The 144,179-nt window shown below is 41.3% G+C and overlaps 4 protein-coding genes and 1 pseudogene across 6 annotated transcripts in view; 3 read left to right on the top strand and 2 right to left on the bottom strand.

Moving 5' to 3' along the window:
* The window catches only part of arhgap17b (Rho GTPase activating protein 17b), a 58,540-nt gene extending 26,292 nt beyond the window's left edge, over nt 1-32,248 (bottom strand). Inside the window, exons 1-3 of the mRNA XM_028454866.1 lie at nt 31,922-32,248; nt 7,374-7,413; nt 2,411-2,515 (exon numbers count right to left, since the gene is read on the bottom strand). Coding sequence (XP_028310667.1) covers nt 2,411-2,515; nt 7,374-7,413; nt 31,922-31,974 — 198 coding nt within the window. The 5' untranslated portion in view covers nt 31,975-32,248. The remainder of the gene's footprint in view (nt 1-2,410; nt 2,516-7,373; nt 7,414-31,921) is intronic.
* On the bottom strand, nt 6,558-6,658 carry LOC114469105 (uncharacterized; annotated as a pseudogene).
* Nucleotides 32,249-50,928: 18,680 nt separating the features above from the next.
* Nucleotides 50,929-95,447, top strand: LOC114467841 (nuclear body protein SP140-like). 3 transcript variants are annotated; one of them, XM_028454312.1, is made up of 16 exons: nt 50,929-51,239; nt 82,130-82,304; nt 82,467-82,694; nt 82,826-82,945; nt 83,353-83,486; nt 83,792-83,836; nt 83,938-83,977; nt 85,838-85,945; nt 90,835-90,974; nt 91,137-91,202; nt 91,702-91,832; nt 93,542-93,659; nt 93,735-93,809; nt 93,884-94,027; nt 94,856-94,968; nt 95,227-95,434. In XM_028454312.1, exons 1-15 carry the CDS (start codon nt 51,096-51,098, stop codon nt 94,940-94,942), a joined length of 1,755 nt encoding a protein of 584 aa, XP_028310113.1. In that variant the 5' UTR covers nt 50,929-51,095; the 3' UTR covers nt 94,943-94,968; nt 95,227-95,434. The 3 variants fall into 3 exon arrangements, with proteins under 3 accessions (XP_028310113.1, XP_028310112.1, XP_028310114.1); XM_028454311.1 differs by having other exon boundaries at nt 94,856-95,434; XM_028454313.1 differs by lacking the exons at nt 50,929-51,239; nt 82,130-82,304; nt 82,467-82,694; ... (3 more) ...; nt 83,938-83,977; nt 85,838-85,945 and adding an exon at nt 88,303-89,275 and having other exon boundaries at nt 94,856-95,447.
* Nucleotides 95,448-102,280: 6,833 nt separating this feature from the next.
* Nucleotides 102,281-122,653, top strand: LOC114467847 (uncharacterized). Its single transcript, XM_028454319.1, has 4 exons — nt 102,281-102,581; nt 106,007-106,075; nt 112,955-113,247; nt 121,516-122,653. Exons 1-4 carry the CDS (start codon nt 102,398-102,400, stop codon nt 122,386-122,388), a joined length of 1,419 nt encoding a protein of 472 aa, XP_028310120.1. The 5' UTR covers nt 102,281-102,397; the 3' UTR covers nt 122,389-122,653.
* Nucleotides 122,654-131,652: 8,999 nt separating this feature from the next.
* On the top strand, nt 131,653-140,759 carry LOC114468152 (uncharacterized). The gene is made up of 3 exons (XM_028454865.1): nt 131,653-131,789; nt 131,889-132,015; nt 139,869-140,759. Exons 1-3 carry the CDS (start codon nt 131,653-131,655, stop codon nt 140,757-140,759), a joined length of 1,155 nt encoding a protein of 384 aa, XP_028310666.1.
* The last annotated feature ends 3,420 nt before the right edge of the window (nt 140,760-144,179 follow it).

Below are 144,179 nucleotides of genomic sequence, written 5' to 3'. Positions count from 1 at the left end.
TAAATATTGCATTTACCCACACAATTTAAATTTAACAGTTTCTGTTGTTAAATTGTTGAACATTTAAACCTATTTACTACACATTCTACCAAATTTTAATAAAATAAAACAACTCTTCCTTCTTTTAACTTGTATTTCTGCTTACTCCGGCATATTAGGAAAAAGACTCCTTCATTTGAACAGATAAATAAAAAGTAAATAAAACACAGCAATAAAACAATTAAATTAAAGTGTCTTCTGAGTTCTGACTGAAATTGGCAACACGTCCTCAACAACATATCCAAAGACGAGCTTCAACAGCTTAGCAGCATTAACTCCTGTCCATCTTAGATCTATGTATTTTCACCTGTTTAGCAGGCCCTCGGAGTTTGGCTCGGTGGAAGTGGATGTTAATCTGGGGATTTCTCAATGACTTTTATATCCCTGTGCTGGTAATTTGGAATTACTCGATGTGGATAAAAGTTTTCTTCCCACAGAGTGCACAGCAGACGCTAATGTTTTTGTCGTCTTTTACGGAGTCAAACTCAAAGGCCGCGTTCACACTTCAGGCAGAAGTGGCCAAAATCCAATTTTTTGAGGGTCAATGGGTGGTGGAAGTGAGTATTGGCAAGGATGTTGCAATATGATACGTATCACGATACGATATCGAGATATCGTGGTATATTGCAATATTCTACCTAGTTAATATCAAAATTAAATGTAGAGATGAAAAATCAAGTCGCTGTATATGTTCATCAGAAGATATTGATCATTCAGAGGACAAACTGAGTCAAAACTATTTGCTTTAAAACATCCTTTTTATTATTTATTATTAGTGTTTTTGCACATTTTCACTGAAAAAAGAAAATGCAGTGTTACACACTACCATCATTAAATAAAGTGCAACAAGTTTCTTTTCACTGAAACTACTGTGTAGAAGTCTCAAAGTAACCATAACAACATAATGACAGCATTGTAACAACTGTAAGTGAGAACATTGAGGATAAATCACCCTGAGTTACTGACAATGCACAAAAATAAGAAAAAATTGTAATTTTTCCTATTGTGTCAGTTTAAGCACTGATCTGAACTGTTTATATGAAAATAAAATGCCTGTGCATACATATATATTGCAGGCATTACACACTGCCATCAAAAAATCAAGTGCATCAAATAACCATTGCAACACATTGAAAGCATTGTGACGACTGAAATATTGAACAAATACTGATAAAAAATAACAATAATATATATTTTTTAATTAAAAAGTCAATTTAAAATTGGCACCCAAAAAATTGCGATATATCGTGATTTTTTTTTTTTTTTTCACACCCTTAATAGGTGGGTCTAGGAAATCTTGGTTAGGGGGGCACTGCAGGGGCACAGACTCGGATTATGGTGGCACACTAAATTTCAAATATTAAAACAACCACTTAAAATCCTAGTTAATAATACAGTTTACCCTAAATTATATAATTATTTGCAACATGGGCATTTCCCTTTTATGTTGAAGCAACAAGGCAAGGCAAGGCCAATTTATTTGTACCGTTGTAACAATTGTTGCACACTTGGACACAAAAGGGACTTTCAGGCATGCACGGGTTGTTTGAACACTTGTTTTAATCTGAATAACCCAGAAACACATACATCAGTCGCACCATCTATTTAATGCAAGCGACTGGCTCGGATGTTCCCGTCTATACCTGAGGACCCCAAGGATCCCTACAGCCACTTAGCTGCCCCTGATGCTGCCTGTGTGCACCGTCCAATATAAACTGTGAGCTTCAACCAGACGTGGCGTTTAGCACACATAAAGCTGCTCGTCATGTTCATAATTCACAACAGATCATTCTACATGTGTGCGCACGAATGTGAATAACGTCTGGTTAAAACGTGTTCAGGCATTTTTTTTAATCTGATTAATCGATTATGAAAATAATCATTTGTTGCAGCTCTACTTCCAAGAAATAAAAGGTGCTTCGACATGCTCTCTCTCGCGCTACATTTTAGTGTGAATTGTTTACCAATGATGTCGCACCGCTTACGTCACTGACTTCAGACTATCGTGGCCGACTGGGTTACAATGAAAAAAAAAAAAAAAAAGACTGGGCTATAAAATGAGAGACGACCAACAAACAGTAGCAAGACGGTTTCATTTAGTAACGCAGCCTGCTTGCGGGAAAACGACTCTTCAATTATAATCCCTTACTTTACTCGTTAATTGGGAAAAGTAGTCAGATTTGAGTAATGCGTTACTGCCCATCACTGTTCCCAGCAAAGGACTAGAGCTAACAGTAATATTCAACCATGCAGATTGTAAGCGAGTCATACTGGGTAGAAAATCGTCTGTGGGTTAAAGAAAGTTTCATGAAAAAGCTCAAAGCATAATGATCAGAATAAAAAATTAAAAGTGGTCCAAAGCAGGGCTTACGTGTCTCTTCTCTGTGTCTGTGCCCAGCTGACCCTGCAGACAAGCCACCATCTTCTTGTGCGTGTTGTGCGACACCAAACGTACCGCCTCCATCCGCCTCTCGATCTGTGCGTACACAAACGTGAGAATTAGCATTAGATATGATTATTAGTAAACATTTAGCATGACAGCAGTTCAGTCCAAGCCATTCAACCATTTCATAAGAGCATTGAAGTTAAATAAAAAGTGTTTGCTTCGTCTTTTAACCTAAAGGCTCTTTGTTTATTTGTATTTTATCTATTTATCACACAGGAAGTTGCACCCATATCCAGGAAGAGGTGGCCCCAGTAATTAGACAGATAGGAAATGAGGGTGATTCAGTTTTTTCTTTGAATAATTCTGGGGGGAAAAATACACATAGATACTGTATGTGCAAGAGCATATGATTCATTTTTAAAAAAAAAAATAGGTATGTTCAAAAGTGTGAATGCAAGTTGTTTAAAAGTTATTTACTAAACAATACATGCAATGCATTTAGGAGAAAAAAGCTAATAAACCCACAAAGATATGACTGACTGATTCAAGGGCCACATTGTCAACATTTGTGTCAGCGTTAAGAAAAATTACCAATCTAAGCATTAATACAGGAATTTCCTAAGGGTTTTGTGTGTTTTTTGTTGTTGTGTGCAGTTATTTTGTGCATTTTTCGTAAAATTTTGTGCCAATTTCAGTCATTTTGTGTATGTTTGTTGTCATTTTATACAGTATGTTCTTTTGTGGGTTTTTTTTAAAAGCAATTCTGTGTATTTGTTTGAGGTCTCTCAAGAGTGCTTTAATGTAATAATAGAGCTCCCTTTACTAATTAATCCCACTTCTTTTTTCTGTTTTAGTGTAAACACCCTCAATTTCTGAGGGTCCCTGTCTACTCACTGATCTCATCTTCTTCCTTTACTTTCATCTTCACTAATTCCACTTCACTCTTTACGTTGTCGGACCATCGTTTCCTCTTGGACAGCTTCCATTTCCTTCCCCTTCCTGAAGCTGTTGCCAGACCACAGCTAGACACCAAGTATAATTTACTGGTTTCTTTGCTGAATTTACACTGATATAGACACAGTTGATGGAGCATCATGACATTAAAGCTGCAGTATGTTGTTCTAAACCTATGGTCCCTTACTAGTATCCTTGGAACGCTCCAACTGTGGAGCTCTTAGTGACTTTCATGCCCGTATTTTGACTCAGAGTTGAGACTCGGCGTAGTAAAAAACAGACCATAAAAAGCTGTAAATGGACTGATATGTTGACGTGGAGCAGTAAGAAGGAGACTTCATGTGGAGATGGAAACTTATCCGTTGAAACATGGAAATTTCAGTAAAACCCAACTTGAGTACACCAGCCCGCCTACCTGCCCGTTCTGATTGGCTGAGTCGTTTGAAGGACACCCTCATCAGCTAATAGAGTGCAGCCTATCTGACGATGCAGCCTTTGTGTGGATTTTCCTGAGAGATTGATAAATTATTGGAATACGGCTAATTTAGCGGTGTGCTTTATAGTCCTGAAATCACAGTAGATGTGATTTATCCCGTCTGTTTTCACTCTCCAGTACATGGGCAGGCCCTGCGCAGTCACAGGAATCCGCAAGGACTCAAAGCAGACCCCCATTAATCCAGTCTGCGCGAGTGTGTTTGTGCCTTTAGACTGCTGCTTACCACATCGGCCTTCTTTTTTTTCTCTTGCTTTGCTGTGTAACCATTGTGCCGCAATGAGGACTTCTCATGCTAGAATGTCCATCATTGTAATTGATATGTAGAGTACAGAATTCTCTCCAGGTCAGTTCTGGTCAGACTGCACTAAGCAGGCCAGATACCATTGTTCACAGATAGCATAACCACTTTGCAATGCCATGGCTACCGCTATCAGCAACAAACATATCTCTGAGCGCACTGAACTTTAGCAGATTCACTGATGAACACACACTGAAAACTTGTTCACCTCCAAATCCCAGACCGGTGTGGTACCCAAAACCTTTTGACCAAATGAACCCTTTGTCAGCTTCTAACCAGAAACTCTAAATCTCGACTACGTCTCATTCATCCATACCACCACAACAGTACTTTTCATAGTACAGAGGACATGAACGCGCATCAACTTTAGTCAGGCAGCCATAAGTGACACCCCAAAACAGCTCAGTTTGTAAAAGGATCTCTGAATGGCTAAAAAGTTGCATCACCTCCTGGATTTCTAAAGGCCTTATACAGAGCCATGAGAAGCTGCAAAAGTCCTGTTTCCTATCTTTGAAATACTTTGACTTACAATATTCTCAAAGGTGATTATGGATTTTTAAATAAATGAAGCCAAAAAAAAAAAAGACGTACATACTGCAGCTTTAAATATCCGAGAGTTGGGACCAGTTACAGCCTGACTCCCTTTAAAATGAGGCCAAGCAGTCTCAGGGTACAATCCAGTCCAACAGCCTCACTAAACCCTCCCACTGAGGTGGGACGTGTCCAAACAAGATAAATGCCTCAGTCAATGCAAAGCACTGTGAAAATAAATCAGAAAAAAAGAAGTTTGGCTGTATTTGTACTTGTGGGTAGATTTTGGTTAGCTGATTAAAAACATGCAGCACTCAGCTCTAAAATAATGCTTGAGAAGGACTAAAGTGAAACATCGTCATATGAAGCCAAAGTTGTTTTTGTAAGGGTTTGTTCTGCATTTTGAGACACAAAGCTGAACTGAAATTCTCTGTGGAGGGGGTGGGAGTCAAAACTAATGAAAGAATGTGTTAGTCTGTAATTGTGTAATGTACTAGCATAAAATGTGACATTACAGACACATTAGATGAAATGATACAAGGAACTTTACCATCAAGAGACAAAACAGAGTGAAAAGAAGTCTGAGTAAGCATGAACTGGGAATCCCAGCGTCAGATTTCCAGTTATAACACCAACATAAAGCTTGACGGGGGCGGGGCTGTAAAAATGACTGTTCATGCTTAGGCTTTTTCTAAACAGTGTGTAGAAATTGATCCACATACTGTAAAAGCAAAGAGCTACGTATTATAAGTGAGAAAATCTGAGAGCATTGTGCACTACTAGCCTTCCACAAAGCACAAACTGACAGACGACTTAAAGCTTAAAGACATCCTGACAATCACATTCCAAAGTGACAGCTGCAGCTAAAAGAATGTCCAACACAGCAAAGAGGGCGATGGCAGAACATGTCACTCGTCTTCATTTAGAAAAAACAAGTGTCTTTATTGTGTGTGCACATAAACGGAGAAGTGCTCAGCACAAAGTGTGTAGGGTTCAGAGTTCACTGCTGCATGCTATAAAACTTTGACCTCTGAGGCTGACTAAGGGTTGCAGAAAGTCTCTCTTTCTTTCTTCCACTCGCTCACCTTAACTTTCCTTTCACAAAAGCCCCTTTCTTCTTTGAACACACTCTGTTGCAGTCACATTTCTTCACTTTTTCCCCAACAGTGATCTCACAGTTTCACTCTCCAGTGCTCCCATCCCCCAACACGTACACGCACCCAACGTCCAGTAAGATTTTAGGATCAAGAATGGGGCCCAGCATTGACTTGAGTGGAAAACCACGAGGTGCATCTCCTGTGGCGGCAAAATCTTTGCCCTGGTGAAGCTCAACTGAATGAAATACGAACCACTAATATTATAAAGGATATGCATAAGCAGGCTGCACAGCCATAATGGCTTTAACAGAATCTTTAAATCAGAGGTAGGCAACTGTTATCATAGTGGGGCAACAAAAATGTGTTTGTTTGATCGGGGGGCCACATGATCATGTCAGCATTTAAAATAATGAGCGATTTGAGCATTAATACAGGAAAGAACAAAATGTTTTTATAATAATAATAAATAATAATGCATCAGTTTTATATAGCGCTTTATCATAGACACTCAAAGTCGCTTTACAGAATTAAGGCATTATTCTTTCACTCCACACTTAGTGGTGGTAAACTACTATTGTAGCCACAGCTGCCCTGGGGCAAACTGACGGAAGCGAGGCTGCCATAGTGCGCCATCGGCCCCTCCGACCACCACCGACACTCACTCACACACTACATTCATACTAGGCAATGTAGGTGAAGTGCCTTGCCCAAGGGCACAATGACAGATACCACTGGGTGACTGCCACCCCACTGTGGCACCTGGAATTCTCAGTGGTCTCCCATCCAACTACTAACCAGGCCCAGACCTGCTTATCTTCCGAGATCTAACGGGATCGGGCAATGACAGGCTGGTATGGTGCGTTTTTCTGTCATTCTGTGTTTGTTGTCTTGCTCGTTGTGAGGCATTTTGTGTATTTCTGTACTCCTTTGTATTTTTCCTGTAAAATATATGTTTTTTAGAGTCATAATGTGTATTTGTACTGCTATTTTGCATTCTTTAGAGTAACTTTTGTGCATTTCTGTTGTTGTTTTGCTTGATTGTTTGTACTGTGGGTTTGCGGAATAATTCTTCATGTTTTTCTTGTCGTTTTGTGTGCTTTTGTTGTCATTTTCTGTCATTTTGTATATTTTTCTGAGTAATTTAGTGTATTACTGTTGTTGTTTTGTTCATTTTTGTAGTAGTTTTGCATGTTTTTAGAGTATTTTCTGTGTTTTTCCTCTCGTCTTTTACTGTATTTTCCTGCAAAGTTGTAATTGTTTGTATTTTTTAATGAATTTGTGTATTTTTTTTTTACATTTACTTTGGGGGCAGTGTAAAATTAGACCCCGGGCCGTCAGTTGCCCATGTCTGTATTAAGGGAAGTTCATGGGCTTTTTGACCACTTCTGACTTTCAGAAAAATAGATCTCAATAGGGGTTAGTTTAGTACGCAGATGCTCAAAATATAATGTGTCAGTTTGCACTTCCTGCGCAAAGAAAACAGATGCCTATATTAAGCAGGCAATCATCAGTAATTACACTTATACCTCAACAAACTTGAACAGTAGAAGTTCATGAAATGAAAGTACTTACATGTAGAAGATCATCGCTCAGCACCTCAGTTTTTTCAGCCCTGCAGAGAAAAACCATAACCTCAGCATCAATAACACATATAGACTCATAATCAGTGCACCTTTAGCCATGCACAGCTCATGCATGGATAAAAGTGCACTAAAAAGGGCAACCCAGGCCAGGCTTCTGCACATTTGACAGTAAAAAGTTGTGCATTTTCTGGCTTGTGCAAGTGCAACTGTGCCGGTCTGCACAAGAAACACCTCTGGGATAAGAGTTTCTGTTAGAGATGTCACGATTCACTCAACTCCCGATACAATTCGATTCACGATACGATTCTCTCACGATTTATTTTACAAAATACGACTGTAGACAAATGATGACTGAAAAACATTCCATGATTTTTTTTCGGAAAAAAATAGAAAATACTGTATTATTTTCCTTTTTATTTTTCATTGTCGAAAGAATTCCTAATAAACTATTCAAAACAATACAATTTAACTAAAAATAAAATCTGAATGAAATAAATAAAGGAATAATACAAATGAAGAAGAAGCCTATTAAAATAAATTCTGGTTCTACAGTAAACAATGCAAAACTGAATAATAGTTATTTTTCTTTTTAAAAGTGCAAATGAAAATGTATTTTGTGCCTTAACAATTGGACTTTAAAAAAACAGTCATTGCACTGTATTTACATCAGATATTTGTTTGGACCAGCAGAGGACGCTGGTAACCCAATGGTCGGTTGGCATGCAACTATTCTAGCAGTGAAGAAGAGATGCTATGTGCTAGCAGACAGAGCTAATAAAAAAATATGACTTTCACAGATATTCATGTAATATTACACATATTATTTCGGTGCTAAAAAGGTAATGAATCATTTATTAACATGTTTAAGAGGAGAAGGCGAATCCGCCCGCCGCTTACGCTTCTGGACAAGAGAAGGATAAATATATAGCGCCCCATGCTGTTTAAAAAAGTACTGGGATTCAATTTTCAGAGTATCGATATGAACCATGATACCTATGAACTGATTTTTAACATCCCTAGTTTCTGTGCAGATTTTTATTTTGGAAAAATTATTGAGCCTGTCACTTCCTGTTTGTTTAAACAAACACAGTTCTAAAACAAAATCAGACATATGTGTGCACAAAATCCCTTCCCCTCGCACGTACTGGGGTTTCTAAGATTATAAAACACCCATCGAACTTATGTGTGAGCATGACTACTGGATTGTACCCACTATGCAGTGAACACCCAGTACAGGTTGCCAGTCACACAACTGACGCCTAAGCCCTTATTCTCTTTCTTTGATAATAATCACAAATAAAGGCATGATAACCTATTAGCTTGTTATTGGAGCACATTTAAATTCACTTTATTTGTTTTAAGTTTTAATCTTATTTTTTTTATTTTACAAAGAGACTTGCAACATGTTCCGTTTGCTGTGAAAGAGTGAAACCACCATCCAGCCTAACCTGTCCATATTTTGCATTGTTGGCCTGCAGCAAAAAACAACAGAGCCAAGGAAAGTCTGCAATCACTTGGAGAAACACACACAGCTAACCTAACATGTATATACGGGTATTAAAAAGATCTGAAAACACACTTCCTGTTGTGTCATGACTCATGCGCACATTCCTTGTTATGGCAACAAGAAAAAGGTGTGTGTTTGTGTTTGTGATGATGATGTGGATGGGAGTTGCCCAGAGGCCTGTTGATACACACACACGGCACTTTGTAGTGAATTCTGCGGAAATCATGATGCCATATCATCATCAGAGAACATGGAGCAATCAGGACATTTACCGTTTATGTGAGCTCCAAATCTCTCTCAGTGAGATCAAGTCTAGCCATGTCTAAGTTCAGAACTAATGTATTCTGACTGTAAAGAGTTTCATTTCATTTGTGTTGTCACCACAGGGAGCTCAAGGATGAGTTCACTTCACTAGTGTGGATTTAAATCTCACAGAGACCAATTAGTTCATACTCCTGTACCAGACATGACCTAATGAAGTGTTACCCTGGGATCCTCACATGAACTAACAGTTTTACCACCTTTAGAATAAACACATACTCCCAGTTTATTTAAAACCTTTCTTCAGCTTGAGGTAAACCCAGTGTAACCAGTAGGATATTCAAATTTCTGTCAATCTTCATTCTGGTCTGTTCTGTCCTTCCGCTCCACCAGAGGTGACAACTGTACTTAAGTAGTTCTTTCAGGTATCTGTACTTTACTTGAGTATTTGTTTTGTGGGCGACTTCTTACTTTTACTCCTTACTTTTTGAAAATGAGCATGTTACTTTTAAGACCTTTTAAGACCTTCAAAGATGACGTCACAACGTAAAGCTGGAGGAGAAGCTTGTGCTAGTTAACGTGCTAACATGGAGATGAAGCTAGTGCTAGTCAATGTGCTAACATGGAGGTGAAGCTAGTGCTAGTCAACGTGCCAACATGGAGGAGAATCTGGCGCTAATCAACGTACTAACATGGAGGTGAAGCTAGTGCTAGTCAATGTGCTAACATGGAGGTGAAGCTAGTGCTAGTCAACGTGCTAACATGGAGGTGAAGCTAGTGCTAGTCAACGTGCTAACATGGAGGTGAAGCTAGTGCTAGTCAACGTGCTAACATGGAGGAGAAGTCAAGTCAAGTTTTGGATTTGAAAATAAGGGAAATTTTCTGGCGCCCACAATTAGCCGTCCCACCCACCCAAACAAGCTCCAGTATCCCTTATATTTTAAGATAGGTGTACAAGAAATCTAAAATACCCACTTGTCAACCACTTACTGAATACAATTATGTGATTAGAATCTGGTAAGTCGACCTTTATTAACATTGAAATGCTGTGAACATTGTGAACTTGAATTATTATAGTTTTCTATATCGCCAAAATAGAAAACTCGATACATCTTTAATCTCGATATATCGCCCAGCCCTAATTCCTAAAGTATAAAACAGCCTAAATGAAAAACATAAATGTGTATATGAAGCACATGTGTTTATTTTATTTAATTACAGTTCATATACAAGTCAACACGTTGCATATTTACTGTTAACTTCACATTGCTTGTCTTTAAGTTAGACACTAACATTTTCATTTCATTATATATTTTATTTTAATTTCTCATGCTCACTCATGTGGTTCTCTGTTATTCACTAATGACTTATTAGACACATTTATTACAGACTTTACATTCTTTAACACTTTTTTTAAAGCAGTGTATATTTGTGGGGCTTGTGATTGATTGATTTTTCATGGTGACTTACGTGGTTCCTTCTGCTGTGGTAGATGTTAAAATTTCAGTTATTAATCTAACAGAATGTGTAACTGTTTCCCATCTGCTGCTCTTTATGAAGGAAAACGCTTTGTCCCATTTTACAACGTATTTACACGAGTTCTTTGTTTTTTTCGCTGGAACGTCTTCATTCATCATCTCTTTTCTGAGTTGTTTACGGGTTTGTTGCCGCTGTCGACATTAATCTCGCGAGAACTGCCACCAAGGCCATTTCAGGTATACGGGATGATGGCGGGAAAGAGGGGTACAATGCGGGAGCTTCCCGGCCAAAACGGGATACTTGACAAGTATGGTCTTATTATTGAAGGAACATTTAATGTACTTTTTTTTTACTTTTTTACTAAAGTACATTTAGTAGCATGTACTTTTAACTTTTACTCAAGTAAGGGAGCAGCTTCAATACTTTTACTAGTCATTTTTTATTCAAGTATCTATACTTTCACTTGAGTACTGAAGACTAGTACTTTTGCCATCTCTGAGCTCCACTGACCCCAACCTGGGCAGTCTAGTTCTGCTGGAGGTTTCTTCCTCTTCAGATATATCTCCTATTAATCACAGTTTAAAGATACTTGCTTATATTCCCTTTTACAATATAAATCAATGTTGAAGATACATATGTTTACCCTTTATTGTCACTTTTAACCTCTTTTCACCATATTTCATGCTTATTATTGCCAATTTAACCACATTCACCATTTGTCATGTCCATTGTTTTCCAGTTTAAATTAATTATTCTTACTAATTGTTCCAATATTGAACCTTAAGTTTAAACTCTTTTTACCACTTTTTCCATTTATTTTTGCCCACTCCAATTTGCAACCTTTAACCAATTTCTGTGGTACTTTTTAAAATCCCATTTCACCACCTTTTCCACCATTTTTGGTCACTTTTAACCCATTTTATTTCTGATTAAAACAAGGACTAACATCTTTAAGATGCTTATATACTATGGCACAAATATTAATAAACTTCCTGGACAAAATTGGATATAATTCAGATGAGTACATAAATGTGGTTATCACAGATTCATAGAACAATGGACCATCATTTTGCTGACTTTATGGATGGGCCCCAAAAATCTCTCCCCTTTATTCTCCCTTATAGATAGCCCTGTCTCCACATGACTATTCTTCAATGTTCATGTCTGTGTTCAACCACCTTCAAGTACAATGGGGGGGTCCCTGGTCTCTGGAACCTTTATTTTGGGGGTCACAGGCTGAAAAGGCTGAGAACCACTGATTTAGAGCATCTCCAAAACCATTTCCACAAACTAACTAATTAAATAACTACAGAGTTATGTGAGGTGAAGCTAATGCATCTAACCCAAAGGAGTCAGGATGTAAACTGCATCACAGTTCATGGTGTGATTCAGACTAGTAGCCATCCATCATGAGGTCACTTTAGAGCTACTGTCGATCAATGATAGGCAACTACAGCGGGCCACATGCGTTCCTCGATTTATATTTACATAAATATACATAAAATGCCTCCAAAAAACACACAATAAGGCAGAAAAAAATACACAAAATGACTTCAAAAGTACACCAGACATGCAGAAAATGGTTGTGATGTAAAAAAATGAACCACACTCTGAAGCATGCTTTAGCGGGGAAACAAATCAATGTATGCTATTCTTATAAATAATGAATTAGCATTGATTTGAGAGCAGCTTGGCTCTGTCCAGTAACTATTGCTCTAAGAATAGACTCTAGACTCCCTCTATCACCATGGCCCAGCCTGAGAGAAACCTCCAGAGAGCTGAAGAAAGAATTTCACTAAACCAACCGCTACTCTTTACTGAGTCAGCATGTAAACAACTGTCAGAGATAAACTGGATCAACAGCACCAAACAACAAACAAGGAGTATTTTCACAGTGAAATAAAGTGTCATTATTAACCTGAGTCATATCATTACTTAGGGCTGGGCGATATGGACCAAAACTCATATCTTGATAGTTTTTCACATAATGGCAGCATCCGATAAAAATCTCGATAATTTCAATTCAAATAAAGTTTTACAAGAAAGACAAGGCTAAAATAACAGGTTAAGTTAAAATTGGTAATAAAAAATAACTTGTGCGTGTATCACAAATACGGGAAACTAGCGGCCCCAAAAGTAAAGCACAAAATGACAACAAAAAATACAAATTACTACAAAAAACAAAATGTACAGAGAAATACACAAACAAACAACACAAATACTTATGACAACAAAATACACAAAAGGAGAAAAACATGCACAATGTGACAAAAAAAAAAAATACCCAATGAAAACCATACAAAAAACATACAAACGTAGAAATATGCAAAAGAACAACAAAAAGACACAAAAACTATTTTTTTAAAATGCGCAACGGGACTACAAAATACAAAAAAGAAAAAAAATATACAAAATAATAACAAAAGACATTAAAGGAGAACAAATACACATGGGTGTGTATATATATATATATATATCCTCCAAAAGTATTGGAACGGCAAGGTCAATTCCTTTGTTTTTGCTGTATACTGAAGACATTGGGGTTTCAGGTCAAAACATAACTATAAGACATAAGTTCAGAATTCCAGTTTAGATGTGTTAAACAACTGTGGACAGAGCACCTTTTGTTTGAACCCATCCACTTTTCAAGTGAGCAAAAGTATTGTGACTGATGGATGTTTCTAGTTCCTCAGGTGTTGCCTTTTAGATTGATTGTTTAAACGTTAAATAGTTCTTGTTTTTGGCTTTTGGTTTCAACTGCGTTTGCTGTTTAGCAAACATGAAAACCAGAGTCTATGGGAGAAAAGCAAACCATTTTGAAGCTGAGAGAAGAGGGAAAATCAATCAGAGCTATTGCACAAACATCGGGTATAGCCAATACAACAATTTGGTATATCCTGAAAAAGAAAGAAACTACTGGTGTACTGAGTAACAGACATTGAATCGGTCAGGCAAAGGTATCAACAGTAGTTGATGACAGAAACATTGTGAGAGCTGTGAAGAAACACCCAAAGACAACAGTCAGTGACATTACTGCCAACCTTCACAGGGCAAGGGTGAAGATATCACAATCCACTGTTTGAAGAAGACTTCAAGAGAAGAAATATAGAGGCCATACCGCAAGATGCAAACCACTCATTAGCAAAAAGAATCGGAAGGTCAGATTGGATTCTGCAAATACATACAGAGATGAGCCACAAATGTTTTGGAACAAAGTTCTATGGACTGATGGGACCAAGATGAACCTCAACCAAAGTGATGGAAAGGCCAAAGTATGGAGAAAGAAAGGCTCTGCTTATGATTCAAAACACACAAGCTCATCTGTGAAGCATGGTGGAGGTAATGTCATGGCTTGGGCTTGCATGGCTGATTCTGGAATGGGGTCACTAGTCTTTATTGATGATGTTACTCATGATGGTAGCAGCAGAATGATTTCTGAAGTCTACAAAACCATTTTGTCTGGCAATTTACAGAAAAATGCATCCAAACTAATTGGGAGAAGCTTCATCCTGCAAAAAGTCAATGACCCAAAACATACTGCCAACACAATAAAGGACTTCACCAGGGGGGAAAAGTGAAAGGTCTTAAACTGGCCAAGGCAATCACTGGACCTTAACCCACTAGAGCCTTTTACCTCCTGAAGAGGAGATTGAAGGGAGAAACCCCCAGAAACAGAGGTTGCAGTAAAGGGCTGGAAAAGCATTTCAAATGAAGAAAGAAACAGTCTGGTGAAGTCAATGGGTCGCAGGCTTGATGCAGTTATTGGAGGTAAGAGTTATGCAACCAAATATTAAATGTTATTCACTTTAAGTTAATTTAATAATATCTGTTCCAATACTTTTGGTCACTTGAAAAGTGGGTGGGTTCAAACAAAAGGCGCTCTGTCCTGAGTTGTTTTACACATCTAGATGTAAATACTATAAAATAAAAGCAAGAATTCTGAACTTTTGTCTTATATTCACGTTTTGATCTGAAACCCAAATGTCTTCAATATACAACAACAATGAAGGAATTGACCTTGCCGTTCCAATACTTTTGGAGGGGACTATATATATATATATATATATATATATATATATATATATATATATATATATATATATATAAACGATATTGTAATTTTCTATATCACTAAAATGAAAAACTTGATATATCTTGAATGTCGATATAACGCCCAGGCCTAATCATTATCGAGCACTGCAGACAAACGGTATTCACTAATTTACACACATTGCCCTGACAAGAGAATGATCTAACTTCCTCTTTTAGGAAAACACCCTCTAATGTTACTGTGAAACACTATCCACCCTGTACTGTCTGTCAAACAAGCTTTGAAACGCTTACTCCACAAAGCCAGTCTGCCCAGCCCTTCCACAGCAGACAAAAATCCACCAATCATCACAAACCCCCATTGGGGGGGTGATGCAGTGACAATGACTCACTGCTTTGTGTGTAGGATTGTCTCAGTGACAGCTGAGACAGCTCGATCTAAAATCTGATTTACTTTCCAGGATTTAAACTCGCAAATATAAATACATACAGTATGACAGATGAAAAATAGTACTTAGTAGTAGGGCGCCACGATTGTGACCAAAATTATTCACGATTATTTTTCATCACTATTGTAATCACAAGTATCATCACAATTATTTATTATTATAGGGAAAAATCTATTTACAGTGCAAAATTAAGCTTTAAAGTTCAATTATAATTCTAAAAAATCATTTAAAAAAATTAACCAGAGAATTTAAAATGTCACTCCATCCATCCATTTTCTTCCGCTTTATCCGGGGCCGGGTCACGGGGCAGCAGTTTCAGCAGAGATGCCCAGACCTCCTGATCCACGTACACCTCCTCCAGCCGTTCTGGAGGAACACCGATGCGACACCAGACCAGCTCAGACATAGTCCCTCCAGCGTGTCCTGGGCCTTCCATGAGGCCTCTTCCCAATAGAACATGAAAAAAATCAGCGCCAGCCCCTGCTGTGCAGCTCGTTACTTTGGCTCCGTACCTGTATCCTACTTTTTACTCCTATCTATTACTTTTAAACGTGTTCTTAATTTTTTCTTTCAAAGTGGACGACACATTGTGCATTTGTGCACATAGGAAGCCTACTTTTGTTGCACTTTTCCCTGGAGTTATGATGTTTTCGGCACTTTTGGGATCCGCGTCGAGGAACCTCCACAGCAACACAGGAGGTCCCATTGTTTACAAACGAGAGCAGCTCCTCAGACTCAAGGACTCCGCTTTCATGCATGGGGAGAGGCCGGTGATCCCCGTCGAGATACGCAGGAAACGCAGAGGCTGTAGAGGTGGACGCAAGCGGAGAAGATGGTAACCCTCTGTCATCTTGGGTAACGTGCGATCCATCGCAAATAAGATGGAGGAACTGACTGCGCTAACCCGCCATCAGAGGGCTTATCGGGAGTGCGGACTCGTGCTTCACGGAGACGTGGCTAAATGAGAATGTACCGGACTCTGTGGTTTCTCTGGATGGATTCAAACTCGCGCGCGCAGACCGGTGTGTGGAGGGGAGCGGAAAGAAGAAAGGCAGAGGAGTAGCTGTGTTTGTCAATGAAAGATGGTGCCACAGCAGCACGTCAAAAAACAGATATGCACCCGGGACCTGGAGATGATCGTTGTCAGCATAAGGCCGAAGTATCTACCGAGGGGGTTTTCGCACATGGTTGTGATGTGTTTGTACATTCCCCCCTCGGCTGACGCTGCGGCCTGCGAACGCATCCACACCCAGATCCAGATCATCCCCGTGCCCTGCTGCTCATCACTGGGGACTTTAATCATGCCTTTCTCTCCGCCACTATCCCCACATTCACACAGTATGTAAAGTGCCACACGAGGAACAAAAAGACCCTGGACTTACAGTATGCTAACGTGAAGAATGCTTACACCTCCGCCCCCCTCCCCCCGCTCGGACGCTTAGACCACAACCTGGTCCTACTGCGGCCGGAATACACACCCAAGGTGCAAAGGGAGCCAGCACAGAAGAGGTCCGTGAAAGTGTGGAGTGAAGAGGCAGATGAAAGACTGAGAGACTGTTTCCAAACCACAGACTGGAACGTGATCTGCAGCTCTCATGGAGACGACATCGATGCCCTGACCCACTGCATTACGGACTACATCAACTTCTGCGTGGACAACACTGTACCGACCCGGAAGTTACGGTGTTTCTCCAACAACCACCCCTGGGTGACCCCTGAGCTTAAAGCCCTCCTGAACTAGAAGAAAAGGGCTTTCCACTCAGGGGACAGAGAGGAGCAGAGGAGAGCCCAGCACGAGCTCCAGTGGAGGATCAGGAAGGCCAAGATGGACTATGGGGAGAAGCTGGAGCAGAAGCTGGCACAGGGCAACACGCGGGACATGTGGAGGGGACTGAGGAACATCTCCGGACATGGACAGTGTGACAGAGGGACAGCTGATGGAGACCAGTGCGGGGCGGATGAATTCAACAAACACTTCAACCGTTATGATTCTCCCCCCACTCCCTCTGCCCCCTCCCTGCTCACACCTCTTCACTCGCCTTCAGCCCAGTGGAAACTGCCCCCTCCCCTGACTACCTTCACCTGCCTCCAGCCCCCCTGCACCCACGTCTCCAGCCTCCACCATATGGACTTCCTTCAGCACCTGCCCCACCCCCGGCAGTTTACCCCAGTCCCCCCCTCACTCCCCCCTCTCCATGACACCGGACCAGGTGAGGAGAGAGCTGAGGCGACTGAAACAGAGGAAAGCTGCAGGACCAGACGGCATCAGCCCCAGGCTGCTGAGTACCTGTGCAGACCAGCTCTCTGAGGTCCTCAGCCACATCTACAACCTGAGCCTCAGCCTGGAGAAGGTCCCCGTCCTGTGGAAGACCGCCTGCGTGATCCCGGTTCCTAAAACAGCGCACGCCAGGGAACCGGCCCACTACAGACCTGTCGCCCTGACCTCCCACCTGATGAAGACCATGGAGAGGCTCATCCTCCCCCACCTCCGCTCTGAGGTGAGCTCCACCCTAGACCCACTGCAGTTTGCCTACAGGCCTAACGTTGGAGTCGAGAACGCTGTCATCTACCTGCTGGAGTGGGCGCTTACCCACCTGGAGCTCACCGGGGCTGACCGGTGAGCTCCAGACCGGCGCTGCTGCAGGGGAAGCTAGAGGACGCGGGAGTGGATGAACATCTCACTGCATGGACCATCGACTACCTCACAGACCGACCACAGTATGTGCGGCTGCGCAATGGTGAGTCTGAAGTGGTCGTCTGCAGCACTGGGGCCCCTCAGGGGACCGTCCTTTCACCGTTTCTCTTCACCATCTGCACATCAGACTTCACATACAACGCGGACAGCTGTCATCTGCAGAAGTTCTCCGACAACGCCGCCATTGTGGGCTGTGTGTCTAAGGGGAACGACCTGGAGTACCGGTCGGTGATCATAGACTTTGTGGACTGGTGTTAGCGCAACCACCTGTGCTTGAACACCAGTAAGACGAAGGAGATGGTGATCGACTTCAGGAGGAAGTCACTACCACATTCACCACTGAACATCCAGGGGGAGGACATCGAGGTGGTGGACAGCTTCAAGTACCTGGGTGTTCACCTCAACAATAAACTGGACTGGTCCCACAACACCAACGCCCTGTACAGGAAGGGCCAAAGTCGCCTCCACCTTCTGAGGAGACTGAGATCCTTCGGAGTGAGCAGGCCTCTGCTCAGGACTTTTTATGACTCTGTGGTAACCTCTGCCATCCACTACGCTGCCGTGTGCTGGGCCCCGGGAAGCACAGAGCGGGACAAGAACAGACTGAACAAGCTGGTCAGGAGGGCCAGCTCCATCCTGGGCTGTCCCCTGGACTCTGTAGAGAAGGTGAGGGACAGGAGGGTATTAGCTAAGCTCACCTCCATCATGGACAACACCTCCCACCCACTGCACGGGACTGTGGAGGAGCTGAGCAGCTCTATCAGTGGCAGACTGAGACACCCTCAGTGCAAGAAGGAGCGCTACCGCAAGGCCTTCATCCCCACTGCTGTCAGACTGTACAACAAGACCCAAAAGTAACATGTGCAATAACCCCCCTTTGCAAAACTACGTGCAATAATCTCTATCAGCGCCACTTTATTATTCTATTTGTATTTATTCTTATTTCCAAATTGTTATAACTCCATATGTTTGCTTTTACTCATTGTACATAAGATGCCTCTTTTTACAATTTAACTGTCTGCACTTTTCTGGTCTATTCTGCACGCCCTGAGTGATTTTGCCAAATGTAACAAGTGAATTTCTCCATTGTGAGATTAATAAAGGATAAAGGATATCTTATCTTATGACTGAAACACCTCCCGAGGGAGGCAACCAGGAGGCATCCAAAACAGATGCCCGAGCCACCTCAGCTGGCTCCTTTCAACGTGAAGGAGCAGCGACTCTACTCTGAGCTCCTCCCGGGTGACTGAGCTTCTCACCCTGCGAAGGAAACTAATTTCGGCCGCCTATATCTGCGATCTTGTCCTTTCCGTCATTACCCAAATCTCATGATCATAGGTGAGGGTAGGAACGTAGATCGATCGGTAAATTGAGAGCGTTGCCCCCTGACTCAGCTCCCTCATCACCACAACAGTCTGATACAGCAACCGCATCACTGCTGACGCCGCATCGATCCGTCTATCGATCTCACGCTCCATCCGTCCCTCACTCGTGAACAAGACCCTGAGATACTTGAACTCCTCCACTTAAGGCAAGGACTCTCCGGAATGAGGAAGCTACCTTTTCCCTGTGGAGAACCATGGCCTCAGATTTGAAGGTGCTGATCCTCATTCCGGCCACTTCACACTTGGCTGCAAACCGCCCGAGTGCAAGCTGAAGGTCCTGATTTGATGAAGCCAACAGATCAACATCATTTGCAAACAGCAGAGATGAGATCCTGATGTACCCAAATCAGACTCCCTCTGGTCCCTGGCTGCGCCTAGAAATTCTGTCCATAGGGATGTCCCGATACAACTTTTACATTTCCGATATGATCCCGATACTGCAGCCTTGCACATCGGCCGATACCGATATTGATCCGATATTAACATGAATCATGCATACTTCATTTTTTAAATTGAATTAAATTTTTTTAATTCTTTAATAAAATAAAATAATTACTTATTTCGTAGTATGAAATGTTAGCAAAGGCTTGATCAAGTGATGACACGCAAACTGAGAACAGTATTCAGCAACAGTAGGTATGAGAAAAACTGACCCATTTATTATTCATCAATGTTAACCTTAAACAAAATATCTGCATTATTCTACAATTTAATAAAATAACTAAAAAATAAATTATAAGACCCTGAAAAATAACCTAAATAAATCCAATAAGCTTTGGGGGACTGCTTAAAGTGGCTCACTATTTTTCTCCCTTTGGCTAGTGCATCACTTACAGCTCGCTGTGCCAAACCCCTTCGTGGACTACAAGCTGAAGACTGTGCAAAACATCCTAAGCTTGGCACACCCAGCTGATCTATCACCTTTCTCATATTAGCAGCATGGTCTCTTAAAACGACATGGACCTTATTTTTGTCAATCTTCCAGTCACACAGCATCTCCTCCATGGCATTTGTGATTGCATCAGCAGTGTGTGAAGTCAGCGTCTACCCAGTGCACAGCTGGACTCAATAAGGACAGTTGTAGGGCCCTATAAAATCCATTTTATTTTTTTCCAAATTCCAATTTTTCCACTTTAATTTCTTTAAATTCCGGTTTTTTTTTTAGAAATATTTATCATTTTTTAAAGAAAATATTAGTTTTTAACTCCTGTGAGGAAACAAAATAAAAAATAATAAATTTGAAAAAAATTAATTAATTAAACAAAAATGTATGTCAAAAAAAAAGTACACACAATTAAAAGGTAGATATAAGTTGTAGTGTCATGGATTATTCTGATTTCTCCTTTTTAATTATTTATATGTCATATAAAGATGTATGAGAACAGCATTAATGTCACCTGATTTCCTCTCAGGGATCAATGGTTTACTGAATCTGAGCAGGTTTAATGATTAAGTTCTGATCAACCTAGTTTAAATTAACCTAATTTAAATTATCCTATCTTCTGTGTAATGTGGAATTTGACGTTGACTAGATGTTGCACTTTGTGTCATGGACATGTGTAGGTGCAGACCCAAATGCAGGGACGGAGGCGGAGCTCAGGTGCATTATTCCAATATTTATTGTTCCTCAAGGCATTGTCAGACAAGCAGGGATTCGGTACACAGGTGGTCAGTCCAGGGAGGCAGAGGTAATCAAAAACACAAAAAGGCAAACCAAGAACACAGAGCGAGGGTAAGAATGTCCAAATGCAGGGGAAAAACACTGTCAATCCAGAAATTACTGCCATGAAACCGAGCCCAAATCACAGGTGAAAACATAGTAGAAGAACCACAGTAAATGCCCCAGCACTGACCTGAAGCAAAGCCTCCCCATTTATACCCAGCAGTTAATCAGTTGCAGCTGGAGACCAATCAGCAGGAGAAGGCTGTTGGGAGGAAGGCCAAGATTTCCTGCCTGCCCTCCAAAATAAAAACCCCATCCTGACACTTAGTTACTTTTGTCCCCCATAGTCAGGATGAAAGTAACACCATGCAATATACTGAAATTAAAAAACAAAAGAAAACAAAACGTCTTTTTTAGGAAAACAACAAAACAAAACAATGTTCTGGCTAATAAGCCATGTACTCTCTAAATAGAAAAAAATATTACATTTTTCTTTGCTTAATTTAAAAAAAAAAAAAAAAAAAAATCAATTAAGTATAAACTTTGATCGTTTTCATTATTGTGTATACTTTTTCATTAATTCATTATTTCAACATGCATTTTACTGTAGCTCTTATGAGATGTAACATTCTAATAACGTTGCTCCAACTGACTTTTATTTTGTAAAGCGGAAGTTCCCACTGAAATGGTTGCACTTGAGGTAGCTTGCTTACTGTGAATGTGAACCGAAAAGATACAAACAAAAAGCTGGAATAAAAAGACCTAAAGGACAGCACGGACTGAGTTATTCTTAGTTAGCCAGGCATAACAGTTCTAACACGGAGCAGGTGAAGATGATTAAAGCTGATCACTTTCTCACGGAGCGCTGTTGCGCTACACAAAACACGGACAAAGCTTCACAGGCACAGCCAAGTTAAACTGGCACTAGAGGTTCTATATTTAGGAGTCAGTGATGATTTGCGTTGTTTTAGAGGGTGTTTGTGGTTGTTTAAGATGAGTTTAATGCAACCAGGACAGGAGGAGAGAGGGTGGTGCAATAAGCAGAAATAAGCAGTCCCTGGAAACATTTCCCCATAAAAAACGTTCTTTGCACCACGGTGACGGCATTTCATGCCATATTTGTCCATTTCCACATTTAAACGTCTTCATTGGTCGATTCCGTGATTCCGTTAATGCAGATTTTATAGGACCCTACAGTGGTGGATGGTCTGAGCTCCAGATGTCAATGGTGAAGCTAACAACTTTAGCTTTCTCCACATGTGCGGCAATACACTTTTTAACTTATTTATGCATCTGGGGGATCATTTTGTCAACAAGGTAGTGGCGGCTAGGAATAATGTAGCGAGGCTCGAGGTACTCATATAAGTGTTTAAACTTTAAACCCAACATTACTCACCACCGACAGGGGCTGGTCATCGAGCACAATATACTGGGCTATCTTTTCTGATATAGCCAGTGGCTTTTTGCCGTACCGTGAGAGTTTGTCACGCATTGCAAATGCTTCGGCCAGCGTTGGTTAAGTGAAGGAGCCAGAGGTTTGTTGTTTCTTTGCCTCGGTGGTCTTGCAAAAATCCTCCCGCTGTTTCAAATGCTGCTGCTTCAAATGCGCGATGAGGTTGGTCGTATTAAACTTTGCGGGTTGTGTGCCACCACGGGAAACTTGTGCATGACAAGTGTTGCACTCAGCTGCAACGTCTTTGTTTGAGTTTATGGTAAAATATTCCTACACGGCCGACATCACTTCTCCTTCTCCCAGTAACGCCACACACACGTTGTTGATATGATGATGTGGGATCTGACCAAGAGTGTGAAGGCCTATTGCTGCATTGTCACCACCTATTTTGTTAAAGTGTGAACCACAGTCATCTATGGATATACAGTGCCTCTCAAAAGTACTAATACACCTTGAACTTTTGCACATTTTGTCAGGTTTGTCAACTGTGAAGTGAAAGTAAAATGATACATGATTCTGTTATTATTTTAAAAACAGAAAAGTGAAAAGTAGGGCGTGCACGAGTATTCATACAGCTTTTTTCTGAGTGCATTAAATTGCCTTTAAAACATTCATAATGACTGCTGAATGTTCACACCTTGCCCTAATGATTATATAGAGGCTACCTGTGTGTAATCTACTCTCAGTATAAATACAGCTGTTCTGTGAGGGCCTCAGAGCTATGGTCGGAGTGTATTGGTCACTAAACATCATGAAGGCCAAGGAGCACACCAGAGAGGTCAGGGATAAAGTTGTGGAGAAGTTTAAAGCAGCGTTAAGTTATACCAAGATTTCCCAAGATTTTAACATCTCACGGAGCACTGTTCAATCCATCATTCAGAAATGGAAAGAATATGGCAGCACTGCAAGCTTACCAAGACACGGCCGTCCACCTAAACTAACAGATCTAACAAGGAGAGCACTGGTCAGAAAGGCAACCAAGTGCCACAAGATGACTCTGGAGGAGCTGCGAAGTACAGTCGCTGAGCTGGGAGAATCTGTACATGGGAAAACTACCAGTCGTACTCTACACAAATCTGGCCTTTATGGACAAGTGGCAAGAAGAAAGCCATTATTGAAAGGAGGCCATAAGAAATCCCGTTTGGAGTTTGCCAGAAGTCATATGGGGGACACAGCTACCATGTCAGATGAGACCAAATGCAAAACATTTTGTATGGCACCAACTTAACACTGCTCATCGTCCTGAGTGCACCATCCCCAGTGTCAAATATGGTAGGGGGAGCATCATGCTATGGGGCTGCTTTTCTTCAGCAGGGACTGGGAAGATTGTAAGAATAGCTGGGAAGATGGATGTAGCCAAATTCAGGGACATTTTGGAGGAAAACCTGCTCGAGTCAGCAAGAAAATTGAGGCTGGGGTGAAGATTCACCTTCCAGCAGGACAATGACCCTAAACACAAAGCTAAATCTACAATGGAATGGTTTAAAACAAAACATATTCATGTGTTAGAATAGCCCAGTCAAAGTCCTGAGGGGTATTCCATAAAGCGGGTTATGTTCACACTCTGAGTATGTTCACGCTCAAATGAGGGAAACTCTGAGTATCCCATTCCTAAACGCGAGGTATGTTCTTCTCTGAGTATGTTACCATGGCAACATTGTCCGTGAAATAAACCTGGTCGCTGGCAGGTTTTATCAAAGAAACCCTGGGTTTCTACCTGGCTCCGCCCACCTGAACACCATTTCTGAACACTTTAATGAACCTTAACTCTTCTCTGAATCACATGAGTAACGTTACACACCACAGACGTGCTCACATCATTACTAGTGTTGTGTTGCTTTACTTTTTTTTTTTTTTTTGTGTGTGTGCAAACGGTAGTTTTCTTTATAACATTGTGGATGTAGGTTGAGGTTGATCTGCATTAAAACATCTGCTGACGTCTGTAGTAAAGTTCCCTGAATACAAACCTGTGGATAATATAAAGAAGGAGACGATAATTTAAATGAATCCACTTTTAAGGCTCGATTGTTGTTTTATATTGTTATACAGTTAAAGGGGTGGGTTGCGGGTTCGCGTCCCGCTTCAGTGTTTTTTTGTGACATTTTTTAGGACGTTGAATGACTCCGGCGACAATATTACATAAAAAAATCAATATAAATGATGCAATATCAAGCGGCATTTACTGTTTTAATATCCAGTGTAACTGGAGGGCTCTCTATGCAGCCATCCTATGCTGCTGACACATCTCCTCAGACACATTTTATTCATATTATTACCCGCTCGTCACATCACTGAAGCAATAAAGTGAAGCGACCAAAAAGTGTGACTAATTACGGATGATTTAAGCCACTATAATCACTGAAGACTGAACACACCTTTAGAACAGGCTCATATTCCTCAAACACCGGCTTATTTCACCCATTGGGGTAAATAAATCACTATTTTCCAGGTGGTTGCCATGGCAGCTCGACTCATCTTCGATCCATTGATGATGGCTTTTTATCGCACGCGTGCACGTAAGTAACCCAAGGTTTACATACTCAGGGTTGATTGACCCACTTCATACCAGCTGTAATGGAATCCGATACCCAGAGTTTCCCATCGCGGGGTATGTTGACCCAGAGTTTATGGATAGACTCAGAGTTTGTTAACCTTCCTTTATGGAATACCCCTCAGACCTAAATCCAATAGAAAATCTGTGGAAAGACCTGAAAACTGCTGTTCACAAATGCTCTCCATCTAATTTGAAAGAGCTTGAGTTGTTTTGTAAAGAGGAATGGGCTAAACTTCCTGTCTCTAGATGTGCAAATTTTGTAGAGTCATACCCCAAAATACTTGCTGCTGTTATTGCGGCAAAAGGGGTTTCAACAAAGTATTAACTCATGCTGTATGAATACTTGTGCATGCCCAACTTTTCGGTTTTTTATTTTTTGAAAAATAACAGAATCATGTATCATTTTGCTTTCACTTCACAGTTGTCTGTTACTTGTGTGTGAGCTTTCAATAAAAAATTCAAAATAATTATTATGGTTGTAAATGTGACAAAATGTGCAAAAGTTCAAGGTGTATTTTTATTTATTTATTTATTTATTTATTTATTTATAAACCGGAGCATTCGTGTGATTTTAGATGCAGACCGATAAAATCCAATATTCGTTTTCTCGATATCGGACCGATATCCGATATCAATACATCCTTACATAAAAAAGTAATTAACAGAACAGGTGACAAAGGGCACCAACATGCACTGGAAACAGGTCTGACTTACTGCCGGCAATGCGAACCAGACTCCTGCTGCAGTCATACAGGGAATGGACAGCCTTTAGCAGAGGACCCCAGACCCCATACTCCCAGAGCACGCCCCACAGGGCACCACGAGGGACAAGGTCGAACGCCTTCACCAGGTTCACAAAGCACTCGTGGACTGGTTGGGTGAACTCCCACGAACCCTCAAGCACTTGATGAAGGGTATAGAGCTGGTCCAGTGTGCCGCGACCGGGATGAAAACCGCATTGTTCCTCCTGAATCCGAGGTTTATCGGCCGGATCCTCCTCTCCAGCACCCTGAAGTAGACCTTACCGGGGAGGCTGAGGAGTGTGATCACTCTGTAGTTGGAGCACACCCTCCGATCCCCCTTCTTAAAGAGAGGGACCACCCCCCCCCGGTCTACCAATCCAGAGGCACTGTCCCCGACTGCCACGTGATGTTGCAGAGACGTGTCAACCAAGACAGTCCTGCAACATCCAGAGACTTAAGGTACCCAGGACAAATCTCATCCACCCCCGGAGCCTTGCCCCCGAGGAGCTTTCCAACCACCTTGGTGACTTAAGCCCGAGTGATGGGCGAGTCCGCCTCTGAGTCCCCAGCCTCTGCTTCCTCGTCGGAAGACGTGACAGTGGGATTGAGGAGTCCCTCATAGCACTCCTTCCACCGCCCGACAACATCCCCAGTTGAGGTCAGCAGCTCCCCCCCTGCATTGTAAACAGTGTTGGTGAAGCACAGCTTCCCCCTCCTGAGGCGCCAGACGGTTTGCCAGAATCTCTTCAAGGCCGACCAATAGTCCTCCTCCATGGTTTCTGCGAACTCCTCCCAGGCCCGAGTTTTTGGCTCTACGACCGCGATGGCTGCAGCACAGTTGGCCTGCCGGTGCCTCTCAGCTGCCTCCGGGGTCCTACCAGACAACAAGGCCAGGTAGGCCTCCTTCTTCAGGTTGACGGCATCCCTTACTTTTAGGTGCCACCACCAGGTTCGGGGATTGCCGCCGCGACAGGCACCAGAGACTTTACGGCCACAGCTGCGAACGACCACATCGACAATGGAGGAGGAGAACATGGTCCACTCGGGCTCCATGTCTCCAACCTCCCTCTGGATCTGGGAGAAGCTCATCTGGAGGTGGGAACTGAAGACCCCACTGACAGGGGGATCCACCAGAAGTTCCCAACTGACCCTTACAACACATTTGGGCCTGCCAGGTCTGACCGGCTTCCTCCTCTGCCAGCGGATCCAGCTCACCACCTGGTGGTGATCGGTTGACAGCTCAGCTCCTCTCTTCACCCGAGTGTCCGAGACATGTGGCCGGAGATCAGATGATACAACTACAAAGTCGATCATCGACCTCCGGCCTAGAGTGTCCTGGTGCCACGTGCACTTATGGACACCATTGAGCTCGAACATGGTGTTCGTTATGGACAAACTGTAACTAGCACAGAAGTCCAATAACAGAACACAACTCGGGTTCAGATCGGAGAGACCTGTCCCCAACCCGAAGGCGTAGCCTTTCGTTCGCTGGGATGAACTCCAACACTTGGCGACTGAACGGGGGGCAATAAGCAAGCCCACGCCAGAGAAGTAGAGCATTCAGCCTTTCTCCAGGAGTTGGGATCCGGAGCCCAAGCTGTGCGTGGAGGTGAGTCCGACTATATCTAGCCAGTACCTCTCAACCTCCCGCACAAGCTCAGGCTCCTTCCCCCCCAGCGAGGTGACGTTCCACCTCCCAACAGCCAGAAGCTGTTAATGCGGACCGGGCCGCTGAGGCACTCCCCCTGGACCGCCACCCAGTCCTAGCTGCACCCGACCACTACAGATCCCTCTGCGGGTGGTGGGACATCATGAGCTTTGACCCGTACCAATCTTTTTACTGGTAGGTTTGGTGCAATTAAATAAAATATTCCACTTGCGATGAGCTTTTCATAAATGTAAGCATCAAACTTGTACGATAAATATTCATAGAGATTTGGAAAAATGTTGACACTTGATGCAACCTTGACCTTGACATTTTAGCTCAAAAAAGGTAAACTGCACATCCTTGACATTGCCTCTGTAAGATGACATATTTGTCATTAGTGCTGCATTAATAGCCTCGGAGTATTTCCAGGACAAAGGAGTTGCGGAACAAGAATAATAAGAACTCCAATGATTACAATGTCTCAACGAATATTTATTGTACAAGTTTGATGTTTACTTTTTACCTTCAAATCTATGCAAAAAAACTTTTCAACCTTTAACATGTTCAGATATTACAGTTAATTCTAGGTTAAATGCTACTGTAATGCTAGATTAGTGCTCATACTATGCTAATGCTAAAGCTAGCTCATGCTAAGTTAATGCTAGGTTAATACTAAGCGAATGCAATGCTAATGTTAAGCTAATGCGGGATAGCACCAGCATCCTCACTTGCAGTTTCTTCATGAAATGCAAATATTCTAGTTGTTAGTGTTTATTTTGTTGTTTTTTGGTTTATCCAGGTTTACTTGTGTTTAGGATTAACTCTGGACTAAGTACTGTATTTTTATGTATAATTTGTGCCTGGCTTTATGTCTTACTGTGTGACATGTAAAATGCTAAACCTCTTAAATAAAAGTTTAAAAAAAGAAAATAAACGTCCTTAGATTATTGAACGACACTTGTTACAAGCTACAAACTGACGATTTTATATTACCTTAACAGTGATGTAAAGTGGGTGTGTGCGTGCTTGCAATTCTCTGCTGTTTTACTGCTCTTACACAACATGTGGAGCAATGTATGGGAGCAATTCAAAGCCACTTAGACATTGGCCTATAGGCAGCTGATACACATACTCTATCTTTATATTCAATTATTTATTATTCACATTATTTGCCAGCGTCGAGGACCACAGTACTGCATGTTTTAGACGTTAAGCTGCTTTCAAAGCTTCTATTATACTGATAATGTGCAAACTAAAGCAGATTTTCTCAACTGGTGGGTTGGGATCCATAAGTGGTTTGTGGGGCATTTAAGAGGACATAATTAATTCAGTACTTTTATTTTGAAGGATACTTTTCATGTAGTAAAGTGCCATCTATTCCAACTTCTGTTAGAAGTACTGGTATAAACAAGTTCTGATGAACTACAGCCGGGCCCGCGGAATGTCTCCGCGCCAAATACCACGTATTTCCCAAGAATTTAGTGAAATGACTCTGACCGCTGAGTAAAACAAATGAAATTGCGCAATGTAAAACTTAAATCCACGTTGAATTGCCTTTGAAACAATATATGACAGAACTGTGTTCCGATGAATTCCTCCGTAATATTTGACACGCAAATGAATGAGAAATCGACTTTTGTTTTTTTTTTATTTGGGGCCCCCAATCAGAAATTGGGCTCCGAGCGTTGATGCGTACACATCCATAGATTATACCTATCAAATTTCAGCCCGATTCGTTCACAAATAACAGAGGAGTAGCGATTTTAACTAGTGTACATAAGAAGAAGAAGAAGAAGAAGAAGAAGAAGAAGAACAACAACAACAACAAACCCTCCAATGTGGCTGAATTACAACAATTCTGTAAAGATAAGTGGGCCAAAATTCCTCCACAGCGTTGTAAAAGACTCATTGCAAGTTATCGCAAATGCTTGATTGCAGTAGTTACTGCTAAGGATGGCCCAACTAGTTATTAGGTTTAGGGGGCAAACACTTTTTCACACAGGGCCATGTAGCTTTGGATTTTTTTTCTTCCTCGTTAATAAAACACTTAATTTAAAAACTGCATTTTGTGTTTACTTTACTGTTATCTTTGACTAATGTTGAAAATTGTTTGATGATCTGAAACATTTGTGTGGAAAACATGCAAAAAGAAGAAGAAAAGCAAAATATTCTACAGCTCCTAATGTGATTAACAGTGATATTATTACTAGGGCGGGGTAATATGGACCAAAACTCATCTCAATATGTTTTCTTAAAATGTTGATATACGATAAAATCTCGATAATCATAAATCAAATTAAGTTTTATCAGAAAGATAAAACCTCAGGTTAAATTTCCTGATGTAGAATGCCACACGGGCGCATTTATTAACAAACAGCTGCACAGTATGTATGTGCCACTTTTAGCTTTTTCTCCTATAGGGGGCAGCATGTGTGAGTGAGTTCTGTAGTGTGGCTTGTTTAGGGGAAGATCTGGGTTAGGACGCACTCATTAATCCATCAAACTGTGCTTTTAATGCTGTTCTAAAACCCTAAAAGTATTTTAATACAAAATAAACTAAAATATAAAAATACATCAATATAGGCAATATTGTGTAATTTTCTATATCACCAAAATACAAAACTTGATACATCTTGAATGTCGATATATTGCCCAGGTCTAGTCAGAAGTACTGTTCTACTTTTTTCTCTGAATTGAAATATTGGATTAATCCATTTTGAGTTGTTAAATGAAAATACTTGGAACAAATATCATTGTTCCAGATATTTTTGCAAAGATATAATTATTATATAATAGCAACAGAAGAATAACAATCATTCTATAGATCCTCATGTGATAAACAGTGATATTATTATTTATACATGTTTTACATATTAAACTACCCTATATTTTTCATGTTAGTTTGTTGACATTAAGTTAACTCTAGATCAAATGTGTGTGACTGTCTTCTTCTAATGGCCATAATTGGCTCACAGTTTGATGCTAATTAAAATAATTTTATTAACCACATTTATCATTTTTTCTTATTATTGATCTACTGTTAATCTATGTATTAACTTGCTTAAGCTAGCAGCTTCAGACATTTAAAATTAAATTTTGTGAGAAAATCCAAATAAAATGCATTTAATAAAGCCATGTAGCCTTCCACCTCATTCCTGCTACTTTGTGTAGGATTAAAGAGTGAAATACGAGGGAAATGAATCAACACTTTTCACAATAAGAGCTGCAGATAAAGGTTAACACCTTTTGCGGGTCGAGACCCCATTTTATGTGACAAATTTCTGGCGACCCCAGAGAATTTTTTTAATCTCTAAAATTAGTTTTCTTGATCATATTTGTTATAGTGTGTTACAAATACAGAGTAGTAAGAATTAGTGCACAAAGTCATGACATGTGCCAGCTCAAAAATTCTTACACTACATTTCATTTGAACTAGATTTATACATTTGTTTGAGATTGTGTGTAGTGTTTTAATTTGAAAAAAAAAAAAAAAATGAATTAAAGCTCTGAGCTTTCTGTGGTGTGTATTTTTTTTTTTATGAAAGTGTCTATTTGTACGGTTGCCATACGGACAATCCCCGGTGCTATTGCTACTGTTACCAAAGTACACGTACGTAGCGCCTTAGGGTTATGTTATAACCCAATATCGCAACAATTTTTAGGTTTAGGGTTAGGTGTAAGGTTCGGGTTTAGGCTTAGATGTAGGTGTAAGGTTTAGGTTTAGGTGTAAGGTTAGTTTTAGGTTTAGGTGTAAGGTTAGGTTTAGGTGCAAGGTTTAGGGTTAGGTGTAAGGTTTAGGGTTAGGGTTAGGTGTAAGGTTAGGGTTAGGGTTTAGGGTTAGGTGTAAGGTTAAGTTTAGGGTTTAGGGTTAGGTTATATCCCAATATCGCAACACCTTTTAGGGTTAGCGTTTGGTTTAGGGTAAAGTTTAGTCTTAGTCACGCAACCTAAACTGACCAATGAATGACCTATCACATGACCTAAACTGACCAATGAGGTGTGCTGCTTACGGATAGAATGTCGGTATATTGATACAGTAACCGTACGAATAGCCACTGCCTTTTTTATTACGCAAAATGGATCGAAAAAAATAAATAAATACTGTTTTATTCAATAATGTATTCTTATTTTATCATTGCTAGACATTTCAGGCAACCTCATTTTATTTCCAGGCGACCCCACATAAAGTCACAACCCCAAGGTTGAGAAACCCTTGGTTAAAACTATTATAATCACCATATCTCATGAAAATAAACAGCTGTCATACACTCAGGACACTGGGGAAAAAAAGAAACTTATTGTTTTGAATGAGTCATGCTACCTTTCCTATCACACAGGAAGTTGTGCCCATAATCACATCTGAAGTAGCACCCCAAGGAATAAAGATTTAAGAAATAATAATAATAATAATAAAAATAAAAATAAATCATTAAATATAATACAATCACACATTTAAGTTGTGCCCAAAACCATTTCTAAAGCAGAACCTGAAGGAAAAAAGGTGACAAAGTATTTGCAATGAAGGACGTAGCCGCTACATTTTAACTATTAACAGTTATGATGAGTTGTCTAATAAAGCACTGTATGAGATTCGAGTGAACACACAGATAGATGATGAATGTATATATAAGTCAATAATGAAACACCCACCTTCCAACAGTCTGGTTGGCCAGCTGCTTCATGCGGTTGAATTGTTTCTTCATGTTCTTTCCAGAAGTTTGCGATCCCACAGACTCCAAACTTTACGCTACCTTCCAGACATTAAAGCAGACGTGGAAAAAGTGGATCATTCACAACTTTTCTTTAACCACCGCAGAGTGACTGAGCATGACTGAACCGGTGAGGTCAGTGTTAAAATCCCGCAGGCAGAGCCAAGAAGCGACGGAGAGCCCGAGCCGCCCCCATAGCGTATGTCTGTTTCTCTGTCTGTCTGTGTCTCTGTCTGTATAGTGAGTGACTGGAGCAGTGCTAAGAAGGCGGAAGTGCCTCTACTTCCCGACTGAGCTGCATGCGTGCGTGCTCACCACTGACATGTGATAGCTTTGTTGGAAAAAACAAAACAAAAATATTTGAATTATGAGAAAGTCGTAAATATGAGATAGAAAGTCAGAATTATGAGTTAAAAAGTTATAATTATAAGAAATAACGTCGTAATTATGAGAATGAACGTCATAATTACAAAACAAGATGTCATAAATATGAGAAAGAAAGTCATAATTATGAGAAATAAAGTTATAATTATGTGAGAAAGTCATAATTATGAGAAATAAAGTTATAATTATGAGCTAGAAAGTCATAATTATGAGAAAGAAAGTCGTAATTATGAGATGCAAACATATGGTAAATGGTAAATGGACTTGATTTTATATAGAGCTTTATCACCACAGTCTCAAAGCGCTTTACATATCAGCTCATTCACCCATTCACTCTCACATTCACACACCAGTGGGACAGGACTGCCATTGCAAGGCGCTAGTCGACCACTGGGAGCAACTTAGGGTTCAGTGTCTTGCCCAAGGACACTTCGACACATAGTCAGGTACCGGGATCGAACCCCCAACCTCTCGATCAGAAGACGACCCACTACCACCTGAGTCACGGGTTTGCTGGGTTAGGGTTAGGGTTAGAATGGCAACATTAACTGTTACCATTCTTAATTACATTTTGAATAATAATTCATTCAAAACATATTTTGGCTGTTTGTTCAGTTTTTAGAATGTAATACATGGAAGTGTAGAAAATAGTAGAAGTACATGAAGACACCCGTTTTCATGCAAAGTTGGTAAATGAGGGCCAATATGACTCTTCTTAGTAAAAAATCTGCAAACGTGTCTCACAAGTGGAAGTGTTCATTTAACTCTTATTGCAAAATTATTCTGTCACATTTTTATGAAAGCCCGTTTCAGCCACTAAAAAAACACCACTCAAAGTCATAACTATGAAAAAGAAAGTCATAAATACAGTATAAGACAGAAAGTCATAGTTATTTCTATCTCATAATTATGACTTTCTTTCTTATCATTATGACTGTTTTTCTCATAAGTATGACTTTCCATTTCATAATAATGACTTCCTTTTTCATAATTAACTTTATTTCTCATTAGTATGACTTTCTCATAAATATGACATGCTATCTCATAATTTTGACTTTCTTTCCTATAATTATGACTTTCTTTCTTATAATTATGACATCCTATCTTCTAATTATGACTTTCTATCTCAATTATGAATTTACTAACTCATAATTATGACTTTCCATTGTGATTTTTTATTTATTTTTTTAGTGGCGGAAATGGGCTTCCATATTTATGAGTGGGGATTTTTGTTATTTCAGTGACGGAAACAGCTTTCTATAAAAATGTGACAGAATCATTTTGCAATAAAGTGTTCAAAATGTAATATAGAATGGTAGCAGTTTGTGTCGGTAAACTGCAGCAAATGTGTTTGTATCTCATAATTATGACTTTCTTTCTCATATTCATGACATTCTATCTCATAATTACAACTTCCTTTCTCATAATTATCACTTTCTATCACATAATTGCAGCTTTATTTCTTATAATTATGACTTTACTAACTCATAATTATGACTTGTTATTTTTCTCATTCAGAGGGCCAGAGTTGAAAATGTTCTGTTTCCTCCATCCCTTGTTATTCCACATTTTCTATAAAGTGAGCTCCAAACAGGCGAGTTGGATTTTTCTCGCGTTATGTGATATATCACAACGCAAAATCTCCTCCTACTGACAATCCTGGCTCCTCTGACCCTATAAAAATGTGAGCTCCTTCCTCTCAAACTACCTCACAGCTAAAACAAATGCAGCGGTTTAATATAGAATATACGTTATACATTATTGTCATATATGTAAAGCTACATACACCAAATGTGTTCTCTGTATTTAACCCCTCCCTGAGGAGCCGTCAGGGAGCAGTTAGGGTTAATATAAGAGAAATATGGTCTGTATATATATATATAACCTAAAATATGAATCAAAATTATTTTCAATTCACCGGGAACACACTTGTTGCTAAAATATTGTGTTAATAAATCGATAACTAAAGATAGTGTATATCTAAAATTCCAGCCAAATCAGTTTGTATGTGTTTGTGTTCTGCAGAATATCTCATCTCTGAGGTAGAGAAATTAATGGTGGAGGATACTGAAGTAAATGCACTGGACCCAGAGCTATAAATGCAGACGTACCAACTCACACACCACCTATCAAACTCTTACGCCTCCTTTCTCGCTACAAGGCTCACAAAAACCATAACTCAGGACAGGATTCAAGCATTAGAACTCTAATAAACAAATACTTTGATGCCATCCAGGACCCTCACACTGACAATCCACTTGTCTTTTGGGATGAAAACCGTGACCGGTTTCTACCGCTCCCCAATTTGCACTGAAAGTGCTCTCAGTTCCTGCCGCATCTGCACCGGTTGAGAGGGTTTTTAGTAGAGGGGGCATTACCATGAGACCCCACCATGCACGTTTGGGTCACAAAATGCTGCAGTCTCTGGTTTTTCCTAAATGCAACCAAGCTCTGCTTTAAATTGTGATTTCTCATGTTTTGGGACATGTCTGTCTTTAGCAAACACACCTGTTTGTTTCGTCATGGTGGTGAGCTTGATTTTTGTCTTTGTCTTTATGTGAGCTTGAATTTGTTGTTCTTTTTGTATTTTGGTACATAACTCATTTAGGCTGGGCATTTGATGTCATTTTCAGTTGAATTGCTAAAGAATATTTGGTGTCGCCTCCTGGACTGCTGGGGGATAAAATCATAAAACAAAGGGGAAGACAGACAGGGGAGACAAACAGACATGAATGAGATGAACTGGGTGTGGAACATGTTGTGAGTGTGTGTAAGTTTGTAGTTATGGAAGTATGTATGTGATCTATTGTGGATGAAGTTTGCTGATGAAAGTTCATTCAGGTACCTGGAAGATGATGTCAGGGTTGGACCTGGAGGTGCTGTTTGAAGCAATGCAGTAGGACGTGCCACCATTGACTTCTGTTGCGTTTCAACAGAGTATAGCCCCTTCAGCCGATCCAAGCAGTTCTGGCCTTCGCAGCTGGGTTAGAGAATGGCTCGTGGCTTACCCCAATGGGTCGCGGGCCGGGCTTCTTTTCCGGCTGTTACGCACGTCACTAGATGCTGGATTCGTCTGAACCAAGCAGCTGTTGATTCCAAAAATCTAACTGTTTCAACTAAAAATAAAATTAAATAAATGAAAAGGTGGGGAAGGGAAACACGTTGAGCATGAAACGCCAGCGTCCCAAAACTGAAATTTTGGGCGGTTTTCTTCCTTTTAAAAAATTATCTTTCAGACTCGCCTTCCAAGAGGAAAGCTTCGTTGATTGGTTTAAAGTTGCCAGCATCTCAGCTGGCTGCCTGGAGGTGTGTCTGGGGTGTGTGTTTATGTGAGACAATGACAAACAGGAGGGATGATTCCTAGATTTACACATAAACCATAATAATGAGTTCAGCATATTCAAATAATCTTTTCAACATCATATCTTGAAATATCATGTATTACAAAAGAGTTTGATACCAAACACGACTGGAAAATAGCCTAGGACCACTTTAGGAACCGGTTAATGAATTTTACATGTAATTACTCAAACATAAATGTCAAAAATCATGTTATGCCTCTTCTTTACTGTATGGTTGCAGTAGATACCTTAAACTAATTTTTGTGATGTTTTCTGGTATTTTTAGCACTTTTTAAATGAGGAAACATTTAAAATAGCATTCTGTGGGTATAAAATTATCTGAAAAGAGTGGAATAGGACAGACAATATTTGCAATTTCATTTTCTGCAGAAACCATTCCAATAATGTTTTCATTTGTGACTTTTCAAACATAACACAGTTTCTTTGTTCTCACTTCTTCACTTGGACACATCTCAGAGAAAGCCTGGGAAGTGTCCTTGTGTAACAGCTCACCACAGGGGGTCAGGGGTCATTGGGACAGTTCTGTGATCTTACAGCATCCCAAAGGTATCTGTTTGTAAAGGAGGGAGAAGACGGATGTTCTTCCCCCGTGTGGAGTCGTAAAAAGAGTTCGTACTGAACATTTCAAAGTGTTGGGCCAGTCTTGTCAGCTATTATTGGGTTCAAAAGGCTGCATAGTGGGGTTAGCTATGCACCTCAGAGTTGCCGGGGGCAGTTATGTTGTAAACAGTTCGTGATAAAGAAACAGGCTCCTTGGTTAATTCCTGTTAGAAAGAGGGTCTTTAGGCTTGATGTGGTTTGGTTCCCTACAGCGGGCTAAACTTTAGACATGTTGATCCAAAATACCTGTTTCAGGTATTACCACTCAATCCTTCCCTCTGCCCACAGCCACCACCATTATAGTTAAGCCTCACGCCTACAACTTCACATCTCACTCTCACTTTACAGTAATCAACTCCTCCCCACCCGTCCATTTCTCTACCTTGAATCGCAACTCCCTGCTCTCTTCCCCCTCCACCTCCCCCACCCCCTCACCTAGGTGTAACACTGCCCTCTCTTTTTATATTCTCCCTTTAATAAAGTGTTTCTTACCCTTCCTTAGGGAGGGCTGGTGATGGTCACAATTATGCAATAAAATAATGCAATTTATTTAATTGCAAAAACAAAAAAAAAAATGCATTGCTGTCTAAAAAAGATTGCACTTCTTGTAGTGTTGACCTTTGACAGCATGTGCAGACAAAAGAAAATGTCAGAAAAAAGAAAATGTCACAATATATATGGCGGATGCTTTAAGACTACAAGGGAACCTCAGCTTCCCCTAAAATCAGTGGTCAAATATGTAGTGTTGTGTGTACATTTTATTGACTAAATATATGACAGAACACATGTATGTTTAGTTCAGAATCAGCTTCTTATAACAGGAAACTGACAGTGACAGCGTGACGTTCTTCATTCATTACCGCAGCGTCACAGTGTTAATAAACAGTGGTGAAGTTCAGCTTCAATTGACTTCAATGGGACAGGGTTTAGGGGTTGATCCACTGCACTCAAACTAGACGCTCATTGGATAAATGCTCGGTTATGACGCACTTAGTCCCGCCCATCGGACGCCGGGCTTCACAGGAGGTCTATGGAGCAGTGGGCTGGATCTGTCTGTTCCGGACGCTGGAATAATGGATGATGATTGGATGATCTGTCTCAGGCTAATTCAATTTTGATTGACAGCGAAATGAGCCAATCAGAGAGTATGACGTTGTAAGCACACAGGCGGGTTTTTCAATTATTTCAGTCCGTTGCTCTGTGTTGACACGGAGACTTTGCAATGCTGATCCTCTCATAGCGAATCAACTTCTGACAAACCTAGTGTCTGTTTTTGGTGTTTGTGGAGACTGTTACTGCTTGTATTGTGAGACTTTTGACCAAACACTCACACTCCAGCGCGCAGCAGCTACGCGCGTGCGTGTGCGATAATCTACAAATAGTTGTTGACAACAAAATGTGAATTCTACTAGAATTCACATTTAAATAAACAGATAAATTTTCTGAAGTAGGCAGACAATGAGCTTCCCCTGCATGAAAGACCAGCAGCCGCCACTGATATTTAGTTATGTGAAGCAGTATAAACATGTTTGTTTTTTGTTATATATATATATATAAAATGTTTTGCATTATTTGAAAAAAGGTAACTTACATGAATGTTATATATGTTGGGCATGTAAGCATTTTTGCTTCAGCCTGTTTCAGTCTTTTTATATATATTTTTAAATTGTGGTTTGTTCGAATATTTTTTTGTTAGACTGAAACAAACAAATAAACTGGAGGAAAAAAAACTAAGTGAAAGAAATGCAGTTGAACAGAGAATGTAGGCATCACGTCATTGACCAACATGTAAATAAATAAATCTCCTTTGACATCAATACTTGTAAATATTAAAATGACTTATCCCATTAACGAAGATGCACATTTTGGCATATATCTCTGAAAAGGCTGGTTCAAAGATGGCTTTTTCAAAGGTGAGGTCAATGACACCTTTTAACCTCTCTTCAGTGCCGATGGTCAGCATCAGCACCTGTGTCATGAGCTTCTCAAACTTCTGTGGGGTGAGTTTGTTCAGGATACTGCGGAACTGTTTGAGAAAGTCCTTTGTTTGCTCTGAGTCCCTTTTCTTCCAGCTTCTTATGTTGAGAGCTGCACACTGATTTGTGGGTTGAGGGTTTCCAGGCTTTCTCTGCCTTGTTCAGCTGCACGTGGTCATTAACTGACAGGTCTCCACAGATGCATTCTCTGCATCTGTGTAGAGGTGAGACAAAGAGGTGACCCTAACCCTAACAGCTCCGCCTCCTCCTGGGCCGGAGGAAAGGCCGCAGGGGGCTGGGGTTCTGGTTCTGGTGCTGGAGCTGGCTCAGGCTCAGGCTCAGGTTGGACCCCTACCTGCTCCTTAGTGGGAAAAGAACGTTTAGAGGATCACAGACACTGGAATTGTTCTGCAAATTCTACCAATTTTAGAGGCATGAAAAAATGTATGAACTAGTCCATAGGTTCCCAGAGTGGGGTACGGGGACCCCCAGGGTTACGCAAATTATGTTAGGAAGTACATGGATAAAAATGAAGAACAGCGTGACAACATTGGAAACTATAATATGAAGGGAGCAGCAGTTAGGCGCAGAGGTGAAAGTAATGGATTACAAGTACTCACGTTTCTGCAATTGAGTTGCTTTTATAGGTACTTATACTTTTTAGAGTACATTTCTAAATCAGTCATTTTACTTGTACTTAAGTATGTTTTAAATGAAATTAAGTCATTTCTTACATTTCTACACCCTAACGTTAATGAGTAAATTATTGTTTCTTGTTTCAAAATGATCAACAAACATTTTTAGTTTCACAGTCAACAATCAAATATTTGATAATTTTGAATAAGATGTTTTCTTGTATCCTTACAGAATATTATTTTTATTATCATATAATATTTGTGAACAGGATAGGTTAAATTCAGAGACAAATGTCACTGTAGGGCTACATTGTATATGATATTACATTATTATGTTTTATTAAGTGTGCAGAATTAGGGGGTACATGGCTTCAGGTTAAATGTCTAGGGTTTGGGTCAATTACATTTTTCAGTCACAATTACGTTTTCAATTATACATGTTCAATTACAATTCAATTATGATTACAGTGACCATTTTTTCCCCCAATTAAAATACATTTACAATTATTAAATTATTTTATATCTTCAGAAAGTCAATTACAATTAAATTTTCAATTACTAAATCTAAATAACAATTCATCACCTGGCACAGTAGTTTCTGTGAGGGTGGGGGGAGCAGGCTGAGGAGGGAGGTCCTCTTTCTCCAGGGGGGGCTCCAGCTGGTGGGGTGCATGTGAGCTGTCTCCACCTGTACCCCACCATTGCTGGTGGAGGAAGGAGGTGGAGAAGCATCCATACCATCTGTAACAGGATATATGTTTTTAAATATTAAGGGTGGAATCTTGCTGTGTTTGTGAGATATTTGGATATTTACGGTGAAAGTCCTGCTCTGAATCTATATGTGTATGTGTCAGGGTTGGGGTCAATTACATTCTTCAGTTACAATTACATCTTCAATTATCCATGTTCAATTACAACTCAGTTACGATTACATTGAATGCCATTTTTCGTCCTTGTGGGGTCACCAGGTAGACGTGGTGGGGTGCCACTGGTCGAGGGCCACTGCTGGAATCCTGGCTGTCCCTGTTGTAGTGGAGCTGCAGAAAAAGGAGAGTTGATGTTGTTATGGTCAATTATTATATTCATCATCATATCCTCAAATGTATGTTCATGTGTACAATTTGTCATGTTTTAATACATGACGACTCCATTAATCTTTACACTTTTGAACAGCTGAATCATGATTAAACAGTACAGATCGTATTATTCTCAGTGCAGCACAGTCTCTGCCAAGCCAGAATCTCTGCTCACATGCAGACATACACTGACGCACACACTTATCAAGACAGATAAAGACTGGAGCCAAACCTTCTCATAACATCTTCATCATCCTCCAACATTTCCACTATGGCATCTGACTCCCTCCCTTTTGTCTCTCACTGTTGGGACCTTTTCTTATCTGTATAAAAAGCTTAAGCTGAAACTGTTAGAGGGCGCGGCACTTCCTTCGGACGTCCGCCTGGACGGACGCTAATTTTGTTTCACTTTGTTCCATTTTGTACCTTTTTTCTTAGTTTAGAATAAACATTTTTTATATAAAATCATCAATGCTTCTCCTGGATTCCATCATTCAACCAGAGCAATGAATCATGTCTTCAAATGAGGTCAACCGTAAATTCTGCCGTAACAATTGGCGTCGACGAACTGAATCCATCTTCTGCTCTGTGGGGCATCGACCGTGGACCAGCACTGGGACACACTTGAAGCCCCGGGGCTGGCCCGCGGTGGTCCGCCCTCGGACAGAGACTGGAGCACGAACCATCGGTTGAACCTCAAACACCAATTCGGACTAAGGTAAAGCTGCCTTTATAAACATATATATATATATATAAATTTTCATTTACATATATATTTGCTCTGTGCTGATTTTTTTTGGAACCAGTCAAGCATTGTATTGATTTTCAGCTTTGAGCTTTGATTTTGATCCTCAGCTGTTCTGTGTTTTGACGCAGTGAATAGCTATGAGAAGGGCTCAAATGGTTGAGGTTCTATGCTTTTTAATGCTGTAGGTTCTCTCTGGTTTTCTTCGGGCTCGGATATTTTGTTTAGGCATAAAATACGGCTGGTCATTATTTACTTTGGTTTTGTTCGGACACCCACAGCCTGTGAGGTCCTGACCATAGATAGACGGGCAACAAGGTTTCCAAAACATCCCAGCGGTGCCATGATCTGAGTTCACCTCTGTACCGAAAGATTAAAACCCCGAATCTAACCTAAATTGTGTTTCTGTGAATCAAACAGATGAACAACCCAATAAACAAATAATATATGCATACGCATATACAATCTTGGTATGATGTGAACTCAGATCATGCTTTCAGGCGAGTTTTATTTATTTATTTTTTTTTTTATCTTTGTTTTTATTTTGTTTAAACGTGGAATCAGATTTCTCCCTTTGGCTTGGCTTTAATGCTTTCATTTGGACGAGTGTCAGCTTTTGAGAAAGGGAGAGAAAGACAGAGAGCCAAACACACACACGTCGCTGCTGTGTTTTTCTTTTTTTTGGACGTGTGACCACACACACACACACACACACACACACACACACACACACACACACACACGTACAGAGAGAGAGAAAGGGAGAGAGAGAGAGCACACACACAGGCACGCGCACGGGCGCACGCACACGCACAGCCACACCCATCCCAAGAGAGAGGTGGCGCCCCTCACTGGCCAGTTTAGTGCACTACACACTTGTGACAACATTGTGATTTCTCACCTCTCCTGTGCCTACAGAATAGTGCCATTACACACAGACACTATTTTTATTTTATTTTGATTTCATGTTTGATGGGCAACACACACTCAAACACACACACACAGATGAATACAGTATTTCATTTTATTTTATTTTAATATTACTGTTACCATCATTATCATTTTTTATTATTTAAATTGTTAGTTTCTGTTGGCTTTGTGGTTGCCCCCTGAAGAAACGACATCTTCAATGAAAGAATGAAATCACCTTCAACTCTTATGCTAATAAAATGTCAACATCATTCAAAGGACCAAGCATCAGAAGGAAATGGACAATCAAAGGTGTGTGACCTTTCAGGACTCAAGGACTCAAATCCCATTCAGCAAAGCAATGCTGAAATAACTCGCTCAGTCCCAAGTCAACTCTTCATCGTCTATGAATGGGCCGCATGCCAATGCCCCATCATCAAAGACTGAGAACCTGTGGGCGTCGGAGTGGACACTCCCCCCACCAATGAGTTGCGAGTTAAACGCCACGACTACTGCCTGAATGATGGGCAGCAACTGCAGACTGGTCACACGTCTGCTGGAAATCTTCACCAAAAAGACACTGTTTCAAAAGCCACAAGGATACCAAGCAACAAGAAGTCCACCACAGCCTTTGGTGGTAGTGCTAAATCACTTTAGCCTTGAACTTTGGCATGGAGGGGGACAACTAGCAAATAGCCAACAAGCTTCTCCTTCGCACAATACTAACCCCTCTATCTTCTGACTGTGCACTAGATTATTTTGTTTTCATTTATTCTCTCACACGCAGACAGACCAGACATACAGTCACACACCCACATTCATAACTATGAGAAACACAGAACTTCACACAGAACCCTTCTGTTTGCCACATGAGATCAAGTGTGCCCATCATTTATCTTTGCTTTTATTCATTATGTTGCTCATTTATTTACACTGCTTTTGCCTTTATGAGAAAAGAACAAACAAAAGGGGAAGAAAATAGTGTTACTGATAAGGTTGTTTTTGTTTGCTTTTCTTTCATTTATTTTCTTGATTGAGGGGAGGCCCCCCACAATGCAAGATATGGTTACATCCGCTGAAGACAGAGCCCTCTGTTGCCTCAGCTTTTGGAGCTGAAGTTTTAATTTTTATTGGCCATGATTTTTTTGAGCTCACACGTTTTTCTCCTTTGTTATTTCTGAACGATTCTTCTTTTTCTCTTTTGTTTTTACTCAATTTCAGGAAAATTGAGACAGAGATTGAGGACTGCAGCCTCAACAAGTTTAAATTTTGACATTTTTTTGACCGATACCCTCGTAAACAATCTGTACCTTACCCTTTTTGAAGCTGCTTGCGACAGACAGCCTAGTTCAACATTCATTATTTTCATTTTGCGCGCCTCCCCCTTACCGCGTCGGACTGTCTGGCCGGCCCAAAGCCACTCGACAGCATGGGGGGGGGTACCAAATTTTTCCTGAAAAAAAAATGTCCCATTAGTTGCTCTGAGTACATAGGCAATTACTTTTCAAGCAAGAAGTCCTGGTTTAATGTGCAGAAAAAGGATACACCTTGCTAGGGAAAGCACTCTTCGGGGGATAGTGGTCCACCTGATTTGATACATGCTTGGTAACCGAATACCGTTCTGAACAAATTTCTACGTTCCCTTAGAGTGAGGGTTATTAGAGGTTGCGTGCTCCGTTCAATCTTAGAGGTGCCCAATAAAGTCCTGACAGTTGAGTTTCCCCCAGGTTTGGTACCGGGGTTGAGTTTGTTTCCCTCAGGTTGCAGACCGAGGTTGAGTTATTCCCAAGCTCTTATTTTTCAAGAGTGTAGGTTGAGTTTCCTGCCGATTCAGAGGTTTTTTCCTAGACTTCTGGAGTTTATGGTGGTTGAGTTATTCCCAAACTCTTATTTTTCAAGAGCGGTGGTTGAGTTTCCTGCTGATTCAGAGATTCTTTTTTACATTTCTGGAGATGGACAGCGGTTGAGTTTCCCCCAGGTTGGGTACCGGGGTTGAGTTTGGTTATTGTGCATGGCCGTGCGATTTCTGCCTGATCAGCAGCTAGTAGACTGTCAGTACTGCAAGGGACAATACTCTAAGTGTAGACTCCGCCAAGGCGGAAGTAAAAAGGAGCGTACCTCTTAGTAATCAGACGATACCAGTAAAAAGCAATTAATTAACACTAAAAGGTTGCCAAGCATGGGGGGGCAATAAGAGCTCATTGACCCCGAGAGACGAGGTGGACTGGCTATCGCCATTGGTGGGTTAGATGAGACCTATATTCTACTTAGACACTATGCAACAAAACCTTGTGAATGCATGGACGTGAAAATTGAGGCATGAACGTGTGCGGTGCATGAGTGACTGAATGATGACACGTTACGTATGCCTGAGAGAACCGCGTTGTGAGTGCGAATGTGCCGTGGACGTGTCATTGAGTGATTGACCGATGAATGGCTGTTTGACTACACATGTTCCTCTGTTTCACCTTCTTTTCCTCCTGGGTTCTGATGCACTTGATCTTCTCCCTGTTTTTGCCAATTATGTAGTGGGGTGTTCAGAAAACACTGCTGCTTGTTAAAAATTAAGGTTTTAGGCCTTGGGCCTTCTAAAAAGTTACCAGGTTTTAAAGGTTTTTTTCTGGGTGTTTAAAAACACCAAACGACGTTTTTATATATGATACCACTTTCAGTGGAATGACTGGCTTTGACCTTGACTGACCTTACTGTTCATGTTCAGTGTCCATGTTTTTTGTTGTTATATGTGTATACTCGTTGTGGTGTGCACTTGTCTACGTCTTCGTCTTAGTTGTTGTTATTATGTAGCTTTTTCCAAAATACAGGTCGCTGTAAGGAGACGAATCAGATCCAACTAAAGAAAAGAGATATTTTAAATTATCCAGTTAAGTCTTAATGGTTTCCTCTCTTTCTGTTTCTGAGTGTTTCCTAACAGAATGCCACCGCCTTCTCGACTCCGATCCTTCCTCTTCGCCGATATGCCTGGTCACTGCTTCTTATGATGAAGGATGAGAATTAAAGGGAAGTATTGTCCATAACTGTAACTGGGAAGCAAAGGGGAAATAGATTGAAATAGACACGTGACAATATGACATATTGTGGATGTTCTAACATAATATCTATTCCAGAGACTACAGCGACTTCCAATCCAACTGCAAAAGTGGGGACAGATCTTCAAATTTCCAAAAGGAGCGTACAGTTGACCCTGGCTTTGACCTTTATGGCTGAGGAGAAGGAGGTCGAGGAGGTTGGAGGGCACAAAGGCAGGCGGACACAAGAGAGAGGAAAACGGAGACACATCCAAAATGATCAGATAAGTGATTTTCCAATGATATTTATCATATGGTTTTAAGAATCCAAATGTATTCTTATGTAAAAAAAGGGAAGGGAGGGACCAACGTCCCTCTGATTTTTGATTTATATTTTATCATAGGAAAATAATATACCCCAAAACCCTCCAACCATTTTCTTCTTGTTCCAACAGCACTTAGCGTGCAAGACCATAAAACACCTTCACTGGGTTTAGACACTTTTAAGGGAAAAATTAAGAGTTCTCAACATTGGGTTGGTGGCCCAATCTGGGTCGCCTGAGATTTAAAAAAGGGTCCTCCTGAAATTCTTGATAATTGATTGAAATAAGAGATAGTTTAAAGTTAAGTAACTTCCAAGTATTTAAGGAAGCTCTCCAAACCGTGCTGGGGCTCGTCACCCCTACGAATGGGATAAATACAGAGAGCAAAAGACAATATGATTGTTCGACTCAACTTAACTTTAATTCTGTCTAACCTTAAAGGGCCAATAATCTTGCTAAACTCTGGTTCAGACACAGAATAGGAGACACTTTTGCCACCAATTGACCTTCAAAATTAAGTAAATTACATCTCAAATAATAATTATGAGGGAAAATAATGAAATAAATGACAAATTCAGCTCTATAAAAGAATTAGGCTATGTAATTAGGTGTGGAGTGTTAACATTATTCGGAATAAATAAAGGATAGAATAAGATTTCTCCTTCACAAATAAGAGATAGCAAAGAAACAAACAATTTAAATAAATAAATAACATCATTTATTTATTTGGTTAAACTTATTTAGCTTTCTCACATCTCCATGTCTCCCAATTGTATGTATTCATCTTGGGAAGACATGTAACCACACTCCACACTTGTCCGACTTGCATGTCCTTCTCCGTCCGACTTGCATGCCCTTGTAAACAGTGGTTCTCAAATTGTTGCTTCTCACCAGGTAAGTAGATGTACCACAGATAATCACTGCAACTCCAGCTATGCTTCTTCTTACTCCAGGAAAAGAAAATCGAATTAATACTTCCTGCTTTTCTTTCAGCCTCATATTTTCCCACTCGCGTGCGAATGCTACAGATAACATTGAGCTAGCTAAAAGCTCACTAACCCACACCTAACCATTGTGTGATTGTGCAGCAGCACCTTTTAGGATCTGAAAAGCTCTCAGATCCTGACCTCTGACCTGTCTCTGCCTTCCTGGCCATACTAACTATTCATTTAGTTAGTTAACTAAACCTAACACCCCTAAACTTCTATTCTATTCTATTCTATTCTATTCTATTCTATTTTATTTTATTTTATTTCATTTCGTTTTATTTTATTTTGTTTTGTTTTGTTCTGTTTTGTTTTTTCCCCCCCCCCCCTTTTTTTCTGTCCAGGTACCAGCTAAAGCCTACCAGGTACCAGGTACCAGCTAAAGCCTCAGTAGTGGGATCGCGCCTGTGTTCAGGTACCAGCCAATCCCAAGAGTTCTGTTTCGGTGTTTTTCCCCCTCTTCTGTTCAGGTACCTTCCGATCCCAAGAGAGGTTGCCAGGTGTGTGGAGACTACCCTTCCTCAGACAACAACCAATCATCTACAACGCCGACCGGAAACGAACGACCCACACGGCAGTGAAGGTCGCGGAGCAGGCAACATGGATCCAAGATGATTGCCGACACCAGCTGATGCTGAGACGGAGGCTGACCGAACAATGAAGGGGGAACCGACAAGGCCACTGAGACACACACAAGAAAACACTCTAGAACAAGGGCCTAGCTTTGTTTATAAGCCACACCAAATGCTCATAGCTAGGTTGAGGGAGGACAACCTCACACCTAGCTGCAGGAATACAGTCATAAACCCTTCTGCTACGATTGAGGAAAATACTCAAGGTTCTTCACTCATGATGCTATTGGTTACCCCAGTTACCACTGAACTCAGCCGATGAAGACGAGTGATGTCCTTGATGCAAATGATGATTTTTGCTTATCTAGATGCAATAAAGGATGATTTTTGATGATTCATGCCATTGATAATAATGATGAAGTTTTTTTTAGGTTTATTTCCACATTTTTCTTGATATATCTATATCCGTGCCTCACAAAAGAAGAATATATCCAATGTATGACAATAACGATGCTAATGGTTAACCCTGACAGACAGCAAAGGTGGAATATGATAATTTTGTTTCTTGATTTGGTCGTTGATGCGACCAAAAGTGGGGAATGTTATGGTCAATTATTATATTCATCATCATATCCTCAAATGTATGTTCATGTGTACAATTTGTCATGTTTTAATACATGACGACTCCATTAATCTTTACACTTTTGAACAGCTGAATCATGATTAAACAGTACAGATCGTATTATTCTCAGTGCAGCACAGTCTCTGCCAAGCCAGAATCTCTGCTCACATGCAGACATACACTGACGCACACACTTATCAAGAAAGATAAAGACTGGAGCCAAACCTTCTCATAACATCTTTATCATCCTCCAACATTTCCACTATGGCATCTGACTCCCTCCCTTTTGTCTCTCACTGTTGGGACCTTTTCTTATCTGTATAAAAAGCTTAAGCTGAAACTGTTAGAGGGCGCGGCACTTCCTTCGGACGTCCGCCTGGACGGACGCTAATTTTGTTTCACTTTGTTCCATTTTGTACCTTTTTTCTTAGTTTAGAATAAACATTTTTTATATAAAATCATCAATGCTTCTCCTGGATTCCATCATTCAACCAGAGCAATGAATCATGTCTTCAAATGAGGTCAACCGTAAATTCTGCCGTAACAATGTAAAGGTTATCTGGTTCAACACAGACACAAACCAAACAGGAAGCACCTAAGAACCATCCCCTTTGAGCATGGCACTTCATTAACAAGCAGCATGCAGTCAACAAGTACTACAGGTAATCTGAGGATTGTAACCCGTTTACTTTGTTCTAAAGACCCACCTTCAACATATATCTACCTTCTATCTAATAAAAACAAATATGGAAGTAAGGACCTGCTTTTGTTTAATTTGCTGCTGAGAATCTACCCCAGAAGATTGGCATGGTTCAGCTATTATTTTGTAATATATACTTTTCTGGTTACCATTCACCAAAGAAGATGGTGATTTCTCCTTCAGATTCATTTTGATTATTATCATTATCATTATTTAATTTATTTTATATGATAGTATGCACAGCAAAAAATGTCATATTATATTTTCATTTGATACATATATATATATATTGTATATATAAAATAAAAGTAAAAGTACAATGAAATAACTTATCCCCATTTACAAATAAAAAATTATATTTGACAAAAAATAAAAAAAATGCATTTAAGCTTCTTTTGGGTTGTTTAAAGTGATTCCAGAGGAGTCAGTGCATCACTATATCATTCACCACACGTCACTGAGTCAGAGCTCCTATTTGTTAAAGTCAGGGGGGAAAATATCAGATTTCACAACAGTCAGCCATGCTTTAGGATGGAGCATTCTCAGCTCTAGCTTTCTCATCTTAATAAAATTGTTTATTTAAAAAGGATTTTGTCAAATGAATTATTATTTTAATGGCATGCAAACAAAATTCAAAACAGGGATGCAAAAAAAATCGAAATATAAAAGAGAAGTGTCACACTGTGATGGTGCGTGTTTCCTGGCTGTGGTAACAAATTAAAGACGGAACTGTGGCTGCAGTAACGTCTATTTTTTCACTTTGTAATATTGTCAGTTTGAGTTGTAAAATCCACTGTTTTTTTAATTTGACTGTTGCACTACTGACCCCAGGTGGTTATATCAGGATTAGCACACACAGGTGTGTTGATTGGGAGAATGGCTCAGAAAGGTTTGCTGAGTCATGGACTCGCTGAAGAGAGAGGTGTAGAAGAAAATGTAATCTAACAACTCCTAAAAGTTTGCACAGAAAGCGCACACGGTATGTGGATGTATTTTGTTGTATGTGGATGTTTTATGATTTGTGTGTGTTTTTATTTTAATAATATATTGTATTGTTTTCTGCTTTAGTTTTTCATGGTGTGAAGTCAAAATATTCTGAAAAAACAGGAAAATACATTTCTGACAACCATCAGTGTGACTTTATCTGTCAAACAACTTTGGGAGCAGTTACAGGAGCTATTAATGGACAAGGATGAGGTTTCCATTGACTTTGTATGAATGTATAGAATGTGTTTACACATTTTTCAACTTTTAATGAAATACTTTAGGATGGGCACGAGAGGCAAATCAATGCCATTTTGCTTCTTTCTGTTTTTCAGTTCAGTTCTGGGATTGGATTTTGTGTTAAGTCTGTTAGTCTTGTACAGCAGTTATTTGTCTTGAATATTTGCAGATCTGTTTGCTGTTTGTACAAAACCCTATGAACGAAAGGAAACAAAATGAAAGAAATTACTGAGATGAAGATGAAAATAATTAATGGATAATAAAACGAAAGAAATAGCAAAAGAGCTAAATAAATGAATGAAAGAGAGGAAGAAAAGAACGAAAAACACAAGAGGAAAAAATGAAGCTAGGAAAGAAAGAATAAAATACATGAAATAAATAATTGAGAGGAAGAAAACAATTATTGGATAATGAAAAGAAAGAAATAACGAAAGAAATGGAGAAATAACAAAAAGGTAATTAAGTTAATGAGAAAAAAGAAAAACAATGAATTAAGTGAGAGAAATCAGAATTCCTTTATTAATCCCAGGAGGAAATTGCTTTGCAAGAATAAATAATGAATAAAAGTAAAGAAAATAATTAATTCATTAATGAAGGAATTAAGGAAAGCAATTTATGAAAGAGAGAATAAATGAATGTGACAAAAAACAGTAAAATCATTAATGGAAAAAGAAAGAACAGCACAGAGGATCAGCGGCTGTACTCTCCTCCCTAAAGGACATTTACAACTCACACTGCTTTAAGTAACATTTATTCATATATCAGCCTTCACAGACAAAAAGCCAAAAAGTGCTTTACAACACCGTTTAGAATCAAAAAGTAAACACATTTTAAAAGGCCAAGACAACATACTACTCTGGTAGAAGCTACAGGTCTGTCAGAGCTCAGACAGATTCAAGGACAGCTTCTTCCTCAGAGCCATAACCACTGAACCTGGACATGTGTTGACCGTACCCTTACCACACGCACACAGTTTACATTTCATATTGTGCTATATTTATACTTTTATTTCTGCTATAGTTTACTTCATACTGTGCAACATTTATAGTTTCCTATTTCTGCAACAGTTTACGTTTCATACTGTGCAATATCTACTCATAATTTACGATGCTGCTACCTGTAAATAACTCTTACCATACATAGCCCAGCTTACCTTGATTAGAGTTACTTATCATTTTTTTTTTTTTTTTTGCTTTTTAGCTGTGTGCACTTTAAGGTGAAGCCATATAATTTTGTTGTATGACAATAAAGGCATTGTGATTCTGATTCTATTCTGAATAAAATAATTAATGGAAGATAAAAGAAATAATAAAATGTTTAATGGAAGAAAGAATAACATAATTAAAGAATGAATACAATTTTTAAAGGAAAAAAGAAAAAACAACATAATGAAAGAGAGTACCTGAAAGGAAGGAGAATATAAAGAAGTCTCAGGAGGACGTGTCATAAAATTTAAATTAAATAGTTTTTCTGTAAAAGTGTTCATTCAAAGAAACGAGATTGAAAAAGTCCACTAAAAGATAGTTTTATTTGGCGCTAAATATCGTCTCATAGCTAAAGGACATCACCATGTTGTTGATGTAATATGTTTATTGATGGTTTTAAATGTTTTTAGTGATGACTTTACATTTTTAATTTTTTTTGCTGACTTTCATGTTCTTAGCTGTTGAATGTGTTCTGTTGCACTTTTTGATCATATAAAGAACATTGAGTTCATACAAAACATTGAGTTGTGTATGAAATGCGCTATACAAATACATGACCAGAGGAATTTACTTTCACTACGTCACTAAGAGGCGGAGCCTGGGTTCAAAATGTGACCGGGTGACCATTAACAGAAGTCTGTTGTCAAAGTAACACTAAAGCTACTCTAGTCATTGTAGTTTTAGTGTCATCGTGTGCTCATTGAAACTGACAGATTAGTGAAGGCGTTTGGTTTATAGCAGCAGGGCGGTGTTATTTGAGAGAGACTGCGATGGAGGGGCTGGACTTCTTCACAGAACAACAACTGCTGCAATTCTTTCACTGCAATAAATCTGAGATTTCCTGCATGGGAAACTCTCAGCTCTTTCTCAACCAGCTCCGGGACCATGACCTGATCCCAGAGGATCGATACAAGGTAAGGAGGCCCACTGAGGACCGAAGCTCCACGGACATTAACGGGTGTATCGTGGCGCCTTTAGAGCGGGAACTACAGTAGAAATATGAGCATAGATCAGCACCTGTACGGACTGCTGATCTATAGACCCACCCACGGGCTCTTCGGTGGTTCACTGGCATGGCTCAGATTAAAACTTGGTGGATATGTTGTTTTTTTTAATTATTATTAGCTTCTTTCTTGTATTTACATTTACAGAGCAGCAAAATAACACCATAAGCAGATGTTAAGTTACTATTCACAGACGCAGCGCCACGGGTGGGGCACACCCATTTTAATTTAGGCCCACCCAGGTGCTGTTCATCCAACAACCAGCCCACGGAAAGCTTTGAGTGAAAGGTTTTCAGCCAATCAGCGGCTTGCATCCTCCTTAAGCCCCGCCCACAAACTGCATCGTCACCAGGAAGTCTCTGTCCTCATGCTGCATTCAATGCAACTCAGGGCCGTTTCTCAATCTGTGTACTTTTTTTATTTTTATTTTTTATTGAATGAACACACACACACACACACACACACACACACCGATGACATTACACAGAAAATCTTCCAAAAGGATAAAAAAAGGAACAAGAATGAATGAAAGGGACATTACAGCAGTTTAAACTCAAAAACATGGGAATATAGTTTCCTGGCATGGGCATTAATTTTAGAAATAAGAAATATCACTTTTTAAAGCAGGCCATGAAGGCAAGATTTTTGCCAAACATTTGTGAATATAGAATTTCGAAATAATTTAATTTATTAAAAAAAGCAATATTTTTATTTGTAGTGGGCAATCAAATTTGTAAAACTTCAAATGAGAAGGTGTCTATGTTCACAGAGCAGGATGTCAACCAGAGATGAATCTCCTTCCGTAGGTTTAGTACAGGGGACACTAAAAAAAAAAAAAAAAGTCTTGTCTCCGTTTCCTCACAAAGATCAGCAGCTATTGTAGGCTTTTTAAATGTGTTGATGTATTCACATTTATTTGTGTTTGTAAAGAACCTGTTTACACTAAGTTGTGATTTTTTTTAGTTTTTATTTATCGTGATTTTTATTGTTATCGTGATACCAGAAATTATTGGGATATTTTTTTTTTGTCAATATCGCCCATCCCTACTCAGCTTTCTGTAACATATTCGTACATTGGGTCTGAAACAAGCCAATAGTCAATTCTTGACTTGAATTTTCCATTAGGTTTGAACCAAGTAAATTCTCTTTTATTGATATTCAACTTTCTCCATACATCTATCGGGTTGTTTTCTTTGGTAAATTTCTCTATAATTGGGTTCAAATGTTTTAGTGTGAATCTATGAGGCCACCAGTCAAAGCACTCACCAGTAGTCAAATTGAAATCTATCAAAACATGTTCAGTTGGAAAATGTGTTTGTAACTCCTGTAAGTGCTGTCACGTGATACAAAAGAGTCCTGTTTTTATGATCATCATTATAACCATAAATGTTCACCAATATCATTATCAAATCAACACATTATCAACTTCAAGAACACATGCAATCCAATGACCATCTCTGTCTGCCTTATTTTTGACGAGTTTCCCAGGACATCTATTGAAACAAATGGCGACCCCAGCCGAGCGATTTATACCATGACTGAACAGCATTTTATCACCCCATTGCTGGGACCTGAACTTAACGTCTGTTCCATCAGAATGTGTTTCTTTGAACACTTTCAACAGAAAATCCAGGTTAAAAGTAAAGGTAGGGAACTTAAAGGTACGCAATTCGGCATGAATGATCAATTCCCTCGAGAAATAAATGAACGCCGAAAAACCTTATATCCTATCTTCAAAGAAAACCGACAGAGAGGCCGTAATTCCAAACTGGTCGTAGACAAGCTTTACATAGATGGCCAACTATTTAGGGATTCTAACATCACCCCCTGGCTCTACTAAGAAAAATAAAATAAAACATGTAAAGAAAAAAAAACACACAGATGATTTATGAGTTAATATTGAAAGGATAATTCTCCACTCATGGTGTAGTTCAGGTAGCACTATTTAAAAGGTAAAATGTGTATGTGTGTGTGTGTGTATATATATGTACTCTATGTGTATGTATATCTATATATATGTATGTTAACAAAACTTAAAAAAAAAAAAAAAAAAAAAAAAAAAAAAAACCAAATTAAAAAAAAAAAAAGAAATATAAACAATAATAATTAAGTATGTATGTGTGTATATATATATATATATATATATATATATATACAGAACTACAAAATGCTTTGGATAGCATGTCAACAGGCAAAGCACCAGGTCCAGATGGGTTCCCTGCTGAATTCCTAAAACACTTCTGGTCAATGCTGGCTCCGCTCTTTTTCAGAGTAGTAACAGAGATTAAAAATAAAGGTTATGTAGGAGGTCACATGAATACAGCAAACATTAAATTACTACTTAAACCAGACAAAAACCCCATGTTACCCTCAAGTTACCGTCCCATCTCACTTATTAACACAGACATAAAAATTATTTCCAAAGCACTCACTTCCATGTTAGAGAAAGTCGTACAGTCAATTATATACCAAGACCAGACAGGATTTATTAAAAATAGACACTCCACAGACAATGTTAGAAGACTGTTTAATTTGATCAACATGGCACAGAACTCTAAAAAGAAAACAATAATCTTGTCACTAGACGCAGAAAAAGCATTCGATAGAGTCAACTGGTCGTTCCTCCTTGCTGTCCTTGACAGATTTGGCTTTGGAGATTCATTCATTCATGGATCTCCACCCTATACTCTAAACCTAAGGCCTCAGTAACCACAAACAAAATAACATCCCAAAGCTTCACACTGCAGAGGGGAACGAGACAAGGTTGCCCACTCTCACCTTTGCTTTTTGCAATATTTGTTGAACCTCTCGCATCAGCTGTTCGTCAGAACTCTGTTATTAGAGGGATCCACTCATCCATCTCAGAACACAAAATTAATCTTTATGCGGATGACATTTTACTCGATTTAGAAGAACCCCAATCTTCATTAGAAGAATTATTTAAACTAATAAACAGCTTCTCTAAACTATCAGACTATTCCATTAACTGGTCAAAATCATCAATCCTTCCTTTAACGAAAAATTCATGGAACCCAGCAATCCAAAACCCACAATACCCCTCCCCCACAAATATAATTAAATATCTAGGCTTAAATATATCACCAAACCTAAATGAATTAATTAAACTGAATCTAGACCCTCTGTTGGATAAAGTCACAGAAGACCTGCGGAGATGGAACAATCTCCCCATCTCACTCCTTGGCAGAATAGCCTCAGTTAAAATGAAAATCTTACCTAAAATAAACTATCTGTTCTCTATGATCCCACTGAAACCACCAACGCAATGGTTCAAAAGATTAGATTCTGCAATTACAAAATTCTATGCTAAGAATAAAAAACCCAAAATAAGCCTTTCAACTCTTCAAAAAAATAAAAGCGAGGGAGGGTTGGAAGCCCCTAATTTCACGCATTATTACCTAGCAAACCAAATTCTATATTTAACAGAATGGTTAAAACCAAAAGAATACCACAACACCTGGCTAGAAATAGAACAGCTAGACTGCAAACATATTAAACTCTCTGATCTCCCTTTTATCACTATGACCCTGAAACATCATAACTGCTTTAAAAACCCACTGATTGCCTCCACCCTGACTGCGTGGTGGAAAGCCCTGGACATAACAAATGTTCAATTAAAAACTAACATGCTGTCTCCAATCTGGCACAACCCTGACTTTAGAAACAAAAAAACACCACTCTATCTAAAAACATGGGAAGATAGCGGAATTATTCATCTCCAAGACCTCTTCGAAAATGATAAGCTCAGGACATATAACAATCTAACCCAAGCATTCGATATAAATAAAAGTAACTTTCTACAGTACTTACAAGTAACAGAGACAATAAAGAAAACTACTCCACTAGACTTAACTACTTTACAACCTCCAGAACTGGCTATATATATGAAAAAAATTTCAACAAAATCAAAAAAACTCTCAAAAATATACAGAGCGCTCTCGAACACTAACTGTAATTACTTACCAATCGCGAAGTGGGAGGCTGAACTCTCAGTGCACCCAGAATACAGCGGATTCCTATCTACATGCCTTATGGCTTTGCCCCCCAGTTCAACACTTTTGGATTCTAATCACTGAAAAACTGTCCTCCAATTTGGACTGCAGGATTCCTTTATCTCCAAATCTTTGTTTGATTGGAGACCTGACAATGCTTCAACTTCCAGCAAACCAATCACAATCAATCCTTGCGGCACTAGCCATAGCAAAAAAAACAATATTACTAAATTGGAAAGACAAAAAATCCTTAAACATAAACCAATGGCAAAATCTCCTCACAGAATTTATTTCCATGGAAAAGATGTCTGCTCTTAGAAAACAAAAAAAAACAATGTGCTTTGAGGAGCGTTGGACTCCTTTTTTAATTGCATTAAATCTAAATTTTTAAAAGCCTGATGATCTAGCCTGCAAGCGACTGCCAGCACCACTCTTTACTAACGCACTAGCCCAACTGTAGGCCTGGGCCGCCTTGGGCCTCTGGGGTGGTATTGGCCGGGATGGCTGGGGTGGGTTGCCGGGGTGTCTTGTTGCCTCGGCACGGGTGTGCATTCCTTCTGGGTGTTCACGAGGTCCCGGGGCTGTTTGATTTGGCGCTGTTGCCCCTTGCATACGCATCTGGTTGGTCTCTGGGGCTGGGGCCCTGCGTGCTCCCCTGCCGCTCCTTCCTCCTGCTCCCTGTCCCCCTGTCTCGTCCTCCCCCCCTCCTCCTCCTTTGCTCTTGCGCCCGCCATCCTGTTGGGTTGGGTGTGGGGGGCTCCCGTTGGTCTGGGGCACTGGTGGGGGGGCTGTGGCTCCCGCCTGGGGGGCGGGCGGTGCCGTGCCGGGTGGGTTGGCTGGGGGTGGTCTCGTTGGGGGGCCTGGGGTGGTGGGGTCCTTGGCTCCGGTCCGGGGGGATCCGGGGTGGGGGTAGCTTTGGGGGTGGCTGCTGCCCGGGGTCGGCGATTGCCTCCTGGGTCGCTGGGTGGCGGGGTGTGGCTGTGGGTTGCTCCGTCGGCCCTTGCGGGTCCTCGGCTTGGCTCCCTAGGGCGCGCCCTTGCCAGGGATGTCGCTTGCGCGACGAGCCAGGCGGGGCCCCCTCCGGGGCTTTTGTTTGGCCGCAATGGTTGGGGTGTGGCCGTTACGGCTAGGGGTGTGGGGTGGGGGGTGCTATGGGGCCTCCCCGGGGATCGTGTTGGGTGGGTGTGCGGGGGCGCGGCGCGTGGCTCTTGGCCTGGTGGATCCGCGTCGGGATTGGCTGGTCTGCTGGCTGGGTGCACCGGGCGCCGTGGGCGCCATTCCGGGGCGTGGGCGTCCCGGGGGTGGATCCGTGGTCTGGGTGTCCGGGGGCGTGCTCTCCTGTCATCTGCCCGGGGACCGGCCGCGGCGCGTGGCGGCGCTGCGCAGCCTTGGGCGGGGCGGGGCTGGTGGCCTGGGGCCCGCTGTCGTCCGGGGTGTGCTGGCGTCGGGGGGGTGTCTCGTGCCGGTGCGTGGGTCGTCGGGGATCGCCTCCGTGGGGGGGGGGGGGGCTCTACTGGCGCCGTTGGTGTGGGATGGCGGTACCGGGCTGGGGGTGCTTCGGTACTCGGGCTTGCCGGTCCGTGGCTGGCGGGGTGGCCCTGCTTGGCGGTAGATGGTGTCCTCTTTCGTCGGGGGGGCCGGGGCCGCCTCCCGGTGGAGAGTGTTATATCGTGGCGCCGGGTGGGCCTGTGCTGGCCCTGGTGCGGGCACGGGCCTCCCCCCTGCTCGGCCGCCCTCCTTGGCGGCGGGGGGGCGTCGCTCTGGGCCGGCGTGCGGCGGGGGTCGCCCCCTGGAGCACCGGGGGATGGGGTTGGTGCCTGGCTGCGCCCGGGGGTGGGGGGTGCCGCCGTGCTCCGCGGGGCCGTCGCGGTCTGGGGGGGTGCCGTGGGGGGGGTCTCCGGCTTTGCTGCTCCGGGGCCCGCAGTGCCGCTTGCCCGTCTGCACCATCTACCCTCTCGCGTGGCCCGCCATGCGGACGGGCCCGGCTCGCACCAGACAGGCCTCCTACATGTACACTTCACCTCACTCCCAGCTGGTCTGGCTCACTCACTTAATGCACCACACACCCATACCCAACCCTTGGGGGGCTGGATGGTGGGACTGGGGGTGGAGGGGGCCGCCACCTGTGTCACTATGTAGTGGCGTGGGGGCGGCACTCCCACCTCTAGTTACCATACTAATCCCTCCAATTTTAATCGCACTTCAACATGCCACCCCCCGGAGAGTGTACTCACCTACACCCTCCGGCCTATTACACCACATACACATATATCCACAGAGGCAGGATGGGGAGCACCGCTCCCCTCCTTCCCCCTTCTTTTAATTACACCCCATACATTCACTAAACACACATTCACACAGGGGATAGGGAAGTGCCTCTCCATTGGGGAATGGAGAGGCACCATAACAGGGTGGTGGGTTGTTTCACATATTTGGGCCTCTCCGGTGGGGGCCTGGCTCCTCTGTTGGTGGCTGGGCCACTGCTTAGAGTAAAAATACATCAGGATGGTGCGGTCGGGCGTGGCGGTGGGTCTCGGGGGGGCTTTGCTGAGGTCTCTCCTTGCGGGGTCTTTCCGGGCGGTGTCGGCCTGGTGGGGCGCGGGGGTGCTTCCTCCCCTTGGGTGTGGCTGGGTGCTTGTTTCGTCTCCTGGTGGCCTTGGGGGCGGGCCCCGCGGTGTGCGGGCCCGGGGCGGCCTGCCTCGCCGGTTTGGGGGGTGGGTGTGCTGGGGGTGTGCTGGTGTCCTCGCCGGGGTTGGGGCGGGGTTGCTTGGCGCCTCGGGGTGATGCTGTTTACTGGGGGGCGGCGCTAGCTGTTCCGGTGGTGGAGGTTGCTGTCGGCCGCCTGGTGGGTCTATCCTGCCATTTGCGGACTGGTGGGTGGGTCCGGGGCATCTTTGGCTGGGGGCTGCTGTCCCGCACTTGATGTGTGCCATTGGGGTGCCTCCGTCCCCGCGGTGGGGATCGCCGGTTGCTCGCGGGCCGGCGGGGGGTGCTGCTCCGTGGCTGGCGCTGTCCGGGGGGCGGCGGGCCCTGAGCTGCTGGCCGTGGGCTGTCCGGGGCTGTGCGGTCCTGCTGGGCCGTGGCCGGGTCCCGGGCGGGGGTGGGGGATGCGTCCCGGGGGGCTTGCCCTTGGGGGGTCCTGGTCCCGGGGGGTGCTCCTGGGGCCCGGGGTGCTTGGCCTGCTGGCCGGGCCGGTCCTGGCGGGGGTCTTTCGGGGCGGGTGGCGCGTGCCGCGCCCTTGCGTACCTACTGGTACGGCCCCTGCTTGGGCAGTGCCCCGTGAGGTAGGGTGTCGGGGGCCGGAATAGGGGGCCACATCCCGGCGGGGCGGTCTGGCTTGGCCCTTGGAGGGGGCCCTGGCTTTAAAAAAAAAAAAAAAAAAAAACTGAAGCTCGTGGCGCGGGCGGCATCAGTGAAGGGTGATCTGGGGCGCCGTGGGGGGCTAGGTTGGGGTGCCTGGGGGCCGGCGGGGAGACTCCCAGCGGCCCCCTGGTGCCTTATGCGGCTTGGGGTGTGGTCGTCCTCCCTGGGCGGGCTGCTCCTGGTGCTGCATCCGTTCCGGGTCCTTCTGGCTCTGGGCTCGCCGGCGGGTGCCCACTGGCTGCCTGTTCGGCGCGGTTCTGGTCGTCTGCTGGGCGTGGGCTTCGGCTCCTCCACTGGGGCCTCGGGCAGGGAGTTCTCTGGGCCCTCCCCTCGGGGGGTTGGGCGCGGGGGTGGGGTGGGGGGGTGGGGGGGTCGATGGGGTGGGGGGTCTGGGGGTTGGGGGTGGGATCGGTGGCGTGGTGCGCTGGGTCCTTGGCTCTTTGGGGCTTTCTCGGGTGTGTATGGGGGGGCGATGGCTGCCTCTCGGCTTGGGATCTTGGGGGCGTTCGGGGGACTGCTTGGCCGTGGGGTGGTCGCCGGGGGCCCTTAGGCTGCCTGCTCTTGCTGCTGGCCTGACTGCTTCTTCGGGCCCGGGGGCGGCTCTTGGGTTATGCAGTGGCGGTACTTGGAAATACATTTGTCATGGATGCACTGGCCTTGGGCTGTGGGATAACACTCATACTGGGCTCAACCTTAGACACGTTGTTCCCAAATACCTGTTTTATGGAATTTCCACTCACCTCTTCCTCTGTTCACAGCCACCACCATTATTCCTAAACCACACACTGGTCACCAAACTGGCTTGACAACACAACAATAAACACAATATACACAACCACAATTTCACATCGCATCACTTAAAACTATTCCCCACCCATTCCATATCCTATCTTGTATCCCTCTTCCCTGTTAACTTCCCCACCCCCCTCCAACCCCTCACCTTGGTGTAACACTGCCCTCTCTTTTTTACATCCTCCCTTTAATAAAGTATTTCTTACCCTTCCCTAGGGAGGGCTGGTGACGGTCACAATTATGCAATGAAATAAATAAATTTATTTAATTGCAATAATAAAATATGCATTGCTGTCAAAAGATTACACTTCTTGTAGTGTTAACCTTCGACAGCATGTGCAGACAAGGTAAAAAAAAAAAAAAAAAAAAAAAAAAAAAAGAATGTGTTTCCTGGAGAAAAAAAATTACATTTTGCCTTTCACAAAATAAAAAGATGGCTTTACGTTTGATAGTCTTTAAGTCCCCTAGTATTGAATGAAGAAAAGGAAAATTTAGGTATCAGTTGGAACACAGAACACATAAAAAAAAAAGAACCTTGCAATAAAAGTTAGATTAAGATGAAGTGAAGAATAACCTGTGAAGTAGGAGTCCCATAAACATATTGTCCACTATATCAATCTGGTTTGTACATTGCTCATCCCAAAACATGCCGTCCCTCCGGTGATGCGTTTGTCATTAATGTAACCAAAAGGACCTCGGAATCCTGCCTTCTTGCCATTTTTCCTTGCCTTTTCGATCTTGGGCCACATTGCTTGACTGGACTTCCAGTCTTCCTGTGTCAGATCCTCTGCAAAGCGAATTCCTTCTTCTTTACACACCGGAGAGAGTTTCGACCACTTCCATATCTCTTATCCCTAGTTTGGTAAACAGAATAATCATTTGTCGGTGCTTGGAATCAATTTTCTTCCTAATCCTATGTGCAATGTCGACTGCGTCATCCATCTTTGTCGCCAGATCAGGTGCTATCTTTTGTAGAATGTTCACTACTACTTCTCTTGTCTTGTCATCATTTTTTTCTTTCTTTCCTTTAATCTACAGACACCCACTTCTTTTATCTCTGTCTATGTGCGCACTCTCTCAGTTGTTCATTTTCTTTCTTGAGCATGACCATCCCTTTTTTAATGGTCACAACATTTTTTAATGGTCACAACATCTGTCATGCAGTCCTTTATTTCTTCTGAGTGAAATTGTAGCTAGCGCTGCTAACACGGTGCTTTGCTGCTGCATCTGATTGCTAAGGTCATCCAAACGGCTTCCTAATGAGTCAATGGCTTTTAAAATATCTTCTAATGAAGCATGGGGGAGCTTTTCAGAAGACATACATGTTGCTTTCTTTTCGGAGCAGCTTTATTGTGGGGTGTTCATCGGTGTCATGAAGCTCCTGTCCCTCTTGGGGTTAGCATTAGCTACCTCCATACGAGTAGCAAAATTGTGCTCGTTGTTGTTTTAAAAGAGAGGGTTTTGGGTGCCACAACCTTTTTGTTGTTGCTTATCTTTTCTGCAGTGTTGGGACTTTTATACTTCGTCAAAGTGGAACTTTAAGCAGTCATAATAACTTTACATTGGGACTTCCTTAGAGAGCTCCGACGGATTAATACGCCATTCAACCTGGCCCCCCCCTGCAATCTGTGTACTTGTGCAGGCTTGTGAAACGTCATCACGCGCAGCCCAAGTCCTGTTCCAATTCAAAGTCCGTTTCTCACCAAGTCCGCTGTAAATCCACAGATGAGAACTTGCCACGCCCGTTTTACCGAGCATGCATCAGAGGAGACTTGTGTGTACTCAGTCAGCCATATTTCCCAGCATGCACTTCGAACAAGCGCATGATTTCAAAGAATACATTGACCACTATATTGAAAATAAAAACAATAATAATAATATTGCATTAGATTAAGAGTTTAATTTCATACCTGCAGATTCTGTTTTGTCCTTAAAGGGGACATATCATGCTAAATCCACTTTTTTAGCCCTTAAATGCATTTTGTTGTATATTTAGAGTGTTTAGAAGTACAGAAAAAATCAAATTAGTCTCTTCAGGTGCTCCGTAGATATCTTTATATTCTGTTTTGCTCATACTTTTCAATCTGTTTCGATTTTTCTATTCTCTATTACGTTTTTTGAACTATTACATCACAGTATTTGCAGCGGAACTGCCAAATTAGTACATCAACTCCAGGTCCAATACTTCGAGCAATCCGCCATTTTTATTTCTCGCTTTTATTTTGTAGTCCAAGCTCAAGGATGCCGAAGTTACGAGAGGAAAAGTCAAAATGTTCGGTTGTTGGATGTAGTAACCCACACGCTTCATTACACCGTCTCCCAGCATCAGAACCTTTTCGAAGTGCCTGGTTGAGTTTTATTTTTCACGGAAATGTACCCACATCTGTGGGTAAGGTCATTTTTGTGTGCGCGAAGCACTTCAAGGATGACTGCTTCTGCAACCTCCGCCAGTATAAAGAAGGATTTGCCGAAAGACTTCGTCTGATTGAGGATTCAATTCCTTCTATCTTTGGAGACGACGAACAGAGCACTTCGGTAAGCCGTAAATAACGCTAAAAAGTGTGATGATAAGACGTCCCTGTCATTGTTTTGTTAGCATTAGCAGTTGCACCGTCTTCAGACTTCATATGTTAGCGCTGTGTGCTCGTTTTAGATCCTTGATGATATGGCCTACGTGATTTAATTTAAGTCTAAAGTTTTCATTAGTCATTTCATTTTGCCGTTTTTGTCTTTGAAAAGACTGTATTAAAATGCATTTTGTGACGTTAGCTTGGCGCTAGCGTTAGCTCGGTGCTTGTGTTAGCTCACTTGTTAGGGTTCTGCAGGTTCATCATCTCGCTCCGCTCGGTCAGACTCTGGCTCAAACATGTAAAGCTGGATGGACAAGTCTTCTGTTGTTGACATTTTGTAAATAACCTCTGAATAAAAAGTTCATGCGCCGCTACATAGCCGTATCTCTTCTATCAAACTACAAAAATGGCCGAGCAGGGTGGAGTTGAACCGAGTGTCACCTGAAGAGGGGGCGGGGTATGAAGTGTCTCATTTGCATTTAAAGAGACCCCACCAAAACGAGTTGCTCTCAGAAGCACATCAGAAAAGGGGTCTGGGGAGCTATAATAATGAGGAATTCAGACCCAAGCATTGCAGTTCCGCTTTATATAGCCCACAACTGTATGATTTATATGTAAAAAGGAAGGATTTAAAACCATGATATGTCCCCTTTAAGAAAATATTTTCAAGGCAGAATTTTGTTTTTCTTTAAAAATGTAATACCTAAAACATGTAATTATTGAGAATTAAAATACCTTTTTCAAAATGGAGAATTACTTTTATATTATTTTTTATTATCATTATTATTATCAATATTATTAATATTATTCTTGTTTGTAGGCCTAAAGTATTTCCAAAATCTATTCTGAATTTATTAGTTTTTTTAGCTTATTTTTATTTTTCTTTTTTTTTAACAATTATTATGAATTTAATACCTAAAAAATCTAGTTATTAATAAATAATTAAAATACCCTATTTTGATATAAAATATTTTATTATTGTTATAAATAAAATGTTCATAAATTCTGTTCAGAATTTTTTTTATTTATTACCAAATGTTTTATTGGTTTACAAAATAATATTTACAGCAATGACATCTACTCAGTGATACATATTATTTTCTTTGATGTCTACAGTGGAGTGCACATACTCCACACAACAATGTCAGGAAGTTTGCTTTGTCCCAAAACGACGAGTATGCGCAGTCCGCGCTTGCGCACTCCTTAAGTCTGTTCCCACTAGTTCGTACCCAGGAGTTCACAAGTACGTAGTATGCATACTTAGAATTGAGAAATGGCCCAGAACTGTGGTTTTATCTACCACAGGTCGCTACCTGGAGTCGGAGCTCCTACACCAGGGGTGCTCACACTTTTTCAGCACGCGAGCTACTTATAAAATTACCAAGTTACAATGATCTACCCCAGATCTACCCACCACAAATTGGCAAAACATATATTTCACATATATTTATTGTCACATATATTGAGGATCCTTTACATGTAAAATGTATGTTGATGTACCTTGCATAACCGCATGAGCTAATTTTGCACAACACAACATTTTTTGTAATTACCCGAGTTTACTTTGATGACTTGCATTGAACTGCATCAGCGAGGGATGCATAGTCCGGACAGTAGCTGCTGACAGCCAGCCTCAAGCACACTTCCAAATGTTCATCAGTCATGGTAAAACGGTACTTGGACCTAATAATCTTCATGTGGGAAATATGAATGATTAGATAATTAATGTTATTAGTAGAGCTGTTATCGATTAGATTCACAAAGGCCCATTTTGATTTACAATTAAATTCCATTCATCCATCTTCTGTTGCTTATCCGTAGTTGGGTCGTGGGGGCAGCATCCTTAGCAGGGAGGCCCAGACTTCCCTCTCCCCTGCCACTTCATCCATCTTTTCCCGGGGATGATCCTGAGGAGTTCCGAGGCCAGCCAAGAGACAATGGCCACATTTACATGGGGGCTTTAATTCCTCTTTAATTCAGAATAAAAGTGAATTCCTCTTTAAACTGACCTTGTAACACTTAGGGGCGGATTCACTAAGATTTGAAATAAAGGGTGGTAAACCGAGTGCGTCCCAAGATGCTTTGGTGCCGCTGTTTGCTCACCTCCTGTGGGGAATTCACAGCAGGTGAGCTGTGAATAGGGCGGTCTCAACGTGGTTGAGACCGCCCTATTTAAATGAACATTTTGCTCATTCAATGTGGAGAGGTGAGTGCACAGAAGCACAAAATGAAATTCGATTGGAGGCAGATGGACTTCTGTCAGCTGCACAAACATTTGATAATGTTGAAAACAAAATAACTTTAAAACCTGATACTTTTCCCCCTAATTTAATGTGGCTGTTCCGTCACTTCCTGTAACTTTGCTCTTATTAGTCCATGAAAAACAGGCAGGTTTGGACAGAAACCGTCCTAATGATCTGTTGTTGCCATTGATCTGAGTTAATGCAGCAATACAGTCTGTCAATCAAGTTGATCAGCACCATTTGAAGATGATCTACTGAGCATTATCCAGCAGGTCTGACCTCCCGAGCAGCACTTGTCACGCACAGCGACCCTCTGCACCGCAGCTACACCAGACTCCACATGCACCGCCTCGGGTGTCCAGCTTTTTTCTCTCCCTCACACACACACTCTACTCTGCTTTTTTTTATTCAGTGACTGTTAATATTGACTATTGTTTTATTTCAATAATTTTGTTATACTAGAAAGGTTAACTGAAGCTAGGGCTGGGCTAAACATTATTTTTTAAACGATGAATCTAGCGATTACTTTTTCATTGCATCTATTAATCTAACGATTCATTTTTTCTGTTCGATTCGATTATCTCTCCGTTAATTGACTAAAAGTAATTTTTACATGTTGATTTACACATCTAAAATGAAAAAAACTGAATTTCTTAGAGGTGCAGTCCACGACTCTCAGATCCCTCTCTCCCCCTCCCTCCTCGCTGCTCTCTTGCCCTGCCTCCAAACTTTCCAAAGTCCCTCCCTCAGAGGAGCTAACAAGCTAACGTCAGCCCAACAGCAACATCACAGTAATATAACATGCACTGTTAAAAGCATATTACTGCAACTTCTTTCTCTCAATGCGCACACACCTCAGCAGCAGCAGCAACAACACAGTGTCACTTACAGCAGCCCACCCAAACAACACATGCACTACAGAGTTCTAGTGTAACAATTACAAATCGAACATAATGTAAATCAAGCAGCAGTAATTATCTTTCAAGCAGAAAAGTCACCAATTCCATCTTCTACTCCTCCAGACCATACACTGTTAAAAAGAAGGCGCTCCAGCTCGGGAAAGGGGCGGGGCCTGTGAGCAACAGCTGTCAGACAGCCCATCAAACACAATCCTGGCTCTGATTGGTTATTTTTGCTCGGTCGTGGTGCATACTGGCAATCTGCCAAAGGCTGCAGGAGCAGCAAGGGGGACTCAATGAGTCCCCTCCAATGAGGTTAATGTAAAGCTGTCCTTACATAGTGATAGCTTTAGCAAATATGACAAAAAGTCACTTTTGTAAGAGTTGCGGACTGCACCTTTGACATTGCAATATGTGTTTATTGCTCTTCAACTCAAAATTCCAAAATAAAGTTCAAGTAAGAATATAAAAGTACAAAATAATGCATTCAGAGTCAGAGGTAGCATTCAATAAAAAATAAAAAGGCAGTGGGAGGCAGCAGCCTGTCATGGTGTCCTTCCTCAACCAACAGAATTTAAGATTTATGTTGAAAACACATAGGCCTAAGTTACTGAAAGACGTGCATCTTTTAATTCACCTCACAAGGGAGGTGCCCGGGTGGCATCCTAATTAGGTGCCTGAGCCACCTCATCTGGCTCTACTCCGAGCTCCTCTCAGATGACTCTCTTTTTTTCTTTCCTCCTGCTGTCGAAGGTCAACAATCTTGACCTTCGAAAGTCAACAATCGCAATATTTTTGCAAGTCAATCTTTTTATTTTTGCAATTAAATACATTAATTATATTGCATAACTGTGACCATCACCAGCCCTCCCCAATAAAGTGTAAGAAACACTTTATTAAAGGGAGAACATAAAAAGAGAGGGCAGTGTTACACCTAGGTGAGGGGGAAGGGAAGAGGGAGTCAGGGTATGATAGGGTACGTGTCGACTGTTTTAAGGTTAGAGTGAGATGTGATGATGTAGTTGTGCATATTGTACTTACTGTGTTGTGTAATCAGTTCAGTGACAAGTGTTTAGAAATTGAAGTTGGTGAAACAGCACCCAGCTTAAGTATAAGGGTGGTGCCTGTGAACAGAGGGAAGGAGTGAGTAGGGCAGGGCGATTTTGTCTAAAAAAAATCACAGATTTTTTTAAAGAAAAATTATTGTCGATTTTCAATTTTTTTTTTTAATGCACTTAAAAATGACTGCAGACATCAGATAAAGTGGGGCAAAAAAGTATTTAGTCAGCCACCAATTGTGCAAGTTCACCCACTTAAAAAGATGAGAGGCCTGTAATTTTCATCATAGGTATACCTCAACTATGAGAGACAAAATGAGAAAATCACATTGTAGAATTTTTAATTAATTTATTTGAAAATTATAGTAGAAAATAAACATTTGGTCAATAACAAAAGTTCATCTCAATGCTGTGTAATTGTACCCTTTGTTGGCAATGACAGAGGTCAAACATTTTCTGTAAGTCTTCAAAGGTCTTCACACACTGTTGCTGGTATTTTGGCCCATTCCTCCAGCAGTGATATTTTGGGGCTGTTGCTGGGCAACATGGACTTTCATCTCCCTCCAAAAATGTTTTATGGGGTTTAGATCTAGAGACTGGCTAGGCCACTCCAGGACTTAGAAATGCTTCTTACAAAGCCACTCTTTTGTTGCCCGGGCGATGTGTTTGGGATCATTGTCGTGCTGAAAGACCCAGCCACGTTTCATCTTCAATGCCCTTGCTGATGGAAGGAGGTTTTCACCCAAAATATCACGATATAAGAGAAAGTGCCCACCAAACTTTTGACAGGTGTGACGTCACATCCTTTGTCCCGCCCCCTAACCGGAAGTCCTGCCTTCTAGTCCCCGCCCATAATGAAAAAAAAAAAAAACCTGACCTAGTTTGGACGTCTCTATGCAGATAAGAGTGCTTTGAACATACGACCTTTGGACTTACACACACACGCACACACATACACAGGCTTCACCATGTCTACAGGTATCATTAGTGAAACTGTTGTTACAATTCTACAAGAATCAAAACGTATTGCCGGTCACCATGAAAATCTTTGGTGTTTTTGAAAAGAATTCAGACACCACCTCTATTTTCTTTGCATCAAGAGTGGTCACTTGAAAGTTATGGTGAATGCGGGAGCTGGGGGTACGTATTCAAGTATGAGACGGGTGAACTCTGTCTGTGTCAGAAGAATGTTTGTGAAACCACGCAAATGTCTGCGGCAGATATGTTGTCAAATGACTGGGGTGTATTAAAACTAGCTAACCCTAGAAACATCAAAAATAATGAAGAAGAAGAAGCTGCTTCTGATACTTCAAAAAAGCAAAAGCTGAGTCCTTTTCCCACAACCACCGATTAATGTGAGCTAAAAGAACCATTTGTGAGTATTTGGTTGACAAAAACATCAGGCACAGTCCGTTGGTTCTACCGCGCTAGTTTTAAGAAGCAGAAAGACAATACCCCTCAGCAGAGATCAAGACATTACTTTGTTCTGGATCTTTTCAACTCAGAGTGTGGAGTTTCTTGCAACATTTTGACTCTGCCAGAAGTAGCATGGTCAGAAAAAATAGAAGAAATCAAAGATAAAATTACCCTACTATTTCACAGTTGCCGCGACTGGAACGACACTTAGATGGTAAAAAAAATAACCATCTTTCATTTTAGGCCCCCTCCTTTTAAATAGGAGGGGCTTACTTTTACAGTCTATAAAATAAATTGGTCCAAACCATTAGTTATCCACTACTGAAAGAAAAAGCCGCCGGAAGAACCATGCCTTCTATCAAGAAAAACACCAGAAGCAGCCGTCTGACTCCTAAAGGCCCTTTCAAAGTTTTTGGAGCCTTACTCTAAAACTCTAACCCCCGAAACTGACCAGCACTCCCAGGTGCAAAGCGTTCGGACGAGCCTCCATCATCCCCGGCGTCATCAGACTCGCAGGAGCTTCTCTCTGATCCGCAGCTCCATGACGACGTGTGTATGAGCGCACCTCCACCATCTCCGGCGTTGACGGACATGCAGGAACTCTTTGCCGACAGTCAGTGCCAGGATGCTGTGTTTATGGACACACCAGAGTCTCCTCCAGCCTTGCCTGATGCGGAGGAGCTCTTCTCCGACATGACTTTAACCACACCGAAGCGCAGAGGTTCATCGCCATACCCTCGGTCCTTATCGCCTATACCGGAAGATTGCTGCATCGTGGTTGCGCCCTGCTCACACACCACCGACTCCTCTTCATCATCCGCAACGGGAGAGCAGTGTTACACCTAAGTGGAGGGGGAGGGGGAAGGGGAGGGGAAAGGGAGCAGGGAGGAGAGACTCAAGGCAGGAAATAGAAAAGGTGGGGAAGAATAGACTGTTCTTCGTAAACCAGCATATGTGCAAAAAAAAAACCGCTACTGCAAGCCCAGGAACTGCCCTGGGCCCGCAGATGCAGCCAGGCCAGCAGAAAGAGCGGAGGCCAGGGAGCCCCAGGCAACCCCCCGTAGCCGAGCAACCCCCCAGATGCCCCCAAGATCCCAGGCCGAGAGGCAGCCACCGCCCCCCCCACACGCAGCCGAGCACCCAGCGCAGCACAACCGGAGACCCCCGCGGCACCCCCCCGAACCGCGGCGGCCATACGGAGCACGGCGGGACCCCCCCCCCCCCCAGGCGGAGCCAGGCACCAGCCACATCCCCCAGCAGTCCAGGAGGCGATCCCCGCCGCCAGCCGGCCCAGAGCGGCCCGCCCCGCCAAAGCAGGCGGCGACCGCGCAGGAGAGAGGCCAGCTCCCACACCAGGGCCAGCACAGGCCCGCACGACACCACGACATAGCACCCTCCACAGGTGGGCGGCCCCGGCCCCCCGACGAGAGAGGACGCCACCAACCACCCAAGCAGGGCCACCCTGCCAGCCACGGACCGATAGGTAGGCGAACCCATGCTCCCCCAGCCAGGCACCGCAACCCCACATCAATGTCGCAATCTTATTTATATATATATATACTTAAAATGACAAAATTAATTAATAATTACTCTAAACCCTCTTTTTTCTTCTCATTCTTTCTTATCATGTCTGAGATACATTTCATGAAAAAAGTATACTACACCCCAACTCACCACGGTAGCTTTGGCAGTGTAGAGTGACTCCGTAGGGGTGTGCAAGATGAAATGGGAAAGACTGTCCCTGTAGAAAATGTTAAGATGCAAGATGCATATACTCTACACAAACCCGCCAGAATACATTTTCCTAGAAATTGGGTTTTTGTGTCTCGCCCGCTAAATCAATTTCAGGCGGACCTGTGCGATATACAGGCCCTGTCTGAGCACCATGATGGGTACAATTATTTATTAACGGTCATAGATGTATTTTCCAAGAAAGCTTACGTGAGGGCTCTGAAGAGAAAAACCACAAAGGAAGTGGTGAATGCCTTTGAATCCATTTTTGCCGAAAGTCAAACGCCTAAAAAAATTCAAACCGACGTGGGGAAAGAATTTTTTAACAAAAGTTTTGAGGTTTTGATGAAAAATACGGAATCGTTCATTTTTCCACAGCCAGCGATCTCAAAGCTTCTGTGGAGGAAAGATTCAATCGTACTTTAAAGGGTAGAATGTGGAGATATTTTACAGCAAACAACACTTTGCGATACCTCGATGTCCTACAAGACTTGGTGAAAGGTTATAATCACAGCTATCACACCACTATTAAAATGTGGCCTGTGCAGGTGACCTCGGACAACACTGATCAAGTGTTTCAAAACTTGTATGGTACACCTCAAACACATCTGCCCAAGATAAAATGTAAGAAGGGTGACATAGTCAGGATCTCAAAGTTGAGGGGAGTGTTTGATAAAAAATATGAACAGTTTTACGGACGAAATGTTTACAATATCACACTGTATACCCCGCAGACCACCTGTGTACAAACTAACAGATTATGACGGAGAAGCCATCCAAGGTTCATGTTACGAGGCAGAGTTGCAAAAAGTAACGATGGACAAAGACAGAGTCTATCATGTAGAGAAGATTCTGAATCGACGCACCTTGAAGGGTGCGTACACTGGAAAAATTGGCCCGAGAAATTTAACAGTTGGATCAAGGAATCTGATTTGAAAAATATATAAAAGATCTACACAAGATGGCAAAAATCATCATTTCACCATGTACGGCCCAACGGATGAAGGGTTTTTCATCACCCTTCCCTCCAACGCCAGCCTCAACGTTTTTAAGGACAACAAGAGTTCCAGTTACAGGGTGGATTTACCTCAACATATAAATTTAGAAGGACGTTGGGAGGTAGCCATGACGCAAATTTCATATCCGCACACCTTCTTTACCATAACGCAAAACGATGCCTATTTTTATTGGAGGGAAAAACCCAAAGAAAGCGAAAGAAAGTGTCGTACATCAGCAGAGATTTAGAGGTGGCTATTACAATAACATATCAGCCTTTATGAATGAGCTGAATAGTTTTTTTTAGAAAAATCAATTCTGATATTTATCTCGTCTGTAGTGCTATTCAAAAAAAGATAGATGTCCAAGCCGGAGGTCAAACTCACATACTCTTTGACGCACCAGCGGCTTACCTGCTGGGCCTAACACCGGGAGAATGGTTTGCGTTTGACCAAAAGTTTGCACATTACCCAGCCGATATACGCGCAGGGTTTTACCACGTTTTGTTACTGCGACATTGTAAGTCCGCAGATGGTTGCCAATGTATATGCACCGCTTTTGAGAACGTTCGATATTAAAGGAACGTACGGTGACATTATCACGCAATATTTCAATCCCTCTTATTACTTACCGGTAGCCAAACATCACATTGAAAACATTAAAATTGAGATAAAATCAGTTCAAAACAAACCGGTAGATTTTACCTACGGTAAGAGTATTGTAACGCTTTACTTTAGACCCAAAGCATGAAGCCATCAGCTTATACCAACCATCTGTCTAAGACAATGTCATTTAGTGTCGAGACGTTGAGCTAAGGTAACTACCCGTTAACCTAAGGGGGGGCGTCCTTTCGCAAACATAAGGTGCATTGTTTTTTTTGTTTTTTTGGTACATCCAAAAGAAAAAAAAGAAAATGGTTAGGGTCAGCTTGAGAGTGGACCCGCACCGTTTTGTATCTTATTATGAGAGTCAGGTCGGCGGGAATTTTCCCGGCTTTTACGGAGCCCCGGTAATGTAAGGGCGTGGGATTGGATCTTTGTTTTCTAAATTATTCCATTTTATTAGTCCTCTGTTGAAGAAGGGTTTTGCCATAGCTAAACCGAATCTTAAAGAGGCAGCCAGCAACATTGCCTCGGACGTGTTCGCCCGTGCGATGGCACGAAGCAGTGATTCAAAGCAAGAGGGGAGTGGCGGTATTATGGTCATGTCACGTAGATGGAGAAAGCGAGCTCCCGGAGAACGAGCCCCTTCAAACTCTAATAAACGATCATGCGGTAAGAAGAGGAAACCAGTTGCAAAAAGCAGACGCGCGAAGAACAAGTCTACCCGGAGCGCCGATATTTTTTTAATAAACTCAAATATGGCCCTGTTGCACCAGAAATCTCCAGAGTGCACCCTCGCAGAATTAGATATATTCGCTATTCCGATGACGCAGCTTTCGATTGATGATCAAATCTACACTGAAATCTCTCCCTTGTCGGCCATCGCCGACGGAGGACCTATAGAATTTTTCATCCCTGGCGATGAGGACAAGTATCTGGACCTGAACAATACATTGTTACATCTCCGTGTGAAAATCATCAACGACGACGGTACGGACCTGGCCAATGACGCATCCGTAGCCCTCATCAATTATCCTCTAAATACAATTTTCAATCAGTGTGACGTTACTTTGGAGGATAGGCTGATTTCGCAGTCTAGCGCTACACATCCCTACCGCGCTATGATTGAGACTCTTCTCAACTTTTCAGAGAAGACTCTGAAAAGTCAGTTTAGCGCAGCCCTTTTTTTACAAAGATACTGCCGGTGCTATAAACTCTACAGTGACCGTTAACGGACCGAATAAAGGATTAAATAAGAGAGCAGCTTTCACAAACACCTCCAAAGAAGTGCACCTGCTCGGTCCTCTTCACGGAGATATATTTTTCTGCGAGAGACTTTTGCTGATTTTGGTTGATTTGAGAATTAAACTGACCAGAGCTAGCGACGCTTTTTGCCTCACAGGAGTCCGCGACTACATTTCGTCTGAAAATTTTGGGAGCCTCTCTGTTTGCAAAAAAAGTCTTTGTGTCCCCGGCCGTGCGATTAGGTCACGCAGCGGCCTTAATGAAAGGTAACGCTCTCTACCCCCTCTCGTGGATCAACGTAAAAACATATTCCATACCGGAGAACTCTAGGATATGCACCTAGGAGAATCTGTGTCTGGGTTGCATGCCAAAATACGTGGTACTGGCTATGGTACACCACGAAGCCTTTACGGGGAGAAGAGACCTATCACCATTTAATTTAATTCACAACGACGTTGAATACCTGGCTCTCTGTCAGGACAGCAGACAGATCCCCGCTAAGGCTTTCCAGCCGCAATTTACCGCCGGGTTATCCGTCAGAGAATTTTATAACAGGGAGACATCTTAAAGACTTACCTCTGAGCATCACCCGGGAGGAATTTAATGAAGGATACTCTCTGTTTGTGTTTAATCTCAACCCGGGCGTTGACAGCGACGCCCTCTTCCCCATTTCAAACGGAAATCTAAGACTGGAGATGAGATTTAGAGTTCCCCTACCAAACACCACTACGCTTATCGTCTACGCCTGTTACGATTCTATTTTGGAGATCAACGCTAAGAGGCAGGTTCTGGTGAATTATTATTAAGAAGATGGATAACATTCAACTAGAGACTCTATTGCATAGTTTGTTGGGGGATGCATTCTGCAGTGTGTGGGCATCGGATCAACTTCCCTCGCTGAATCCGTCTTTTAAACCACCCGCCTATTTCATAGTCAACACACACCCCGGTCACATGCCCCGGAGAACACTGGTTAGCTCTGACCTTGGAAAAGAACCGCAAAGCCACCTTTTTCGACTCTTATGGATTCCCCCCGGACTTTGCACACTACCCATCTTACAGTTTTTGGAAGATCGCTCACAAAACATAGAATACCACAACAAGCAGTTGCAACACCCCTTGTCAACGGTTTGCGGACATCACTGTGTCTATTATCTCTGCCATCGGGCGTGCAGGTTATCTTATGGACAGACGCTGTCTGTACGATGACGATGTGATAAAGAATGATCTTACGGTGTACGATTGTCAGAAAATATCAGCGGTGTGTTAAAAAGGATTTCAATCGCAATCCGAAACAGGGGAATTGTTCTTTACAAATGCTTAAAGATTGTCATAAATAATTTTTTTTAACTTTTTATATGCTTTTGCTTTGCTATTACCCCCGTGTATTTTGCTTTAAAAATGTAAACTCACAAAATATGCTCAATAAACATTTTTATTGATAAAGACAAAAAAAATGTGTTATGCATCACAGTTATTTAAAGGGGACATATCATGGTTTTAAATTCTTCCTTTTTAGATATAAATCATACAGTTGTGGTCTATATAAAGCGGAACTGCACTGCTTGGGTCTGAATTCCTCTTTATTATAGCTCCCCAGACCCCTTTTCTACCCCTTTTCTGATGTGCTTCTAAGAGCAACTCGTTTTGGTGCGGTCTCTTTAAATGCAAATGAGACACTTCATACCCCGCCCCCTCTCCAGGTTCAACTCCACCCTGCTCGGCCATTTTTGTAGTTTGATAGAAGAGATATGGCTATGTAGCGGCGCAGAAAAAGTTTATTCACACGTTATTTACACAGTGTCAACAACGGAATACTTGTCCATCCAGCTTTACATGTTTGAGCCAGAGTCTGACCCGGCGGAGCGAGATGAAAATGAAGATGATGAACCTGCAGAACCCTAACAAGTGAGCTAACACAAGCACCGAGCTAAAGCTAGCGCCAAGCTAACGTCACGAAATGCATTTTAATACAGTCTTTTTGGAGACAAAAACGGCAAAATGAAATGACTAATGAAAACTTTAGACTTAAATTAAACCACGTAGGCCATATCATCAAGGATCTAAAACGAGCACACATCGCTAACATATGAAGACCGTGCAACTGCTAATGCTAACAAAACAATGACAGGGACGTCTTATCATCACACTTTTTAGCGTTATTTACAGCTTACCGAAGTGCTCTGTTCGTCGTCTCCAAAGATTGAAGGAATTGACCCCTCAATCAGGCAGTCTTTTGGCAAATTCTTCTTCATACTGGCGGAGGTTGCTGAAGCAGTCATCCTTGAAGTGCTGCGCGCGCACAAAAATGACCTTACCCACATATGTGGGTACATTTCCGTGAAAAATAAAACTCAACCAGGCACTTTGAAAAGGTTCTGATGCTGGGAGACGTTGTAATGAAGCGTGTGGGTTACTACATCCAACAACCAAACATTTAGATTTTTTCTCTCGTAACTTCTGCATCCTGGAGCTTGGACTACAAAATAAAAGCGAGAAATAAAAATGGCGGATTGCTCGAAGTGTTGGGCCTGGAGTCGATGTCCTAATTTGGCAGTTCCGCTGACGTTATTGTTCAAAAAACGTAATAGAGAATCGAAAAATCTAAACAGATTGAAAAATATGACCAAAACAGAATATAAAGATATCAACGGAGCACCTGAAGAGATTATTTTGAACTTTTCTGTGCTTCTAAACAATCTAAATATACATCAAAATGCATTTAAGGGCTAAAAAAGTGGATTTAGCATGATATGTCCCCTTTAAGATGAAATGTTAATCCATGGCGATGATACAGTAAAGTAATTTCTTTTCCAACAGTCCGTTCGGCAGCTAATTCTCTCTCGGGAGTAATCCATTTTGGGGATAGAGCACGGAACGCCTTTTTTCTTCTTTTTCCTTCAGGCGCTTCCCGAGGTGTTTCAAATTCTTTATCACGGAAACCACCGGCCTCCCTCTTGAGCAGACGGTATTGATCGCGAGCATGCGGGTTATGTATCGTGGATAAGGGGATGTTTAGTTCTGACAGAGTATTTAAAAACTCTGTCCACCCCGCAGGCGATGGCTCCTTGGTTTTTTTTTTTAAAAGGGTGGGTGAGATACTTTAACAAATCAATCACATGAGAACCTTGCACAGTGTTGCCCCTGAAAACGAATTCCCCCCTTGGAATTCCAGCCTTCATGACTTTCCGATATTTTTTTCAAGGCTCTTGCGATCTCGCTGGGGGATGTTTTTCAAAAGATCCTCGTCCGTACGGTCAACATTTACATTGTCGGATGTTTGTGGTTTGTGAGAAGACGTTTGAGCTTGGGCGACATACGGAGCATCCACCTGCTCCGGGTGCTGGGTCGTTGTCACTCTACGATCCTCTCTCTGACCTTGCTTCATAAAGGTCAGATATCTTTGCAGTAGCGCGCTATACTTTTTAATTTTCTCATGAGGACTCACACCCTGCTCGTTCAAGATGTTTCTCATACGATCATCCAAATCCAGCTCAGCGCTCTCTCTCATGGATGGCGAAGGCTGAGTTAGACTCTTTAACTGATTAGGGGTGATGAGAAACATTTTTTGCGCCGTCTTTAAAGTCTCTATCTCTGGATCAGTCCTCCGATGAGATTGCCGAGCAAAGGCACGACGGTCGAGAGCAGAGGTAGAATAAAACCACCCGTTTGCTTCTTTAGAGCCCGCTGCTTGTGTTTTATACTGGGTTTTTTTATCAGCCAACAGCTTGATTATTTTTTTCTGCCTCTTCAGTTTTTTAAACTGAGAAGGATTCAACGGGATGTTTCCTTTCAGAAGATATAAGGCGATCTCACACAGAACATAAACACCGTTTTGAAAAAGTCAGTGTTTGGAGGGTAACTTTTTCTTTTCTAATAATCTAGCACAATTACAAACTACCTGACAAAAATTGAATCTGTAACTTACTCCTAATATTGATTGATTGATTGATTTGCTTTTGGCTGTTGGCTGTCTTCCAACATAGACAATTCAATACAAAGAGTAAACATTCATTTAAACAGCAAAAATGGAATGAGCTGAATCAGTATCTGTATCGGAGCCCACCCCCAAACAGCACGATATAAAAACAATAAGAGCACCATTCATCAACTTATAAACTTGTGATTCAATAGGTGCAAAGCCTTTTGTTTTTTAAAGACTTTTTTTAAACATAGACCATGAACTCATTAACTTAAAGTGATCCTTGAGATCATTCCAGACTTTAACACCATAAACAGAAACATACCTTTATCATTTGTTCTAAATTTACTTTGTATTAAGTACTGTAACTGATTGCTTTTGAATTTCTTCAAATCAAACATGCAAATAAAGACACAGAAGGACAAGTTACACGTATCCTGCTTAAACCAACACATCTTCACGTTAACAGTTACACTACATTAAAGGAAATGTTTTAGTTTATGACCTATGGATCACCAACCTTTCTAAACCACGAACTACTTCAAAGTTACTAAATAATCCAAAGGGCTACCAGTTTAATACACACAGAACTACTGCTTCAATTTTCCAGTTTTACTTTAATTAGAGGGAAAGATAATTAAGGAAGACTTTGCATCTACTTAAAAGTTAGGAAATAAAGTTCATCATGCAACACTTTAAATCCATATCACTGTTTCATTTTTGAAAATAAACACTTTCACAGGGAGTCATCATGTTCCCACTATACCAGCCATCAACTGCTCTTTACCAGCCAAACCATGTTCTTGGATTGTAACAATTATGTAAGCACCTTCTTATTTAATTTTATTGCATTATTATTATCATTAGAAATAAACATCACAATCTAAACACCAAATCTGCAGCATCTTTAATGAAATCCTATCTGTGATACTTCGACACATCTGTCCCAGCAGTGTTTCAGTGAAAATAAACCTTGAAAGGTGGTTAATTTAATTATTTATTTGTTTATGTAATGCTTATCGTGTCCAATTTAACTCTAACTTAAATTAAATGTAGATCAAATGCTGTTGGCATTTATTTTATTTCCAAATTAATAAATGCAATTAGTGTGCATCCTGCAGCCCTCTGGCAGAAATATTTATATTTTCACTAAACCATGATTTGTTTTTATCTAAGATTTCCACGTATGCTGTTATGTTGTAGCATCCTCTGGCCTAAGTGAGTTTTTACCAGAACAAGTGGATGTTGTCATTATTTCCTAATTTCCATCTGTGTGCCGATATTTCTGTTCAGGCTCCTTTCTGGACATCTATTGTTTTACACAATTTATGTTCAGGCAGTGCTGCGGGCAGCTAAAGGGTCTTGACAGTGGACCAAATGGGTAACGGAACATTCCGGTACACCCTGTAGTGTTCGGTGACTGATGTAAAGTTTAATAGGTGATGCGTTGAAGAAGAAGTGAGTTTGGCTCAATGTGAACATGTTTAACTAGTTGTTTGTCTGTAATAAACCTCATGGGTAGAGCATCATTTATCTGTTTAATAGATGTTTATCACCAGAACTAACACTGACGCTGACGCTGTCGTGTCACTTCCGATTAGTCTCAATATTAACTTAAGTTTTCTGCATTATTATTAACACCATCATAATTTACCATTCTAATGCTTAAAATACTCCAAAAATGCGCAAATAGAAAATTAATTTTGCTTAAGTAAATACCAGTCGATCTGTACATGCGCGATTTGCCGGCGACGACACACTGGTCCAGTCTAGGATTAGTAGCAGAATTATTTATTTAATAAAGTAGTGGATGGACGGAAATCTAAACACACGGACCTCCGCGCGGACACATGGCTATTAGAAACAGAACAGACAACCGAAAGGCCATCATCAAACCCCGGAAACGGAGTAAATGTGTCCATACTGTCTGTGGAGAGTGTAATATCACCAAGTTTTACCATTGTTTCTGTAGTTAGAGCTACTATATTTACCAAAGAGCAACTATTTATTCCTAGTTATTGTTTCCAGAGTTGTATTGCCTTTATTTGCCCGTTATTAGTTCCTATCTCCTTAACGCTCCACTGATCAGACAGAAACAGAATAATTCAGACAACCTGTCGTTATAAAAATACAATCAAAATAAAGGTGACGACAATTCTCATGTGTCTGTTATAACCATCAATGTTTGTTGTGTGTTATTGTAATATACGTAAACCGGATAAAGCAAAACAATCCAGTGCTCTATGCAAACATCATTTCAGAAACTATTTCTATTCAAACAGAGCAAAACTCTTCACTTTTAATAACTCAATTCGGAACAACCAACTCTGAACCAAAAATCATGCAACCACACACACACACACACATTGCATTTACACACGCACTGCCCCCTTTGGAACCTCAGCAGTTGCAGAGGATGAGAAAAAACAGCAGCAGCAACATGGCAAAACTGTGGTCGGCGGTACAAAACCGGGTCCGCCTTAAAAACATTGTTATTCGTGAATAAATCCTGATATTATAATCAAAACATATTTATCATCATATTAGGTATGTATTCTGCGTAAAAGTATATTCTAAAAAGCTCATTCTTCTTACAAACATCCCTTGAATTTTGCTTTATTTGTAGTCTCCCTATGATGGCTCTGAGATATCATTATTTATTTATTTACTTTTTCAACTCCATCAAAGTCCCATAGATGCTATAGGCTCATTTTCTTTATATTAGTAACCAACAAATGCTCTTCTATAAAACAGTGTCAATCACCCTTAAAGAGACAAACGTTGTCTCTCTCATTCAACAATCTTTATTTTAACATTTAACTGTTTAAACTTACAAACATGACATAACGTTAACAAGTGATGAAGTGGATCAGGATCTCTTATACATATGTTTTGGACATGCAAGTGCCTGGAGCATTATTGGCTATCTGTTCTGGACATCATCACAAAAGTAGTGGGGACGGAGATCCCAATTAATCCGAGATTGATATAGCTGGGGAACTGCTAAGTTTTGCCACCTAACCTAAGGGGCTATACTCATTTTGCTAGACGAGCCCTTATAGCGGCTAATAAATGCATAGGCATTTGCTGGAAAAGTGAGGAGCCACCTGGGGGTATCCCTGTGGATTAAAACAGTGGTTCTCAACCTTTCTTATTATGTGTACCCCTTGAGCTTTTTTGCCATACCATGAGTAGCCCCTCACTCAAACGTGTTCATAATTCTCCAAAAGTAGAACATAACACAACTGAATATTCAATGCAGGTCATTTTATTTCATCTTCCTAAACTGAACAATTAATATTCAGGCAATATCTTCTTATTTAACACAAATTAAACAAAGTTATGTTGCCTTCAAGGCAATAAAAATGATAAATATAAGAAATAATATTATAGTAATTTTTTGTATTATTAATATATTAAAGAAAAATAATAAAGTTGAAATTAGAAAGAAATAAGAATAAATACAAATAACAAGTAACAAGTGCGTGCGTGCGTGCGTGCCCGACAAGCTTAGAGGGAAGTCTGTTGTTTTTGTCAACCAAATACTCACAAATGGTTCTTTTAGCTCACATAAATCGGTGGTTGTGGGAAAAGGACTCAGCTTTTGCTTTTTTGAAGTATCAGAAGCAGCTTCTTCTTCTTCATTATTTTTGATGTTTCTAGGGTTAGCTAGTTTTAATACACCCCAGTCATTTGACAACAAATCTGCCGCAGACATTTGCGTGGTTTCACAAACATTCTTCTGACACAGACAGAGTTCACCCGTCTCATACTTGAATACGTACCCCCAGCTCCCGCATTCACCATAACTTTCAAGTGACCACTCTTGATGCAAAGAAAATGAAGGTGGTGTCTGAATTCTTTTCAAAAACACCAAAGACTTTTCATGGTGACCGGCAATACGTTTTGATTCTTGTAGAATTGTAACAACAGTTTCACTAATGATACCTGTAGACATGGTGAAGCCTGTGTGTGCGTGTGTGTGTAAGTCCAAAGGTCGTATGTTCAAAGCACTTTTATCTGCATAGAGACGTCCAAACTAGGTCAGGTTTTTTTTTTTTTTTCCATTATGGGCGGGGACTATAAGGCGGGACTTCCGGTTAGGAGGCGGGACAAAGGATGTGACGTCACACCTGTCAAAGGTTTGACGAAAGGTGGGTACTATCTCTCTGATATATGGCCCCATTCATTCTTTCTTTTACACAAAAAGCTCTGTTTTGGTTTCATCTGACCATATGACATTCACCCAATCCTCTTCTGGATCATCCAAATGCTCTCTAGCAAACTTCAGACGGGCCTGGACATGTACTGGCTTAAGCAGGGGGGACACATATGGCATTGCGGGATTTGAGTCCCTGGCGGCGTAGTGTGTGACTGATGGTAGCCTTTGTTACTTTGATCCCAGCTCTCTGCAGGTCATTCACTAGGTCCCCCCGTGTGGTTCTGGGATTTTTGCTCACCGTTCTTGTGATCATTTTGACCCCATGGGGTGAGATCTTCCGTGGAGCCCCAGATGGAGGGAGATTTTCAGTGGTCTTATATGTTTTCCATTTTCTAATAATTGCTCCCACAGTTGATTTCTTCACACCAAGCTGCTTACCCATTGCAGATTCAGTCTTCCCAGCCTGGTGCAGGTCTACAATTTAGTTTCTGGTGTCCTTTGACAGCTCTTTGGTCTTGGCCATGGTGGCGTTTGGAGTGTGACTGTTTGAGGTTGTGGACAGGTGTCTTTTATACTGATAACCACTTCAAACAGGTGTTATTAATACAGGTAGCGAGTGGAGGACAGAGGAGCCTCTTAAAGAAGTTACAGGTCTGTGAGAGACAGAAATCTTGCTTGTTTGTAGGTGACCAAATACTTATTTTACCAAGGGATTTACCTATGAATTCATTAAAAATCCTACAATGTGATTTTCTGGATTTTTTTTCTTCCTCATTTTGTCTCTCATAGTTGAGGTATACCTATGATAAAAATTACAGGCCTCGCTCATCTTTTTAAGTCGGCGTACTTGCACAATTGGTGGCTGACTAAATATTTTTTTGCCCCACTGTATATTGTCAAAAGTGCAACTTTATTGCTGTGATTGTCCTCAAGAGTTAAAATCCATAGAACAATCCCAAAATAAAAAGTAAATGAGGTTCTGTCATTCAACAATTTCAAGCTTTAACCCAGGTTTAAGCAAAAGTGCAACAGCACACTGTAACCTAAATTAAGTTAAGAAATCAGATAACTACATATTCTATAACATTACAATAAAAAAAAATATATATATACTCTATATAATATACTATAACTATAATATACTACGCAAATAAAAAAATTGAACATGCCGGTGGCACACATAGCCTACTCAAAGGGTAAAAAAATGTAAACAAAGAGGGGGCTGGCTCACATCGGAACGCGAATAAGTCCGAATAAAACTGTGGTTGGAAAAAAAAAATTTTAAAAACAAAAAACTGGAATTTGCAAAATAAAAATTGTTTTTATCTACAAATTCGATTAATCGATTTTTTTTGCCCAGCCCGAGGAATGAGTGGTTATACCTAAAACTTTTATTTGGGATCAACGTGTCTCAGGTTAAGCCCAGTACGAGCTTATCCCACAGCCCAAGGCCAGTGCATCAATGACCAATGTGTGTATAAGAACCACTTCTGTGAACCAAGGTGCTGCCTCAGGCCCCAAAAGTGCAGCCAGGCCAGCAGCAGCATTGGGAGCCCCAGGCCACCCCACCACGACCGAGCAGCCACCTCAGATGACCCCCAGACCAAGAGGCAGCCCCCGCTCCCATACACACACCGGAGAAAGCTCCACGGAGTATCATTATTAGCTCACCTTATTATAAGTATTGCTTGTTAATTATTTGGAGAAAGGATTTGCCAATAGTATTTATTATAACCTAATCTCAAATGTGTCTTCTTCACTAATTGTTTTCCTATTGTTTGTCGTGTACAGAAGCTGAGTCGCATGAAGAGTAAAGAAAACTTCATAAAAGCTCTTTATGAATTTCTCGACTGGTTCGAGCAACATAAGTCCCAGGACATTTTATTTTTTTGGAAGTGTGTATTCAGGGAAGCCATCATGGGCTTCTACCCGACCCTGAAGAGGTTGCACAATAACTTATTTGACGGTGAGACATAATCACTGCATCGCCACTTCACATGCTTTTATCACGTGGATCACCCACATTTTTTTAGGTTTATAACTCAAACCTCAAACATGCACATTTTGGTGACATTAGTTATGGACTCTATAGTCATTACTATTTATTAATTTGTTTGTTTATTTGTAGGCTCTTTCCATTTTGATGCCCAAAGAATTGTGAAAGAAGAAAAGCAAGATGATGAAAGAGAATGGAAGGAGCCATCGGACGAAGAGAAGAGTCGAAAAAACTCTATGAAGAAGAAGAAGCTTAAAAAGAGGGGCTCATGTGACACTGAGGAGGAGGAGGTGGAGGAGCCTGGTCCATCATCTCGGCTGACTACCAATAAGAATAAGAGAGCCAAGAAAATAATTTATGGTAAGTAGCATAACATTACACATTACATATAACAGTATACTAACTACGTACATCCTTCAATTAATTCAAAAAATGACAAATTTGAAATATCTGTGCTTTGTGTTTGTTGACGTGTTGTTTTTATTTTCCAGCGTCTCCACTGAGGAAAGGGGAGAAAGGTGACATTTGGACTTGGCCGATCTATAAGTCCCAGCTGCCTGTTAAATGTGGACTTGTGGAGGGAATGTTACAGAAAGACAAACTCGCTAAAGGTCAGGGGAGGAGAACAAAAATTGCATTCATGTGGTCCTTGTTTTCACTGCCTCGATCCATCTTTTTTATATGATAACAGATATGGTTTAAATAGGGGCGACCGTGGCTCAGGTGGTTGAGGGTCGTCTTCTGATCGAGAGGTTGGGGGTTCGATCCCAGTACCTGACTATGTGTCGAAGTGTCCTTGGGCAAGACACTGAACCCTAAGTTGCCGACTAGCGCCTTGCATGGCAGTCCTGTCCCACTGGTGTGTGAATGTGAGATTGATTGGGTGAATGAGCTGATATGTAAAGCGCTTTGGGACTGCTTCAGTGTGGTGATAAAGCGCTATATAAATCAAGTCCATTTACCATTTACCATTTAAATACAGATAATCCCATTAACAGCAAATGAATTGTGACTTCAGGGGAGAAATGTATTCTGGCTGACAAGCAGTGGTTCACTCCCAGTGAGTTTGAGAAGTTGGCAGGAAAAGGAAGCTACAGGAACTGGAAGTTGAGCATTCGATGTATGGACACCCAGCTGGGCAAACTGATAGAGGTTTGTTGAAAAGGGATTTTGTATCTATTACATACTGTACATCGTATATTAGTCCTGATCAATGGTGAGGATGCAAGAGGTATTCTCACTAAAGTTGTTTTTTTCTTTCGTCTGGGTGAACTCCTACACCGTTTGCTAGCTAATACTAATGCTAATACAAATTTTTGCTGATGCAGTGCGACACGGGCCAGCACCTGCATCCTTACTTGCATTTCCTTCAGGAAATACAAATATTGTAGTTTGTTTTGTTTGTACTTGTCTTAAGCCATAAAAAATTTATTATTTTTTTTGTTGACGACTTTCAGGGCGATCATCTGAACGTAGGCACTTTTAAAAAAGGATCTAAAAAAGTAAGAACACAAACATTCAAAAATACATGGATTCCTTTCTTCAGTACATTTGTATTATTCTGATCAAAGCTTTTCTAATTCTTTTTTTTTATCTTTGCCAGGTCAAGAAGTTGCTCTTTCCATCTGTCCATTCAATCTCAGGTTTGTTTCATAGGTGGCAAATGGTGAAACCATGGATGAGAGATAAAAACCCTGTTTTAGACGTTTTTAAATCAATTCTTACTTCAATTGAATTAAATTAAATTCAACTTTCTTTATATAGCGCAAATTACAACAACAGTCTTCTCAAAGCACTATCAAAATATAAAATTCTTAAGAAAAAAGAAAAAACCCAACAAATCCACATGAGCATGCATCAGCGACATTGGGAAGAAACAACTTCCTTTTAACAGGAAGAAATTTCTGTTAGAACCAGGTTCAGAGGTGCCAATCATCTGCTTTGACTGGTTGGGGTTAGTGGACAGAAGGAGGAACAGAAGAGGATAGAGAGTGAAGGTTCTAAATAATCAATTGGGTGTTGATCTAACCATTTAATCATTGCTAAAACCATTGCTGCGGTACCAGCAGCAGGCACTTCCTGGAGGGGATGGTTCAGAATGCTAGTGACGTCACTAGAGGTTGAACCGTCGTTTTTTAGAAGAGGGCAAAGAAGCCTCTCAGAGAGCAGGATTATTGAGGATTTCTCAGAGATGCAGGAAGGAATCCCAATAATACTTTTGGGGTGTTTTTGATCAGGAATTAACATTGTAACAAGGTTAAAATTTCAAATATGTTGATTTGCATGATCTAGGACCTTTAACAGTAACATAACCAATTCATGGAATTCAATTCAGAGGGGCCAGCGCTTATAGTGGGGTCTCCTAACCCTCTTCCCCTAGGAGGGGAACGCGTTCTCCCCGCCCCCCACTCCCTGTCCCATGTCCAATAAGCACACCCCACATGCGCTCTATCACTTTGCTCGGTGCGCTCAGCGCACTCTACCCCGCTCCACGTCGGCTAGATGCGCTCTGTTGCTTCGTGTGCCCGTACGCCTCCGCCTCCTCCTTTTGGATTTTCAAAATAAGGTCACCCTACACACTCGCACAGATGCGACCAGATTAAATTTTCACTCGCACACACTGAAAAAATACTTGCATATGCAACCAATTTGGTCGCAGTCTCAAGCCCTGGAGGCGCATAGCGCTCGTGCTCCTTTACCCAGCTCTGATTGGCCAGGGCTAAAGTCCGGCCCCATAGTGTTTGATATCACCAATTCCTACAGGCTCTGAGCTTTGCAATGCTGTGTCAATCATTCTGTTTAGTCAAAGCTTTGCTGAATAAGACCAATGCGTAACACCACCAAAGAGTGGAACCAAAAGTAGCATTGCACATGGCAACGCAAATAAAAATGAATACATGCCTATTTCAAGTCAAAATGCAACACCTAGTGGTCAAACATAAGACTAACAATGATTGGAATCAATTTGAGTGACGTATTACAGTTACAAACTTGTTTCCCAGCTTGTGGAGAACTTTGGCACAGTTTTGGCAAAGTGGGCTTCCACCTGAACTTTTGTGTACAAAAATATGTATCTTTGGCCTGGTGTTTATTATTATCACCAAACTTGCTGCAGTTGATGTCCATACATTATTTAATTTATTTCTGCTTTTACAGTTTTTGTTAATGATAATTGGCTTTATATTTGATATAAATCTCTATTTTTTTTGGGCTGAATACAGATTTCTAACAAGATTTATATCACTCGGTGTCATTGATTTCCAAAATGTTACATCATCTGTAACCACTTCTTCAATCTGAACAATAATTATCCATGTAGAAGCTTAGAAAAACATTTTTTGTTATGGGTATGTGATTTTCAGAGAAAAGTGGCTGGGGCTTAAGATCTGCAAAAACCAAGAGAGTAAAAAAATACAAATTCAAGACAAAAAAGGAGAAAAAAATGACACGCCATGCATTGGGCTGATCTACCATTTGTTCTTGTTTGTGTTTTGCTGATGAAGAGGTGGGAGAGCAGGCTAAGCAATCAACAGAAGCCAAAGAAAAGGCGGAGTTTGAAGTTAGATGTGGAGAGTTTACTGGAATAGTGTACAAACACAGATTTGCACGAGGTAAGAAATTATGAAGTTTTGTTTTTTATTGTGACATTCAACATCTATATTTTATATACATAGTTCCTGATTAATATAATCCTGCAGAAAAATAGAGATCACTCAATCATTTACGGTGTTGCATTGCTTTCATTGGGGTTTCAGCAGGGGGATATTTTAAAGCAGTGGTTCTCAACCTTTTCAACCCCTAAAATAAAGGTTCCAGAGACTGGGGACCCCCACTGTTACTGAAAGCGGTTGAACACAGACATGAACATTGAAGAACAGTCATGTGGAGACAGGGCCATCTATAAGAGGGAATAAAGGGGAGAGATTTTTGGGGCCCATCCATAAAGTCAGCAAAATTATGAATCTGTGATAACCACATTTATTTATTCATCTGAATAATATCCACTGTTATCTAGGAAGTTTATTATTATTATTTGTGCCATAGTATATAGTCATCTTAAAGATGTAAATCCTTGATTTAATCCAAAATAAAATGGGTTAAAAGTCATCAAAAATCAGAATCAGAATTCCTTTATTGATCCCTGGGGGAAATTGCTTTTGTTACAGCCACAGAAAAAAAAAAAAATCACAAATAAAAGAATAAAAATGTTGGAAAAGGTGGTGAAATGGGATTTTGAAAACTACAGAAATTGGTTAAAAGTTCCAAATTAGAGTGGCCAAAAACATTATTGGCTTAAACGTAGCAGAAAAAGGGGTGGGGGTGCGTTTTTGGGTAATGTAATTTAAAAAGTAGAAACAATTATTTAAAACTGGCAAATAATGGGCATGACAAATGGTGAAAAGAGGTTAAAAAGTAACAATAATGGGTCAGCATATCGACATATCCGGTATGTTATGTCCCAATGCGGTGACCATAGCTCCATCACATCCCGCTGGTCAGCATCACGTCCCGTCACTGTCTGCGTCATCAGAGCGCCACTACTCCTGGCACAGATAGTGCTGGGTGTAAACGATGCACTGGAAAACCTGGAGTGGATCGCAGTGCTCTCCTCCCCCTCAACAAACTGGAATGTAAATCTCACATAACACTTGAACAGCTGAATGTGCAGTCCCTGTCAAATAAATCTGGATTAATAAATGACCACATCTTGGATAAGGGGATGGACATTCTCTGTCTTACAGAGACATGGCAGCAACCTGGAACATACTCATCCCTCAATGAGGCCTGCCCACCCGGATACCACTACCTCAGTAAGGCTCGTACAACTGGTCGGGGTGGGGGCCTTGCTGTGTTACATCGCAGCAACATTGATATATCCCCCGTGTCTGTGCCCAGTAAGGGCTCCTTTGAAAGTCTGGTTTTTAGCTTTAAAAAACCTTTTTCAGCAACAATAGCCCTCATCTGTCGCCCTCCCACACCACAACAAACTTTCATCTCTGACATTCATGATTTCCTTATCTCACTCTGCACAGCATACTCAAATATTCTGGTTATTGGTGATTTCAACATATACATGGACTCCATAACTGTCAACTGGCCTCAAATTTCAAACAGATCCTGGACTGTCTCAACCTCCAGCAGCTTATGATGGCCCCACACACAATAGGGGCCACACATTGGACCTTGTCATTACAGACTCCCTCCCAATCACAATCCTTCAAGTACATGACGTCGGTGTCTCCGATCACCTGGTAGTTACATTCAAAGTTCCAATGTCAGTCCATCTCACCAAACCAAAACGCCATATACTGTTCAGAAATATCAAAAACTTGGATTCCACCTCCCTCACTCATCAGCTGATGACTTAATGGACTATTATAACACCAGCCTCACCTCCATTCTTAACTCTCTTGCTCCAATGAAAACCTGGACTGTCACATTTACCCGCTCTGCTCCCTGGTTTACAGACGAGCTGAGAGGGATGAAGAGGTCTGGCCATGTCCTGGAGCGTGCCAGCAAAACATCTGGCCTGACAGTGCATAAGTTGGCCTACCAGGACACCCATCGCACAAACCTACCACAATTCTCCCTCACAACAATGCGTAAATCTAACCCATCCACTTGCCGCCTCGATCCCCTCCCATCTCCTCTGCTTAAAACTCCTCAACAAATCCATCAGTCCCCTCATAACCAAAATAATAAACCTGTCCTTAGAAACTGGCCATGTTCCAACCTCCCTCAAAACTGCTCTCATTAAACCTCTCCTCAAAAAACCCACCTTGGACCCTAAACCACTGTCAAATTACAGACCAATCTCAAATCTCCCATTCATTTCCAAACTCCTCGAAAAAGTTGTTTCCACCCAGCTCCATAATCATCTCAAATCTAACACTGTATGAGAATTCCAATTTGGTTTTCGTCCCTCCCACAGCACAGAAACAGCTCTCATCAGAGTCTCCAGTGATCTGATGATGGCTTCTGATTCCGGTTCCTCATCCTTCCTCATTCTTCTCGACCTCTGCTGCGTTTGACACTGTAGACCACCATATCCTCCTGCACCGACTCCTGCACTACAAAGGTATCTCTGGCACCGCCCTTCAATGGTTTCACTCCTACCTCACTGACAGAGCGCGCGTAGCAATGGGGGATGCAAAATCTAGACACCACACTGTCACCTGTGGGGTCCCCCAGGGCTCCGTACTTGGTTCAACCCTCTTCACCATCTCCATGCTCCCCCTGGGTCGTGTCGTCAGCAGGTATGGAATTCATTTCCATTGCTATGCTGACGACACACAACTATATCTTAAAATCACTCCCCACTGCTCCCCCTCTGCCATGGCTGCCCCGCCTCTGCTCCTGCCTGGAGGAGATTCCCCTCTCTCCCTTTGTCACAAACCTGGGGGTTAAATTTGACCCCCACCTTTCCTTTGACAATCATGTCACCTCCATTTGCAAAACTTCATTTTTTCACCTCTGTAGTATTTCCAAACTGCGCCCCTCCCTTTTCCTTCCTGCTGCAGAGAAGCTCGTCCATGCCTTTATCTTCTCCAGGTTGGACTATTGTAATGCACTCCTCATCGGGATCCCTGGCAGGAGCCTCCAAAAACTCCAGTTTGTGCTGAACAGTGCTGCTAGGGTCCTGATGAGGGTGCGGAAACACGAGCACATCACCCCCATCCTCCGTACACTGCACTGGCTCCCCATTCAGTCCCGCATAGAATATAAGATCCTCCTGCACACCCATCACTGTCTGCACGGTGCAGCCCCCACTTACCTCAATGAACTGCTCATATCACACACCTCAACCAGGACCCGATCAGGCCAACAGCACCGTCTGGTCACGCCCAGGACACGGCTCAAAACAATGGGCGACAGGGCCTTTGAAGCCGCTTCCCCCCGCCTGTGGAACGCCCTCCCAGACTGCTCGGGGCCCAGCAAACGTAGGACATTTTTAAGAAAAAACTTAAATATCACCTTTTTACAGAAACTTATTTTAACAGTTAATGTATGTTGTGTTGTATTGTTTTAATCCTGTAGCACTTTGAGGTTTGGCATCAAATGTATAGTGCATTACAAATAAAATTTATTATTATTATTATTATTATTAGGTGGGAAAAGTGCCGAAAGTTGCTTTAAAGTGGGAGAAATGGGAGTAATGTAGAAAAAATGCATTAACGGGTAAAATTATGACAAGAAAAAGTGATGAGAACACGTTAGAATATGACAAGTTTGGTGTGGTTGCAGGAAAAGAATAAAAATAAGCAAAAATGGGCTCAAATTATTAATAAAAAAACATTCCTGGTTTCTTGAAGGCATCTGGCGACCCCCCTCCTAGTGTCCCGCAACCCTAAATGTGGTACTGACCCCAAGGTTGAGAACCCCTGTTTTAAAGGACAAACTACTGATGAGCTCCATTTAGGAAAAGTAACCATAAATGGCTTTTGTTATGGCTTTATATTTAAATGATCTATATCATGCCATTTTAAACCTTTCAAAGTAAACTACGGCCACATATGGTTATTATTTAACAATTTGCCATATGAAATACCAATTTATTAAAGGGGACATATTATGAAAAATTCCCTTTTGCAGTTTTTTTTAACACGTATGAGGTAACTTCACCGTGTCCACCGGCACACAAAACGTGAAATAAATCAATCCAGTCCTTTGTTTGTGGTCTGTGTAAGTCTTGCAACACAGAGAAAAGTGCCCTGTTTTAAATTTTCTGAGTTTATGACATCACAAGCTAAACTCCGCTGGTGACAGGAAAGAGAGAGGGCTGATGACTCCTCTGGCTGTACGTTTATGGCACTTTTCATTGACAAAGCCGCTTTTACAGTTTAAATTATCAACTTACGGAATTACTAGAGGATGAGTTCACCCAGAATGTAGGCTTATTCAAGAAGTTACCGCTTTCATTTAGCCCGAAAAGTTGAGGTACTCCAGGGACACCCCCCAAAATGGAGCACTCGCAAACAGCTGTTTTACACAGGGTATTGAACATCTTTTGTTGCTGGATTCATGTTGTTCTGACCAAACCCCAGCACAGTTATGTCATTTAGACCACAGGGAACTGTTTTAAAAAGTGAAAATTTGGTATAATACAGTATGTCCCTTTTAAGAAATATGACTTATTTTCTTTTAACCCGGAAGTTGAGAGGCACGGTTCCTCTGGAGCGCCGCCTCTCCCCGTGTGAGTTCCGCCCATTTCATGACGTAGCCCTAGAGCCCCGGCGAAGCAGCTCCTCAGAGAGCAAGATTCGTGAGGATTGGTCAGAAATGCAGGAAGGAGCCCACCTTGGGGTGTTTTTGATAAGGAATTATTGTAACAAGGTTAAAAGCTTAAAACAAAGGTAGGTTTAGCATGATATAGGACCTTTAAATTACCATAAAATCAGCAGATATATTCCCAAATTGAACCCAAAACTAAGCAGAAGTGTTTACAAATAAAGAAAACATGATTTTTTCCCCCCATTTTTTTATTGACTTGTCACGCCAGGGAATATCGGGAAGAGCATACGCACAGACACAGGCTGGATGTGTCCGGAGGAGTTTACAAAAGAGGCCTTGAGTGAGAATTACACCTCCTGGAGGAAAGACATTACGTATGAAGGGCAACCACTCAGTGTCCTGTTAAAGGTAACAGAGGTTCAGTTGTAATAAATCACTCATTTAAAACATCAAACTGGATGTTACAATTATTTAAAATAGCCCTAATTTAAACAGAGATCTTTATTTGTTTTAATGACCTATGATTTCAGACCCAAAAGACTATAAAGATGTTTTTATTTTTTTTATCAGGATGTTCTGCAGATCCATAGTGTGTTGTGCAAATGCAATATTTGCAAGCCCCAACCCAAAGACCTGGTAAATTTCAACTGATTAGCTCGAAAAAGTACAATAATATTTCACATTGAAAGTAGTTGTTTTGTTTTTAAAAAAAATGTAAAATACTCATACCTAAATCTTTTAAACAGTATTATTCTTATATTTCTCACATGAGTCCACTTGACTGTCACAGTGCTGCAAATGTGGTGTATTGTTGAGTTTAAGCTAAGTTAATGCTAATGCTAGGTTAGTTTTAATGTTAATGCTAGGCTAATGTTAACAATAGGTTTATGTTAATGCTGCTTGCTAATGCTCATGTTAGTGTGAATGTTAGGTAATGCTGATGCGAGTTAATGCTAGTTAATGTTAATGTCTATGCTAATGTTTATGCTAGCTAATGTTAATGTTGTGTCTATGTTAATGTCTATGCTAGCTAATGTTGATTAATTAATGCTAATGCTAGTTAATGCTAATGTTAATGCAGTGTAATGCGGGCCAGCACCTGCATCCTGCGGTTAAAATCTCAATGTCTTTGCAGGACAATGAAAATAATGACGATCAATGTTGCATCTGTCAAAGTGATGGTCAAATGTTAGTGGAGTGTGATCACTGCCCTCGATCCTTCCACCAGAACTGCCACCTGCCGTTTGTCGATGATGGCACAGTAAGGTGAGTTCACTAACACGGGCGACGAAATGTATTACAGTTTTTCTCGATTGCTTTGACCTGATTAAAGAAACTGGATCCATTTGGTTTTTATCATGACACTCAGCAGAGCACAAGACACATCTTGCCCATCATGTGTTAACTGTTTCTCATTGGATTGACACATGTCCCCACCCTTTTGTAGAAGAGTTATCACGGATGTCATTCAAGCAGTCCAAACATCATTCCTTTAGCTATGGTAACCAAACAAACCATTTGTTCCAACCATTAGAAACTAACTACATCAATATGACATCACTGAATCACCCGACGGACACTCCTTCTCATAAATGTTCAATTATCAGTCATTCTTCAGGCCTTAAAAGGTGAAGCGTCTGTGTTGTTCTTTGCCAACATGGATGGAAGAGGTCTAAGATGAGAGTGCAAGGTAGAGGTATAGTTGAAAGTAAGGATGCACCGAAAATTGAAAATTGTAGGTTGGGAATCCTAAAAATAGGGCCGATCTATTCAGTTAAAATCTATTCTCGGCATCAGTGACGTCATGTGGAAGATACACACCGCGTAGAGTCCACGTTTTTTAAACTACCTCAGCCCACTAACCCGACGGCTACTTGCAATACATGCGCTGCAGGGTTCTTGCCAGCCCTGTTGAGCGTAGGGGTCCCCAATGTTGTAATTTTGCTCCCCTATGGAGTGATGTCACCCCCTACATTCAGTTTTCAGCAACGTTGGGGATTTTCTGTTGATTTCTACTTTTAATCGTTACCATTGTAGTAATTGTTTTTGATTTAGACACAAAAAGGACTTACTGGGGTGCACGGGTTGTTTTAACTCTCTTTTTAATCTGAATAATTGAGAAACACAAACATCAGCCGCACCATCTATTTAATACAGGCAATTTGGTCGGATGTTCCCGTCTTTACCTGAGGACCCCTGTAGCCACTTAGCTGCCCTCAATGCTGCATGTCTGCATCCTCTGCTTGGTAACAGTAATCACTGTCCAATATAAACAGTGCTTCAACCAGGACCTAACGTGTAGCGGCACATGAAGCTGCTCGTCATGTTTATAATTCACCACGGATCATTCTACATACGCGCGCATGGATGTGAATACCGTCTGGTTGAAACATGTTCAGGCTTAAAGATACGTCGGCTTCATTCGGGTCGGACAGGTTAGGGCCGTGTCCTCTCGGGCCGGGTTTTGTTATTTCGGCCTGATTAAAGCGCTTCCAAAATTACTGCAGGTCCCACATAATACCTCATTTAAATTTGAAAAGCACATCTTGGAATCAGTCTTAAGGATAAAATGTTATTTCTTGTCTATACAGTGTGTATGACTCTTTATTAGGACTTAATGTATACCAAGCATTAGTAACTCTATTACTACATTCATCATGACCCTTCACCAATTCAACAAACAACTTTAGGCTTTAAAATAAGGCTGGAACAAACAACACTTTCCGTGCCGGTGGTGCATGCTACACGTTTCCCCTATGCTGTGAAAAATTCCTGGTGAGAACCCTGGTCATATACCAAAATCCTTTTAAATTAAAAAAAAACGTTGCTTCTCGTGTCAAATATTGTTATGCGATTGATTGAGATTAATCAAGATTAATTTATTACAAAGTCTCTCATTAATTAGATCCATTTTGTTAATCTTGTCCCACCACTAGTATTAATGATTGTTCTGTTCCGTTTGTGTTTTGTTGCAGGGACAAGCAGAAGTGGATGTGCACCTTCTGTGTTTTTAAAGCAAATCAAGAATGGCAGGATTCAGACGTGAAGGAAACAGAAGCCGTCTTGTTCAATCAGATCTCCGGATATTTAATGGTTAGTGTTTCATTCTCTGTGGTCCTGCCACAGTGATCCCACCCAACTTACCTAACCATAAATTTACCCCAACAGGAGTGCCAGTACCTCATTCTGCATCTGTTCAGTGCTGACAAGGAGCAAATATTTGCTACAGACCCCACCCTCTTAGTAAGTTCTTTTATTCATTGTGATGATGATCCTAGATAGGTCCAAACCTGTCTGTTTCTGCTTGGCACCCGCAGATTAATAGTTACTCAAATTTCATCAAAACTCCAATGTGGCTGGAAAAAGTAAAAGAAAAACTCCAGAGGAATCAATACAAAACTGTTGGTCAGTTTGTGTCTGACGTCCGGCTCATTTTCACCAACTCTGCATCCTACAATCAGGTGAGATACTGGAAAAAGACGCTGCTATGCACGGTCAAACAGTCAGACCCTCCAGGAATTTGCGATGTTGCGATCGCAACTATTAATGCAAATTCAGCAAATCCCCGCGAATTCTGCACAGCCCTGCAATTCTCAATTTTAACCAATCTGACTAAAGATTCCGGTTGATTTGGCAGCACAACGTGGCTAAAGTCCGTCCGCCGTGTGTGTGTGTGTGTGTGTGTGTGTGTGTGTGTGTGTGTGTGTGTGTGTGTGTGTGTGTGTGTGTGTGTGTGTGTGTGTGTGTGTGTGTGTGTGTGTGTGTGTGTGTGTGTGTGTGTGTGTGTGTGTGTGTGTGTGTGTGTGTGTGTGTGTGTGTGCGTGCGTGCGTGCGTGCGTGCGTGCGTGCGTGCGTGCGTGCGTGCGTGCGTGCGTGCGTGCGTGCGTGCGTGCGTGCGTGCGTGCGTGCGTGCGTGCGTGCGTGCGTGCGTGCGTGCGTGCGTGCGTGCGTGCGTGCGTGCGTGCGTGCCCATACCTTGTTAAATTAATGTAAATCTGAACCCTTTTCTGTATTGTTATGAAATAATTAAAAGGCATTCAGGTTTTTTGGCAAATTGACCATTTTAGGCAAAGTTATAGAAAATAATAAAGCCTCAAAATGCCACAACTTTTAATGCAGTGTTTTGAAAAAGCTGCCGCAAAATCAGATATTTTAGCCTGCAACAATCACAGAAATTGGCCGCAAAATCCTGGAGAGACATTATGTATTAATAATAGTTTTCCAATGTGTATCTTTTTATATCTGTTTTTTTTAAAAACTGTGTTTAATATCGTGCTTTCTTTCATCAGAGTAATCCTGAATTTCTTTCCATGGGTGAACGACTAAAACAGCTTTTTGAAGAGGAATTACAGAAGGTGTTCAAAATCACTGAATAACCTGTTAATGTACTGTTGCAGTAAAGGTAAAGAGATACACAAGTATTTGGAACAAGAGATCACAACTTCAAAACAATGAAGTCCGACTAAAATGTATAACACACAAGTTTTTGTGTGGTTTTAGATTAACTAACAGGAAGATATTCTCCATATTCACAATATCTACATAGATTGCTCTCGCTGATTTATGATGGTCAAAAAGATTTTAACATGAATTTTACAAAGGCTTTCAGTGACCTAATTTACGAAATGTCCAAACACTAAGGCCTGCAAAATGATTACAGAATGACTGAGGGCTTCCAGAGAGAGACTCTACCTACTGCAGCTCCCTCTAAATGTACAATCAAAAAAGTAAGGGTGTCCCAATCCAATATTGAAAGCGAATATTGGTCCGATATAAAAAACAAAAAAACAAGTATTTGTATTTTATGGTAGCTTAGTGGTTTGCACGTCCGCCTCACAGCAAAAAGGCCCTGGGGTGGACACTTGGGTCCTTTCTGTGTGGGGTTTGCATGTTCTCCCTGTGCTGCGTGGGTTTTCTCCAGGTACTCCAGCTTTCTCCCACAATCCAAAAACATGACTGTTAGGTTGATTGGAGTCTTTAAATTATCCATAGGAGTGAGTGTGAGTGGCTGTCTATCTGTGTGTTGCCCTGCAAAGGACTGGCGCCCTGTCCAGGGTGTACCCCTGCCTAGCGCCCAGTGTGAGCTGGAGATAGGCACCAGCAGACCCACAAGACCCTGAAATAGGACAAAGCAGGTCTGAAGATGGATGGGTGAATTTATCAAGGTTATTTTTCAAGGTTTTTTTTAATTAAACTGTAGAATAATTGTACGTTTAAGGTTAAAATCAATGTAACCCATTGGTTAATAATGAATGTGTCAGTTTTTCCTCATACCCTGAGTATTGTTCTATGAGTAATATCACTTGATCAAGTCTTTTTCTTATAATCCATGATACTAAATAAGTAATAAAGGTATGTATAATTTGTGATGACATTGGATCGGTATCAGCCAATACTCACGCCAGCAATATCGGTATCGTATCGGAAGTGAATAAGTTATATTGGGACACCCTTTAAAAAGGCTGACATATTTCCCATAATTTGATTGGAATCATCTGCCATTTCATTTACAGTAAAGTTTACACTTCTCAATTTTTTGTGAGAGCAAAGACATAGCCTGTTTATGTGCCTTAACATTGGAGTTTGTTTTTTAAATGTACTTATTTTATATCACACCAATTTTCTATAGGAGATCTCATGTAAATGTTTGAAATTATAATTGCTTTATCTAAAAATGTAATATATAAAGGATTAATGCACTGCAGTTATTTTGGTTCAATGCCTTATTATTATTATTTTTTTTTTTTTATTTATTCAGTTTATTTCCGACATGGTTACATTCACTTTTTTTTTTTTTCACATTTTTTTTTTTTTTTCTTTTTTGTACATGCCGAAAAAGGAGACGAGAGAAGCAGTTTGCTTATCCGGGTCCCGTCCCCTGTTTTACCATCGCAAATTTACATGGGTTTACATGTCTCTCTGGTCAAACATTCTTGAGTTCTTCTGAACCGTCCTTTTTTGTGTATTCTCATCTGTAGTCAGTGTTGTCCTCCTCTCTATCTTTGTTCGAGTTGGCCTTGTTCCCTGCCAGACGTTGTTAGCATTCCTCCAGTTCAAGAACAGTTCCTCTTTCGATGGTGTTTGGAAGGTTTTTCCCTTTTCATCCATAATGTCACCACTCGGGAATGTCTCTTTTGGACATACAAGTTTGCAGCTTGTTTTGTCTCTACATCAAGGGTAATCCAGCTGTTGTCAGCTCTATTGGCAGTGTTGTATTCTCCACTGTCAGATCCAACTTGTATAAACACATTATCATATCCTAGTTCACAAGCAAGGTAGTATTTTAATGTAATATATCTTAGTTCATAAGCGTGTTTCTAACTGCTGTTGTTAGTTCTATTAGCAGTGTTGTATTTTCCACTGTTAGATTTAACTTGTATAAACACATTATTATATCTTAGTTCATAAGCAAGGTAGTAATTTCATTGTACAAGAAAACGTGTTTCTAACTGCACATATGACAATAAACACTTTGAATTTAAATTTAATGTAATCCTTAATCACCCCACCACCTAGCAATTGAAATGAATAAATGACAGACCTTTTTCACTCTTGGTTTCCACATTTAATTCAGTCTCCGTAAAATAATCACAGTCTGAGTTTTGTTTCCAGTGTTTATATAGATCTGGGTCCATATCCATGATTACCATCAGTAGTGTTGTTGTTTAGGTGGATCCTTCGTATTTTCCCAAGTTTTCCATCGTTTTGATGAGAACTGGTTTTCCGTCCTCTTCTTCCAGGATATAAATCCTGCAGTTTTTTGACCACGTCTTCACAATCTTTCCTCCTTTTTTTATTTGGCGTGCCTTCCATGCAATGCTTGCATTTTGTTTCGTCAGGTTTTCATTGATGTGCACCTTCGTTCCCTTGAGTTTATTTCCTTGCCCCAGTAGTTGTCCTTTGAATTTCATATTCGTGAAGGTTATTTTTACAGCTCTGTTATCATTTTTCTTTGGCAGGAGTTAAGTATTAAGTATTCAACATTTATGGAAAGTGATGGCTGCTATATAAGACATAGAAAGAGTACATAAAGCACACCAGTACCAAAAATGTATCGTTTTGATCTCACTGTGGTTTATGAATATCTGTGTTTAGTTTTATTTTTGTCTACAGAGACATACTAAGTGTAAGGTTGTCAACAGTGCCGTTCCAGTGGCCAAAGACCATTTGGTACCTAGCCTCAAATAATAAATATATAAATAATAATAATAATAAAGTTTTAAAAATTATATGTTTTATTATTGTCAGGTGTTTTATTTTTTAAATATTTCTATTGTAGCCTTTGCGTTTACGACTTTTGTGCTAGCCGCGGCACATTCAGGATGGACAGGAGGCAAAAGCAATACATGCACCCACCACACAAATAGTAATTTTATACAGATTATTATTATTATACAAATTGTAACATACAGTTTTTGTGCATTTTTAAAGTTTTTTGGAAGGCAATTTTGTGCCTTTATTATTGTGAATGGTAGAAAAATAAATTTGTGGTATTACAGGACTATTACAGTCTCCCTGTTCTACAAGAAAGGGGTCACGCAAGCCTGCTCACATGAACCAGGGTTTTTCGTGGAAAATTATTCAATCTCACCTAATTGGTCTAATTAAAAAGAATGACATACAACTTCACTCAGTTCTCATTGTTTATGTTAATAAACTTGAGTTGGTTCATTCTTGAACATCACATCCCTCCATAACAGCCTCAATTCTTAACATTTAACAATACATAACAAAATTAAATTATATATATATAATAATAATATATTTATATATATATATATATATATATCATAGAAATATGTGATAATTGTTAATTGTACATTTGTTGTTCATTTGATTCCTATTAAAAACACAAAATGACTGCAGATTGTTACTTTTTTACACTTTTTATCAAAAAGAAGATTCTTTTTTTCCTTGTGTTAATTTGATTCTTATTTAAAACACATTGATAAGAATGACTTATATAGATAATATATGCTACAAAGTTTAATTTTTTTAAAAACATTTTTGGTTGATGGTGTTGCATGGAATTGTTTTTTTTTTTTTTTTTTTCCAAGGAAAAGATGTACCTTGGCTCTTTAAAGGTTGAAAAACACTAACATAAACAACCCACAATAGAGAAAATAGGATACAGGTGGTGTACATGAAACCAAAACAGTCAGGAACCACGTCTAAACCTTTGGTAACACTTGAAGTTTTATACATAAAGGCTGACATTATGCTGTCATTATTATGACATGACACCTGTCATTAGCATGAATAAGGTGTCAACAACTCCAACCTTAAGTGTTGTTCGTTAACCTAACCGACCCCTCCACCTAACACTCCCAAAAAAATGCCAACATAGCTCCAAAGGTGTCACATTTTAGCGAACGACACTTAATGACAGCCTTCATGACACCTTGCCCTGCTGAAAAATCCAGTAAACATTAACAGGAAACATTAACTCACTCATTTCAAATCCAAACGCTCAGTGCCATTGACGAGATAACTCGTCATTTGCCTTTTTTCACCGGGATTACTAGAAAACACCCTGGCGGAGGTCCCTCATCAATATCTAAGCTGTGGGGTGATGTAGTGACCAACTGTGCACTGAAGATGGCAGCAGTACACCTTTAGATAAAAGGTTAGCCACTAATACTACCCAGCAAAGGAGGAAGAAGCAGGAACGAGTGAGATAATGGCGCTAGAGAGTGATATTGTGACGTATCCAGCAGCTCACAGCACCATATACTTACACAGAACATGTGTGGACCTGAGTGGATTATTAATAATGTTGAGGTGGTGAGATAACACCATCAACTAACTGGGCCAAACGGGTCATCGATGCTTGTTGGGAGGAGGGAGGGGGAGGGGGGGTACAAAATACCCCCAGCCTGTGAGCCAGATAGCAAAATAATAGGTGACACGTAGGAGTGGCAGCACCTTTGGCTGAGAGATCATCCATGCTCAGCAGAGCTAAGAGGGAGAGGAGGAAAGGCGTTTACGACACAGAAAATGGCGCTACATACGAGAATTGACGTTCCCAGCAGCGCACACTCCACCAGAGCACGTGTGGAACTCATGGATAGTGTGGTGATGGTGAGATAAAACAATAATAAAAAATAAAAAAACGGGGAACGCTGTGACACTCTGCATGTCTGGGAGGAACAGGAAGTTGCGTGTGTGCAGACTGACGGGAGAGAAACTTGGCAGAAAGCCAAAATACAGTAAGAAATCCATTCAACTCTGACCCAGATAGATAAATAATAATAATTTTGCCATCAAAAACCCAGTCTCAGTGTTTTTTTTTATACATATATAAGGAAACAATGATCAGATGTTAGAGTTGTCACTAAAGCAAAAAAAAAAAAAAATAGCTTTAAAGTCACTGACAGGGTATTTTTTTTTAGAAAAAGGCTTTTTTTCTCAGCTTTTTGCTCTGAAACTGAAGATTTGTGTAAAACTTGATCTATTCAATGGCTGATTACAAAAGAACGAAACGAGCCAGAAACAAATGTTTTGTTTTTTTTTTGATGAAAGTAGAGATTTCACCCTTTCAGAATCTGGTGTCAGATTTCAGATTGTCATAGTAGAAAATATTCTGTGGGTCTTTAAAATCAGTCAAAATGCTCAAAAACGGCTGGCACTGAGGGGGGTAGAAAATTTGAAAATGGCTGGCACTGAATGAGTTAATAGAAACCATTAGAATAAACCATTAGAATAAACCATTAAGAAGCACTAGAAGAAACCATTAGGAAACATTAGAAGTAACCATTAGGAACTAATAGAAGAAACCAGTAGGAAACATTAATAAAAACCATTAGAAGAAACTAGTAGGAAACAGAAGAAACCAGTATGAACCATTAGAAAAAACCATTAGGAAACATTAGAAGAAACCATTAGGAAACATTAGAAGAAACCAGTATGAACCATTAGAAGAAACCATTGGAATCGTGCTGGGGGATTTTGCCTAAAAAAAAGTGCAGCTTCATTGCTGTGATTGTCCTCAATAGTTAAAATCGATAGAACAATCCTAAAATCAAAAGTAATTGAAGCTCTGTCATTCAACAATTTCAAGCTTTAAACCAGGTTTAAGCATAAGTGCAACAGCAACTTCACAGTAGCTTAAATTTTCTGATTAAGAAATCAGACAACTACATATTTTATAACATATAACATCACAATTAAAAATAAATAAATAAACTCTTCCCTTAGCATCTTAGCATAGTGCGAATAAAAAATTGAACATTCCTGTGGCTCACATATAGCCTACTCAAACGGTAAACACATGTAAACAAAGAGGGGGCTGCTCACATCGCGGACGGAATGCAAAGAAAGTCCGAAAAAACCTTGGTGGGGAAAAAAAAATACAATTTAAATTTCTCTCTTTTTTTTTTTTTACTCGAATTTGCAAAAAAAAATCGTTTTTATCAACAAATTCGGTTAATCGATTAAATAAATTTTTTCAGCCTTCAAATGGTTCATTTGAAGAAACCAGTACGAACCATTCGATTCCTGTAGGAATCTTTAGTAGAGACCAGTTAAAGTCATTTATATTTGTGTAGGAGATAATAGAATCCTATTAGAAAAACAAACTTAACCTTTAGGAAAACATAGTCATTAGAAACCATTAGGAAACCATCAGGAACCATTAGAAACCAAAAGAATATGCCTCATGGTTGCCTAATGGTTTCTCTGACTTTTTTCCAGCATGCTAATGCTAATGTCAGCCTCATGTATAAAACTTTAAGTAGTTTTACCAAACCCTTTATGAACAGATATCAGACTGAACTGTACAGTGATTTATCTAGATAACTAATAATGTTTGAGGGAATTTACTGTTTGAACAAAATTATGTGGGGTAGGATTGAGGTTAAGGGTGACCAGGGTGATTTACCTGGGACAGTCCTGGTTTTCAGAGTTACGTCCCGGTCGATTTGTCATGGTTTTTCACAAGCTCAGTCCCGTTTCTTAAGAAATTGACGTTTGTCAAGCAGCAGCGCATTTTGCTTAAAAATGTGATTTCTGTTGACTGTGAGCTGTCAATCACAGCAGTTGCCATAGTAGCACGTGCAATGTAAACCAATTAAAAAGCTCCTTAGTCTTCCACACGTTTGCAACTTGATGCTGATTGGTCGACAATATTACTTGTTCACTTGCTCTCATGCTTCTCCTTCAATATGCTAAAAAGAAAAATCTGTTTTTTTGTTTATTGAAAACAATTTTATGGTAACTTATTGTTTTTTATTTATTTATTTTTTTTACTGATGGCCACTTTAAATTTGGTTCAGCCATTGCAATAATACATTTCATCCAAAAGGAAGAAATACAAAATGTAATTTATGTGACCTTTTTTTTTTATTACAAATAAAAACACATGTAATTGTTTCTTTTGAAAATCTGTCTCGGTTTTGAGTTATAAAAATCTGGTCACCCGGGCTTAAAGCACGTCTATGAAATGGCGGGAGTGTTTGGTCACGTGTTGTATCTCTCTGATGTTTGCGTTCAATTGATTTAAAAAAAAAAAAAAAAACTTGCGCAGTCGCTCCGCGCAGCCGCCAGCTGGGCTGAGGTTGACGGCGCAGCCATTTCTGCCTCAGAAGGAGAAAAAAAGCCACGCAGCACTCAGTGAGTGTGGTTTATTCATCATGGAGTTGACTGGGTCACCACTCTGTAGCAGCTGGAGCTATGGCGAACAGACACGATGTTTTTAAACTGGCGGAGAGCGGTAAACTTTGGACGGAATCATCGCCTGCGCAGACAAAACCAGCCCCGGCTTCTCCGCCTGTGCAGCACCACCTCCTCCTCTTCCTCCTCCTCCTCCTCTCTGCTATCACCGCCTCACAGACATGGAGGAGAACCTGCCTGGAGGAAGCAGCCACGGAGAGCTGCTACATGTGAAGACTGAGGCCGTGGAGGAGAAGCCATCTGCGTCTGCGCCCTGCGGAGAGTCCGCCTGCTTTGGAGCAGAACAGACAGTAGAGGAGCTACACACTGTACACACTGGATCTACCACTACACCTGTGCTGCTGTGTGAGTCAATACACTCATTATACATCACTCAGGTAGTAGAAATACACTTAAATATGATAATATTAATAATCATTATTTAAATCAATGTAAGACTAAAATAAAATGTTAGGATGAAACAGTGTAAAGAGTACTGATATATTCTACTTAAGTAGAAGTACTGTTACTTGATTGAAATTGTATTCAAAGTAAAAGTTACTAGTTACTTTCAATCCCACGTTTATTTTTGGTAATAAGTCGTTCCACGGTTCCCTTCAATCATTAATAATAATAATAATAAATGCATTGGATTTTATATAAACTAGAGGTCTGCAACCTGCGGCTCTGGAGCCTAATGTGGCTCTTTGACTCTTATGCAATGGTTCCGATAGCTTAAAAAAAAAAAAAAAAACTAATATATTATATATATATATATATATATATATATATGATTAATGACAAATAAAATCAAGATTTAACAATTTGTTAACCAAAAATAAATCACGGTGTGCAATGACTCAGCACCTTTCGACTTCACCTCCTTCAACATCTACAGACCATCAACTTTCCTGCACCTGTGGCTAACCTTAAGTTTTAAATCCCTGGTAAGATAACTAAACCAACAAAAACACTATTCTGGAAGAAAATAGAGATTTTAATTGTGTGGGAACAGATTCATTTAACCACCAATGTGCAGGTTAAATATGCATGTTTTATGTGTGGCAAGAAATGAGAAATTACCATGTGTTGACCACATGATCATGTGTTATCAAATTTACTTTTTGTGACCTTTCAAATACATTAACTAAAAAAAAATCTTCTTTATATAACATTGAGTTCATATAAACTGAGATGTATATGAATTTGTAGATGCAAGATACTGTTTTATTTCTTGATGTCAATTTAGTTTATTTTATTTTAAACTGTTTTTATGTTTTAATGATTAATATAAATCAAGTCATATTAAATCAAACATTCTATATAATTTCAACTGTATATAATTTAATTCACTGTATTGTCTTCATTGAGAAGGTATATTTTGGCTCCAGGAGGACTTTAATCCAGGTGAGATGATGTTAAATGGTTCCTTGTAGAGTAAAGGTTGCAGACCACTGACCAGGGGAATCCATAGCATCATTCATGAAGCTCTGGTGTGTAATAAGTCTGTGTGTCCATTTGAATGTCCACACGTTCATGCGTCCGTCCATCCACTCTTTTCGATATATCCACGTCTTTTAAGGCTCTTATTAAACAAATAGTCTCAGCTCGAGTCCGGGCTGCGATCCTGGACTATGTCGTCACCAGTGCGTCATTGTGGCAAGTCGCGCATGCTCAGAACGACCGGAATTAACTTAAAGTGTTTGCAAGAAAGATTAATTATTTAATTCGGGGCAGACTGACAGAAGCAAGCTTTAGCCATAGTGCACCATCGGTTCGGTCCCTCCGACCACCACCAACACCCACTGAAGTGCCTTGCCCAAGGACAGAACGACAATGACTTGGCTAGAGCTGGATTCGAACCCCCAACCCTTCGGTTATTGGACAAACCACTCTACCACTGAGCCAAAAACGATTATTTTTAAAATAAAATAAACTCCACCCTGAATCCAACACACTGGTGTGATCAGAATAATCCATATATTTTGGATCAGAGTTATCCTAATCCTACTGTAACGACACAAACTGAGGGTTTGATCCAGATTTAAACCAAGATTGGATTAGGTGATCTAATCCGAACTCAGAATCTGATTCTAGTTTTGAAAAAACCCAATTTTCAATATTTGATCCAATCCATTATCCAAAATCTGATCAGAATATCTTTTAAACAAATTGCATCTTGATCAAACTGATCCAATGTATTTTTGCTTTGAACAACTGGTGTTAAATTAAGACGGATTAGGTGATTCTGGATAGAAAAAAAGGATTTCAATTAATCCTGATAGTTTTGATCTAGATTACATCTTTTGAACATCTGGGCCGATGGGATAACATTAAAATGAATACAGGATATATATATATATATACAGTATATATATGATTAAAAAAGGAAGTGTAAGATTAGATGAGGTTAAAAAGGACACATTCAAAAGTATATAAGTAAGTTCTATGTATATATTTTTTCTGTTATAAGTGTACAAGGGAACTGATATATTATGATATAGTATATTTATCAGTGACGTGCCGTGACCACTAGGGCTGGGTAGGCACGTTGCAAATCGAGACCACCAATGACAATTTCATATGTTTCTGCTGTCAAGTGTTAATTCAATTCAAATCAATTTTATTTGTATAAAGCAATTTCCAACAAAGTCATCTCAATGCGCTTATCAAAATATAAAATTCATAATAAGATTGAAAAAACCCAATAAGATCCACATGAACAAGTGTTTAGCCATCTAACAAAATCAACATCATAAACACCATTAAAGAAACATAAACAATTATTTAATATAGCCTCCATACTCTCCAACAAGATATATATCATGACACGACAGCACATCTGTTGTTTGTGTTGGAAACACAGAAACACAGAGAAAATGACAACTCAGAACAGCCTCAGTGAGGAGCATCCACAAAGCCAATCCTTCCTTTTGTACCATTCACTGTGAAAAATATGAAAAATGTTCTGACCTTACCTTTGCTGAAGGTCTGGTAGCTCAGGTGTTGGTCTCCATCTTTCAAAAGCTGTCGTTTTTCCTCAAAACAAAGTTTCTCTATCATCTCTAGCGCTGTCACTCGCCCACTAGTTAAAGAACGTAGCAGCAGCAGTCACGTGTCATCTATTCACTAATGTGCTGTGAACTTACGTATAGCATTTAGCATAGCGCAGTTACGTACAAAGGCAGCTCTCTACGCTGTCTTTACGCGTAAATTGATGTCACATTGGGGACCTGACTGCGCATGCGCAAACATGTAAACTCACGCAATGAGAACGGTGGCAGAAGAGCGACGTGCCTTTGGGAGGGGGCGTGGCCTCCCTCTGCCTTATAGCGGAGCGAAAAAAAAAAAAAAAAGACTGCAGCTGTTCCAGGAAACAGCGCTGTTTAGTAAAGTAGTTGAACTTCTTATTTGTTTGCACTGTTGTAGTTTCTTGTACACATTTATGGAGTTTTTTTTTGGTTTTTCTCGAAACAAACATATTTAACATTTAAAAAAAAATAGGACATTAGTTGAGATTGAATAAAATTTGTATAAGTTTAGATTGAATTAGAAGGATATGATTAAATAAGTGAGGATAAGTGGACAATAAATTGGGAGTAGATAAAAAGTAGTTTATTTCAAATTATTGATATATTAACTGTCACCCAGTGCTAAACAAGCGATTAATCTAAAACTGTTGAACCTGGAAAATACATACAATCATGAATTGAGAAGAAAGCAGTAATAGACCATACATTAATGTTTAAATTGAATTCCTTTGCTTTATTTTTTTTTACATTTTTGTCCAGATCCTGTGGGTTCAGACCGGTTTTTCACTGCATCAGGAGATGGGAAAACCTACCTGACGATAGCTCCAGGTAAGTGAACATCTGGCTGAGAAAAGCATACACTTAATATCTATGTTTCCTCTTTCATAAAATACAAGTAAAAGAGCAACTTGGAAAATCTAATGAAACATTGACTGTGTTGTCAAAACTGCTTTTTAGTCCGTTTGTGAATTTGTTTTAAAGGGATCCTCCAATGTTTTTACAAATATGGCCTAAAACCTTTGAAATGTCCTTTTTGGAAGATCTATGCCTAACAAATGCATTATTTTGCGCCATATTTGTTTCATTAACTTTTTAAAATGGGACAAGTTCATCGTTTTCAAGTCTGTCCACCGCCATGTTGAAATGACATCATTAATGACGCCAATCGCCCCTTTTAGTCCATTGAGTTCTATAAGAGTTTAAGCATTCAGGATCATTTAGCAGCTTTTTCAGTCAAAATGACAACTTGGGCTGGTTTGGGTTGCTCTAAAAATCAATAAAAGTTAAAAAAGTTGATGTAAACCTCTTCTGTTTACGGAAATTTGTTAAACAAAATCTGTGAGCCGAAAAAATCTGTGACCACAGTTCCATTTCTGCTGTTTTGTAGACGGTATTTCTGGTCAGACTTTATTTTAATTAAAATTATCGAGATTTATATCATATTTCGTCATTTTGAGAAAAACTATTGAGATATGAATTTTGGTCCCTATTGCCCAGCCCTAGCTAAACTACCTATGAAGAGACTCTGCATGTACTCCTTCAGCTGTGATAATCAGGGTTGGGGTCAATTACAATTTTAAATTACAATTACATCTTTAACTCACTTAGTGCCCCCGACGAGATATCTCGTCATTTCAAATCCAAACACTCAGTACCATTGACGAGAAACTCGTCATTTGCGTTTTTTCACTGGGATTACTAGAAATCACCCTGGCGGAGATCCCTCATCAATATCTAAGCTGTGGGGTGTTGTAGTGACCAACTGTGCCCTGACGATGGCAGCGGTGCACCTTTAGATGAGAGATTAGCCACTGATGCTACTATTAGCTGGGTGGGAGAAGGAGGAACGAGTGAGAATATGGCACTACAGAGTGATATTGTGACGTATCCAGCAGCTCACAGCTCCACATACTAAGACAGAACATGTGTGGACCTGAGTGGATTATTGATAATGTTGTGATCATGAGATAAAACCATCAACTAACCGGGCTAAACGGGTCATTGCTACGTGTCGGGAGGAAGAGGAAGTTACGTCTGTGTGCAGACTGACGGGAGGGAAAGTTGGAGGAACGCCAAAATACAGTAAGAAATCCATTCAACTCTGACATAGACAGAAAAATAATAATAATTTTGCCATCAAAAGCCCGGTCTCAGTGTTTTTTTTTAATGTTTTATATAAGAAAACAATGTTCAGATGTTAGAGTTGTCACGAAAGCAAAAAAAATAGCTTTAAAGTCACTGACAGGGTTTTTTACCAAAATTCTGTTTTCTCAGCTTTTTGCTCTGAAACTGAAGATTTGTGTAAAACTTGCTCTATTCAATGGCTGATTACAAAAGAACAAAACGTGCCAGAAACAAATGTTTTTTTTTTTTCATGACAGTAGAGGCTTCAGAATCTGGTGTCAGATTTCAGATAGTCATAGTAGAAAATAGGGATGTAACGATTAATCGTAAGGCAGTTAAAAATCGATTAATAGGTACAACGATTCACATCGATGCTGTGAAAATTGAATCGCAGTACTTTTTTTTTAACCAGCAGAGGGCGCTACCCAGAAGTGTTGGCGGCAAGCGAAATCTGCTAATACTTTCTTTCTGGCCGCCTTCTACTCTTAAACATATTCATAAATGATTCATTACCCCTTTAGCACCGAAAGAATATCTGTAATATTCTATAAAAGTCACGTTTTTCTATTAGCTCTGTCTGCTAGCATAGCATCTCTTCTTCACTGCAAAATATCTGCATGCCAACCGACCACTGGTTTACCAGCGCCCTCTGCTGGTTCAAACAAATATCTGACCTAAATACAGAAAAATGACTTTTTGTTTTTTTAGTCCAATTGTTAAGGCACAAAATAGATTTTCAGTTGCACTTTTAAAAAGAAAAAGAACTATTATGCAGTTTTGTATTGTTTACTATAGAACCAGAATTTAAATAATAAGCTTCTTCTTCATTTGTATTATTCCTTTATTTATTTCATTCAAGATCGATTTTTAGTTAAATTGCATTGTTTTGAATAGTTAATCAAGGGATTCTTTTGACAATGAAAAATAGTATAGTATTTTCCCAAAAAAAAAATAAAGGAATATTTTTCAGTCATTTATATACAGTCCCATTTTGTAAAAGAAATCGTGAGAGAATCGTATCGTGAACCCAGTATCGTGAATCAAATCGTATCGGGAGTTGAGTGAATCGTTACATCCCTAGTAGAAAATATTCTGTGGGTCTTTAAAATCAGTCAAAATGCTCAAAAACGGCTGGCACTGAGGGGGGTAGAAAATTTGAAAATGGCTGGCACTGAATGAGTTAAATATTCATGTTCAATTACCATTATGTTCGCTGACATTTTTTCTAAATCAATTAAAATTAAATTTATTATTTCCCTCAGAAAGTCAATTACAATGATGTTCTCAATTACTAAAGTTCAATTACAATTATTCACAATTACTGAGCATTTAATCAATCCCATAAAACGTGACATTCCTCTTGTGTTAGCATCTCTTATGATATTGGGTCAGTTTGACCTATGTCTTAAATCAGCTGTAAAATACACAAAAAATTATCTTATGTCATTAGTTTGTTTCTCATTTGTTACCTTGTTAGGTTTCCTCATCTGTGAAAATATAGTTTACATTCATTTTACTGTATGTGTCTGCGCCTTTTTTCTGTCAGTAAAACCCCTCGCTTTAAATTGAAACATATTTTAACTAGAATATTTGCATTTCCTGAAGAAAATGTAAGTGAGGATGCATGTGCTGAACTGCGTCGCATTGCATTAGTCTAGTGTTAGAATTTGCCTAACATTTTCACTAACCAAGAATTAGCAAAAAGTAGAAATGGGTTGGAAATATTTAAAAAAAGTTGAAATGGGTTAATAAAGTTGAAATGGGTTGAAAATAGCGATGCAACGATTCACTCAACTCCCAATACGATTCAATTCACGATACTGGGTTCACGATACGATTCTCTCACGATTTATTTTACAAAAAGGGAGTGTAGAAAAATGACAAAAATATTCCTCTATTTTTTTGGGGAAAAAAACTATATTATTTTCTATTTATTTTTCATTGTCAAAAGAATCCCTTCATAAACTATTCAAAACAATGCAATTTAACTAAAAATAAATCTTGAATGAAATAAATAAAGGAATAATACAAATGAAGAAAAGCCTGTTAATTTAAATTCTGGTTCTATAGTAAACAATGCAAAACTGCAAAATAGTTATTTTTAAAAGTGCAACTGAAAATTTATTTTGTGCCTTAACAATTGGACTTTGAAAAAAACAAAAAGTCATTTCACTGTATTTAGGTCAGATATTTGTTTGGCCCAGCAGAGGGCGCTGGTAACCCAGTGGTCGGTTGGCATGCAGATGTCTTGCAGTGAAGAAGAGATGCTATGCTAGCAGGCAGAGCTAATAGAAAAACGTGACTTTTACAGATAATCACGTAATGTTACAGATATTTTTTCGGTGCTAAATTCAATTTTCACAGTATCGATGTGAATCGTGATACCTATGAATCGATTTTTAACTGCCTTAGGATTAATCGTTACATCCCTAGTTGAAAATAGTTAAAATGGACTGAAAAAGTTGAAAAGGGGTTGAAAAAGTAGAAAAAAGTTGGAAAAAGGTTGAAAGAAGTTTAAAAGGGGTTGAAAAATTTGAAAAAAAAGTTGAAATAGGTTGAAAAAGTGGAGGAAAGTTCAAATGGATTGAAAAAGTTGAAAATTAGTTGAAAACGAGTTGAAAAAGTTGGAAAAAGGTTGAAAAAGTTGAAACCCCTAACCTATAGCATTAGCCTAGCAATCGCATTAGCCTACAATTTGCATCAGTCTAGCATTAGCATTAGCCTAGCATTAGCATTAGCCAATAATCTGTATCAGCCTAGCATTAGCATTACACTATCATTAACATTAGTCTAGTTAAACAGTAAAACCAGTTAGAAGTCCACTATACACAGTAGTACATGTTACATTACCAGTATGGAGGGAAAAACCATTAAAACCAGTTAGAAGTCCAATTTTCAATTTACACAGTAGTATGTTTAAAAATCCCAGTATGAGCTGAAAGTGAACAAAATGACAAAGAAATCCATTAAAAAAATGGCAGAGCAATTCAAGATCGAAGTTGTAAGTGTGAAATGAGAACCTGCAAACTCCTCACAAGAGGATTGGTGATGAAGTGGAGGGGTGATGATGAAGAGTAGATTTTTTTGAAACATTTCAAAGTTTGAATGGTGGAAATCCATTGAAGTATGGCTGAGCAATTGAAGATCTAACTTTTAAGTGTGAAATCAGAACCTGCAAACCCCACACAAGAGGAGGTTTGGTGATGAAGAGGAGCAGCGATGATGAAGAGTAGAATTTTTGAAACATTTCAAAGTTTGAGTGGTGAAAATCTGTTGAAATGGGTTGAAATAGGTTGAAAAAAGTTGAAAAAGTTGAAACCCCTAACCTTTAACATTAGCCTAGCTTTAGCATTAACCTAGAAATCGCATTAGCCAAGAATTTGCATCAGCCAAGCATTAACTTAATATTAAGATTAGCCCAGCATTAGCATAAAGCTAGCAATTGCATTAGCCTAGCAATAACATTAGCTTAGCATTAACCGAGCATTAACAATTTAACCCAGCATTAGCATTAACCTAACGATAGCGTTAGCCTAGCTTTACCATTAGCCTAGCAATAGCATTAGCCTTGCGTTAACAATAGCCTAGCATTAGCATTCGTCTAGCATTAGCACCGACCTATCATTAGCATTCACCTAGCAATAGCAATAACCTAGCAATAGCTTACTATTAGCAATTTGGTTGAAAAAGTTTGAAAAAAGTAGAAATGGTTTGAAAAAGTTGAAATTGGTTGAAAAAGTTGAAACCCCTAACCCTTTGCATTAGCCTAGCTTTAGCATTAACCTAGATATTGCATTAGCCAATAATTTGCGTCAGCCTAGCATTAGCATTAACCTAGCATTAACTTAGCATTAGCCTAGCATTAGCATAAAGCTAGCGATTGCATTAGCCTAGCAGTCACATTAGCTTAGCATTAACAATTTAACCCAGCATTAACCTAGCTTTAGCATTAGCCTAACAGCCTAGCAATAGCATTAGACTAGCGTTAACATTAGTCTAGCAATAGCATTAGCCCTTGCGTTAACAATAGCCTAGCATTGGCATTCCCCAGCATTAGCATTCGTCTAGCATTAGCACTGACCTATCATTAGCATACACCGAGCAATAGCAATAACCTAGCAATAGCTTAATATTAGCAATTAGGTTGAAAAAGTTTTAAAAAAGTTGAAATTGGTTGAAAAAAGTTGAAATTGGTTGAAAAAGTTTTAAAAAAGTTGAAATTGGTTGAAAAAGTTGAAAAAAGTTGAAAAAAATGGAAATTGGTTGAAAAAAGTTGAAATTGTTGAAATGTGTTAAAATGTGTTGAAAAGGTTGAAAAAAGTTGTAGTGGGTTAGAGGTAGTAGCTGAACACGTTAAAGGTTGGTTTGAATCAGTTACACAATGATCACATGTACCTGTGGGGAGAATGTACAGTATGTGCAGCATGACCGGGCAGAAATTAGCCTGTTACAGCCAGGGGGAACCTGTGTAAAACACATCACAACTGAAAAACTGTATAATTTACAGAGTTTGTGAGAATCACAAGGCTTTAGGCTACAAATGAGTGAAATTTTATGTTTTTAGGACAAAAGATGAGGCCAGGAGGACGAGATAAAGACCATGAATTTTAAGCAGTGACCTGGCTATTCTCTAATGCAAACAAGCCTGTAGATTTGTAGGATTATGTCCACTTCAGGCTTGATATTTCAAAAACCGCTGGACTTATGGCAAAAACTGATATTGTGAGTGGCTCAACACATTTATCTACTACTTTTGAGAAAATTAGGTGTCTGTGTTCAATATTTTGGACGTTATGACAATTTGTTTGCAGATTTTTTTAGGATTAAAACAAGGGCTGCTGCACTCTGAGTTAACGAGCACTCCACTCAATTTTCAGGAATATGAAGAGTTGGTGGGTGTGCTTGAAGCTTCATAGGTCAAAAACAGTTAGAGATAGAGAAAATGTGAAGTTAGAAGTTAAAAGACAACAAATTTGTGAACATTTTAGAAGTTGAATGATTTAAGTCGGTTGAAGAATGGCTGAACAGTGGAACTTAAAAGTTGGAGGGTTAAAGTTGATATTTTTCAAAAGTGGATGAAAAAATGAATGGGAAAGTGAAAAGTTAAGTAGTTCAAAAAGTTAAAAAGTTACAAAAAAGTTGAAACATGAGAAGAGCGAAAAATTAGTTGAATGTTTTGACACCAAACTTGTTAAAATCGGTTGAAAACTGTTGCCGTTATTTGCGACGGCAGAAGAATAACTACTACTACTACTACTATAATAATAAACGATTACAATAGTGAGGATGCCAATGCATCCTCACTAATTAACTACATATGTGTAAGCCATAGAACTATGACATTTCTCCACAGGTTTGCATATATTTAAATTGCGAATGACAGTTCTCAATTACAATTCAATTAAGATTACAACGGCAACATTTTATTCCAATTAGGATTATAAATATAAATGATGTCACATTTATAAATAATTACCAATTACGCGGTTACAATTATAATTCACCCCAACCCTGCTACCCATGAACCGACCCTTCAGGTGTGATATCGCACTAGGCTAATGTCTAACTTTTGTCCAATCACAGCATCAGTGATGCCTCCCGTCCTATCAGAGAAGACTCTTTCCGCCGGCTCAGATTTCTCCTCTAAAGCCGTTTTGTGTCTGATCGAGGCCGTCGGGCGCCGCTGGGGTCTCTATGAAACCCGGGAGAGGTCGCAGCTGTTTCAGAGTGTACAGGAAGAGATGGCCTCCAAAGGACACCTACTTCCTGTTGAGAAGATCCGTCGGAAGTGGAACAACCTGATTGTGACGTACAAAAGAGTGAAGGACCGCAGCCGGGAGACGGGACACGCCAAGACGTCCTGGGAGTTCTTTGAAGTAAGAGAAAGTTGATGGGTTGATGTCACATCCACCCACCCACCCACCTATCTATCCATCTATCTATCTATTGTAACTGTGAAATATGCGGTTACCTCGTCTTTGGCTGGTAAACACCCTCTGCGTTGGTAAATGACGGAGATCAGACGAAAGAGTTGATGAATTAATAAAAAATGATTTTATTCTAAACTAAATGGAAAAAGGTACAAAGTGGACGGTCAAAAAGAGGCACCCTCTGCGCAGAGGTGAAAAGTCAAGAGTGAACACATCTTCACATTACACATTTCTACCCCACTGTCCCCCCTCCCCCCATCAGATAAGAGAGGAGAAGCAAAGGTGGAAGAAAGGCCAGTACGCCCTGGGTTGGCTCCTGCCAGCGCCTGTATCATAACCAGATGTGCGCAGGAATGTTGTGTATGTGTTGGGTGTTTGTGTGTGTGAATGTGCATGGGATGTGAGTTGTTGTGTGTGTATGTGGGCCTCTGGGGAGTGTGTGCCTCTGGCCTTCAGATAAATTATTGTTATGAGAAGACGGGTAACTGACCTCCCTCAGAAAGACAAGAAGAGGATGAGACAGCAAAAGTGAAGTTAACAACTTAAAGCCAAAAGGGAATAAGGCCTATGAGTAAATATATGAGTAAATATGAGTAAACATAATTAACCAATTTTGCCCTTACAATCAACCCTTTTTGGACAAAGTCCAACACAAAAAAGAAGAAGCAAAATTAATTAGTAAAATGTTTAACCTTAGTTAAACATTTTACTGTAACTTTAGTGTAACTTTAGCTCAACCCCTCGTAGTTCATTGGACAAACGATGGTGACACCGTCATTACACCATAGATATATGCATTGTTTTTCAGGGGACACAGGCATCCCCAAAGTCGGAGCAAGAAGAAAGGAGGAAAAGGCAAAAACCCCATAAACACATAATGAATATTACGTGAGACAAGTTCAACTGCACAATAAAATCAGTTATCATTAGCAACTAAAATCATTGGCAGTCACGACAATGGAATATACAGTATATGTATATATCACTAGTAGCAAAACCACACAGTAAAATATATCAATTAGCATAGCATAGCAATAATAAAAGGATGTAGGTGCGATCAATTAGCAGAGTCATCGTCAGAGTCATCGAAAACATGCATCATAAACATGTCAGGCGGAACTTCCGGCTGTGGAAGTGCTATACGGACGTGGCGGTCTGAAAAGGCGCTCTGTATTAACCCCTCTACTATACGACGCAAGATTGGAATGCCGCAACAGAGAAGTAAAAGAACAGCCAACAGTATAACAGCGAATTTAATCAAGAGAGGGCGCCAGCCAGCAACAGGGTGGAAAACCAATCCGGCCCACCCAAGCGATCTTTGTTCATGGCGTCGCGTAGCCTGGAGATGTTTTTGACAGCTTTTGCGATGATCTGACCATTGGCGGTGTTGTCCAGGATAAAACTGCAACAAGATGCACCTACCATTGCGCAAACGCCTCCCTTGGCCACGGTCTGTAGGTCTAAGACCATTCTATTTTGCAGGACCATTAAGCGCATATTCGTGATCTACCCCAAGAGGCCAGTAAAGGCCAAGTAAGACGCGTTAATGAAGGATTTAAACCTGTAGTCCAAGGTTTCAACACGCAGCAGTGTTTTGCCTACACCTGCCCAGGGAAATAGCGAATAGGTTACCTTCTGGCCTGTCGTCCACAGTTTATGTTCCGGGGGAACTTCCGTACCCCAGATGGCGTCGTGTGGATCGAAGCACAAAGGAGTGTGAGATTCGCGTTTTCGTTGTGACGAAAGAGGAATAGTTGAGACTACGTAAGTGTGGTCAGTTACATGCACGGGGGCACACACACCGTCCCAGTGCGGGGGAAGGTGTGTGTATAGCTTGTAACCGCATAGCCAAAACCCATTTGCTAAATTAAACCTACCATTATCCCCGGGTGTCTGAACGCGGACACATGTGTGTGGATCGGGTGCGGTGGCGCATTCAGGACCTAGGGTGCGATTGCAATTGTGACGGGGAATTTGGCCCAGTTTACGAGTACCGTTTCTGGTGAAACAGAAGGGGAAAATTGTGGATCGCGTGTAATCTACATTCATATTGGAAGAAGTGTCATCCCGTAAGGTTGCAAGTTTGGATTTCAAATGTTTCAACAGACCATATGCCTCGTAAGAAAGGTCAGCTTTGTAACCCCCGAGGTCTTTTCCTTTTGTTTGCTCCCTGGCACTGCTCTCGAGAAGAAGAAACAGCTACTGAAAGCGCACCTCTTTACTGTGGTTCCTCGATCGGTGGTGATGTCGGTTCTTCCTCAGTTGGGGCAGTCGCCTCAAGATCAGGGTCGGCTGGTCGGTCCACCTTTTCCGTCTCGCGTTGTACACGATCACAAAGTCACCTGGAAGGATGTCATGGAGGTTCTCGGTAGTAGTCAGTGGGAGGGCCGCTCGTACTCTAGACCTGTTGAGTGCAAGAATCGTGGAGAGTTGTGCACAATATTTTATCAAACTGTCGTCCTGGAGAGCTGTCTCATCCCAGGACGAAACAGAGGGGTATAGACCCACATTGGATGGCCGCCCAAAAAGAATTTCAAAGGGTGAAAGTTTAGATTTTGGATGGACCTGTTGTCTCATCTGAAGAAGGACAAGCGGTAAGGCTTTGATCCAGTTCAACCCTGTCTGATCCATGCACTTGTTCAACCTGTTCTTCAGAGTACCATTTGCTCTTTCTACGGCCCCAGTGGACTCAGGGTGATAGCTGCAGTGTTTTCTAAGATCCTTGTCTAATCTTAGCCCTAACTCTGTTATCACCTGGCTGTCAAAATGTGTGCCGTTGTCAGAAGAGATCTTGTACGGGATGCCCCACCTAGGAATGATGTCTGTTAACAGTGCTTTGGCTACTGCTGTGGCTGTCTGGTGTTTGGTTGGAAAGGCCTCAATCCATGTGGAGAACATGTCTATGATGACCAAACAGTGCTTCTTTCGCTCACATGGCGTTAGCTCAACAAAATCCATCTGCAGGTGGTGAAAAGGCAAGGATGGCTGAAGGTGTGCTGTCTAGGTAGTCAATGGTTTCTTTCTGCCTGGGTTGCTTTTAGCACAGATCATACATTTCTGACAAAACTCAGCTGCAAAGGAAGAAAATACCTTAGTGTACCACACTGTCTGAACTGCAGATACCATTCCACCCTTTGACACATGGGCTTGACCGTTCAGGCATAGGCGATGCCCAGGCCCCTTTCCAGCTATTCCAGTGTGCTGGGCCTGATCTCGGGAACAGCCTGTTGAAAGCTGACCCCAATGCTGCTTCCAGACCTCTGCCTGAACTCATTGCCGCCATGCGGTCACTAGCGGTCATCCCTGTGGCTACATGTGTCCTGTGTACTGAGTTGCTCCAGTTACACCAGGAACGTGATGAGACATTCCGTGCTTTCACTGCCAGAGTACGGGGTAAAGCAGAGACATGTGCCTATAACGCAGTATGTGTGTGTGGTAGGGACGTGGACTACACCGACCACATTATCCGTGACGTTCTTATCAACGGGATTTATGACTCCAATATACGGCGTGAAACACTGGGCATACCTGATGTGATAAACAAACCCGTGAATGATGTGATTGCGCTTGTTGAGAACAAAGAAATGGCTCGCAATGCTCTCCCAGTGTCGACCCTATCGGCCATGTCGTCATTCCAGCGCTCTCTAAGAGCCCCACAGTTGAGCGCTACCCCAGCCCCAGCAGACAAGGTGAGGCAGGCCTCATGCCCAGACTGTAAGAGCGCCTTTAAGGTCTTCACACTGGGGCCTCGTGGATGGAATACTAAACCTCACGGGGTGTGCATTGACTGCTATAGGGCACGCCGTCGTAAAAGGCGGGAGCAGCCGTCATCTGCTGGTCTACAAGCCGCTGTGGAATCAGAGCCCATATCCCAGATTTCTTCAATCCAGTCTGGTGCCCGCCCTGTCCGGCGTTACATGAACCGCCACCAACGTCGTCTCCCGATAACTCACGGTGGTGTCAATGATCCTACGACCATCAGGCTCGAGCACCATATTTTCTCTAAAGGCGAGTGGAAACGTACAAGGCTAAGAGACCACCCCCGAGTGCCCATCACTATCTCGATTGACTGTATGGTGGGCGTAAGAGGCATTACCAGTGGCCGGGGCTCGGACATTCAGGTGATAGTATCCGCCATCGCTGACACCGGTGCGTAGTCAGACCTTTGGTCACTGGAGGAGTTCCTGGCCTGTGGTTTCTCACGTGACGATCTGCGCCCCATTAACCTGAGCCTGTCGGCCGCGAACCGTTTCCCTATAACCATTGAAGGGGCATTTTTTGCCAGGCTCTCGACGGTCCCCAGCAGTGGTGTAGTGACATCCTGCCGCTCCATGGTGTACGTGCCTCTCCTACGAGTCACTGCTCAACCTTGGCCTCCTGCTCGTGAACTTTCCGTCCACAGACTGACAGAGCCCTGTCGCTCTTGGGATGCCTCCTGAGCCCTTGTCCGTCAATGCCACGCGGTCCAGCCGCAAGGAACCGGAGTGTACTCATCCTGCTCAGTGCTCGTGCCCCCAGCGTACAGCCCCACCAGCACGGCCCACGGGACTGCCGTTCCCTTGGGAACGCCGGAATATAATGGCAGGATGAAGGGTTGGCTGCTCGAGAGATACGCCTCATCTACATTTAACACCTGCCCCCATCGAGCGTTGCCATGTATGGAGGGGCCACCTGTCAAGATACATGTGGACCCAACAGCCCCACCCAAAGCATGCCACACCGCAGCCACTGTGCCCCTACACTGGCAGCAGAGGGTCTATGATGATCTCCTCCGGGACGAGGCCCTCGGTGTCATTGAACGTGTGCCTTATGGTGAACCTGTGACGTGGTGCCATCGTATGGTAGTCACCCGGAAGCATGATGGTTCCCCCCGCAGGACAGTGGACCTCTCCCCTCTCAACAAGTTCTGCCAGCGTGAGACTTTCGCCACTGAGTCCCCTTTTCAACTCGCTCGCCGTATCCCCAGAGACACTTGGAAGACTGTCACTGATCCCTGGAACGGTTACCATAGTGTGCCCCTGCGTGAGTCCGATCGTCACCTGACCACCTTTATCACGCCCTTCGGACACTGGCGCTATACTCGGGCACCTCAAGGTTTCCTTTCATCGGGGGATGGCTACAACCGCCGTTTTGATGCCATTTATTCTGACTATGAGCGTAAAGAACGCTGTGTTGATGACACTATTCACCATGACGCTGACCTGGAACAGCACTGGTGGAGAACTATTGACTTTCTCACGTGTGTCGGCAGATTGGGCATTGTGTTGAACCCGGACAAACTCCAGTTTGCAGAGAGGACTGTCGATTTCGCTGGTTTCAGAGTCTCGGATGCCACTATTGAGCCGCTTCCCAAGTACTTAGACGCTATACGTGATTTCCCCACCCCTGACTCCACGACGGACATTAGGAGCTGGTTTGGGCTTGTGAACCAGGTGGCCAACTATGCCCAGTTGCGCGACACAATGGCGCCCTTTAAGCCATTTCTCAGCCCTCGTTGTAAGTTCTCGTGGTCCCCTGAGCTGGAGGAGGCTTTCCAGGTTTCCAACAGGGCCATTGTTGAAGCCATCCGAGAGGGCGTTGAGATTTTCGACATGCAGAAACACACCAGCCTTCGCCCTGACTGGTCCAGGCGTGGCATTGGTTACTTCCTGCTTCAACAACACTGCAGTTGCCCATCCGGCATCCCGGACTGTTGCCTTGGGGATGGAGGATTACCCTTGCCGGCTCACGTTTCCTGTCTTCGGCGGAGCAACGCTACGCAGTCATTGAAGGGGAGGCGCTAGCCGTCACCTGGGGCCTTGAGCAGACTCGATACTTCACGCAGGGATGTGACAGCCTCATCGTCGTCATTGATCACAGGCCTCCGGTGAAGATCTTTGGCGACCGGACGCTGGATGAGATAACAAACTCTCGTCTGTTCAGACTTAAGCAGCGTACTCTCCCATGGCGCTTTGATATTGTGAATCTGCCCGGCAAGAGTAATCACGCAGCTGATGCAGCCTCGAGATATCCTTCCCCCTCGACCTCTCCTGACGATCCTTCCCTGGGGTTGATGAGTGTTCCCGATGATGTGGAGTCGGTGTTTATGGCATCCATCAGGGAGGATGCACAAGAACTCGGAGCCACTCGTGGACTCTCCTCGCGTGTGAGACTGCGGCAGATGCATGCCTCGCCCACCTCCTGTATCTCATCGAGCATGAGGGTAGAGTTGATGTGGAAGACCTTGTGCTAGCGGACTTGTCTCCATGTGTGAGTCTATCTACGCGCAGGATGACGTCCTACTATACCAAGACCGTGTTGTTGTCCCCCCGACCCTTCGCGATAGTCTTCCGGCACCTCCATTCTGCCCACCAAGGTACTTCGGCGATGGAGCAATGCCCCGTCGCAAGCGGCCATGCCCCCCCATGCATCTTCCCCACCATCCACACCATTTGAGGCGGTGTTTGCTGACTTTTTTGACTATGGGGACCGCCACTACTTGGTTGTCAGGGACCGTCTCTCAGGCTGGGTGGAGGTCCTTAGTTCCACGGCGGGCACTGACCTTGGTGGCTCGGCTGGCCTGGTCCGTCACCTCCGGTCGTTTTTTTTTGCCACCTTTGGCATGCCAGAGGAACTCTTGAGCGACGGGGGCCCGGAGTTCACGGCGGGCCGCACTGAAGACTTCCTGCGCTTGTGGCACGTTAGACATCGCGTGTCCTCGGTTTCCTTTCCACAGTCAAATGGGAGGGCGGAGGTGGCCGTGAACACTGCTAAGCGCCTCCTGGCGTCCAACACTGGCCCAACCGGTGGTCTTGATCATGATCGTTTTCTGCGTGCTATGTTACAGTTGCGTAACACGCCGGACCCTGACTGCAACCTCTTGCCAGCGCAGATCATCTTTGGCCGCCCCCTTCGGGATTCGCTCACTTTTGTTAATAGACTGGAGAAGTTTTCAAACCCGCATATCCGGCCGCTCTGGCGCCGTGCATGGGTGGCTAAGGAGGATGCCCTTCGGACCCGTATGGCCCGTACTACAGAGTCCCTGTGTGCCCACTCAAGGCCACTTCGCCCATTGGCGCTCGGGGAGATGGTTTTCCTTCAGAATCAACAGGGCCCAAGCCCCCACAAATGCCCAGCCCTAATGTATATATGACTATGTAGTCTAACAAAAAAAAAAAATCACATATGGCATGACAGATAAGGACATGTTTCTTACCACTCAAAATTGTATTTTAGGTATTTAAAACATATTTAAAAGTTGAAAGTTCTACATATTGCACCTTTAAGCAATTAAAATTACAATAAGCACTCTTGGAAATCTCTTTCTTGTTCAGTTCTTGCACATGAGGTCAAAGGTCAAGAGGTATAAACGGCATAGGCAGCGAGTCTGACAGAGATCTAGATTATTTTTCCCGTTGGAGCGTTGATTCCTTGAAGCACTTTTTGCAGAAACGTGGTATCATTCTCCAAGGCAGAAAGGCAGCGTTAGCTGCTAAAGCTCATGCTGCACATGAGCTGTAGCACTGAGCGCTACGGCAGGTCATTCATCCCTACCGTTATCTGACTGTCCATCAAAACAGGGTGCCTGTAAATACAGTATGTGTATCTATACTCTTTAAACTTTTTTTTCTGTTTATTTCTATTTATATATAACCTCTATTATTGTATTCCTTATTTTATATCCTTCATTGCACTATTTTTTCTCACTTATCTGCCTGTTTAGTGTCCATCTTGTGCACTTCCTTCAAATTTGTGAATTGAATTAAAATAATAGCTTATTAAAAATAATCATTGACCTGGCTCGTGAATGGTGTACCTCGTAAATGTACCTTTTCAAAGTGAGAACTTATAATGTAATAAGCCTTTTCACATTTTGAAATCTCTCTTATCCCATCAATAATAATAATAATAATAATAGTAATACATTATATTTATAAGTGCTTTTCAAGAACTCAAATACACTTTGAAGTTGTTAAAACTACTACACTAGTCAGAAAAAGAAACGTTTTTAAAAGTGCTTGGATTGGGTCCGAATATGTGTAATATGAATAACATAAACATTAACACACTAAAATGACAAACACTGTAAGATTGGAAATATCAACAGACCGACCAAGCTTGTTGACATTTTTGAACATTTTGACCTATGACCCCCCAGGTCGCACCTGTGCAGGTGCAGAGTGTGAAAACCCTGGTGAGAACCATATCTAAGGTTTCTTTTCCTTCTTCATCCAGTTAATGGACGCTACGCTCTGCAGCACCATTGGAAGTCAGATCATCAACAACAAAAGAAATAAAAGTCTCAGCACGGTTTCATCTCCGACCCTCCCCCTACCAAAGATCACTGTCAAATCTCCGCTGCAGACCCCCGTCGTCCGTCCTAAGGAAGATGCTGCGTCCTCTGGCTGTGTAGAGTCAGCAGGTCAGGGTCCGCCCCAATGTCAGATTCTTAGTAGCTCTGCTCCCAGCACCTCAGTGGCTTCTCCAACCATCAGTACAGCCACTGCTGCAGAGTTCAAGCCTCTGGTGCTCGTCAATGGAGAAATTGCCACCAGTTCTTTTCACTCGACCTCCATGGCACCAGCGTCTTCTTTCATCTCCTCACCTTGTTTTACAGACACACCTTCTACGTCTTCCTTTCTCGGCTCCAATAGCAATGCAGATTTCCACACGTTGGGTTACACAAGCTGTAAAGCTCACTCCTTCACATCAGGTGTCACACCTTACCGACTCAGTGTGGCCCCACCCACCCACAATCAGAGTCTGCACTCTCTCTCCTCAGTGCCCTCCATCAGCCCCTGCCTCAGTCCATGTGGAGCCCCCTCGGCATCTGTAACAAGTTTGTTGGAAAGTGAAGTTCTGAGCCAAAAGGAGAACAATCAGGAGAGCAGTCCTGCTTTGTTCCAGAAGAAGCTGAAAGGGCAGGAGGAGCAGGCCTATTTAGAGCGTATGGCTCAACGCAGAGCTGAAGCCAGGGAGAAGAGGCGTGAGAGGAGGGAGGTGCGTATGTCAGAGTCACTGGGGAGGATAGCCACGGCCCTGGAGCTGCTGTCCTCCAAACAGGACACAGTTATCGCCCTTCTGCAGAGACTGGCCGATAGGAAGTGAGCGCCAAAGTCAAACACAGGAAAGGAAAAGAGTTCCTTCTGTAATGATTTGAATAAAAAAACAATTTACCAGAGCACAATTTAAAAAAACTATCTTTATTTATTTATTTATTTTTTAAATTCTGTAAAAAAAAAAATTGCCACATACAAGACAAAGACAGAGACAATTACAGAAAAAACAAGTTAATAATACATTAATATGAGGGGGAAAGGAATGATATATAAATATTGTATATAACAAGGTTCCCATGGGTCCTTAAAAAGTCTAAAAAGGCATTAAATTCATGAATCTATAGATAAGACTGTCATTAAAATGTGTAAAATCAATGTTTCAAAAGTCTTAAATTTGAACACGAGTATGATTTTATGATTTTGAAGTTAGTCTCATATTTCAAAATATATATATATTTTTTTTTTAATTCAAAAACAGCATTTGGAAATGTAAATTTAATGAAAATTGCCTGTCCAATAAAGATTTTTCTTAATGGCTTTTATTTTTTGTATTTTTGTTTTATAGATTTGTGGTTATTTTTGGAGTCATCTTCTGTTTTTGGAGTGATTTTGATTATTTAATTTTTTTTGTGTGCATGTATTTTACTGTCATTTTGTGTGTTTACTTTGGGGGCCACCATTTGCACGTCTGCACTAAACACTAGAAAAAATTGACCCTAACCCTATGTATTTGATGTGGCTGTTTTTTTCCCCCAATTATGTTTACTATGAAGTTGGTCTTAAATTTATTATCAAATGGCAATAAAAAGTCTTGAATGTAATTTGACTGAAGCTGTAGGAACCCTATATATATATATACAGTGGATATAAAAAGTCTACACACTGCTGTTCAAATGCCAGGTTTTTGTGATGTAAAAGAAATTGCACCAATTTAAATAACTTCACAACTTTTTCCACCTTTAATGTTACCTATTAGTAAGTAAGTAATGTTTATTTCTCTAGCACCTTTCACAGACAGAGTCCACCCTGACTAAGGCCCCAATTCCAGCTAAAGAAAAACAGCCCCAAAGCATGATGCTGCCACCACCATGCTTCACTGTAGGTACGGTGTTCTTTTGATAGTGTTGTTTTAGCACCAAATATACCTTTTGGAATAATGGCCAAAAAGTTCAACGTTGGTTTTATCGGACCATAACACATTTTCCCACGCTTGTGCTGGAAGATGTGGCTACAAAAATGTGAGGAAAAGCCTACTAGAACAGCTGAACATTATTTGGGGTTAATCAGAGGCACTTTAAATGGTGACAGGTGTGTGCTGACTCCAATTTAACATGAGTTTGAATGTAATTGGTTAAATTCGAGCACAGCCCCGTCCCCAGTTGTAAGAGGGTGTGCACACTTTGGCAACCTCATTCTCTGTTTTTTATTTTTACTTCACCTCCCTGAAAGGTTTCAGTTTGTTTTTCAATTGCATTGTACAGGTTATAGGTCACATTAAAGGTGGAAAAAGTTGTGAAATTATTTATCTTGGTGTCATTTTTTTTACACAGCAACCTGGCATTTGAACAGGGGTGTGTAGACTTTTTATATCCACTGTATATGCACATACAAATACAAAATAGATACAGTATAATGAAATAGAGAGGAGAGGGAAAACGAGAGAGAAAAGATAATTAAGAAATAAATAAATAACAAAAAAGAAATTATAATTAGATGGAAGGGGGATCAATGATAGTTTCAACCTGGAGCGTGGCTCCCTGGTAAACTGATGGGGCCACGCCAATTTAAAAAAACCAAAATCAAATAACCAATATATTCTTTTTTTTGGATTTCTTTGGATAACATTAATTTATTCTGAATTGATTTATATTGAAAATAAAATCACTCTTTCCTACATTTGCATTCAGATAATTAAAGATATGTTTTAATGGAACTCTTAATCCATTCCTGGCAGTGAGTAAACCTAAAAATTATATTTACTGACTCACTAGTTTCAACTGAAGAAACCAAATCTTAGAACCAAAGATTTTAAAGCAGATAAAAGAACATATTTAAAAAACTTAAAGATGAGTGTAATTGGGGAGAAATTACCACAATAATATTTTTGTTTTATTTTGTTTCCAGATATTTATTTAGAAAATAGAACACTGTCTGTATTTATAGTTAAACCGCAGAAGTGTGGGTGTGGAAATATTTTAATCCGTCATTTCTTCCTCCTCTGATTTGTCATCAAAATATTTATCGTCCGCATCACTGCTGACAATGTCCAGGTTAGCGTAGTCTGTACCTCGCTGTAACACAGGCCCACACATTGACATTGTCAGATTATAGAAAACTTCACCGAAAAACAATGAATATATTTGCAAAGCACAAACGGTTTACGCTGGAATTGATTTTTGTTTATTACAACATAAAAGGCGAGCATTTAATTAGAGTGACCATATGTTGATTTCCTATAAACCCCTTAATGGTACATGTCACGAGTAACGTCACAACTCTAGGTGGAGAGAAAAGCAGGAAACGCCGCTGGCTAAACACTGGAGGCAAGTAATGTTACAGCTTAAGAATATCGCCTTGTTGTATAGTGGCGTAAATCACCAGTAATTAGTCACACTTTTTGGTCACTTCATCACTTTATTGCTTCAGTGATGTGACGAGCGGGTAATAATATGAATAAAATGTGCCTGAGGAGATGTGTCAGCAGCATAGGATGGCTACATAGAGAGCCCTCCTGTAACACTGGATACAAAGACAGTGGCTGCTGCTTCATATCACATCATTTATATTGATTCTTAATGTAATATTGTCGCCAGAGTCATCTCAACGTCCTAAAAAATGTCATAAAAAACACTGAAGCGGGACGCGAACCCACGACCCATCCCTTTCAAGAGTGTCACACTTCACTGCACCGTCATACCTTCAAAGATGTGATCTACAGACTTAACTGTATAACAATATAAAACAACAATCGAGCCTTAAAAGTTGATTTATTTAAATGATCATCTCCTCCTTTATACTATCCACAGGTTTTTATCCAGACAACTTTACTACAGACGTCAGTAGATGTTTTAATGCAGATCAACCTCTCAGTGACTTTTACTTAATTTCTACATCTACAATGTTATAAAGAAAATTTCCGTTATCACAAAAAAAAAGACGTAAAGCAACACAACATTAGTGATGTGAACACGTCTGGTGTGTGATGTTACTAATGTGTTTCAGAGAAAAGTGTTAAGAAACGGTGTTCAGGTGGGCGGAGCCAGGTAGAAACCCAGGGTTTCTTTGATAAAACCTGCCAGCGACCAGGTTTAGTTCACGGACAATGTTGCCCGGGTAACATACTCAGAGAACATACCTCGCTTTTTGGAATGGGATACTCAGAGTTTCCCTCATTTGAGCCTGAACATACTCAGAATTTGAACATAACCCGCTTTATGGAATACACCTCAGAGGTCCCCACGTCCCAACAAACAATATGAGACACCAAATCCCTCCTGAAATATGATTGCATCCATTGCCTCGGGTCCCATTTACCACATCATCTGCTGTCACAACTTGTATACAACTGGTACATTGAGACATACAACTGGTACAGAGACTATTTCAAAAAATGAATGGCTTGAGGCTTTTAAAAATAAGTTGCTTTGAGTCTAGTTTTGTATTGTATATGTAGTTCATGTTTTTCTTTTTAGCATGTTATTAAATCCACATTTTTTGTTTTTTATTTTGCAAACTGTTAAAAAAAAAACCTGAGTTGTTATTTAATTATTCATAAATTGATGCAGTGGATAGTTATATGTTTGTAGAACAGCAAATTATAACTTTTGCATTGTTTTTTACTTTGTCTAAATTATTCAAAAATAATTCCCAGTAGCCAGTGTGGCTTTGAAGTAATTATTATTTTTACTGTTTCGCTGCCAAATAATGTTATATCAATACTATAGTTTGTGTTTATTTAGAGACAGTAGTTACTTTTCAAATCATACACAGAGGTAGATGCAAACCAAGCTTTTCTCCAATTATAGCCCATAAAAATGTAAAAGTTCAGTCAACCCATTACACTGTATGATTTATTCAATAAACATATTTAGCAGCTTTGTTAAGCAGGTACTGTACATGTCTACGACTGCCTCTGATTTTCATTCAGCTTGCTGGCCACAGTCAACTGTTATGTACAGTACAGTGACGTGCCGTCAGGGTAGGCAAGGTAGGCAGTGCCTACCCAAGGGTGAATTGATATTTTGATTATTTAATAATAATTTTTTTTTTTTTTATTATAAATTATTTATTTTTCCATTTCCAATAGCCTACAGTACCTATAAGTTTGAAAGTGTCCGCATTTTTCGCGTTTCATAGCCCAAATTACTAAACAGCGCTATTTCCTGGAACAGCTGCAGTCTTTTTTTTTCTTTTTTTCGCTCCGCTGTAAGGCAGAGGGAGGCCACGCCCCCTCCCAGAGGCACGTCGCTCTTCTGCCTACGTTCTCATTGCGTGAGTTTACGTGTTTGCACATGTGCAGTCAGGTCCCCAATGTGACATCAATTTACGCGTAAAGGCAGCGTAGAGAGCTGCCTTTGTACGTAACTGCGCTATGCTAAATGCTATACGTAAGTTCACAGCACATTAGTGAATAGATGACACGTGACTGCTGCTGCTACGTTCTTTAACTAGTGGGCGAGTGACAGCGCTAGAGATGATAGAGAAACTTTGTTTTGAGGAAAAACGACAGCTTTTGAAAGATGGAGACCAACACCTGAGCTACCAGACCTTCAGCAAAGGTAAGGTCAGAACATTTTTCATATTTTTCACAGTGAATGGTACAAAAGGAAGGATTGGCTTTGTGGATGCTCCTCACTGAGGCTGTTCTGAGTTGTCATTTTCTGTTTCTGTGTTTCCAACACAAACGACAGATGTGCTGTCGTGTCATGAGATATATCTTGTTGAAGAGTTTGGAGGCTATATTAAATAAATGTTTGTTTCTTTAATGGTGTTTATGATGTTGATTTTGTTAGATGGCTAAACACTTGTTCATGTGGATCTTATTGGGTTTTTTCTTATTATGAATTTTATATTTTGATAAGCGCATTGAGATGACTTTGTTGGAAATTGCTTTATACAAATAAAATTGATTTGAATTGAATTAACACTTGATAGCAGAAACATATGAAATTGTCATTGGTGGTCTCAATTTGCAATGTGCCTACCCAGCCCTAGTGGTCACGGCACGTCACTGGTACAATATGTATGCTTAATAACATCATGATAGTTTATTTATTTTGTGTATCTGCTGTGTACAGTGACCGAGACTTACACAGCAACCTGATGAAACCAAGACCAAGTAAATAAAAAATAATACTGTAATAATGATACACATCCAAATCTCTAATTCATGTATAAACAAAAATACTTTTGTATGAGGAAATAAGTCTTGTAGTATAGAAACATTCAACACAAAAACAAATCCTTCCGTATATCCTGCACTTTATAAACCTCATCTCAGCTGACAGATAAAGGCTCGCTGGAGTGAGAAGGCAAGGGCTGCTGACTTCCACACGTCACAGCAAATCACACACACACACACACACACACAGAGAGAGAAAGAGATTCCTTGCTTTTATAGATATGCTAATTCAAATATTGTTAGGACTGATTATATGAACATAGCAATTTTCAGATCAACATCATAATTGTGATAAACGTAAAGCCACTGAGGGACTGTATAGACTCTAGCCTATTAATTGGCACGCTTGCCGGTTTTCTCCTGAGCGTAAGATTGTGAAATAAGACAGTCCAATATGTTCTTTGTTTACAGAGTATTTATTTCTCAAAAAAGGTGTAGGACCTATGTGCTCTCCGTAGCAACACACCAAACATCCCGTGAACGTTTCTACCAATAATGTGTATCACCTTAGCCGAAAGGGGACATTTGCTGGTACAAATTGTGTCTTACACTTAATCCTCCTAACCACGCCTCCTACAATGATGCTAAACAAAAGCAGGTCAACTGTAGCAACAACCCACAGGAACCAAGGTCACCCAAGATCTCCCAGGAAGAGAAATGGTTTGTGACTGTAATTGTACTTGAAGATAGTTTGTGACATTTTGTAATGTGACAAATGTGTTGTGGTGTATGAATTTTGTTGGTATTGAGTTACCAGATCAGGACAGCCAAGATATTTTTTCTGTGTGTGTGTGTACTCTGATATTAAGTTAAGTAATTAGACATTTGTATTCCATTCATGAAGTCCAGGAAATGTTGAGTATACATACAATACTTGTCCACAGCTTGTGCAGTTGTTACATGTACTCACATTATATAAACACTTAACACAGGGAGGAACACAAACAGTAACCATAGTAACCAATACAACAGTCAATGTGGGACTTAAAGTTCAGTTCTTCAATACACGAGGGGACAACAGTCTTTCTGAAACGTACTCCCTTCCAAATCAGAGTCATGTATTTCCAAACAGACTTTCTGTCTAGTTTAATTTAATACAGACAAAGAATAAAGAAAATGTTAGTGGCTGAGTGCAGGTTGTTTATTTTTCAGTGTTTTTCCAACCAAAAGCATTAGAGTCAGCAGAATTTGGAGTATATGAGTTAAGAGGAAATAGTTCTATATGTTGTGAAGAGTGTTTGTTCAACAAACTACTAAAAGAAATGAACATAGTCTTTTAAAATGAATTGTTGGACATGCACATTCATATGCTTTAAACCAGTATTCAATGTATCACTGACTTTAAATGGGAAATTAAATTACTGTAACAACTCAGTGAAAGACCGAGGTCAAAGTTCACAGATGGGAAATTGACTGTATGAGTCAAGTCTGCATTAACACAACACAGAAGAGGCTAAAATGACAATGCAACAGTGTGGCTTTGAATTATAGACAGGATTATTCTGACATTGTTTTACCAAAGAACCTGGAAGTAATGCTCCATGTCATCATGTGCATATTGTGTGAGGGGACAACAAGAACACCCTAGTGGTAGGAACAATTCTGACATATTGTACATTTTAAATATATTGACTAACACTTGATTTAAACACTAACAAGGATGAAATTAGACTAATATTTATACATTTTAGAAAGGGCAAACCATGACATCTTTTGAAATCCCACTTCATCTGCTTGACTATTTGTCTCAATTGGTGACAGTAATATTGAAATTTGCTTTTATTGTGGCTTATGCCTTGAATGAGAGACGAGTAGCATTTACAGTAAGGGACCTTTGCATGATGTGAATACACACAATGAGTAACTTGCTCAGGTGATGGCTATGTTCCTCTATGCCAGATATGGGCAAACTACGGCCCGCGGGGCACATCCGGCCCGTTGGTCTTTTTAATCCGGCCCGCCGAAGCCAAAATAAACAATTAAAACACAAACAGAATCGTCTACTCCGTCATGTATTTCCTCAACACCCGTGGGAACCATTCTCCCATTCTCTGCTTACGCCCGCCCTTTTCCAGCCTCCCAGCCAATCAACACGCAGAACACTTGTAAACAAAGACGAACATTGGCAGATAAAGCTGCACGTAACAATGATGCCTTCACGTGCATGGGAAACCACAACACTGTTACGCATTGAATAAACTTAATGTGGAACATACTCATTAACATATGACCCAGTCCTTTACAATATCATAATTATGACAGCATTTATTTGACTTTGTCCTGTAATGCCTGGCGTCCTACTAGGTATGGACAGAAAATGTAAAATGAGAAAGAAAGCAGAGTTAGATTGGTCACCGCCATAACAAACCCACGAAGAAGAAAAAGAAGCAGCAGCAGCAGAGCTTACCCATGGTAGAAGCAGAAATTGGATACCTGGTCCGACAAAACAGTTCTTCCACGTCGGATAATCAAAGTAAGTGTCGCGTAAATGCGCCTGGCGCTGTGTCAGTTTTGCGGTTCTTCATCTGGCGCGTCACGGAGCAAAACCGCGGCGCTGACACACCCATATCCATCTGTAATCATGAGTGGTCCAAAGAAAAGAAAAGTCGACAGTGAGTGCCGAGTATTCAATAAAGAATGGACCAGTAAATACTTTTTTACTGAAGTCTGGTCAAAGGCTGTGTGCCTTATTTGCAAAGAAACCGTAGCAGTTTTAAAGGAATACAACATCCACCGTCACTTTTCCTCCAAGCATGCTAATTATGCTAATAACCAGTCAACGCAAGAACGCACGGCTACCGCTCAGAGGTTGGCAGCTAGTTTGCAGGCTCAGCAAAGCACCTTTATCCGTCAAACTGCCATCCAAGAATCAAGCACAAAGGCAAGTTATTTACTGGCATTCAAATTAGCAAAAAACAGCAAACCTTTCTCTGAAGGGGAGTTTCTCAAAGAGTGCATGGTAGAGACAGCAGGTATCTTGTGTCCTGAGAGCAAGAACAAATTTGAAAAAATTAGCTTATCACGCAGGACAATGACTCGCAGTGTTGAGCTAATTGACGAAGACTTAGCTAGCAAGCTAAAAAAAAAAAGCGGAGTCATTTACATTATGTGGCAGGTGCAACCACAAGGTGGCACACTTTCCTCATTGGTAGTGCTATATAAGGGAAGTGGTCACCAGTCAGGAAGTGCCAATTTCCCATGGATTGCCAGTGTGTTCTGTGCACACACACTGGATGGGTGGAAGCCTGAAGTATCACGGCTTTAAACCTGCTGCCCTCATTGAGGGAGGAGAGGCTGTTACTGGGTGACTGTCTAGTGTGGGTCTGAGGATCTTTTTAAAGTGGGAACTGGGCGTGTGGAGTCGACGTCGCAGTTAGACCCACTGCCTGCTGTCCTTTTGTTTTTGATAGGTTTTTTTGTGTTTAGTCTGCCCGGTTGGTCTGCATACATTGCCCGGGCAGACTACTTAATTTTTTATGTTTTGTTTGTTTGTTTCGGTCACTTCCCTACTATTGTATGTACTCTTATTAACCCACAGTTAGGCCAACCTGATCATCCTCCATCGGGGTGTTTGTGTGTAGTGGTTGAGTGTGGTTATTAAGATTGCTATGTCAGTGCAGAGTGTCTTGCGGTTCCTTTCCGCCCTAAATGGTGTTCATTCAGGGTCTTGAGCCCTTACTGTCGGTTAGGGTTGAGGAAACAGTACTGGGAAAACCGTTGTTTACCTGTCATGAAATAAACATTGTAATTTACCTATTTCATGACTGTGCTTCATCCTTCGGCTGTGTAACATTTTGGCGTTGTCAACAAAAAAATATATAAGGAATACTTTTTTTGGTGTAAGTGACCGTTTTTTATTTTTATTAGTTAGTTAAGGACAGCAGGAGTGGGACCAGCGGCTCTAGTAGCACAATGGAGCCGGTTGCAGTGAGCAGCAGAGCTGTGGACGACGAGGAGCAACAGGCTGTGTCACAGCGCATACGGGACCTGGAGAGAGAGTTGGCTGCTTTACGGATGGCGACTACAGACTCCAATATGCCCTCCACATCGTCAGCAGCCACAGGGGGTGTCTTAAAAGTTGAACAATCTCCTCTGATTTTTGTGCAGCAGGATCAAAAAATGCCTGTGTTTTCCGGAAATCTGGACAGTGCTGACTCTCTGCCACTCGACGAGTGGATTGGACTCATGAGAGACTTTGCTCAGACACGGGGACGAACTAAGAAAGAGCGTGCCCAGCTGGTGTTTGATCACCTGGAGGGTGTGGCCCGGACAGAGGTGAAATTCCTCCCAGTGATCCAAAGGGAGTGTGTGGAAGATGTTTTTGTTGCACTGAAGGAAGTATACGGTTGTATGCACTCACGAACTTCATTACAACGCAGGTTTTATAACCGGAAGCAATTAGACAGTGAGTCATTTATTGACTTTTCACATGGTTTGATGGATCTAATGGATCAAATTTTCAAAAATGATGCAGGGGCTTCATTAAGATCATCCAGAGATTTACGTGACCAGTTTTGTGATGGGGTGAGAGACCAGGCATTAAGAATGAGACTGAGGGATTTGGTTGGCGCTAATCCGCATTATACTATACGGGATGTTAGGAATGAAGCCATTAAGTGGTTGGCACATTATGAAAATCAAGCTCCTAAACAAAAATATAACACAGTCTTAAATGAAATCTCTCCTGTGAGACCACTGTGTCAAAACCTTCAGGATTTGATGAAATAGTATCCTTATTAAAAACACAGCAGACCCAGTTGGAATTGGTCAGAAAGGCTTTGGCCCCACAGAGTGCTCCTCCCTACAGAACACGCAGTTATCGGCCCCGAAGAACAGCTGATGGGAAGCCAATTTGTTTTAGATGTAAACAGAGTGGGCATATTGCTCGAAACTGCCCTACATCGATCAAAATGAATGAATCTGCTCAAAGTCCAAATCCTGCGGGAAACTAGAACCCGCCAGTGTGCAGAGCCAAACATTGGTGGGGGGTTTGCAGGGCTCAATTAGTAAATCTTTGGCAGTTAACAACTTAGTTGGTGAATGTTTGGAAGTAGAGGTGAATCTTGCTGGGGTAGATGTTAATTGCCTTTTGGACAGTGGGTCTATGGTCACGACTCTAACTGAGAGCTTTTTCAGAGATCACTTTTCTCAGTTATCGGATAAAGAGCTCAAAGACTTACTTGGTTGAGTTTAAAGGCAGCCAATGGGTTAAAAATCCCTTACCTTGGGTTTATGGAAATTGACATAATTTTGCTAGGGGTAACACTCCCACGTCGGGGGGGTCCTAATAGTTGAAGACCCAGCTGACAGTTTCATGAACCAAAAGAAAAAGCATGTACCTGGGTTAATTGGTATGAATGTGTTAACCCGTCTTTTCTGTGAGCTGTACGAACAACATGGTTCTGACCTATGGGAGTCACCAGTGCTGAAGTCAGCGCCACATGGTTGGAGGAAAGCTCTTCGATGCCATCAGATAATGGAGGCTATCACCAATTCCCCAAACCCCCATCCTATCAGAGTAAAGGGTAAGAAACCATTTTGTGTTACAGCTGGCAGCCTTTGCTATGTAGCAGTAGCATGTCCACAGGTGCACACTAATCAGGCAGTAGATTTGTATGTAGAACCTCTGAGCCCAGAAGACGGTTGCCTACCCGAGGGACTGCTGGTTTCTCCTTCTTTAGTGAAGGCTGAGAGGGGGAGAGCATTTATTCCCATTGTAAATGTTGGTCATTCAGATGTGTGGCTAGCGCCTCGTAGGGTGGTAGCGACTGTACAAACCACCACTGTGGTATCGCCTAATTCTCAGATCCAAATATCAGTTGACTCTCAAAGTTGTACCGCCTTTGTTTCTACTCATGGAGATAATGTGGGTAAAAGGGATTTTGACTTTCCTGAATTTGAACACCTACAAGGAAGGGAGAAGAAACAAGCAAAGGAGATGTTGCTCAAGTACAGGGGTGTGTTTGCCAAGGATGATCTGGATGTGGGCAGTACAAATTTGTTAACATGAAATCCCATTGTTGGATGAGACTCCAGTACGGCAGCCCTATAGACGTATTCCTCCTTCACAGTATGATTTGGCACGTACCCACATCCAGCAACTTTTACAGGGTCAGATAATAAGGGAAAGCAACAGTCCCTACGCTTCACCCTTTGTTCTAGTATCAAAGAAAGATGGGACCTTGCGCATGTGTGTAGATTACCGGCAGTTAAACTACAAAACTCGAAAAGATGCGTTTCCCTTGCCTAGGATCGATGAATCACTGGATTTGTTGTCTGGGGCCCAGTGATTTACAACCATAGATTTAGCGACAGGGTACAGTTAGGTTGAGATGGCTGAGAAGGATAAAGAAAAAACTGCTTTCTGCACACCGTTTGGTTTGTTTGAGTTTAACCGCATGCCGTTTGGCTTATGTAATGCCCCAAGTACCTTTCAGCGTCTCATGGAGCGCCTTTTTTTGGGGATTGCAGATACCAGTCAGTGTTGCTGTATTTAGATGATGTTATTGTTTTTTCATCATCTATTGACCAACACCTGCAACGTTTAGATCAGGTTTTGTCCCGGTTGCAAACCCAAGGGTTGAAGGTGAAACTTTCAAAGTGCCAGTTTTTTCAAAAAAGGGTTAAGTACTTGGGCCATGTTGTATCCGCGGAGGGAGTCTCTACAGATCCAGCAAAAGTGGAGGCAGTACGAGAGTGGAGACGGCCCACCAACCTTGCAGAGCTCCGTTCATTTTTGGGGTTTGCTAGTTACTACAGGAGATTTATAAAATAATTTTCAAAAAGGGCATCACCTTTAAATCATTTAGTAGCTAGGCTGCTCCCTTCGGCAGTGGGGCCGTCTCAGACAGAGAGAGTCAGTTCTCTACCGCCTTATGCATGCTTCGGATGGACAGGCTGAGGTTGAGCAGCTTGTTCTCCCTCATTGTTTGCAAGAAAACATTCTTCGCTCTCTGCATGATGAACAGGGTCATCAGGGGGTGGAGCGAACACTACAGTTAATTCGGGCCCGATATTACTGGCCAAATATGTATGCAGACGTAGAAAAGTGGTGTAAAAGTTGTGAGAGGTGTGTTCTATCAAAGGCTATGCAGCCAAAAGTGAAAACTTTCATGGGGACGATTAGAGCATCTCGGCCTCATGAAATCTTAGCTATAGATTTTACTGTTTTAGAGCCTTCTACAGACGGGAAAGAAAATGTCCTTGTAATGACTGACGTTTTCTCAAAGTTTACACAGACTGTCCCCACAAAAGATCAGCGGGCTAGCACGGTGGCAGCGGCATTGGTGAAGCATTGGTTTCAGCTATTTGGGCCTCCAAGTCGCATCCACTCTGATCAAGGATGAAATTTTGAAGGCACGCTAGTCCAGCAGCTGTGTAAATTGTATAAGGTAGACAAAAGCCGCACTACTCCTTACCATCCCCAAGGAAATGGACAATGTGAGAGGTTCAATCGCACTTTGCATGACTTGTTGAGAACTCTCCCACCTGAACAGAAACGCAAATGGCCCCAGCATCTGTCACAGGTCACTTTTGCGTACAATGCAACAGTCCATCAGACGACTAATAGAATGCCTTACTTTTTGATGTTTGGGCGAGAGCCACAGTTACCTGTTGATTTCCTTGTTGGTGTGGAAACCGAGGCAGGCCTGCCTTTGGAGGAGTGGGTAGAGGAACATCAAAAATCTCTAGCTGTAGCCTTTGAGACTGTGCTGAATAGAGTGGACAGAAGAATAGCTCAGAGGGACTCTCAGAATCAGGACCAGTGCACTGATCCTGATTTTGAACAGGGAGATCTTGTGTATACACGCAATCACTCCATTAGGGGTCGAGCTAAGATTCAGGATTTTTGGGATTCAACTCCTTATCAAATCATCCGGCCACCTCCTCCACGGGGAGTGGTGTACTCTATAGCGCCTGCCGGTCAGGAGGGTCCCCTGCGACAAGTACACAGAGCTGAGTTGAGGGGTGTTCCAGAGACTAGAGGGGCGGAAAAGACGGAAAGTGGAGAACATTTGGACCACACTTTGATTGAAAATGACAATGTAAATGCAATGCCTGGACCTAATTCACCAGCAGGAGCAGAGGTCAATGACATGTTGAGTGCAGAACCTCTTCCAGGCCAACAATCCACTGAGGAAACTGGCACATCCTTAGTTTTTGAGCCACGGAGGTCGGCAAGGGAAACAGCAGGGCAGCATTCTAATCCACACCGGCTGCCCAAATCTGCAGGTTAAAATTTAGAATGTTACTGTCGGTTAGGGTTGAGGAAACAGTACTGGGAAAACCGTTGTTTACCTGTCATGAAATAAACATTGTAATTTACCTATTTCATGACTGTGCTTCATCCTTCGGCCGTGTAACATTTATATTCCTTGGCACTGGATGAAAGTAATGACATAAAGGACACTGCTCAGCTCATACTTTTTATCAGAGGGACTAATGACTATTTTGAGATAACGGAGGAGTTTTTGACAATGGAATCCCTAAAGGGGACAATGCGGGGAAAGGACTTGTATGGCAGCATCGTCAGTTTATTAAGTTTCTTGAAGAAACTGACGCCGATCACCAGGACTTACTTTACCACTCCAATGTCCGCTGGTTAAGTCTGGGGAAAGTATGTCAACGAGTGTGGGAGCTCAAACAGGAGATTATCTCATTTTTGGAGCTAATTGATAAAGCTGATGATTTTCCTGAGCTGAGTGACACAGATTGGCTTTGTGATTTAGCTTTTGCTGTGGACATACTGACACATATGAATGAGCTGAACGTTAAGCTACAAGGGAAAGACCAGTTTGTGCATGAAATGTACACAAACGTCACAGCCTTCAAAACCAAGCTTGCTTTATTCTCAAAACAAATGTCAAACAACTCATTCGCTCATTTCCCCACACTGGCTACATTGAAAGAGGCCCCTCGACATGTGAAAAAATACAGGAAATCACTGGACGACCTGCATAAAGAATTCTGCCGTCGGTTCTCTGATTTTGACAAAATTGACCAGTCACTTCAGCTGGTGTCATGTTCCTTCACATAAAACCCTGAAACGGCTCCACTGGAGTTGCAGTTGGAACTGATTGATCTCCAGTGAGACACTGTCTTAAAAGAGAAGTTCAACTCGCTTAAACTGAATGAGTTTTATGCTTCATTAAGTGCAGCCACATTTCCAAACATCCTGAAGATGGCACAGAGGATGTTGGTGTTGTTTGGCTCTACTTATGTGTGTGAACAGACTTTTAGTGTAATGAATACCAACAAAGCAGCAAACAGATCCCAGTTGAGTGATGAACACCTCAAATCTGTTCTGAGACTTGCCACAACAAAACTAACACCAGACTTCGATGCACTGGCAAAAAAGGGTGATCAACAACACTGTTCCCACTAAAAGTGTATGTCAGTTAACACTGTAATGGTTTTTTTTATTTTTTATTTTTTTTATTTATGTTTGATATGTGGTCGCCGCATGATGTTCAAATGTTACAGAAATGTGTTTTTGTTAATAATGCAGGTGTTGGGTAATTTATTTTTGTCAAAACAAAACACTTGCATTGATGAATGGAGCTGAATCAATAAATTCAGACTTCTTAACATTTTTTTTGTGTGTGTAATGTAGAGACTATTGCACAGTTCTTTCTTCATTCTGTGAATAATAAGGATTTGGTTGGTTTGATGTGGTTTTAAATAATAAACACAAACCTAAATGTTATTGTACTTAATCAAACACCACATTGTTATTAAATTGTATTAAAGTGATATAAACATAGAGCAGATTGTGTCTCTATGTTTTCTTAATTTTCAATTACAATGATGAAAATTATGTTGGAGGGTTATTTAGTGCAAATACTTTTTATTTAACTGAGCTGCTTTTACATATATATATTGTGTGGGTGTGTTTTATGAACTTTCAAGCCCCATCTGTGCCCATTGCCCCACAAAAAATAATCCAGACAAATAACACATGTTCAAATGTAATGAATGTTATGGCAATTTTTATATTCATCATAATATCGTCAAATGTGTGTTCATGTGTACAATTTGTCATGTTTTAATACATGATGACTCCATTACGCTTCGCACTTTTGAACAGCTGAATCATGTTAGATTAAACAGTACAGATCATATTGTACTCAGTGCAACACAGAGTCTCTGCTGAAGGCCATACACATGAACACACACACTATCAAGGATAGATAAGAGTGGCGCTCAATCTTCCTCATAATATACACGTCTTCATCATCCTCAAATGTTTCCACTGTTGGGCATCTGACTCCCTCCTTCTCCTCACCTCAGGGTGGAACCTTTTCTGTTATCTGTATAAAAGCTAAAGCTGTGAAACTGTTAGTTAGAGTGGGTCTTGCCTTTTTGCTCTGCCACGAGCCTTTTGCCTTTCATTCTTTCAGGATGGAAGCTTCTTTTTTACTCCTTTTTTATTTAATTTTATAATAAATCTTTTTTATAAAATCATCAATGCCTCGCCTGGACTCCATCATTCAACCAGAGCAATAAATCATGTCTCCAAATGAGGTCAACCGCAAATTTGCCGTGACAAATTGGCGATCACGAACAGGATCCATCTTCTACTCTGGGGGGCTTCTGCCGTGGACCAGCACCGGAGAGTGGACGCACTTAAAACCCCAAAGCCAGTGTTTTATGGCATGGGACTTCCGAGTCTGCCCCGCGGTGGTCTGCCCCTCGGACAGAGACTGGGCCACGAACCATCGGTTGATCCTCAAACACCAATTCGGACTATTAAGGTGTTATGGTGGAAAAAAGGAAGGTTACATTGTTTTGGCTTGTAACGACACCCTCTGCGTTGGTGAGTGAAGAAGACCAGACTCAAGAGTTGGTGAATTAATAAAAAATGATTTTATTCTAAACTAAATAAAAAGAGTACAAAGTGGGACAAAAATTGGTGATCGCCCGGCCAGGCGATCCGAGGACAGAGTAAGACACAATTCTAACTCATCACATATATATCCCCCCTCAGTCCCCCCTCCTTCCTCCCCCCGGGAGATAAAGACAGAGTGGAGGAGGAGAGTGAAGAGGGTGAAAAGAGACAGTTTCTCCTTGGGTCAAAACAGCCAGTCCTCTGGTATCTGCTGATTGTCATGGGAGTGGAGGTGTGTGCGTTTATGTGTTTGTGTGTGTGAATGGATGTGTATGGGGTGTGTATGTGTGACTATGTGAGTGTGTGTAGGCATGTGAGTGTGTACGCAGAGGGTGCCTATGTGTCTGACCTTGTGAGATTTCAGCATTGTTTTGTTTTCAGCACTGTAGCCAGGCTAACACAAAGTCAGAGCTCTATTGAGCCCATGATTCCTCTAGCCCTCAGCTGTGAGGACTTTATGACATTTTTTAACGATAAAATTCACAAGATTAGAGATAAAATTAGCCACTCCCTGCCTTCACCTGGGCCTGCTGTACCATTAAATGTAAATAGGCCTAACCTAAACTGTTTCACACATATAGGACTTCAGGAACTTAACTCTATTATTTCATCCTCCAAACCATCGACCTGCCTTTCAGATCCGATCCCAACTAAGCTGTTTAAAGAAGTTATTCCCCTAGTCTGCCCATCTTTGTTGGAGACAATAAATATATCCCTATCAATAGGCTACGTGCCACAGTCCTTTAAAGTAGCTGTAATCAAACCCCTTCTCAAAAAACCTACTCTTGATTCCAGCACTTTAGCAAACTACAGGCCTATATCTAATCTTCCTTTTATTTCAAAGATTCTTGAGAAAGTTGTGGCAGCTCAGCTCTGTGAATTTCTTCAAAACAACAGCCTGTTCGAGGACTTCCAGTCAGGCTTTAGAGCTCAACACAGCACAGAGACTGCTTTAGTTAAAGTAACTAATGATCTACTCTGGGCTTCAGATGAAGGACGACTCTCAGTGCTGGTTTTATTAGATCTTAGTGCAGCTTTTGACACTATAGATCACTATATTCTACTAGAGAGATTAGAGAAATTACTTGGAATCACAGGGACTGCCCTAAACTGGTTTAAGTCCTACCTATCTGATAGGTACCAGTTTGTACACGTGAATAATAAGTCTTCTGTGTACACTAAAGTAAGCTACGGGGTTCCTCAGGGCTCTGTGCTAGGTCCAATCCTCTTCTGTATCTATATGATCCCCCTTGGTAATGTTATGAGAAAATACTCTGTTAACTTCCACTGCTATGCTGATGATACCCAACTGTATGTATCAATGAAGCCAGGTGAGACAAATCAGCTATCTAAACTTGAGGCCTGTCTAAAGGACATTAGGGCCTGGATGGACCAAAATTTTCTTCTTCTCAACTCAGACAAGACTGAGGTCATTGTACTGGGCCCGCGACACCTTAGAGAAACCTATGCTAGCCTAACTGCCCTAGATGGCATTACTCTGGCACAAAGCACAACTGTTAGAAACCTTGGGGTTCTATTTGATCAGGATTTATCCTTCAACTCTCACATAAAACAAACTTCAAGAACTGCCTTCTTTCATCTCCGTAACATTGCTAAAATCAGATCTATCCTGTCTCAGGGCGACGCCGAAAAACTAGTCCATGCTTTTGTTACCTCTAGACTGGATTATTGTAACTCTCTCTTAGCAGGCTGCCCGAGCAAGTCGCTTAAGACACTTCAGCTGGTTCAAAATGCTGCAGCACGTGTACTGACTAAAACTAGGAGAAGAGATCACATTACTCCTGTATTAGCCTCTCTGCATTGGCTTCCCATAAAATATAGAATAGAATTCAAGATTCTTCTTCTCACTTATAAAGCCCTAAATGGACAGGCACCAGTCTATCTCAAGGAGCTTGTAGTGCCATACAATCCCCCCAGAACACTACGCTCTCAAAATGCTGGACTACTCGTTGTTCCATTCATCTCTAAAAGTAGTATAGGAGGAAGAGCTTTCAGTTATCAGGCCCCACTTCTCTGGAACCATCTACCAACCACGGTTCGGGGGGCAGACACCCTCTCTACCTTTAAGGTTAGGCTCAAAACATTCCTCTTTGATAAAGCTTTTAGTTAGGAACCAGCTCATAGCTCATAGTTAAGATGCAATAGGCATAGACTGCCGGGGGGGGGGGGTCTGGCATGCTCGGTTGGAGAGAGGTTGGAGAGGGCGTTAAGAGAGAGGTCATTTAGGTTAGAGAGGGACCGGAGAGGGTCCCATTCCTCTTTCAAACACTCCCTCTATGTCTGCTTCTTCCCTTGTGTGTTTGCTCCTGTACTCCTTCTGGTTTTTGTCTTGCAGGTCCATGGGATCCTCAGTGTGGAGTTACAGAGACTCAGCGGCTCTGTCTCCACCCTTTTCTCTGCACACACCCAACACAGCATAACGTGGATGGCTGTTCATCATAGGAATGGGATCCACACAAGGTTCCTGCTGCTTAACAGAAGGTTTTCCTTGCCGCCATGATGAATTCATGTTGGGTGTGGGATACATATGTATGTGTATATACGTATATATGCATATGTGTGTATCCATAAAATGAAGAGTCCATCCTTAAGACTGCTCTACTGTAAAGTGCCTTGAGATACCATTGGTTATGATTTGGCGCTATACAAATAAAGATTGATTGATTGATTGATTTTGGGAAGACATCATGTGCTTTTGAAGAGGTGGCCTGACCCAGAGCTAGAAACAAAGTTGAAGACATGAGAATAACACAATGGAAAGTTACAACCCAAGGCTTAAGGATTAAGATATATGAGTAAATATATTATTAAGCATAACTAATAATTTTGCCTTAACAATCCACCCTTTTTGGACAAAGTCCAACACACAAAAAAAGCAAAATTAGTTAGTAAGTTGTTTAACCTTAGCAAAGCACAGCCCAAAACACACAAAACTTTAATAAAAAATTAGTGTAATTGTAGCGCAACCTCGTGGTCCGTAGGACAAATGATATTGACACCGTCATAACACAATGAATATAAGCAGTATTTTTTTCAGGGGACATAGGCATCCCCAAAGTTGGAGCAAGGAAAAAGGAGGAAAAGGCAAAGAACCCTATAAACACATAATGAATATTACGTGAGACAAGGCCATCTGCACAATAAAATCAAATATCCTTAGCAACTAAAATCATTGGCAATCACGGCAATGAATATTGAATATATGTCACTAATAGCGAAAATACACATGACAAAAACAATGTCAGTCAGCATAGCATAGCACAACAAATAAAACAACATGTGTAGGTGGCATCACTGAGCAGAGTCATCATCAGAATCAGCAAAAACATGCATCATAAACACCTCAGGCTGGACCTCCATCTCTGGAACGGTTATGCGGACGTGTCGGCTTGGGAAAGCGCTCTGCACTAAACCCTCTACCATACGACGCAAGATTGGGATACCGCAACAGAGAAGAAGAAGAACTGACACCAGTGTAATAGCGATCTTAACCAAGAGAGGGCGCCAGCCCGCAAGCAGAGTGGAAAACCAATCCGGCCCACCCAAGCTATCTTTATTCATAGCCTGGAAATGTTTTTGACTGCCTCTGCTATGATCTGACCGTCTGCGGTGTTGTCCGGGATGAAGCTGCAACAAGATGCACCTACCATTGCGCAAACGCCTCCTTTGGCCGCGGTCTGTAGGTCTAGGACCATTCTATTTTGCAGGACCATTAAACGTATATTCGTGATCTCCCCCGAGAGGCCAGTAAGGGCCAAAAATGACGCGTTAACGAAGGACTTAAACCTGTAGTCTAAGGTTTCGACGCGCAGCAGTGTTTTGCCCACACCCGCCCAGGGAAACAGCGAATAAGTAACTTTCTGGCCTGTCGTCCACAGTTTATGTTCGGGGGGAACGTCTGTGCCCCAGATTGCGTCGTGTGGATCAAAACCCAAAGGAGTGTGTGATTCGCGTTTACGTCGTGACGAAAGGGGAATAGTTGAGCCTACGTATGTGTGATCAGTCACATGCACGGGTGCACACACACCATCCCAGTTGGGGGAAAGGTGTGTATACAGTCTGTAACCGCATAGCCAAAACCCATTTGCTAAATTGAACGTGCCATTAGTCCCGGGTGTGTGAACGTGGGCACATGTGTGCTAATTATGTGCTGTGTCGCATTCAGGACCCATGGTATGATTGCAATTGTGACCGGGAATCTGGTCTAGTTTGCGAGTTCCGTTTCTGGCGAAACAGAAGGGAAAAAGTGTGGATCGCGTGTAACCTACATACATAGCGGAAGATGTGTCATCGCGTAGTATAGTCAGTTTTTTTACTGGCTGTTTAGAACAACGGTTGGGGTCCCCCATGCCGAAGTTAGAGTAAGACAAATAACAAAAGGAGTCGGAAGCATCCATTGGTATCGCGGTTAAGCGGTGGTGTGTTGATGACACAGGCATGTAAGAACAAACATAACAGTTGGATAGGCCCCTACTTTTAGGTTGATAGTGCGCGTATCGGTACCAGGTGTTCGTGAAAAACGGATGAGTAACATTGGTCGCAGCTAAAGTGTCGTGCAGGACGATGTCGTTTATCCAACGTTTATTTCTGCTAGCATTAGTAACCCTGTAAAAAGAAACATTCACATTAGGAACAACACTTGCATTCATTGGTTCAAGCCCAGTGTCCTCGATTGCTCCCTTGGAGGCCAGGAGCCAGAGAAGTACTGGAATTGCGGACAGGACCATCGCGCCAATCGATGGCCAGAACACGAGTGACATGAAATGACAGAATGGTGGCATGATTTCAGCCTGCTCCTGGGGCATAAACAGAAGGGCTCGTGACCTCTTCAATCACAGCGAGAAAGGCTTGTGACCTCTTTACTCCCACGATGTCCTCAACAGACCATATGCCCCGTAAGAAAGGTCAGCTTGTGACCCCCCGAGGTCTTTTCCCTTTGCCTCGTAAGAAAGGTCAGCTGGTGACCCCCCCGAGGTCTTTTCCTTTGCCCTTTCATTTGCAACTTTCAAAGCAAACGAAAGCTCATCAAAACACTGCTCCCGATCCAGAAGAGAGGAAACGCTCCTTACTGCGGTTCCTCGATCAGTGGTGATGTTGGTACTTCCTCCGTTGGACCAGTCGCCTCAAGATCAGGGTCGGCTGGTGTTGGCACCTTCCTGCAGTGTGATGCGTGGCTCGCTCTGTGACCTTCACAGCCGTGTGTGTCGTCAGTTGAACCAGAAAAGGGCCGATCCACCTTCGGTCGGTCCACCTTTTCCGTCTCGCGTTGTGCACGATCACAAAGTCACCTGGAAGAATGTCATGGAGGTTCTCGGTGGTAGTCAGTGGGAGGGCCGCTCGTACTCTGGACCTGTTGAGAGTAAGAATCGTGGAGAGTTGTGCACAGTATTTTATCAAACTGTCGTTCTGGAGAGCTGTCTCAGCCCAGGACGAAACAGAGGGGGATAGACCCACATTGGGTGGGCGACCAAAAAGGATTTTGAAGGGTGAAAGTTTAGACTTTGGATGAACCTGTTGTCTCATCTGAAGG

The sequence above is a fragment of the Gouania willdenowi genome, chromosome 8 (assembly GCF_900634775.1).
Source record: "Gouania willdenowi chromosome 8, fGouWil2.1, whole genome shotgun sequence".
Lineage (NCBI taxonomy): Eukaryota > Metazoa > Chordata > Actinopteri > Blenniiformes > Gobiesocidae > Gouania > Gouania willdenowi.
This window is presented reverse-complemented; position numbering and strand designations above follow the sequence as displayed.

What these genes read in the sequence shown, in the direction of transcription:
- LOC114468152 (XM_028454865.1), top strand. Translation starts at nt 131,653, where the DNA reads ATGGAGCCGGTTGCAGTGAGCAGCAGAGCTGTGGACGACGAGGAGCAA. An exon ending in TCCAATATGCCCTCCACATC is followed by an intron (nt 131,790 to 131,888) that starts GTCAGCAGCCAC and finishes AAATCTGGACAG; the next exon opens with TGCTGACTCTCTGCCACTCG. An exon ending in AGGGTGTGGCCCGGACAGAG is followed by an intron (nt 132,016 to 139,868) that starts GTGAAATTCCTC and finishes TTCTGTATCTAT; the next exon opens with ATGATCCCCCTTGGTAATGT.
- LOC114467841 (XM_028454312.1), top strand. Translation starts at nt 51,096, where the DNA reads ATGGAGGGGCTGGACTTCTTCACAGAACAACAACTGCTGCAATTCTTT. An exon ending in TCCCAGAGGATCGATACAAG is followed by an intron (nt 51,240 to 82,129) that starts GTAAGGAGGCCC and finishes TGTCGTGTACAG; the next exon opens with AAGCTGAGTCGCATGAAGAG. An exon ending in GTCGATGATGGCACAGTAAG is followed by an intron (nt 91,833 to 93,541) that starts GTGAGTTCACTA and finishes GTTTTGTTGCAG; the next exon opens with GGACAAGCAGAAGTGGATGT.
- LOC114467847 (XM_028454319.1), top strand. Translation starts at nt 102,398, where the DNA reads ATGGAGGAGAACCTGCCTGGAGGAAGCAGCCACGGAGAGCTGCTACAT. An exon ending in CACTACACCTGTGCTGCTGT is followed by an intron (nt 102,582 to 106,006) that starts GTGAGTCAATAC and finishes ATTTTTGTCCAG; the next exon opens with ATCCTGTGGGTTCAGACCGG. An exon ending in CGTCCTGGGAGTTCTTTGAA is followed by an intron (nt 113,248 to 121,515) that starts GTAAGAGAAAGT and finishes TTCTTCATCCAG; the next exon opens with TTAATGGACGCTACGCTCTG.